The sequence below is a fragment of the Pristis pectinata genome, chromosome 22 (assembly GCF_009764475.1).
Source record: "Pristis pectinata isolate sPriPec2 chromosome 22, sPriPec2.1.pri, whole genome shotgun sequence".
Classification (NCBI taxonomy): Eukaryota; Metazoa; Chordata; class Chondrichthyes; order Rhinopristiformes; family Pristidae; genus Pristis; species Pristis pectinata.
The window spans coordinates 3,202,861-3,347,039 of NC_067426.1; the positions used below are offsets into that span (position 1 = coordinate 3,202,861).

At 43.3% G+C, this 144,179-nt stretch overlaps 2 protein-coding genes and 1 long non-coding RNA gene across 3 annotated transcripts; 2 read left to right on the top strand and 1 right to left on the bottom strand.

The window, feature by feature from the left end:
• The first annotated feature begins 24,674 nt into the window (after positions 1–24,674).
• Positions 24,675–60,017, top strand: wasf2 (WASP family member 2). Its single transcript, XM_052036654.1, has 9 exons — positions 24,675–24,822; positions 41,594–41,762; positions 43,198–43,332; positions 46,246–46,399; positions 49,400–49,517; positions 52,214–52,344; positions 53,312–53,467; positions 56,177–56,676; positions 58,590–60,017. Exons 2-9 carry the CDS (start codon positions 41,630–41,632, stop codon positions 58,742–58,744), a joined length of 1,482 nt encoding a protein of 493 aa, XP_051892614.1. The 5' UTR covers positions 24,675–24,822; positions 41,594–41,629; the 3' UTR covers positions 58,745–60,017.
• Positions 60,018–76,533: 16,516 nt separating this feature from the next.
• Positions 76,534–78,373, bottom strand: LOC127581741 (G-protein coupled receptor 12-like). The gene is given in 4 exon segments (XM_052036420.1): positions 76,534–76,971; positions 76,974–76,999; positions 77,002–77,783; positions 78,210–78,373. Coding segments are annotated over 3 exon segments (975 nt in total). The 5' UTR covers positions 77,771–77,783; positions 78,210–78,373; the 3' UTR covers positions 76,534–76,791.
• Positions 78,374–83,166: 4,793 nt separating this feature from the next.
• Positions 83,167–93,666, top strand: LOC127581743 (uncharacterized). The gene is made up of 3 exons (XR_007958002.1): positions 83,167–83,466; positions 87,818–87,908; positions 93,265–93,666. It is a non-coding gene; the product is annotated as an uncharacterized LOC127581743 (long non-coding RNA).
• Positions 93,667–144,179: the final 50,513 nt, after the last annotated feature.

Genomic DNA, 144,179 nt, shown 5'->3' on the forward strand with positions numbered 1-144,179 from the left:
TCCAATTCTGTCCATCATGTCTTAGGGAGGATGTGAAGATCTTTGAGACCGTGCAGGGCAGATTCACCAGAATGGCCCCAGGGATGAGGAGCTTCAGCTACAAGGTGCTGAAGAAAATGGAACTGTTACAGGAGCAAAGATGGAGGTGGTCTAGATCGTGACTGGTTTGGATAGCTTAGGTAGAAGGAAGCTGTTCTTATTAGCAAATGGTTCAAGGACCAAGGGACACACATTTAAAATTCTGAGCAAGAGATACAAGAGGATTTGAGGTAAATCATTTTTAGGCAAAGAATAGACAGATCTTGAATTCTTTGCCTATGGTGAGAAGAGTATAGGGAATCCAAAGGGAATTGGGTGGAGGCAAGAGAGGAGTAACCCGCAGAGCTGTGGAGAGGGAATGGGATGGTTGGAGTTGACCTGCGAGGAGTTGACATAGATTCAATGGGCATGGTTCTAGGTCTATTTCAAGACAGGAAACAAGGGCTTGGGTTTTACTGGATCTGCTCAGAGTTGGCATGCACCAGCTGACCATCCTCACTGGCCTTGAGTCTGGTGATAAAGTCTCACCAGCAACTGGACCTCAGTCGATAGAACCTTGAGGTCTCACTGCCCCAAAATAAGCAAACAGCTTTAACAGAAAGCAAGGCTAGGAGAGGTTGAGGGAGCACCGGTTGGCATTCTATCATTGAATAATCTTCTGACATTCAGAGAAGCTTAAAAGCTCTTAAAATAGTAGTTAATCCAAAAAACTTACTTAAGAAATGAAAGCAATTAATCTAAAAAAAACAGAAATAATTAAAAATATTAAACTAATTTTCAAAAATTACTTCTTCCACTCCTAACGACAGATCTGAAATCAGTGGGGCTTTCAATGCTTGGCCGAGTCTGAGCTGACCAGCATCCAAGAAGCAATTCCCCAGTGTGAGTTCAGGAGAATTACTCTGCGCTGGGCTCCAGTGGGAATCCGGCGGGAGTCTAAGGGCAGGTGCAGCACTGTCGTCATCTGCTGAGGTTCGGATTTCTGCCCTTGACAATGGATCCTCAGACTTCCTCAAGTTTCAAAGCCAGCTCCTTCGGAAAAATCCAAGCCAAGCCCAGCTGGATGCACCTGGTAACGTTGTTGGGGCACGATGCTGTTCACATGGTTCTGCTTTCAATGTTGTAGCAAATATTTTCTATCTGTCTTGATATCCTCTCATTGCCTTTATTTTCCACAACTAGATGACAACATTATTATTTTCCTTTAACACTTTATAAAAGATTGATTCATCATTTAAGCCTAAAATTCTGGAATATTTCATGCTGATTTAGGATATTTTCTGTGGAATTGAATAAATGGTTTCAGAGTCTCACTGCAACATTCCTGGCAGAGTTAAATTGTACAGACTTCTGCTCCCCAAAATGTACTCTGCAGTTGGGCAGTGAGCGCTGGTGGTTTCAACAAGGGAGCTGACTCAGTGCCTGACCTCGTACAGCAGCTGAATTCAGTATCACTGCCGCATCTATTGTGAATTCAACCATCAAGTCAGTCCAGCTCTGCATGTTAATATATCTCCCCTGATCGACTCAGATCTTCTCAACAGAAACAGACAGCAAAAAAAAACCCAAGAACATCCTGAGGTTTTTTTTAAAAACATCTGCTTGAATTTTGAAATTGTTATTAATATTTGAAACGTATATTCTTTCTGTGAGGCAGCAAAGTCCTCAGAGTTTTACACTACTGATTAATTGTACACAGAAATATATATTCTTTGCTTGCTGCTTTATATTTTTCCAGTCACTTTAATTAATATCTCTATCTTCTCTCTTTGATTTGCTTCTTGCGTTTTTCCCGACTGTAGACATAAAGGATACGATGTTTGATTTGTGTTGGAGATGGAATGCGAGGTATCTCATTTCCATGCGAAAACTCGCATGCAGAAGGGACACCAGCTGCGGGTTGTGATCGCTGGCAGCTCGGATATAGCACAGCTCCCACTAAGGAGCTGGCACTCTTGCTGAAACAGCTTGGACATCAAAAGGTAAGGTCTTTTGGTACAACAGACGGTCTTGCTTTAAGTCTTTGGCTGCTGAAAACCCGGGAGAGAACGTTGCTCTGTTAATTTGGTTTGTTAAAGGGCATTGCCTGGCAGGGGAGGGTGAGTTTATTGGATAGACATTGTTCCTGGAACAACTAGACCCAGAACAGCATGTACTAAAAAATTGCCATGATTCATGATTGCACCAAAGCACAACTGTTTTCTATTAGCAGCCTGTGTCTGGCTTAGTCAAAGTCTCTCCCACTGGATCTGACAGCAATATCTTCAGTGCAACATTTCCAATAACCCAGCTCCGTGGAAACGACAGCTCTGCTGGTCCGCCAAGCCCCAGGGAGAAAGCCCTCGTGGGGATTCCTTGGAAAAATGGAAGCCGTTTAACACAAAGGCTGGTTTAATGTAGGACTGGACTGAGCCATGCTCCAGTAGGATGTTGAAACGCTTCCCTGTGTTGGATGTGTCTGTTGGCGAACATTCAGAGCAAGCTACTGAGAAAAGAGAGGCTTATCCAAGTGAGGAGGGAGGGGAGAACAGAGATTACATCTCCCTCATGTACTTCTCCTGCACCTTGAGCCTTCTGGATTTTCCTTGACAGAAATGGTTGCCGGCAAAGGTGGTGCCTTGGGGAATAGCAGGGCAACAACAATAACTTGCATTTATATTGTGCCTTTAATTAGCAAAACATCCAAAGGGACTTCATAGGAAAGTTCTCTAACAAAACATTGCCCACTGTGATAAGACAATTGAAGGTCATGAGATGGACTCCGACCTCACGATCTACCTTGTTGTGACCTTGCATCTTATTGCACTGCACTTTCTCTGTAGCTGTGACACTTTACTCTGTACTGTTATTGTTTTTACCTGTACTACATCAGTGCACTCTGTACTGACTCGATGTAACTGCACTGTGTAATGAATTGACCTGTACGATCGGTTTGCAAGACAAGCTTTTCACTGAACCTCAGTACAAGTGGACAATGATAAACCAATACCAATACCAATACCAAGCTATGTAAGGGAACACTAGGACAGATGGCCAGAAAGTTTGTCAAATAGTTCAGTTATAATGAATGTGGTAACAGAGGGGGGCAGAGCTGGAGGGGTTCAGGGAGGGGTTGGAGACAAGGTTGTTGTGGCAAAGTGATAAATTCAAGCCTGAGCTAAAGGAGAGAAGACCTTGGAGGGTTGTAGGTCTGGAGGAGCATGAAGAGAGAAGGTGCAGGAGAATTTTAAAAGTGGGCATTGTTTAATCGGGAGCCAATTTAGATCAGCAAACACAGGGCTGCTGGGTAATTCGCCATCCCCAGTGGCTGCTGGGATGGGAACTCTTGGCACAATGCCTCTCAAACGGAGAAGGCTCATTCAAGATGGTGCTGAGAACGTCGGGTCCAAGCTTCAGGAGTTCACAGGAAGCCGTTCCCCATCACAAAGTGCCCAAACCATTCACCCTTCCAAGGCACCTCCTGCTCTATCTGCGGAAGAGTCTGCAGTCTCCACATTGGCTTTATCAGTTACCTCAGAGCCTAGAGAACTGGAGTGGGAGCAAGATCCCGGGGTCTGCTGAAGAAGGAAGAAGCACAGGTAACAGGTGTGAGGGGGAACAGCCCAAAGTGTAAATATACAGATCCGCATTCAAGAACACCACCAGAGAAAAACTAATAGCTGCATTCAGTGCCTCTGACCCGAGAGAGTTACTTACAACCTGATTTGAATAAATAACTGGATTAGTGCTGATTAAATTGGGAGTTAATTGAACTGGAATAACAGGATACAATCTCTCCACCCCTGGTTGTAGAAACCCCTGCAGTTTGACTGCTATTAAATCTTGTATAGCTTGGAGAACGTTCATTGGTTCATGTTGATGGGTGAATTTTAAACCTACATTGAGTATCAATGAACTACAAATATCACTCAATAAAATAGTTCTTCATATGAATATTGCAATTGCATTGATAATTTTTCTTCTTAATTTATTAAATCTGTAGGCAATAGGTAAACAGATTTCAAACGTGCCTGCTCCCCTTTCAGATTTACATTTAGTCATTAGAAAGTCTCCACCTTTGTGTGTTGGGCCAGTCGACAGGTGTCCAGATCGATAAAAGAATAACTCTTGAAAGTGCAAATCATGTTCAACCAATTGTGATATGCTCCTTAAAAATACAAATATGATGAATATACTGGGGGTCATCAGAACTGCTCTAATGGTGATTTTACATTGTCGGCTGTAGTTCCTTTTATCAATTTTCCTAGCAGATGCAGAAAAACCACATACTGTCATGGTTTCTCTTGACCAGATGCACAGTGTGAAGTTCTAGTCAGATATTCCCCGCTGGTCTGAAAGTGTTAGCTGATCTCAGCCAGACAGCTGGTTCAAATAACCACAGCAACCAAGCACTGGGGAAGAAGAGACAAAGATGATGCAAAAAATTCCCATTCCTGTTTGCAAATCAGTGAACGTTTCTGGATCATGGCCATGTATGTAGGGAAGTAACGATCTCTATTTAAGTCGATATCTGATGAATGGCTAATTTGGGTGTGCACTGAACTGGTTGGGATATGGAGATTCCTGGCAAGATCAACATTCACTGTCCATTCAGAATGGCCCTTGAGAAGGTGTGGTGAGCTGCCTTCTGAAGATATTGCCATCCAAAAGGTGAAGGTGCTTCTATTAGCCCTGTTGGAGAGGGAGATCCTGGATTTAGATCCAGCATTGATGAAGAACTGGATAAATATTTTCCAGTGAGGATAATTGGTGAACTTGGAAATGGTGGCATTCCTATGAACCTGTTGTCGACGTCCTTCTGTGGTGGTAGAGGTGCTGCTTTGGGAGTAGAATCAGAATAGCCTTGGCAAGTTTCTGCAGTGCATTGTGTGGACGATACATACTGTACCCACAGTATGCGGGGTCTAAATTCTATATGAATGATTGAATGGCACCCAATTAATGATTAAGCTGGTGGATTGGGTTTGAAATCAATCACTCCTGTCGAATTAACGTCAGTGCATGCAGGAGAAGAAAGGGAAACCTTCAGGAGGGTCAAAAGGGAGTGCAAAGTGCAGCTGTTGAAGTGCATCTTTAACCTGTCGTGCCTTCAGGTAGCTTTAATTCCATTAAGTGCCTCATACAAAGTTTACCTCTTAGCAGAAGAGTGTTGCAGTAACACCAACCGTTGGGCCTTTTTAAAGAATTAAAGTATCGGTACCAACTGAGCATTGCAGACGTCCACCATAGCCGTATAAGCACTCTGAGGACCATGTAACTCGGCAAATACAGAGTCTATAGATGTGACTGCTATTGAAAGGTTATTGTGAAAGGTTAACTTATTTATGCAGCTTGCTGGGAAATAACGCCTGTATCCACGCTATACTTTGAATAGTGAACTACAGCTTTTCCCTAACCACATTAGCTGTTTTCATTAATCTTTCACCTTCAAATTGTACTTGCCATTAAAAAGTTATGTACTTAGCACTACATAAACTCCTGAAATCATCTGGGGAACTCGAAACGATTGGTCCATCATTTGAATCAGAATATAAGAGGAACAGTTGAGTCCTGAGTTCCAGTGAGGTTTTCATTCTCACAGTGATGGGTAGGCGATCAGTGTGTGCAGACAACTGACCTTTCACTGCTCAGGTCAGGACAAGAGGAAGAAGAATTTTTAATGACAAAGAAAGCGAACAGCCCTGGAGCAAATAAGAGGTGGTGGGGCCTAACTCATAGATGCTGCATCATTATTTTATATCAAGCTTTGTGCTACAGTACACAGCTGAAATGTCTGTGCAGACTGAGTAAGCCTAAGAAAAGGAATTGTTTAAAAATTAATTTGTTATTACATGGAGTGTGTCTGAAGAGTCAATGTTCTGACAAGGTCTGTGTGGAATATTCAGGCTTTTCATGGAAGTGCCCACAAGGTGAGATCTACAGTTACCCATTCCTTCCCGAGCCCGTGCTTCCTGCAGCTCACTGTGGCATCGGAACTAAATCCTTGGCTGGCAAGTGTGGAATGGAGGCTGGATTAGTCAGAGAGAGACAGCGCAGCACATCACCCAAGACCTCCAACTGAAAAACGTGTTACACAGGAGCCCTCTGTTGGTCCACAAGAATATTACAGAGGCTCTCTGCACCAAAGAACACCCTGTGTGGTCAGTAGGCAGATAGGTCTGGATCACTCATTAGTAACAATTGATAAACCATCAGCATCCTTCATTGCACTGTGAAAGTAACAGCAACTATGGGACTTCTGTGCACCCAGAGTTTAATGCTAATTGATGTCAATGCTTTGGTCTTACTCCATAGAATGCATTGTTTGCAACCTCTTTCACTGCAGTCAAGGAAGGTCTCTGGAGCTGAGATGGGTTTAAATCATTTCCTGAGATCGGCAGGAACTGTCGGACAGGTAGGGCCATAACGGGGCTCCTCCCAAGCAAAGACTGCAGTGTCGTCTTCACTGGCATTGGGACAACCATGCGGCACCAGAGGACTCCCTGTGGTGTCTGACAAAGCAGCACAAACTTCCCCAGACTTCCCACTCACAAGCTGCAGTCTGCTCAGCCATCCTATGGCTGGTCAGCCTGGTACAGCTACAGAGAGCCATTTTCACGGTGCATTGCTTCCAGCTTCCATCAAGTCAGGAGGACACACACCAGTCCTCATTGAGGGGTCAGTGGTGGGAAGGGTGAGCAGCTTCAAGTTCCTGGGTGTCAGCATCTCAGAGGATCTATCCTGGGCCCAACACATTGATGCAATCATGAAGAAGGCACGCCAGCAGCTCTACTTTGTTAGGAGTTTGAGGAGGTTCAGTATGTCACCAAAGACTCTTACAAACTTCTACAGATGTACGGTGGAGAGCATTCTGACTGGTTGCTTCACAGCCTGGTATGGAGGCTCCAATGCACAGGATCTCAAGAGGCTGCAGAGGATTGTAGACTCAGCCAGCTCCATCAGGGGCACAACCCTCCCCACCATTGAGGACATCTTCAAGAGGCGATGCCTCAAGAAGGCGGCATCCATCACTAAGGACCCTCACCATCCGGGACATGCCCTCTTCTCGTCACTACCATTGGGGAGGAGGTACAGGAGCCTGAAGACCCCCACTCAATGATTCAGAAACAACTTCTTCCCCTCCGCCATCAGATTTCTGAACGGACCATGAACCCAAGAACACTATCTTGTTACTTCTTTTATTTTGTGCTATTTATTTATTTTTGTAATTTATAATAGCTTTACGTCTTTGCACTGTACCGCTGCTGCAAAACAACACATTTCATGTCATAGGTCAGTGATAATAAACCTGATTCTGAATTGTGAATTCTGAAATCTTCATGGTGCGTGGCTTCAGGAAGGCTCACAAGGATGCCTGCTACTTTGGCCATTCCTTTTTCTCTCTTCTTCCTTCTGGGATACAGAATACAGGAGCTTGAAAGCCCGGACAGACAGCTTCTTCCCCACTGATGTCAGAACCAATCACCTCTTTCACATCCCCTTCCCGGTGGTGCTGCCTTGTTCTCGGATGCTTAACTCTCCCTCTCTCTCTGTTATTCCGTTATTGTCACTTTAGCATTTCTTTTTGCTCTACTTCAGATTACACTACAATCTTGGCACCATGGACGGCATGCAAAACTAAGTTTTCACTATATCTCAGTACACTCAACAATAGTAAACCAATTACCCTGTAAGCTTCACTCAAGCAAGGAATTTCATTGCACCCTTGTGTATATGACAATAAACTAAACTGAATCTGAATCTAAAATGAATAAGAAGAAATGGTTATGTGATAGACAAAGTAAATGTGTCTTTATTTAACTTAATTCAGATAGTTTACATGTTTTTTTTGTCTGTTTTTGATCCATTGCAATTTAAATTTCCAAAAGAGAAGGGTTTTCACTACCTTGGTCGATATTTCTTTTTCTGTCTCTCACTACTGTCGTTTTGTTTATTTTGTCATGTAAGTTATGTATAAATGATGTTAATTTAAGTTTATGTTAACTTATGTTTGTCCTCGTCTTGTAATGTACTGTGCTGCTGTTGCAAAAAGCTAGTTTTCATGGCATTTATACCCTGCCTATGACAACAATAAACTTGAACTTGAACTTATTTTTTTTTAACCAGTCCTGAGATATTTTGAATGTTTATGAATGTCAAACACCACCTATGCAGCAGGAACCCATGCACCATGCTCGGGGAGATGGCATTGTCCAGCGACAGCAGAGAACCTGTCCGTCACAAACACGTCTCAATGCACAACATTCTGTAACATATCACGATGATGCTGGAGGAACTCAGCAGGCCAGGCAGCATCCGTGGAGAAAAGCAGGCGGTCAACGATTCGGGTCAAAGTCCTTCTTCAGGACTGAAGATAGGAAAAGGGGAAGCCCAATATATAGAAAGGAAAAGCAGAGCAGTGATAGGTGGACAAAAGAGGGGAGGTGGGGTGGGCACAAGGTGGTGATAGGTAGATGCAGGTAAGAGATAGTGATGGGCAGGTGTGGGGGAGGAGGGGAGACCAGATCCACCGAGGGACGGGTCAAAGGTAAGGAGGAAAAAAGGGGGTAGGAAAAAGAGATAGGCTAGGAAAGGGAAGAGGAGACATGGATGGGGGGGGGTGGGGGTGGTTTGGGGGGTGGGGATTACAAAGTGGGAGAATTCAACGTTCATGCCATTAGGCTGCAAGGTTCCAAGATGGAAAATGAGGTGCTGTTCCTCCAATTTGCACTTGGAGCTCTCCCGGCAGCAGAGAAGGCCGAGGATTGACATATCTGTGATGGAGTGGGGGGAGAGTTGAAGTGACTGGCAACGGGGAGATGCAGATCGCGGTTACAGAGGGAGCGCAAGTGTTCTGCGAAATGGTCACCTGGTCTGCGTTTGGTCTCCTCTACATTGCCACTTCATTTTTCCATCTTGGAACCTTGCAGCCTAACAGCATGAACATTGAATTCTCCCACATTAAGTCATCCCCACAAGCTCGAAGCCTCTCCCACACCTCCCTCATCCTTTCCCAGTCTCTCTTTTTTCTACCCCCCCCCTTTTTTCCTCCTTAATTTGACCCGTCCCCCAGTGGATCTGCTCTCCCCTCCTCCCCCGCACCTGCCTATCACTATCTCTTACCTGCATCTACCTATCACCACCTTGTGCCCACCCCGCCTCCCCTCTTCTGTCCACCTATCACTGCTCTGCTTTTCCCTCCTATATATTGGGCTTCCCCTTTTCCTATCTTCAGTCCTGAAGAAGGGTCCTGACCCGAAATGTTGACCGCCTGCCTTTCTCCACGGATGCTGCCTGGCCTGCTGAGTTCCTCCAGCATCATTGTGTTTTTCATCTAGATTCCAGCATCTGCAGTCCTTTGTTTCTCTTCTGTGACATATCTATGGCCCAAGTAATCTTTTTAATAGTGAATTGAGTTATTGTTAATACTTGGCCCTCCGACGGTCTAAAACAATATTGTTTATATATGTAAGAACAAAACAAATAGGAATTGGAGATCACTTGACTCTTTAGAGGGGCCAGAAAAGATTCACAAGGTTATTACCAGGACCTGAGGGCTTGAGTTATAAGGAGAGACGAGACAGGCTGGGTCTGTTTCCCTGGGGTGAAGGGGGCTGAGGGGTGGCCTTATAGAGATTCATTAAATCATGGTGCATAGATATGGTAGACGGTCACAGTCTTTTCCCAGGGTTGGGGAATCTAAAACTAAAAGGCATAGGATTAAGGTGAGACGGGAACAATTTAAAGGGGATCTCATCTCTATCTTAAATGGGTGACCCTTTATTTTGAAACAGTGACCCACCTAGTCCTAGAAAAAGAAACCTTCTTTCCACATCCACCCCGTTAAGGGCCCTGCAGATCTTATACGTTTCTGTCAAGTTGCTTCACACTCACCTAAGTTCCAGCAAATACTTTCCTCATTAGACAACCTCCCATTCCAGGTTCTGTCACTTTAAGAGACTGTGTCACCTAGTTATCACATCACGTTGTTTGCAGTTCAGTTAATGATCGACTGCAATCATAAGCATAAGTAAAAACCCAGAGTGCTGCAGCTACTCAGCGGCTTTTCAATTCCTGCCACAGTAAACAGCTGTTCCCTTGCAGCTCCATGTGGAAGTGATTGTGTGAGTGACAGTGACATTCTGCTACAAAGACCATTTCAGGAGACTCCAAAGTACATGGCAGCTCTCTGCTCACATGCTGTTTACACATGGAAAACCATCCAGCCTTAGATATTTGCTGCACAGAGGCCATTCAGCCCATTGTGATCATGCAAGCAGAATATTGCCATTCAGGTTAATCCCACTTCCCACAGCCCTGCATGGCTCAGTTCCATGTCTCAGTCCATGCCTTCTCCAGAGGTTTTCTACCTCTACCACCTCCTCAGGCAGTGAGTTCCAGACTCCCACTGCCCTCAACGTGAACATCCATTTCCTCATCACGGTAGTGCAGCGGTTAGTGTAACGTTATTACAGCACCAACGACCTGGGGTCAATTCCCGCCGCTGTCTGTAAGGAGTTTGTACGTTCTCCCCATGACTGCGTGGGTTTCCCTCCGGGTGCTCCGGTTTCCTCCCACATTCCAAAGACGTATGGGTTAGGAGCTGTGGGCATGCTATGTTGGCACCGGAAGCGTGGTGACACTTGCGGGCTGCCCCCAGCACATTCTCAGTAACGCAAAAAGACACATTTCACTGTGTGTTTTAATGTTCATGTGACCAATAAATAATCTTGTCTTTTCATCTGTTGAATCCCTCCACCTACCTTTGCCGGCAAAAGAGGCTGCAGATACTGGAATCTGGAGCAACACACAAGACGCTGGAGGAACTCAGCAGGTCAGGCAGCAACTGTGGAGGGAACTGGACAGCCGACGTTTCAGGTTGAGACCCTTCATCTGGACTGGAAGGAAAGACAGGAGACAGCCAGTATAAAAGGGTGGGGGGGAAGGGGTGGAGCAAGAGCTGGCAGGTGATAGGTGGAGGTGACAAAGGGCTGAAGATGATGGAAAGATCTTGGACCTATCTCTGCTGCATTAACTCCATGTGTCCCTGGTGACTAACTGCTCTGCTGAGGGAACCAGGTCCTCCCTGCCAACCCTTTCCTGGCCTCTGATCATTCTGTAAACCTCAATTTCCTTCTGTTACAAGATACAGCCCCAAACTTTCACCAACTAAAAAAATTCACCTAAAGCACTAACTCCACTTCTCTCTCCATGGATGCTACCTGACTTGCTAAGAATTTCCAGAATTTTCTGCTTTTATTGATAATTGGTAATTGGTATATTATTGTCACATGTTCCAAGATACAGTGAAAAGCTCTACTCTACTCTACTCTACTCCCTATACACTCACGACTGTGTGGCCAGATTCTGCTCTAACTCCATCTACAAGTTGGCAGATGATACCACCGTAGTGGGCTGTATCTCAAATAATGATGAGTCAGAGTACAGGAAGGAGATAGAGAGCTTAGTGACATGGTGTCCTGACAACAACCTTTCCCTCAATGTCAGCAAAAGAAAAGGGCTGGTCATTGACTTCAGGAAAGCGGGCGGTGTACATGCACCTGTCTAGATCAATGGTGCTGAGGTCGAGAGGGTTGAGAGCTTCAAGTTCATAGAAGTGAACATCACCAATAGCGTGTCCTGGTCCAACCACGTAGATGCCACAGCCAAGAAAGCTCACCAGTGCCTCTACTTCCTCAGGAGGCTAAAGAAATTTGGCTTGTCCCTTTTGACACTCACCAACCTTATCAATGCACCATAGAAAGCATCCAATCTGGATGCATCATGGCTTGGTATGGCAACTGCCCAGGACCGCAAGAAACTGCAGAGAGTTGTGGACACAGCCCAGCACGTCACGGAAACCAGCCTCCCCTCCATGAACTCTGTCTATACCTCTCGCTGCCTTGGTGAAGCAACCAGCATAATCAAGACCCCACCCACCTGGGTCATTCTCTCTTCTTTCCTCTCCATCAGGCAGAAGATACAGGAGCCTGAGGGCACATACTAGCAGGCTCAAGGACAGCTTCCATCCCACGGTGATAAGACTATTGAACAGTTCCTTATATGTTGAGATGGACTCTTGACCTCACAATCTACCTTGTTGTGACCTTGCACCTTATTGTCTACCTGCACTGCACTTCCCAGTAGCTGTGACACTTTACTCTGTACTCAGTTATTGTTTTTTTTACCTGTACTACCTCAATGCACTCCATACTAACTAAATGTATCTGCACTGCGTAATGAATTGATCTGTACGATCGGTATGCAAGACAAGTTTTTCACTGTACCACAGTTCACTTGACAATAGTAAACCAATACCAATACCAAAAACTTAGTTTTGCATGCCATCCATACAGATCATTTCAAAACATCAGTACATTGAGGTAACACAAGGGAAAAGCAATAACAAAGTACTGAATAAAGTGTTACAGTTACAGAGAAAGTGAAGTGCAGGCAGACAATAAGGTGCAAGGACCATGACTGAGTAGATTGTGAGGTCAAGAGTTCATCTTTATCATATAAGAAGTCCGTCCAAGAGTCTTATAACACTGGGATAGACGCTGTCCTTGAGCCTGGTGGTACGTGCTTTCAGGCTTTTGTATCTTTTGCCATATGGGAGAGGGGAGAAGAGAGAATGTCCGGGGTGGGTGGGGTCTTTGATTATGTTGGCTGCTTTGCCAAGGCAGCGAGAAGTGTAGACAGGGCCCATGGAGTGGAGGCTGGTTTCCGTGATGTGCTGGGCTGTGTCCACGGTTCTCTGCAGTTTCTTGCGGTCATGGGCAGAGCAGTTGCCGTACCAAGCCGTGATGCATCCAGATAGGATGCTTTCTGTGGTGCATCGATAAAAGTTGATGAGGGTCATTGGGGTTGTGCTGAATTTCCTTAGTTTTTTAGCTTTTCAGTCATTGAAGGCAATTGTTTGTTTCTCTGTGTGTTTAATCCCCACAGTCTCTCAGGCAGCACCCTCATTCTTTCACCCTTCCTTCAGTCTGACCCTTCCCCTTTCCCCGCATCATAAAACGTAGGTCTCACCTTTCCCAAGTCTGTCGAAAGGGCATTGACCTGAAGGAGTAACTCCCTCCACACTTGCTGTCTGACTTGCTGAGGGTTTCTGGCATTTTGTGTATCTTATCAGCTGAAGTGGTTAATCTACCAATCGCATTGAAGAATTGTCACAAAGAGCAAACCAAGTGACAAAGATCACAATTTTTAATTAAACCTTTAGACACAGAGCATTAAACAAATATTGGAACTTATACATATGATTAAGGTAAAAGTGGAAATACAGCAAATGATTTAAAACATAAATATTTTAAATCCTTTATACTCTGAAATATTCATTTTGTAAGGTCTTGGTGAGATTTGCCGTAGAGGGTGTGTGGCAAAGACTCACCAGACTAGATCCTGGGATGACAGGTTTGTCATATGATGAGAGATTGAGCTGACTGGAGCGTTAATCTCTGGAGTTACAGGAATGAGAGACAATCTCATTGAAATGAACAACAAATTTAGAGGGATCAGCAGGTTAAATGTGGGGAAGATGTTTCCTCTGACTGTGAAGTCTTGAACCAGGGGTTGCAGTTCCAAATAAAGAATAAAATGAGGAGAATCTTCTTCACTTGGAAGGTGGTGAATCTATGAAATCCTGTATCACGGAAAGCTGCGGAAGTTCAGTCTTTCAGTTCATTCAAAACAGAGGTTGATAGATCTGTGGAATCAAGGGGTCTAGGGATAGGGCAGAAAGGACATTGAGATAGAAGAAATGCCTTTACTTTGTTGAATGGTGGAGCAGACTCGAAGGATCATAGATTCATAGAGTTATTCAGCATGGAAACAGGCCCTTCAGCCCAATTCATCCATGCTGACCAAGTTGCCTTCCTGAGCTAGTCCCAATCACCCACGCTTGGCCCATGACCCTCCAAACCTGTCCAAATGCCTTTAAATCTTGTAACTGCACCCGCCTCCACCACTTCCTCTGGCGGCTCATTCCATTTCCTCACCACCCTCTGTGTGAAAAAGTTGCCCCTCAGGTCCCCTTTCAGTCTTTCCCCTCTCACCTTAAAACTATGCCCTCTAGTTTTAGACTCCCCTACCCTTGGGAAAAGGACTGTGTCCATCCACCTTACCTGTGCCCCTCATGATTTTATAAGCCTCTATAAGGTCACCCCTCAACCTCCTTCACTCCAGGGCAAACAGTCTCTCCTTATAACTCAACCCTTTCAGTCCCAGCAACATTGCTCTGCACCCTCTCTAGCTTAGTCACATCCTTTCTGTGGCACTGCAACCAGAACTGCACACAATACTCCAGGTGTGGTCTCATCAATGTCTTGTACAGCTGTAACATGAGGTCCTAATCTTGTATTCAGTGCCCCGTCAGATGAAGGCAAGTGTACCATACTCTTTCTTCACCACCTTGTCTACTTGTGTGGCCACTTTCAGGGAGCTATGTACCTGGGTCTCTCTGTTCTACCACACTCCAGGGCCCTGGTTTAGCTTCCCAAAGTGCATCACTTCTACTTGTTTGAGTTAAATTCCATCTGCAATTCCTTTGCCCGCTCTCCCAATTCATCTTGTTGCAACTACTCATCCTCCATACACCACAAACTTACTGGTTGTTACTGTTACCAAGCAACCAGAGACACTGGAGAAAGCGGTAGATGTGAAGGTCTTTGACATTCTCTTGGAATCACTCTCAGTAGAATCTCCTCAAACTCGAAGTACATCAACTTCTTATACACTTCAGAATAAAGATAACAGCAGGTGATTCAATACAATTTCAACAGACACGATGACGTTGTTTACCTAAAATGGTTCCACTGAATGAGATATTTACAATGGGAGTTTCAATGTAACTGACAAGATACCTCTGAATGTTCAAACACCTTTGCTGCAACAAAGTAATTCACATGGATGGTCTAAAAGCTTCTGAAGATAAAGACCCAGACACCCAAAATTTATGTTGTCAGGGCTGACTTTGAGTGACAAATATCCCAATTAATGATAGAGCAAATACTGTATGTCTGTGACCTTGTTTGATGTGCAAGTGACAAAATAACTTAGCTGGTGTCTGGTTTGATGCAAGCCAATTAACATAGCCTCATTGTCTTATGTTTGGCTGATGCAGAGGAGGAATGACAGTTTAGAGACCATATCTGTTGAGCAGCCACTGCCCTGCTGTGGGCCGATAGTGTGTGCCCTGTGGACTCTGTATCTTTGTTTGCATCACTGTCCTTTCAATTTCTAAATTGATTACTGCTTGTACTTTACAATTCAACTAGTTTTTTTGAAGACTGGTTCTCATTTTTCTCAATACCTCCATAACCCCTATGTCCAGCATTCCCTCACACTTACTATTAAGCACACAGACAACACGTTTTAGCAGTTTCTTTTCATGTCACAAGCTTTTAATTTACTTGCCTGTGCCAATGAAACATACACATAGTTTGCTGGAGTTTATGAAAGTAAATTTCACAGATTTACATTAGTGTTTTATAGTTGAGGGCCCTTTATTTAACATGCTTAATTTTGGTGAGAAACATACTTTAAACTATTTGAATAAAATGGACCAATTTATCACTCTAAAATTAATTGAGAAATACCTTTTAATAGAACTAAGAAACAATTACTTCCTGTTCAGCCCCTGGACCTTGCTGCTCCATGGATAATGCAACTACTGTGTCTTCACCAGCACAGTTTGGAGCGTGTTTTAAGTGTGTGTCCTCCTGCCCCTCTGCCACACGTACTTGTACATCCTACTTATGCATATGACAATAAACTCGACTTTGAATGACTGCTACACACTACCATCCCAGGTTTCATGATTGTTATTGTACTTTAGGCTGAAATGGAGGAAGGAAGCAAACACTACCGACAAAGTTAGTCAACAATTGGAGCAGTGATCATAATAGTTGCAATCAATTACACAAAAGTTAATACTAAAATTCGCAGGAGAGACACTTAGCACAGACCTCATCAACCAACCTCTTACAGCCCAGCAATGATATTGAGAGTTTTTAGAGTGTGGGACTTGCTATGTCCTAATTGCCCTTGAATGAGTGAGGGACTCATGAAATCTTGTAAATCCTTGAATGAGTGCAGGACATACTCCACTACTGACTCTTGAACGAGTATGGAACACACTTTGTACTACTGGCACACTCCTGATGCTGGGTTGCAAAAACCCAAAATATCAACAATTCCTTTCCCTGCCACAGATGCTGCTCGACCCGCTGAGTTCCTCCAGCAGAATGTTTGTTGCTGAAGTAGAATTAGTCTGTTGTCTTCACCGATTTCTTGAACTGTATAAAATTCAGATTGGGCTTGATAGGGTGTGAATGCAGAGTTGATGTTTCCCCTGGCTGGCTTATGAGAAAACTGGAGCACCTGGGGGAAGCCCCTGTGGCTGCAGGGAGAATGTGCAAACTCCACACAGACAGCGCCAGAGGTCAGGATTGAACCCAGATCCCTGGAGCAGTGAGACAGCGGCTCTGCCAGCTGTGCCACTGTGACACCTGTAGAGGACAAAGGTGATAAGAAACTTCTTCACGAAGTGGACGTTTGGAATTCACAGAGTCACAGAGTCATAGAGTGCGGAAACAGGCCCTTCACCCTAACTGGTCCATGCCGACCAAGGTGCCCCACCCAAGCTAGTCCCATTTGGCCACGTTAGGCCCATAACTTTCTAAACCTTTCCGATCCATGTACCTGTCCAGCTGTCTTTTAAAAGTTGTTATTGTACCTGCCTCAACCACTTCCTCTGGCAGCTCATTCCACATACATGCCACCCTTTGTGTAAAAAGTTGCCCCTCTTAAACTCTCCCCTCTCACCTTAAACCTATGCCTCTAGCTCTTGATTCCCCAACCCTGGAAAAAGACTGAGTGCATTCACCCTATCTATGCCCCTCATGATTTTATACATCTCTATAAGATCACCTCTCAATCTCCTACACTCCAAGGAATAAAGTCCTAACCTGTCCAACCTCTCCCTATAACTTAGTCCCTCAAGTCCTGGCAAAATCCTATTAAGTCTTTTCTGCACTCTTTCCAGTTTACTAACATCTTCCTATAACAGGGCGACCAAAACTGAACACAATGTTCCAAGTGCGGCCTCGCCAACGTCCTGTACAATCGCACCATGACCTCCCAACTTTTATACTCAATGCCCTGACTGATGAAGGCCAGCGCGTCAAACGCCTTCTTCACCACCCTGTCTACCTTTGACTCCACTTTCAGTGATCCATGTACTTGTACACCAAGGTCACTCTGTTCTACAACACCCCCCAGGGCCCTGCTGTTCACTGTGAAAGTCCTACTTGGATTTGACTTTCCAAAATGCAATACCTCGCACATATCCGAATTAAACTCCATTTGCCATTCCTCGGCCCAATTACTCAGCTGATCAAGAATCCCACTGTATTTTTGATAAACTTCTTCCACTGTCCACTATACTAAGTATTTTAGAGTCATCTGCAAATTTACTAACCATGCCTTGTACATTCTTATCCAATTCATTGATATAGATGACAAACAACAATGGGCCCAGCATCGACCTCTGAGGCACACCACTGGTCACCAGCCCCCAGTCCACCATTACCCTCTGCTTCTTACCATCAGGCCAATTATGTATCCAATTAGCCAGCTTTCCCTGGATTCCAAGCGACCTAACCTGAGCAGCCAACCATGTGGAACCTTATCAAATGCTTTACTGAAGTCCATATACCAAGAAAGCCAATGAGGGCACATCTACCTTCCTGCCCTCATTGACTTTTTGGTCACATCATTAAAAAAAACTCATTCAAGTTTGTAAGACATGATCTCCCGCACACAAAGCCATGTTGAGTACCCCTAATCAACCCGTCTTTCCAGATGTATGTATATTTTATCCCTCAGGATCCTCTCCAGTAAATTGTGTACTGCAGATGGTCCATAGTACCCAGGGTTCTCTTTGCTGCCCTTATTGAATAAAGGCACAACATTCGCTACTCGAGAAATAAAGGACTGCAGATGCTGGAATCTAGATGAAAAACACTGTGATGCTGGAGGAACTCAGCAGGCCGGGCAGCATCCGTGGAGAAAAGCAGGGGGTCAACATTTCAGGCCAGGACCCTTCTTCAGGACTGAAGAAAGGAATTCTCCCACTTTAAGTAATCCCCACCCCCCCCCCCAACAACCCCCCCTCCCCACCATACTACCCTTCTTCCCTTTCCGAGTCTATCTCTCTTCTTTCTACCTTTTTTCCCTCTTTCTCCTTACCTGTGACCCATCCCCTGGTGGATCTGCTCTCCCCTCCTCCCCTGCACCTGCCTATTACTATCCCTTAACTGCATCTACCCCTCCAGTCTACCAGCACCTCACCCGTGGCTAATGATGATGCAAATATCTTAGCTAGGAATCCCGTAATTTCTTACCTAGCTTCCCAAAGCAATTTACTAAGCAAGGATGTTCAGTCAAGACAGAGGACGATAGATTTTTAAATATGAAAGGATTTGGGATTTGATCAGGGAAATGGCACTGTTAAGAATGTGGAGATAGGAGATTGTGGTGATGGTATAGATTTGAGACCTGAAGGTCATCTCAGGGTTAAATGAGACACTAAATTTGCTGACAGACCAGTTCAGCTTCTGAGGTAAAGGATCAGCCATGATCTTATTGAATGGTGGTGCAGACATGAAGTGTCTGCTCTTATTTCTGATGTTCTTTACACAGAAGGCCACAATTTTGTGATCAACAGCAGCTGTTGGTGTCTGAAGCAGTTTTGTGCACTTTATTGCATGATGGAGTTTTTGAAAATTTGGAAATTAGGATGAATTATAACTGATCTTCCCTACAGGAATAATGATGTGTAAATTCGCAGAGCAACACTCCAGTCACAGACAGAGCTTTATTGATATGCAATATAAAGTGAAATGAGAGCATTCAGCGCGAGGAAGGAGGAAGGGAAGTAGTGCGGGGAAACCTTGCACTACGGCTGAATCTGCTGCCTGTGCAATATTACATGGAAATCAGGTCCAAGTGCAGCACCAAATGTGGTCTGTAGCAGTGTCAGCACACTGTACACTGCCACTGAAATTCACTCCTTTGTAGTTGGAGGCAGAGTACAGTGCACTGGCTATTTTGTATAGCAGGTTTCACACTACTGACTGCAGATAAACATCTGGGAAAATAAGTTTAAACATCTCCCTGTGAATAATTATACCTGAGCAGTCATGAGAGGAAGAGTAGTGTAGCGGTTAGCGTAACGCTTTACAGCACCAGCGACCCGGGTTCAAATTCGGCCACTGTCTGTAAGGAGTTTGCACGTTCTCCCCGTGTCTGCGTGGGTTTCCTCCGGGTGCTCTGGTTTCCTCCCACATTCCAAAGGCGTACGGGTTAGGAGGTTATGGGCATGCTATGTTGGTGCCGGAAGCGTGGCGACACTTGCGGGCTGCCCCCAGAACACTACGCAAAAAGATGTATTTCACTGTGTGTTTCGATGTACATGTGACTAATAAAGAAATCTTATCTCATCTAATCTAATTTATAACAATATCAGAGGTAAAGTCGCTCAAGTTTCAAGTTTATTGTCATGGGCCAAACCTAGGCCATAAATGCCATGAAAGTTAGCTTTTTGCAGCAGCCGAACAGTACGTTACAAAGATGACAAACATAAGTTAACATAAATTAACATAAGTTATACATACACAACAAAAAATAAACATAATAACATTAACGCAAGTTGACGGAAATGGAAAAGAAATATGGTCTGAGGAAGAGTTAGCTTAGCTGGAGGAAAGATTTCTCTTTTAACAATTTCTTGGCCAGTTCCAGTTTATTTCAGAAGCTGCTTTTATATTGCATTTTAACTTTTTCCAGCTCTCAACACTTTTCAGAATGCTGTAGTGTTGGCAGCTGCAAATTATATTTCATTGGATATTCTTGAACACCAAAAATAGCCAATCTTGCACATCACATTTCCGTGCTGCACACAAAGTGCTGGAGGAACTCAGCAGGTCAGGCAGCATCAATGGAGGGAAATGGACAGTTGATGTCATGGGTCAGGACCCTTCATTTCCCTCCACAGATGCTGCCTGACCTTCTGTGTTCCTCCAGTGCTTTGTGTGTTCCTCCAGATTCCAGCATCTGCAGTCTCCTGAGACTCTTAAATTTTGGTGTTGGCTAACTAACTAGGAAAACCAATGCATTTGCACTGGTTCAACAAGTTTAGGTCATATGTTATATATAACAGCTAAAATTAACTGAGTCGCTGACCCCAAAGTCCTTCGATAAAGTGTCCTTTCCCCTTTCAGCAATGTTGTAAAACCACAGTGGCTAACAACACGTAGCTAATAAACTCTGCAGCTTCTGGTCTGCTGCAAACATGGCCAGGACATTACATTCGATTCACTCTAGATCAGGAAGATTCATTGCTTTGGAAGTGACATTTCATCTGAAGCAACACACAAAAAGCAAGGAATTCAACGAATCATGCAGCATCTGGGGAAGGAAATGGACAGTTGATGTTTTGGGTTGCGACTCCAGATTTCCAGCATCTGCAGTCTCTTGTGCCGACATTATATTTGAACCATTTTCCAAAGCATTTCACATGCCATACCCACTCTTGGTGGCTTTTCTGATTCGTGGAGTACTGACAAAAGTAGTGGAAGTTTCAGTCTGTGCAGTGGGATGAGACTGGTCCTTTACATCCACCCAAATCGATCTATTGAGCAAATAATTGTGGCCTAAAAGTGAATCACTCCTTCAATGCTGCACTGCAGTGCCATCCTCGATTTTGTCCTCAAGTGTCTGGAGAGGGACTTGAACCCAATACCTACTGAGTGAGAAGTAGGAGAACTCCCTCCTGAGCTACACCCGACACCACGGTGGGCTAATCGTGCATATAGTATTTCTCACTTCTATGCGTGGAATTGTGTTATTGTGTAAAAATATGTGGCATTCACTGAATCACATGTGTATCTGATCTGCACCTCCTGTAGAATCATAGAGACTATTTGATCCCCTGTTTTCCATATTGGCTAACACACAATGTATATTCATAACTTTTTATAAGTTGCTTTAATAATACTGGAGATAATTGGGTTGATACCATTTGGTTCTTGAACCAACCGGCACAACCCTAATCACTACAGTTTAGCAACACAATGGCCACTTTGAGCACTTTGCACTGAAATTGACTTTTTTTTGTTCTGATTGTGTTCTTTCTTGTAAAAATTGTGTATAATTTATGTTTAATTTATATTTTTCTTGTAAATGCTGCTTATCTGATGCTCTGTCCCTGTGATGCTGCTGCAAGTAAGATTTTCATTGCACCTGTGTACACATGGACTGCTACCTATGACAATAAACTCGACATTGACTTTGACTTTGACTTGGGTTCACAGGTCAGTGGAATAAGTCTGCCTACTATAAACATACTTGAACCACTCAGAATCTGACTGAAAGTGCAGGTGTAAAGCAGAAATAACTTTGGATAAAATTACATAGAACGTAGAAATTTAAGTCAGGCTTTGCCACTGAAATCCAAGCCAGTGTATGAATTGGTATTGATATTGGTTTATTATTGTCACTTGTACTGACGTACAGTGAAAAACTTGTCTTGCAAACCGATCGTACAGGTCAATTCATTACACAGTGCAATTGTGCAGTTATAGTTAATGTCTGAATTGAAGTTTGGCAATAAATGTTCACCAATTTTGAGAAAAAGTGTTTCAAGATCATTGGAAAAGATCATGCTTTTTAGTAGGACTTCTAACAACAAGAAAAGTATTAAAATAGTAGTGTGTATAATTAAAGAGGCATGATCTGCAGGGTTATGGATCCGATGCTGGAAAGTAGGGTCAGGCTGGGTCCCTCCTTTTCAACTGGCACTGATGTCATGGATCACATATCCTCTTTGTTTAAATGTTCTGTGATCTATAATTCTCACCTCGGGATAGGACAAAGTGCTTTGCAGCCAATGGTGAATTTTTGAAGAGGCAGCAAATTAACACTAGCTGTCTTTCCATGACCCGAAGACCCTTACCGGTTTTTACAGATGCACCATAGAAAGCATTCTATCCAGATGCATCACAGCTTTGTATGGCAACTGCTCTGCCCAAGATGGCAAGAAATTGCAGAGAGTTGTGGATACAGCCAGGTCCATCATACAAACCAGCCTCCACGCCGTCGACTCCTTCTACATTTCCCACTGTCTCAGGAAAGCAGCCAACATAATCTAGGATCCCTCCCACCCCGGTCATTCTCTCTTCTCTCCTCAGGCAGAAGGTACAGAAGCCTGAGAGCACGTACCATCAGACTCAAGGACAGCTTCCATCCTGCTGTGATCAAAGTCTTCACGCAAACAAAGCTTTTCACTGTATCTCGGTACACGCGACAAGAATAAACCAGAATCAGAATCAGGTTTATTATCACTGACTTATATGATGTAAAATTTGTTGCTTTGCGGCAGCAGTACAGTGCAAAGACGTAAAATTACTATAAATTACAAAGTAAATAAATAGTGTGAAAAAAACGAACAATGAGGTAGTGTTCATGGGTTCATGGACCGTTCAGAAATCTGACGGCGGAGGGGAAGAAGCTGTTCCTAAATCGTTGAGTGGGGGTCTTCAGGTTCCTGTACCTCCTCCCTGATGGTAGTAATGAGAAGAGGGCATGTCCCGGATGGTGAGGGTTTCTTAGTGATAGATGCCACCTTCTCGAGGCACCACCTCTTGATGATGTCCTCGATGGTGGGGAGGGTTGTGCCCGTGATGGAGCTGGCTGAGTCTACAACCCTCTACAGCCTAAACTCTCTGCAATTTTTTGCCAACATAATCAAGGACCCCTTCCACCCCATCATTCTCTCTTCTCCCCTCTCCCATCAGACAGAAGATACCAGGCTCAAGAACAGCTTCTATCCCGCTATCATTAAACTCTTGAATGGACCTCTCACACACTAAAAGATAAACCAATTAGGGCCGCATCCTTCTATGCCTTGGCTGTTTAATTGTCTGTCTAAATGGCTCCTAAATGTTGTGATTGTATCTGATTCCAGCACCTCCTCTGGCAGCTTGTTCAAGAACAGCTACTTCCCTTCAACCATTCGGTTCTTGAACCAACCGGCACAACCCTAATCACTACCTCAGTGTAGTACCACAATGACCACCTCCCACTACCACTTTGTTCTAATTGTGTTCTTTCTTGTATAATTGTTGTATAATTTAAGTTTATATTTTTCTTCTGAATGTTGTATATCTGATGCTCTGTGCCTGTGATGCTGCTGCAAATAAGTTTTTCATTGCACCTGTGCACACATGTACTTGTGCACATGACAATAAACTTGACTTTGACTTTGAGATATCAACTATGTAAAAAAAAAAACTCATCCCTCAAATCCCCTTTAAAACTCCTTCCTCTCACCTCCAGCCTCTTGCTTTTGATTCCCCTGCCATAAGAAAACGATTCTATCTACCTTATCTATGCCTTGTATAATTTTATGCACTTCTATAAGGTCACCCCTCAGCCTCCTTCCTCCCCAGAGTAACCAAGCCAAGCCCACCCAATCCTTCCCAATAACTAAAGTAAATGCTTATTGTTTAAATAAATAATTTGTGAACAGTTGTCAATTGCTGCCCGAAGCAGGCGCAGTAGTGTAGCGGTTAGTGTAACGCTATTACAACGCCAACGACCCAGGTTCAATTCCCGCCGCTCTCTGTAAGGAGGCTGTACATTCTCCCCGTGTCTGTGTGGGTTTCCTCCGGTGCTCCGGGTTTCCTCCCACATTCCAAAGGCAGACGGGTTAGGAAGCTGTGGGCATGCTATGTTGGCGCCAGAAGCGTGGCGACACTTGCGGGCTGCCCCCAGAACACTCTACGCAAAAGATGCATTTCACTGCGTGTTTCGATTCCCTTATACAATGAGATGGACTCTGACCTCACGATCTACCCTGTTGTGACCTTGCACCTTATTGCACTGCACTTTCTCTGTAGCTGTGACACTTTGTACTGTTGTTTTACCTGTACTACATCAATGCACTCTGTACTAACTCAATGTAACTGCACTGTGTAATGAATTGACCTGTACGATCGGTTTGTAAGACAGTTTTTCACTGACCTCAGCACAAGTGACAATAATAAACCAATTCCAATAACCAATAAATCTTATCTTATAATTTCAAAGTGAGTGTGTTGCAAATCACAAAAGTTTTCCTTATTTCATAAGTAAACTTTATTCATAATAAAAGAATTTACAAAAGAATAAAAGCATGGCAAAACTTTTTATATTCTTATTGTGAACACTTTTATTTGAAGAACCGCAGCCCAGCAACTCAATGCACAGACCCCCCCCCCCCCCCCACTGCCCGCACCCCGGGCTCTTCTGTCAACACTGGACCGCACCAACTACCCCATAGGGCGTCCTCAACAGTAACACATCAATACACGAAGCAGCTGCTTTAGATCTTGACTGAACTATAAGTATATAATGTTTAAATATGTAATTAATTACGTTCATGAGGGTTGGTCCTATATTTTGAAAATTCAAATAGCTCCATAAGATTAAGGTTTTTACTTTTCACCCCCTCATCTCCAAACGGGCGATGATGGTTCCCCCAGGGCAAGCATTACGTCACCGGGCAGGAGGCGGAGGTTTCGACGCTTGGACGGCAGCACGGGAGCCAATGAGAGAGCAGAACAGGCGAAGTTGTGGAAGCCCGGGGAGGGCGGGGCTGCTGGTCCGGGCGTTGCTGGGTGATGGCGGACGGGCGGTAGGCGGCGGGCGGCGTGCCTCGGGATCGGGTCCCGAGCGGCGGAGCGGGCTTCGGGCCGTCGGGTGATTGAGGGCGGGGGGAGCGTCCACCGGGATGTTCACTGTGACTGGCCCCGCTTCCGGCCCGGGGGAGTCTCGTCCGCCCCGGCGGGAAACGCCCGGGACCCGTCGGCCCTTCCCCTCCCCTCCCCCGCCTCCCCCCCTCCCCCCCCTCCCCCCCCCCCCTCCCCCCCCTCCCCCCCCCCCCCCCCCTCCCCCCCCTCCCCCCCCCTCCCTCCCTCCCCTCCCTCCCCCCCCTCCCTCCCTCCCCTCCCTCCCCTCCCCTCCCCCCCTCCCCTCCCCCTCCCCCCCTACCCCCCCCCTCCCCTCCCTCCCCCCCTCCCCTCCCCCCTCCCTTCCCTCCCCTCCCCCCTCCTTCCCTCCCCTCCCCCCATCCCCTCCCCCCTCCCCCCTCCCATCCCCCCCCTCCCCCCCTCCCATCCCCCCCCCCTCCACCCTCCCCATCCCCCTTCCCCCCCTCCCATCCCCTCCTCCATCCCCTCCTCCCCTCCTCCCCCCCCATCCCCTCCTCCCCTCCTCCCCCCATCCCCTCCTCCCCTCCCTCCCCCCCCCACTCCCATCGCCCTCCTCCCCCCTCCTCCCCCCCTCCTCCTCCTCCCCCCCCACTCCACCTCCTCCCCCCCCACTCCACCTCCTCCCCCCCCTCCCCCCCCACCCCACCCACTCGCCCCCCCCACCCCCCCCCCACCCCCCCACCCCACTCCCCCACCACCCCCCCACCCACTCCCCCACTCTCTCCCCCACTCTCTCCCTCACTCCTCCCCTCTCCCTCACTCAGGAAATTGAGTCAGGGAGAGGGGAGGACTCATATTTCCCACACTTCACTGTATTTCACTGTAAATGGGTAGAACTGTTAGGATCACCCTGCAACTACAGGGTGCCAGGCAACTAACTGTCTATCTTTCAAGTGGCACTCTTAAAATAATTGGATTATCTGATCTTTGGTACTGTTTGTGTGTGTGGGGACAGTCAATGAATTTCACCAAAATGATTCAGCTGAAGCAGAAACATCCCCAATCAGCTGTGGTTGCTATTTAAACTCTCAGACTGAACCTTGTTTGAGGAAGGGGAACTACTTAGTTCCTAGATTGCAATGGATCAAGTCATTTTCCTCAATTTGAGGAAAACATGTCTTGCTGCTTTTTACATTGAATCACAGATTATTCAAAGTAAACAACTTTGAACTGAGTAATTATTTTTAGGCAAGCACATTACCTTGCTCTAGCTTTCAATGTGTTGCTTAAAAGCTGTAAATGGCAGCTTTATTTTAGATCTTTTTAAAAAAAATCAAGTTGGAGTCTGCTGTTCTGAGATTCATGAATTGACTGTCTACAGCCATTCCCATCCTTGAGTCATGTTTGGGTGTGTACTCAACAATCTCTTGCTCTTGTGCGTAACACATTGACAGATATTTGAATTTGACAGAAGTTTTGAATGAGCTACTTTTTATGTGTCAGTCATTAAATTTAACTTATCTACACCTTGACCAAAGAGAGAGAGATACAGATGGTGAAAATCTGAAGAGGTGATGGAAATATGCAGCAGATCTGAAATAAAAGTATATTGGTTCAGTGAACCAATTTTGTGCTGTTTTCTGAGCTTCAACAGTGAGTCTATTATTTTGGTTCAGTGTTGTTTGGAAGTGTGGGAAATATGAGTCAGTTGGTTGTGGAAAGTTGGAATTCTCCAATTCCTAATGTTGAAAATGACATAGATTTTACAGGGAACTCTCAGCTGTTCAGCTTGTAGTTCTCCCCACATAAATGATATTAGCATATTCCCACATATACAATCATGCAAACGCGCATGTGTCTAAGTCTAGCATGTGCTTGCAGTTATTTTTGCCAGTGTTTTTGAGTGTGCATAGACATGGAGTACAGCAGTGGAGTGTGAAGTGTGGCTATTCCTCAAAACCTGTGTTGGGGAATCTGCCTGGTTTAGATCTACATCAAAAACAGAATGAAGAGGAATGACTGTGAGGGACTGAGGTAAGTTCTTCATGAATTTAACAATCTTTAGCTAATTTTTAATGCTCCTTCACTGGTTGAGTATGTTTGAACAGTTTTGTAATGTTTTTGAATGTTTCTCAATATTACATATTCTGGGCTAGTTCTTGCCACCCAACTCCAAACTTGTGCATTAACTTCAGCAGTGGAATGGGAGGCCTGAAGCTTGCCTGCACTCACACTGAGAAACTCCAGCAGTTCAAGGTGGAACTGGCCTTAGTAAAAAGCAAAATCTGGGCCTTTGTAGCAACACAGAGTTTTCATTACATTGGTTGCTCTTGTGTTTCACAACTTCAGCCTTCTGTCAGGAAGCTTTTCTCCAGGTGTACATGTTGGCTTAGCCATCAGAAATATCAGGCCAGTGGAGTGAGTTGGCTTGTTAGCACTTCACTTGTGGGCTAATTTGATGTCAGCTGTGCCTCTGTGGGTTAAATGTTCATAGATTCAAACTGACCTCAAATGATGGAATACAGAAGCACAGTTTGATGTTTCACAATAGCACTGAGGAGCACTGTACTGTTGAAGCTGCCACCTTTGGCTTGATGTTACCTTGTCTCTGTTCTCATTTAGATGTAAAAGGTCCTAAGGTAGTTGGTGAGCTATCAGTACCTGGCCAATATTTCCCTCCCAGACATCATGGAGAAAAAGGCATCATTGTAATCTATCAAAGCAAACTTCCAACAGTATTATGATTATTGTTTACCACATAGCTGTGGAACCTATTGTACTCAAAGTGATTTAAGTTTTTCTTACCATTAAAACTGGTTACGTACCTGGCTCTGGCATCACCACAGGTTTCCATGGTGACTGCGTGTCTCCTAGGGTAGAGTAAGGCTTCCTTTGGTAGTAGGCCCAAAACTGAAAGTTAGATTGATTCCAGCACAGGATTGTTTTAACTTGCCGTTTCCTCATTTGACAATATTATGCCACAGCTCAGCTGTTGGCAAAGCTCACTTTAGTTAACAGTTTAATTAGTGAAATTTATTTAAGAGCCCCTATCACCTCCACTCTACCTTCCACAGCCGGTTAAAAATTAAAAAACCTGAAACTAAAACAGCAGCTAGTGGAGCAGCTGCCTCACAGTCCAGTGACCTGGTTCAATCCTGACCTCTGGTGCTGTCTGCGAGGAGTTTGCACGTTCTCCTTGTGGGACCTGGGTTTCCCCTGGTGCTCCTGTTTCTTTCCACGTCCCATAAACATGCAGGTTGATGGGTTAATTGTTCACTGTAAATTGCTTTTAGTGTGTAGGTCAGCGGTCGAGTCTTGGGGGGAATTGAAACAATGTTGGAAGAATAAAAAATGGGCTTAATGTAGCATTGGTGTAAAATGGGTGCTTGATGGTCATTGTGGACTCGATGGGCCAAAGGGCTGGTTTCCTGCTGTATCACTCTGACTGCGCCTCTAAAGTACTTTGGTTATAATGTCTTTGGGGCAAACTGAGGTTATATGAAAGTGTATTTTTTGTTGGCTGGGCTGGAAGTTTACTCATTGTAAGCAGGGAATAAAACTTCAGTTTTTAACGCTACCTGGCTCATCTAATGAGGTACATGGATGTATAAAATACAAGCAAGCATTCATTTTGTTTTCCTTTTCCTCAGTGGATTCTAGCTTGAACTTGCTCTTGCTGAATACAAACTAGGTTGTGATTTCCTTCACCCCATCCCTTCTGGATAGAAGTAACCTTTAGTCGATATGCAGGGATTTTCAGTAGCCATTGCTCTGTAGGGCAAATTGTATCTTGTCTGTTGGCCAATGATAATAGATGGTCTCTGTTCCAGTAATGTGTTTTTATTATGTCGTTGTCTAGATATATCTGGATACTGTAGCATTGTTATTTTAGGTTATGCAGATTTAACTAAAATAATTATCCATTGAGTGACTTGAAAAGACGATGGAAAGTTTGTGCTTTTTGCAGCAGATCTGGATCACTCTGAAGTGTTATGTGAAGCTATGCAGTTAGCATCAACATTCAATATTGATTGTTAAAGTCCCTGGTGATTCTATATTGTTTTCCTCAGGTACTCCAATTAGTCAACGAGTCTTGACGTGAAACGTTGACAATTTCTCCCCCTCTGCCTACGGATGCTGCTCAACTTATTTGAGTTCCTCTGTTGTATTTGAATGGGTTTTCTTGCCGATGATCTAATTTAAGATTTTAAGTTATGATTTGGGGTTAATATCATTAGCACAGCCACTTGATATTTTAAAGGAGCTAAATGCAGACAAGTTGTAATAGAGGCTAAAGAAAATGTCATTGAATTGTGTCAGAAATGATCAAATGTATTTACATACTCCAATTATTGTAAACAGAATGTATTCATGCACAAATTCTTATTGCGGTACTTCAAAGTTATTTTTGTTCTCTAGGTATGTGCAATGAATTGAATGAGGCTAAGTTTAGTCCAGAAATTATGGGTACATCTTGGCAAATAATAGAGGTGAAAATAAAAAATGGAATCTTGGAGATATTCGGGACAGATATCTGCGGAGCGGAAATGATGTTTCAGGTTGATGATGGACCTTGGGAGACCTATCAACCCTTTCATGGAAAAATGTGTTATAATATATCATAACTAGAAAGTTATGAATAGATGTATGTCTTTGTGCTTTTTTCTTGTGCTATTTTCCTGCAAAGTGACGTAGAATTTAATAGAATGCAATGTGTTAACGATCTTCTCGTTAGTGAGCACTGTTTACAGCTCTTGCCAATGTTTTCGGTGCAAAACTTTTGTGCATAAATTGTAAAATCTTATTAACCCAAAGGATCATGATGAAGGCAGGAACACATCTTCTGACCATTTGTCCTCAATTGTATGATATTTGAATAAGTTCTGAATTTTTCATTGAAAATTCTGTAGCACCAGTAACTTTGTAGGCATTGGAAAAGTCAGCTGACTTCAGAAATTGGTGTCTGTCTCCTTTTTGTAGCTGTTTAATTGAACATGTCTTTATTGGTCACCTGCAAACAGGACATGATATAAATATTTAACATCTCGGATCTGTGACTGTTCATCAGAACACAAATTAGTTATCATCTTTCAAGTTGCAGGGAAGAGGGAATGGGAGGGTTGCAGAGGAGAGAATGTGTGTGATAGGGTAGAAATCGAATGATGCATTAGTGGTGCTTGCCTGAGAGACTAAGCTGATCTGTCAGGAGACGCAAGTAGGAAATGAATAAAAATGGAAGGGGAGGGAAATGAAAGAATGCTGGAAGATGTTAAAACACTGCAGAAGCTGGAAATCTGAAATAAATGCTGGAAATTCTCAGCAAGTCAAGCAGCGTTTGTGGAGGAAGAGGAAGAAAACTAATAGGTTCATCTGTCTTCAGAACTAGCCAGTACTAATTTGAACTCAAAAGGTTACTTCGCTGAAGTTGTTTAATTCATTGAATCTGAGGTCGATAATGAGCCAAGTCAGGAAATCAGCTTGCATTGGGCTTCCTTGCAATAGTGAAAGAAGGCCAAAGGCATGAGAAGGTGGAAAGGTGCTGGGGAATTAAAATGAGACAACTAGAAGCTCCAGATCACAAGCAGAGGCATTGTATAAAGTGGTCACACAGTCGTTGTTGTTTTCTCCAGGTAGAGGAGACCACATTGTGTCGCACACTAAAATCAGGCAGCAAAAGGATGCAGCTGGTAGAGCCGCTGCTTCAGCTGGGTTCAATCTTGACCTCGGATGCTATCAGTGCGGAGTTTGCACGTTCTCCCTGTAACTGGTGAAACCATATCTGAAACAATATGTACAGCTTTGGTCCTCTATTTTAGGAAAGGTATGCTTGCATTGGAGGCAGTGAAGAGAAGGTTCACTAGGTTGATTCCTGGGATGAAGTGGTTAATGTATGGAGAAAAGACTGAGCAGGTTGGACCTATGCTTGTTGGGGTACAGAAGAATGAGAGGTGATTTTATTGAAACATAAAAGATTCTGAGGGGCATTGACAGTGGATGTTGAGAAAAATATTTCCCTGAATGAGGTATCTGGAAACTGCAGGGCATAGTTTTAAAATAGAAGTTCCTCCACCTCTCCATTTAAGATGGAGAGGTGGAGAAATTTCTTCTGAGGGTTGTGAATACTTGGAATTCTCTACCCCCAAGAACTGTGGAGGTAGAGGAGGGGATTGACAGATACTTAAGCCACAGGGAGTCGGGGTATGAGGAGAGAATAGGAAAGTGTTTTTGTGGCCATAATTGGATCTGCCTCAATCCAGTTGGCTTACTCCTGCTCCTGTGGGGGAAATGAAAGAGTGAACTAGGAATGCTGAATGAAGTAGGGAAGGTGTCAGGAATTGGAGACTACTCCATCGAATGTGGAGGTTAATGAGATGGAAGCCAATCCTTGTTCGGTGTGCAAGGAGAGTGTTTGAGAGCAGAAGTGCAGGAAATGGAACTATGGAACTAATGCAGTTGAGTGCCTAGGTTATGGAGGAGGGGAAACTGTAGTTATAAAAAAAGAAAATATCTGGGAAGCACAGGTGTGGAAAGTGTTGTCATCAAGAATTCAGAAGAATGAGAGAGGATCTTGTAGAAACATTTAAAATAATGCAAGGGATAGATAAGATAGAAGCAGGAAGGTTGTTTCCACTGGTAAGTGAGACTAGAACTAGGGGACATGGCCTTAAGATTTGCGGGGAGTAGACTTAGGACAGAGATGAGGGGGAACTGCTTTTCCCAGAGAGTTAGTGAATCTGTGGAATTCTCTGCCCAGGGAAGCAGTAGAGGCTCCCTCATTAAATATATTTAAAGACACAGTTTGATAGATTTTTGCATAGTGGGGGGATTAAGGGTTGTGGGGAAACAGGTCGGTGGAGCCGAGACAACGGCCAGATCAGCCGTGATCTCACTGAATGGTGGAGCAGGCTCGACTGACCAGATGGCCTCCTCCCCATCCTCCTATTTCTTATGTTCTTACCATGCAGGGTGGAAATGGACTGCAAAGGTGACAACACTTTTGAGTATTTACAAGAGCAGGAAGCAATATAGTTATCAATGTTCCAGAAAAAGCAGTGAAGGAGGGGCCTAAATAGGACTGAAAGAAGAAATATCTCAAAGAGATGGACATAGCTTGGACCCATTTGGGCTCCATAGCTACACTTTTTGATTGGAGAAAATGAGTTAATTTATTCAGTGTGAGAATGAGTTCAGTCAGATGAATGGGGACTGGTTGGATGTCTGTTAAGCAGCAAAAGGCCCTCAAATTTACTTTTACCACCTTCGAACTAATTTGAGTTTGTACAAGTGCTGTACTTGTTTTCTTTTGATAGAATCACATGTTATTTTGCTGATGGTTTCTGTCCTGTACTTATGAAAACAAATCACAGGTTCATATGACTTTTTCAGTTGAATTATGATAAATGGCAAAATCCAAGGATTGTAAGAGATGCGTTACAGAGCTGCTGGAATGCTCTTTATTCTTGTGACTAGCAATTGGAGAGCACTTAGTAATCAAGAGCAGTGTTTCAACATTGATCTGTATTTCCCTGTGCTGACCGACATTATAAACCTGAGAAATAAAGCCTTGGGTGTGGTATGCCCATATAATTGGGATAGTCCCAGTATGAATCCACGGAACATTTTGTGCATCTTATTGTTTGTTGGTCTTCCTCCATGAAACTTTCTGGCTGCTCAGTGATGTACCTAAACAAAAGACCACTATTTGCTACCAGGTGGCTTACAGAAAGGGGCCTAGTCAAAGTTCAAATAGTGATATGTCATATGTTGGAGTATAAACACTGTAGATGGGTGGGGCAAGTAAAAACTAACTGCACTCGCCTAACAGGAAGTAAGTTTGCTGGTGGTTCAGATTAGTGAACCGTGTGGGGGAAGGGAACCAATACACTTTCTTCATTACTATTTGTCAGTTGTGTGTAGGTTGGAAGGGACATAGTGAAACACTTCATTACCAGAGGCTTAGGGCAAACTGCAATCTATCTATCGAAACCTGAGTGTGTTTTACATTAATTCAAATGTCCTAAAATGATAAATAAATTTCACCAATTTGCACAGAGAATAATTTCAAAATCATTTTGGTGCTTTTGGATGGAAAGCTTTGGGATTTTGTAATTTTTGTTTCAGACTAGAGCTACAGAATTCTAAAGAGCTACACAGCAAACATAGGAACTGGCTGACATTAAGGGAACTTCAGTTTTGCAGTATGTAGGAAGTAGCAGCACACTGTCATGCAGCTGGTGAGCAACCACCGAGGTATTTTTTTGACACCTTAATTGAAATGTAGCAAGCTTGACTCTATACAATGCCGGCTACTTGGCTTCTAATTTATGAAGTTAATGCTTTTATGTTTTAAATTTAGTTTTCGTTTTCAGAAGGATCCTTTGATTTTGCACAAACTCACGTACTGCAAAAATAAATGCAGCCCATAAGATATTATTTTCCTTGATTTGCTGTACTGTGCTTCAAAACTACAAGTTGGTTTTATTGTAAAATCTTTCACTGGCTTAAAATTGACACTTGATCATGTTGGTTCTAAATCCAGAGATCTCTTTTAGCTTGGTATCCTGGTGCAACCTACTAGCTCAAATGACTCGACCCTTTCCATTCTGGGGTGGATTGCTCTGGCAAGACTGGCATTTATTTCCAATCACTCATTGCCCTGAAGAGATGCTGGTAAACTGCTGGTAGTGATATAACCCAGTGACTTATCGAGCAGCTTTAAGGGCAACGAAGAGTCAAAGCACATGGTCTGAGATGGCTTTCACATGTAATCCAGGCTGGGTAAGGTTGGAAGGTTTCCTTTATTAAATGTCATTAGTAGATCTTTGGCATCAGAGCACTTTGACAGATTTGTCTTAACTTTTATTAGTAGAATTATTTCCTGGTTTTAAAAATCTGAATTCAAATTAATATCTCATTTATTAGACCTCTGTATTGCTTGTCCATTAATGTGATCATTTTGATATACTCTTGGAACAGGATTGATGTTCAGAATGAGGTATGGAGGTATTTAAGGTAGCTCTTTGAGATCAACCCTCAAGAATGTCAAGACACAGAAGACTCCAGATGCTGTAATCTGGAGCAAAAAACAAGCTGCTGGAGGAACTCGGAGGGTCAGGCAGCATCTGTGGAGGCACAGGGATAGTCAATGTTTCAGGACTGATGCAGGGTCTTGACCCAAATTGCCAACTATCCCTTTGCCTCCACAGATGCTGTCTGACCCACTAAGTTCCTGCAGCAGTTTTTTTTCCTCAAGAAAGTAACTAAGTAAGGATTTTGAACCTAAACTCCTGAGCTACGTGAAAATTTTCAAATTTTTGTTATCAGGATGAGTGTTTGCTGCTTGTGATAATGCGGGTGACTGGGATTTTTCATTTTATTCTTTTGTGAGAAATGCTGGGTTAATATTAACTGTGACTGGTCTGAGGGTCAATGGTAGCAGGGTCACAATGGCTATTTTCTGATTAAAGCAAAATGACGGACAGTTACGATTGTATGTTAAAATATTCTCTCTTAAAAATGTAATTTGGGGTGCATTGAAGAGCCTTCAAGAAGTACTTGCCATATGTGATGTGCTCCATTGGTGAAAAGCAAATTGTCTTGAGCTTGATGCTTAATGCCACCTTTGGTTTGTATTGAGCCATGGTAAGTAAAAGTGGTTCAGCTGTTCTTCCCTACCATTACTATAAAATTCATGCTTTTTGCATTGAGTAGATTCGGAACAGTCTGGGCAATGCCAGATAAGCAACTGTATGCACTTCTGTCTTTCGCGTTGCTTTATGTAGTTTAAAAACCTTTAACTCTGACTTTTTAAAAGCCACTGTTTAAAAAAAAACACTGATATGATATGTTAGCTGCTCATCACTCCATAGTTGCGGACTGACCTGAGTGTTTCTAGCATTGTTTTATAGTTGATGATATTTCACTATGATCCTTGAACTTGAATTATAAGTTTTGTTTCAGACTGTAGGGTTTCATTGCTGGCTGCAGAAGCTAGTTTTGAGTAGAATGCAAGTCTGGTCACCCCTGATGAGATAAACTTGTTTTATTAGCTTATTTAGTGGTCATTTAGGTATACAGGTATAAAATAATCTGCAAGGTTGGGATTTCGTCTAGATGGAACGTGAAAGTGATGCTTCAGTTGTGCAAAGCCTAGATGAGACTTTATAACGTGCACTGGCCTTCCCTGGGTAAGGAACGGGTTTTACCGACGTTCATAAGTCAATTTTGTCTGCAAGTTGGAAAATGCCCAAGACTCACTCAATATGGTAACTATACCTCCACAGTATTGTAATGAATGGCATGAAAAGTACAGAAGACTGATAAGAAAGAAAAACTAGTACAAATGGAGAAAGAAAGGAAACTAATTCTAATAGGAACAAACTTGTGTTGGATATTTGAATTTAATGATGTTATGGGAGCTGGTTTGTAGGTAAGTGTGTCCATAAGTTGGGCATTCATAACTCAGATACAATATTTATTCCTCAATCAGTATACTGGAAACAAAACAGATCTGCTCGTTGTCATATTGCTTCTATGGGAGCTTGCTGTGAATAAATTGGTGGTCGTTCTAACCTTACAATAGTGATTACAATTGGGGAATATTTCACAGGCAGTGAAGTCCTTTGGGCAGTATTGGTTGTGAAAGGTGTAATATAAAATGCACACCTGTCTGTCATGGATACTGTACCTTGGGAAAGATGCATGAGCCTCAAGTGCTCTTGTCCAAACTGTTAATTTATTCTAGGTGTTTTAAAGTGTTAAAAGGGATTTATTTGATGGATGGTTCTAACAGAACTGTTTCCTCTGATGGGAGAATCATAAAATTAGAGCTGAATATTTTGAGTGAAATCAGGAAGCACATTTTTAGTCACAAATGATAGGATATTGAGGAAGTTTAAAATTTTTGTTTTGAGATTGTTAGATAGGCGTTAAGTAGGAAATTTTTTCAGGAACAAAAATCATGGAATAGAGATGAGATACTAATTTGCTAAAGTCTAACTGAATGGTAAAACAGGTGGTGTTGATGGACTTCCCTGTGGTTGCAGTGCCACTGACGTATTGTACACTGATATAAAGTGGATCTGTTCCCAAGGCCCTGGTAAACATCCCTCTGTGCCTTATTCCCTTGCTCCCATCCCCAAAGAGGAACAGTGTTATCCAACTATGACATGTTGGAATTGTGTGTGATTAAATCTGAGCAAGAATCCACTGCCTTTCATAGCCAGAGAGGGGTTGGTAGCTTTTGGATCTCCAACTTTTTAATTTCTTTCCCCAACATTGCCTTTTTCAAATTTCATTTAATAGCAGTTCTTGTACCAAAGAATCTTTTGTAAGCTAAGCCTTAAAATACCCACGCTCCTGTATTGCCATGAACCAAGTGCTCAAATTTCTTTTCCCTCCCCTCCCCACTTTAGTTTATATATAAAACAACTTTGTAACTAAGTGCTTGATGGCATTTGCTGCTTTGCTGTGAAGTATTTAGCTGTGCAAGAAACATAATTAAAAATTATTTAGTTCATTAATTTCAAGTTGGCATATAGGGCAAATTGGCTGAACAATAATTCTCTAAAGACCTGCTTTGTTTTTCTTTCAGAAATGTGAACGATTGTTACAGAATGATTTCACAATTTTTCTTAGTTATTGCTTGATTTCTGGCAAAGTATTGTATGTAAATTCAAAGTTATACCTGTCTGTGTTTATGCCCTATATCCAGCTGCTTTAAATCTCCTTTGTGTCCCTTGTGTCCCCCATGATTCATCTGGAGTGTGTACAGGATGGCTTTTTGGTCCAGTACAGTGGCATGCAAAAGTTTGGGCACCCCTGGTCAAAATGTCTGTTACTGTGAATAGTTTAGTGAGTAGAAGATGAACTGATCTCCAAAAGTTATAAAGTTAAAGATAAAACATTCTTTTCAACACTTTAAGCAAGATTAGTGTATTATTTTTGTTTTGTACAATTTTAGAGCGAAAAAAGGAAAGGAGCACCATGCAAAATTTGGGCACCCCAAGAGATTTGAGCTCTCAGATAACTTTTACCAAGGTCTCAGACCTTCATTAGCTTGTTAGGGCTATGGCTTGTTCAGTCATTGTTAGGAAAGGCCAGGTGATGCAAATTTCAAAGCTTTATAAATACGCTGACTCCTCAAACCTTGTCCCAACAATCAGCAGCCATGGGCTCCTCTAAGCAGCTGCCTAGCACTCTGAAAATTAAAATAAATGATGCTCACAAAGCAGGAGAAAGCTATAAGAAGATAACAGAGCGTTTTCAGGTAGCCGTTTCCTCAGTTTGTAATGTAATTAAGAAACGGCAGTTAACAGGAACGGTGGAGGTCAAGTTGAGGTCTGGAAGAAAACTTTCTGAGAGAACTGCTCGTAGGATTGTTAGAAAGGCAAATCAAAACCCCCGTTTGACTGCAAAAGACCTTCAGGAAGATTTAACAGACTCTGGAGTGATGGTGCACTGTTCTACTGTGCAGCGACACCTGCACAAATATGACCTTCATGAAAGAGTCATCAGAAGAAAACCTTTCCTGCATCCTCACCACAAAATTCAGCGTCAGAAGTTTGCAAAGGAACATCTAAACAAGTCTAATGCATTTTGGAAACAAGTCCTGTGGACTGATGAAGTTAAAGTAGAACTTGGCTGCAATGAGCAAAGGTATGTTTGGAGAAAAAAGGGTGCAGAATTTCATGAAAAGAACACCTCCCCAACTGTTAAGCACAGGGGTGGATTGATCATGCTTTGGGCTTGTGTTGCAACCAGTGGAAGGAGGAACATTTCACTGGTAGAGGGAAGAATGAATTCAATTAAATACCAGCAAATTCTGGAAGCAAACATCACACTGTCTGTAAAAAAAAAGCTGAAGATAAAAAGAGGATGGCTTCTACAACAGGATAACGATCCTAGACACCTCAAAATCCACAATGGACTACCTCAGGAGACACAAGCTGAAGGTTTTGCCATGGCCCTCACAGTCCCCCAACCTAAACATCATCGAAAATCTGTGGATGGACTTCAAAAGAGCAGTGCATGCAAGACGGCCCAAGAATCTCACAGAACTAGAAGTCTTTTGCAAGGAAGAATGGGTGAAAATCCCCCAAACAAGAATTTGGAAGACTCTTAGCTGCCTACAGAAAACATTTACAAGCTGTGATACTTGCCAAAGGGGGTGTTACTAAGTACTGACCATGCAGGGTGCCCAAACTTTTGCTTCGGGCCCTTTTCCTTTTTTGTTATTTTGAAACTGTAAAAGATGGGGAAAAAAGTAATCTTGCTTCAAATATTAAAGAAATTTGTCACCTTTAACTTTATGCCTTTTGGAAATCAGGTCAGCTTTTACTTAGCTATTCACAGTAACAGAAATTTTGACCGGGGTGCCCAAACTTTTGCATGTTACTGTATATGAGCAGACAGTTAGGAAATAGGCTATCTTCAATTGGGTATTGTGTGGTGAGAAAGGATTAGTTTATCTTGTTATGCGGTGCCAGGGTAGAGTGACTGTAACATGATAAAATTCTTCATTAGATAGAGAATGAAGCATTTAAATCCAAAACTAAGGTCCTTAATTAAAACAAAGCAAACTGTGAAGATTGGAGGAGTGAGATGCGCAATGGCTAACATTTAAGGAATGAATGCAGAATTGCAACAACTGGGCATTCCTAACAAGGTGGTGAGAGATGGGCAAGATGAGGCCAATCTCTTTGATAGGGAGAGGCCAGGTTACATGGGTCAATGGGAGCAGTTAGATGGTGAATACACTTTGTGTTGTGTTGCTGATAGCAGGGCTGTGGGATGTACCCAACAGGTCAGGCTGCACTATAATGAAGAGAGAAACCTTAGCCAATATCACAGGTGGATGACTTAGAACCGAAGTGACCAATTCTGATTATAAAGAAAGTGAATTCCCTTAAGTTGGAGAAGTTAATATTGAGCCTGGAAAGCTGTAACATTCCCAGACAGAAGAGTTTTTGCTTAAGATTGTGTTAGGCCTCCTTATAACAGCTCAGGGAGTCAAAATGAGTCAGAGTGGGATGGAGGATTATAGTGGCAGTCAACAGGAAACTCAGGATGAGTGCAGGGGCCCTATAACGTGATTATGTTACTTGCTGGGTGCTTCTAGCTTTTTCTGTTTTAGTTTTAGAGTCGTATATCTCTAGTATCTGCAGTTTTTTTAATTTAATGAATCAGATGTTCTTGTGCTACATTCTTTTCTGGTGCTATTGTAGTGATTAAAGCTGTTTTTAAAAAAAAATGAATGCCTACTGCATTCCTTACGGCCTATGAATTAAAGTAATTGCCTGATAATTGTTTTGTGACATAAGCTTTAAGACCTAAGTTTAGTGATGCACATGGATGTGAGTGCAGTGTACCCTCAAAGTAAACAACTATTATCAGTAGAACCAGCACAGGAAAAAATTACTTTAGTACAGATTAATGGGGAGGCTTGTGTATGTGAGACAACTCAATCATCTGATGAAAGATTATCAACCTGAAGCTGGCTCTTTCTCCATAGATGCTGTCTGACTTTGAGTATGTCCAGGATTTTAATTTTTGATTTCTGGGACCTGTACTATTTTTGCTTTTCAAACAGAATCATCATTGTTACAAAATATGATTAGTTAAGTTTTTGATCATTGATTCTTTGTGCTATCACATTTTGCACTTTATTCCAGATAACTAGTGATACTGGAATGGTTGGTTTGATGTTTAGTGGACCTAAAATGAAGTACCATATTCTCTAATTTATAGTCATTGCATGAATTCATTTCGTCACCTACTTGGTTTATCTTGAACTATGAATCTTCACTATATCTAAAATAACTTAAAACAATCTGTGTGCATTGAACTAATATTTGAACCCATGTTATTTGCTCTTTGGTCTTTTTATGAATGTTCAAAAGTAATGTAATCCTGTAAGAATACGAAACAGGAAGTGTTAATTTTGGAATGATATGCTAGTGCCATGTTGCCTTAAATCCGGCATACATTTCCCTTGTAAATTTTAATTGATAAAATTATTTTTAAAACGGTGAACTTGGGTGAAAATAGTGAGAGGGAGGGATAAGTTGCCACATGCAGGATAATGATAGGATATTTCATTTTACAGAAAAAGTGGGCTGGTGAATTTTTGTCAGTACATGTTGGGACTAATGCCACTTGCAGATTCTTGTTCATCTCAGACAAACTTTGACTGTCTTTGCAGCTTTGTTACAGCTGTTTCCACACCAGAGTTCGGGAAGAACTGCAATGCTTCTGATAGGAAATCCCTATTCATTGAACTGAATAAAATTTTAGCAACATGGGCTTATTAGCCAAGTGTTTCAGAGCATAAGTATGTGAGACATCTTGCTGAAACGTGCTAGGTCAATGGTCTGAACATTAAAGTTCACAAAATTAGCACTTATGTCAGTGAACTCACAAGCACTTGGTTTAACCCTTTGTGTGTTAGCTCTTGAGCAAAATTATTGCAAGTTCTACCAGGTCTTTGTTGTGGGTTGGTGATTGTCAGATTTTTTTCATTCATCAGTTGTTTTTGGAAAGTATAGTTTTGTCAATTTATCCCTGATTTTTTTTAAAGAATATTCATCTTGAAATACGAATTTTCCTGACAAACATCTCCTGTGGGAATTGTGTAAATGCCACAGTATGCGGACACCCTCATTACTTGGGGAATAACCTCAGCTGTTTATATAGCAACTGCTTTGCTGTAATTGGAGTTTTATTTAGCAGGCAACCATTAGATGTATTTGAGTTAGGACCTTTTAATGACTTTCATATTTATACAGTTGTACAGTACATGTACACAATGGATTAATAAATTCCAGCCTTCTAATAAAAGTTTTTACTTCCCAGATTACAGATGTAAAATTATAAAACTTGATTACTTTGTTCCAGATTCAGCTATTCACTCAGACTTTAACGTAACCCTGATCCTTATGTTGTTCTTGGTTCATGGGAGTGTATTTCAGGTTTAATTTAAACAATCAAACAACCCTGGCTCAATAGATTGTAGATTTTAAATAAAAATCTTTTAATAAAAAATTGAACTTTGTTCAAATGACAGAATTTTAGGTGCACATCATGTAGTGAACTGAGATTTATTGGCATATTTTGTGTCAATGTGTGATGCAGAATATAAGGGTGTGGCTCCTGCAGTACTTAAATTCCTGTCCTAAGCATTTGGAATTCTTGTGGTGTGTTCCAGCAATTCATTTTAACAGTACGTCATTCTGATGTAGAAAAGGTTGGACATTGGCATGAAGTAAAGTCATCTTCTTTGCATCCTGTGTTTGGTAAGCAGGTATTGAGTTTAGTAGGAAGAGATTATTTTCTCTGTCATTTATAAACAAGATGGACTGAACAGCCATAGATTCTAAAATGCTGACTTTATTATTGGCTCAGTTGATGATTTTAAAAAAGTTTTTGGAGGTTTTGATGAGGCCATTTGAGAACTTTTCCTGCTTCAGATCTATACAGTTTAATTTATGTTTGGAAATACTTCCTTTAACCTTCCCTTCTAGTTTCCACATAAATTTGAAGCCACAAATGCAAATGGCAATTACTTGGGAGGAAGAAAAAATAACTTCTGGAATCTGTGATGGAAATTTGGCTTTATCAGAACTGTTATTTTGTGGGGTGCATTTGGAATGAGACTAAGTGTAGAGTATTTCTGGATATTCAAGTTGAAACTTGTGTTTCAGCAGAAGGAGGATCTTCTGAAGAAATATCTCCCAAAAAAAACAAAGTTGACGTTGTCATTCTGTTACTGTATTCTGTGATACTAACCTTGGAATACTCAAAACTATTATTTGCATTTCCAGATCAGTATCTTGAATAGTGCCTGAACTTGGACTACGATGCCTTTGGTGACGAGGAACATTGAACCGAGACACTTGTGTCGCCAGCCTCTTCCCAGTAACGTTCCCAGTGAATTGGAATGTGTAACAAACATCACCCTTTCAAATGTCATCAGGCAACTTGGCAGCTTGAGTAAGTAATATGGTTTTTCTCAAATGCCTACACTTTGAAAGGAGCTTGTTTTTGCCCATTGGAGTCTGCTAAAGTTGCTACTCATGGCATGATGTTGGATTACAGAAATAATGCAAGAATGTGGAAAAGTACTGTTGCTGGAAATCTGAAGCAAAACCTAACGGGCATTCAAAATGGGTCAGATAACATGCATGGAGTGGGGGGAAAAAAAATTATTGGGCTGGAACTTGCTGAGTGCATCTTGCTGTTAAGATACACATTTGTCTTCCAGTTGTGGATTCACAAGAATGAGGTTGCTGGCTGAGAGCATCCACATTCCATTCATAGCAGATCTGTGTCGCAGCTAGGCCGTGCATGTTGTCATCTGGTCACGTGGGTGGACCAGTGGAAGCTGTGCCTGTGAAATGCCTGAGCACCATTACAGAAAGTCTTTGTAAAACTAACTTTTCTTTCTCTTGCTTTTCTTTCATGCAGCCATAAAATTTATATTCAAATGAGTTGGCTGGTATTCCAGTGCCTTAATTCAGCCTTTTGAAAACCCATATTAACTGAGTTCAACAATGAGGAAACTCTGGTTTAAGGTTTAGATATCTCTTATTTGTTAATCTGTCCAGGCAATCTTTTACTTATGTGGCATCTTCCATTCTTTCACTGCCAACTCTTTGTGCTTTCTCTTTTGCTGACCATGGCCCATTTGTCATGACACTTACTTCATCTTATTCAACTGTAGTTTCAAGTGGTGCCATCTAATAAGAGGAAGTATATTGTAAAAAAAACTTTAATTTTGGTTTGTGATCTGGAATAAAGGAACCGTTTAGAATGGGTAATGTAGTCAGAATTGACCTCTGCCTCAAACGGAAGAAAATGGAACTATATACACTCAAGTTTTGTCTCCGTAAATTAATCCAGAAACTTGAGATATTTGTATTAAACAAAGTACATTGATGCACTTTTAAAATGTATATGGATGTAAAAATAGTTTAATTGGTAAATATTTTATAACTTTTAGACTCTTATCTTTAATTGCCTTGCTAAAGCTGTAATACATGGCAGTGGATTTGTAATAGTATTCTTCATCCTATAGTCCCCACCCTTCTGAATTTTATTTAATTGGGCTGCCCTGTAAAGCCATTACCTATGCCTTATCTATTAAAACTATTGCTATCATATTTTGCTCCCCACCACCCCTTCCAAATTGTCTCAATTATCTTTACATATTCAGAATATCACATACAGTTTTCTACCTGGCAGTCACTTTTAATTCCTACTTTGCAAGTTCAGTTTACTGTTTGACTGGGCAGGGTGCACTCCACAAGGTGCTTTCTGACATTTGCATGCAAGTGCAATAAAATAGCTAAAGAATTGCAATCCTGGCATCGTGAAGTGAGTATTTTATAAGCCTTGACTGCTTATCAGTTTTCTTTAATTCTTGCAGGTAAATATGCCGAAGATATTTTTGGTGAGCTGTTTAAGGAAGCAGGCAGCTTTGCTTTTAGAGTAAACAGTCTTGGAGAACGGATTGACCGTTTGCAAGTTAAAGTAACGCAGCTTGATCCCAAAGTAGAAGATGGTAAGAATGTAAAATAGTTTGTTTGTGTGGTGAGTCATTTAAAATGACCCTTGTGCAAAGAAATAAACTTCATTCTGTGTGTTTAGCTTTTCCCATCCTTAAGTTAGAAGGAAATTCTTCCCCTCTCCATCCCAAACCAACAGGGCACCATTGCATAATAAGGTTAACATGCAGAACATCTTTTCTTTTTGTGTATCGGCACATATTTACATTGACTGTGATTACTTGCTTGAGAACCTATTGTGTTTTTTTATTTTCTCATTAAATATTTTTGTACAGTAATTAGTCCTAAAAGTAGCAAGGAGTGTTTTTGTAATCCCATTGATGTGCAAGGTGCATGGGGTTTGTAAACTAGATTTTACTATTTAGATTGCCAAAGCTAGGATAATTAAGGGTGGTTGGTGAGCAAAGTCTTCATGTGCCAGATAACCATTCTCTGGTCAAAAACAGTCCAAATTAGATTGAACGAATAAATAAAGCTGCAACATACATCTAGAAAAATGAAACTGTGTTCCTTGGATTTGTGCTGAGCTTCATTGGAATGGGGCAGGTAGTCGGGGACAGAGGTGGGACAGAAATCTTGTTTGCTTGGGGATTGTACGTGGGCTCCCTGGGTTACGGATGACCTGACTTATGGAAATCTGACGGTATGCAAATTCTCCCATGCATTTTTAAGCTAATGTTTCATGGTATTTATTAAGTATCTTCCATTACTTTAATTACTGGTAGTGTTAGGGTGATTATTCAATGAAATGAAAGAATTATAGCAAGTTGTGTAGAGCGATACAGTCTATAGAAAACAGATATTTCCAACAGAGAAATCAGCATACGGACAGTTCTCAGGAGCGGAATCGTTGAGTAACCCAGGGACTACTTGCACTTTTAGTCAAGATGGCACTGTTCAGCAAAGCGGTCACTCAATCTGTGTTTAATCTCCTGAATGTAGAGGATACAGTAAATCATAAAATCTCATAAGTAACACATGCCAGTCTGATCAACAGAGCTTGTATTTATATAATCCTTTAACATAAAACATCTTGCAGCTTCATAGTGCTAGTGTCAAAGTATGACGCTGAGGCTCAAGGATATAATAGAACAGAGAAGCGAAACATGAGAATATTAAACTAGAGCTGTTGTTTACCTGGAGACTATGTAGATCAGTGGGTGGGGGGGGTGGGGGGTGTTGTTGGGTAAGTGGGACAGTGTAATTACAACATGGGCAGCAGCTTTTGGTAATAAGTTCATGTGGAGTCCAACAAAGACACGGGCGGGTTTAAGAGTAGATCAGAAGTGGAGCATCAACGATAGAGATTATGAAGATAGAAATGGTTGGTCTTGGGGATGGTGCAGATGTGTGATTCAGAAGTCCTCTCCCGTTAAACTTAACCTAAAATTGTGATCACTATTTTATAATTTTGAGGAAAGTGATGGGGTTGGTGGGTCGGGAGTGTTTTTGTGGTGGATCCAAGTCGGTGCAATGGGAGGAAGAAATGGGGCAAGTCTAGTATCTCCTATATTTGTTTGGAGGGAGTAAAGTTTGACCGGGGAGGGAGGGTGGGGGGTTAATTGGAAGCTCTGCTATTGTAGGCATTATTTTAGAGATACAACCAAGATTAAAAATGTGGAGAAAGGTTTTGTTTTGAGGAGGGGAAACGACTAGTGGATGGTTTCTATCAAAGAGATGGAAAAGGAGAATTAGCTGGTAAAGATAGGAAGGGTGGAAATTATAACTTATTGAATGATATCCTGCTCATATTTATAGTCGGAAGGTTCTCTGAAAAATGTAACTTTTTATATCCCAATATTGCTTGTGTTCAAAAATCCTTGTCAACACCTCTCCAATTTTTGTAATGCCATTCCAGTCAGCAGACGAATAGCATTTGGGTTTTCGTGGTCCTGTGTAAAATGTGCAAATTGGGTTGAGACTTCCCAAGCTTGTACTTAAATGTGTTATGGAGCTGTTAAGACCCTGTGTATTGGCTGTTTCCGAAGTATTTTCAGTTACATTCGTAGCAATGTGCAGACTTGATAGATGCAACATACTACTTAAAATGAGCAGTCACTTTGGAAGAACAAGGGTAATTTGCTAATCCTTCCAACATATATTCTCTAACATTTTAGCAACGTAAGAAGTGGAGGACCGTGACATTTGCTGCATCATTCAGTCAGATCGTAGCTGATCCACGACCTTGACTACATTCCTGTCTGATCCCCATTTACTTATGATTCCCTTCATCTCCAAAAGAATTTTGGTGATGGGGTACCTGTAACCCTCTGAAGTTGGGAATTCCAAAGGTTTGCAGCCTCCTGAGTGAAGAAATGTCTCCTCCCCTCAGTCCTAAATTGTCACCTTGGGCTGTAGTCCATAGTTTTAGCTACAGGAAGCAAACCTCTCATCCCTATTGAATCCTCTCTCAATCTTGTGTTTCAGTAAAAACACCCCACATTCTTCCAAACTGCACTACTTCAGACCCATCTTCAGAATTACATTTAGCAGTTTAAATCTGAGTAGTGGTTGAGCTTGTGCATTGCTACCAAAGTCTCAATCAATTTAATTGCCCCCAGCTCACATTAGACACGGACAAAGAAAATGTGTGTTGTGATGCAGTGGTGCACTACACTGAGTGTTCAGGAAACAGCTTGGTATTTTTCTAATGACATCAGTGTATTATATCTTTATCATTTTACTTCATTGTACACTGTAAAGATTGGGAGAAGTAATTGTGTGGCTGTTGGGTCAGGAAAGGAACAAGCCAAGATGAGCAGAGTAGCTGGCTGGGCTTGTATATGTAGAATGGTTACTTGCATAATGTATTGGAAGGTTATAGAATAGAACCATACAGAATTTTTTGTCAAAATTGACTAACAAATGGACGTGAATACAGTTGACCTTCTAACCTGCTCTATTTTTAGTTTCACTGCAAACTATTAACCTGAGGAAAGCCTTCAAGAGCTCTACAAATCAGGACCAGCAGTTGTTTTGTCGAACCTCTCTGCCAATTCCAATTAATGACACATATAATACATGTGACAAGCCACCACCTCTTCATATTCTAACTCCATACAGGTATGCAAAACTAACAAGATTGAATTGAAAATTTGATAAATGTGTAATTGTTTCTGGAAGTAAAACATGGAAAGATGTAATTTTTTTTCTTTGTCATAAAATTCAATCATTAACAATGAATTATTTCAGCTAGTAGCCTGCATATTTTGAACAGGGAGAGGAAAATATTTCTCTGATTTACCACTACTTGACCTCAGACTTGTAATGCACAGGACTGATTTGATAAAAGCTGAAATATTGTTAAAAAAAAAATTCGAACCAGTTAAGTTGTCTGCATTATGCCATCAAATATGTTACTCTGAATTCAACAGAGTACTGCATTCTCAATTCCTTTGTTCAGGGAACAATTATTCCCTGGCTATTGAGTGAAACTTTCTGCAGTGGAAACTTATTTGCAAACCACTTTCAGACTTCCACCTTTATTTTTGTGAGCTCTTTATTTACTAGTATTTTCTGATTTTTCTCTTCCCCAGGCATAATGGATTACGACATTATTAAATTGGTAATTAAATCAAAGTTCAGAGTCGCATCAATTTATCTGCTTTTGAGTCTTTTACCTTGGTCACTTTTGAGGTTAAAAGTATACTACCCAATCTTGGATGGCCAGTCCAAGTGTACAGCTGTTAAAGGAGTGGGTGCATTTGATCTTGATTGGTGCTCCTTCCTCTGACTTTGGATCATCCTGCTACCTTTTTATTCAGTGAGAACAAAGACATTCTGTAGATTCATACATGAAAGAATTCAATCAGCCCTCGCATGACAAATTCCATCAAGCTGCACATTCACTGTCTCACTATGTTTCACCTTCCTTACTTGCCATACTCCAGAATCTGCACCCCTCTGTCTCCACATCAGAATCGGGTTTATTATCACTGACATTTGTCGTGAAATTTGTTTTGTGGCAGCAGTACAGTGCAAGACATAAAACTTGCTATAAAATACAAGATCACAAGACAAGGGAGCAGAAGCAGGCCATTCGGCCCATCGAGTCTGCTCCAAGGAAAAGGGAAAAAAAGAAATGAGAAATGGGGGGGGGGGGAACCTATTCTAATCCCAATTTCCGGCCTTATCCCCATATCCCTTGATACCCTGACTATTTAGATATCTATCTATCTCCACTGGCCTCCACTGCTGTACGTGGCAAGGAGTTCCACAAATTCACCACCCTCTGGCTAAAGAAATTTCTCCTCATCTCTGTTTTGAAACTGTACCCTCTAATTCTAAGATTGTGCCCTCTGGTCCTGGACTCACCCACCAAGGGAAACAGCCTAGCCACATCTATTCTGTCCTTTCCTATCAACATTTTAAATGTCACTATGAGGTCCCTCTCATTCTTCTGTACTCCAGTGAGTACAGTCCAAGACCCGACAAACGCTCATCATACGTAAGCCCTTTCATTCCTGGAATCATCCTCTTAAATCTCTTCTGAACCCTCTCCAACGTCAGCACATCCTTCCTAAGATGTGGGGCCCAAAACTGCGCACAGTATTCCAAATGAGGCCTCACTAGTGCCCCGTAGAGCCTCATCAACACTTCCTTACTTTTATACACTATACCTCTCGAAATGAATGCCAACATAGCATTCGCTTTCTTTACCACCGATCCGACCTGGTGGTTAACCTTTAAGGTACCTTGCACGAGTACCCTCAAGTCCCTTTGTACTTCCGTACTTTGAATTTTCTCTCCTTCTAGATAATAATCTACCCGCTTATTTCTGCTTCCAAAGTGTACAACTGCACATTTCTCAGCATTGAATCTCATCTGCCATTTCCTTGCCCATTCTCCTAAACTATCTAGGTCTCTCTGCAACCTTCCTATCTCCTTAATACTCCCTACTCCTCCACCTATCTTGGTGTCATCCGCAAACTTAGCCACGAAATAATAAATATAGTGGAAAATGAGGTAACATACATGAACAGTTCAGAAATCCGAACCTTTCAGCCTCTGACTCTACCTCCACCTATCGCCTGCCAGCCCCTGCCTCGCCCCTTCCCCTCCTCTCCTTGTGCTGGCTTTCACCCCTCTACACTCTGTCCCGATGCAGGGTCTCGACCTGAAATGTCCACTATCCCTCTGTCTCCACAGATGCTGCCTGGCTGCTGAGTTTCTCCAGCAGTTTGGTTTTTGTCTCGCTGTTTCTCATTATCCTGTCTCCTCAATGTTGTTAGCTGGTTTTAATGTCTGCTTGCTATTTCACACCTTTTTGTGCATACCCTGTTGCAGATGACGTCCTGGCACTTTACCCAAAGATAAGGCAATATACTGCAGTTCTCTCCAGTGTTATCTTATTGTAAAATGTGTTACAGTTAAAATTAAACTTTGCACATTGGATCACAGTGTATTGCTTTATGCAGTGTCTGTTAAATAATTCTCTCTTCAATCATTAGAGTAACTGGGGTTTTGAATATTATTTCTGTCAACCAGATCTGTTGATAAAATGGAAGAGATGCTTTTTTTGTGTGGAGCTAAATATCACACCCTTAAGACGCCCCAAAATGTTTGCTATCCAGCGAATCGGTTTTCAGATAGGCAAATGTGACAGCCAGTTTATGCGCAAGTTACAGCAAAAGGCAAATGAGATGAAAGACTGGTTCTTTTATTAAAGAAGTTTGAGTACCAATCATGGCTGGAACAGAGAGAGAGAGCCCTTTTTTTGGTCTTTGAATTGTGACAGTAATTTTTCAGGCAGATGGTGCTAAAGTACTATTCTAAAACTGCATTTCTACTGATACAGTGCATCCTTGATCTTGTTTAGGTGCCAGGTGATTGTGCAGCTCAGGCACTGGAGCTTTTGACTCCAAAGCCAACTTTTACCAAGAAACTTAGCTGTTTAAGGAAAGGATTATTTTTGAGAAAGTGTAAAAATGCTGTCGTATCAGATCTCCTTGTAAATGGCTTAATGTTGCCTAGCTTGCTGAATCATCTTTAGCATCAAACCAGATCCATTAACATCCTTGTGGCCTTTGAGGTTTTAATAATGGTAATTTTCTTTTGTTGCAGAGAGGATGGAAAAGACAGCCTTAAGTTTTACACTGATCCTTCCTACTTCTTTGACCTCTGGAAAGAAAAAATGCTGCAAGACACAAAGGATATCATGAAAGAAAAAAGGAAGCATCGGGTACTGCTTTATATTTCAGCCTCAATAGTGAATGCGTGATTTGGAACTTGTACAAAATATCTGAATTCTTCATAGTTATGAACTGCCCTAGTAACATCCTCATTTCTTGTTTTGCACTGGTTAGTTGATCCCATTATTTAAAATGGACAGCAGTTTGGCAGCACGAAGCTGAGCTCTGTTTATACCTCTATGATAGGTGCAAGTTGCATGCCACAAGGAACAGTTTATCAACTCTAGTTTCTTTTAAATGAACACTCAATCTGAACATACTTTCCATCTTGGTTATATGATTTTCCAAAACTCCTGGTGCCCTGTAGCACTTACAATCTGCAGGTGAGCTGATTTCAATTTCACCCTAAATGTACAGTCAGAATAGTGACTTGTAGATCATCCTCCATAACACACTGCAAGGGGTTACATTGTCAGCCTCGATACTGCAGTGAATTGACTTCCTAGGAATAATCTGTTGACCCCACCTGCTGGTGTTATCTGCTGCTTTTTGAGCAAATTGTAGGCAGGATATTGGAAAATCATTAAAAGGTATTGGAGCCAGATTTGGTTAAAGGAAGAAGAGGTACTGAATCCCATATTTACACACTGACCATTAAGATATTTACTACCACTTCAAAGCTTTTTCTTTTGTTGCAGTGTCTTTTTAGTCTCATGGACATTGGCCTTTTTACTCCGTGTTCCCATTTCAGTAATTCTTAGCCCCAGTGCAGTGAGGCCACCAGATTGGTCTCAATTAAATCACAAAGCTGCTTCTCAAACCAGAATCAGGTTTACTATCACTGACATATGTCGTGAACTGTGTTGTTTTGCAGCAGCAGTACAGTGCAAAGACATAAAAATTACTATAAGTTACAAAAACAAATAGTGCAAAAGAGGAATGACGAGATAGTCTTCATGGGTTCATGAACTGTTCAGAAATCTGATGTCGGAGGGGAAGAAGCTGTTCCTGAATCATTGAGTGTGGGTCTTCAGGCTCCTTGTTAGTAACAAGAAGAGGGCATGTCCCGGATGGTGAGGGTCCTTAATGACGGATGCCACCTTCTTGAGGCACCACCTCTTGAAGATGTCCTCGATGGTGGGGAGGGTTATGCCCGTGATGGAGCTGGCTGAGTCTACAACCCTCTGCAGCCTCTTTCGATCCTGCACATTTGAGTCTCCATACCAGGCGTACTATCTCATCTTTGTGTAAATGTCAGACTTGCTTTGAGTGACGTCCAGTGCGAACTGAGCAGGTGTTTTCTTGAACTAAGTAGTAGGAAGACTGAACCCACCTTCATCTCCATGACATTCTCTGAATTCCACCTCATCCCACCCTTGAGCAGCTGTCTGAAGCTACAGCAGGCTCTTTATTGGTGTCATTCCTGACTCTGGGATGAGCTTTGGATCATGTACCCATGCCACCAAAAAATGACAGCCTATTTCCATCTCAATTTTATCACTAATTCAGCAATTGAAACACACTGCTCCTCGTTCCTGCCTTTGTTACCTCTATAATTGACAGTTCCTCGCTACCCTCCCTCATTCTACCCTCTTACATTGATGTATTCCAAAGATCTGCCAATGTTATAACTGGCGCTGTTTCATATACCCATCAGCCTTGTGTATGCTGACCTATGTGGCTTCCATTTACAATTAAAGACCTGCATTGATGGAAAAATGAATCGCTTGCATTTCTGGAGAGCTGCTCACAACGTCAGAATGTTCCAAAGCACCTGATAGCCAGTGAAGTACTATTTTGAAGTTTGGTCATCATTGCTGTGAAGGATAGCAAGGCAATTAATTTGCTCACAGTAAGTTCTCAGAAACATGGTGATCAGTTTTTGTGGTAAAACATTGTAGTCCTCTGGGTAGCAGCAGCCTTAGCCTCCAGTCTTCAGAACAGTGCCGTGGGATCTCTTGGAACCAGCTGAGGGGGCATTCAGTTCTGGTTTAACACTTCACTTGAAAGATGACATGTTCTGTACTACAATGTCAGGCTAGACTTGCTGTTTTGCTCAAACTTGCAGCATAAGGCACTGAGTTTAAGACCCGCTCCTGGGGTAAGTGTGCTACTAGCAGAGATGTGGCTGACGCCTGTATTTCAACTGAATTTTAAAGTTTGCATCCTTTTTTTCCAATTCCATAAATGACTTGCCACTATCTCTGTAACCTCTAGCTCCACAAGCTGCAGAGGCATCTGCTTCGTGCACACTCAGTTCTGACCTCTTAACAATCCCCTTTAATTCTTGCTGGGCCTTCAAAGGTTAGGGCCTTGGCAGCTGGCATTCCCTCTGTGTACCAGGTCTCGTGTAGAAACTCCTTAAAACCTACCACTTTGTCATCAGTCGTTTTTAATCACCTGCCATAATGTTTCAGTCAAATTTTGTTAATGTTCTCAAGAAGCATTGTGGGCATTCTGCTTTGTGAAAAGTTCTCTACATAATAATTCAGTTTATGCATGGTTTTAAAACCTGATGTGTTTCAATGTTAATTCCATAAATCCTGTCCCAAAGGTATTAACTGATGAAAAATAATTTAATGCTTGTGAGTTGTCTTTCATTACTCACTTGTGATAACACTTGCAAATGTGTGTTTCATTGTACTGTGAATTTGCTCCTTTCTGGTTTGTTTAAGCAGTTCTGAAGAAGTTTAAGTGTTCTAAAGCATTACAACTAAACTGTGTTTAATGCTGTTTTGACTTCTAGAAAGAGAAAAGGGATGTTTCAAATAGAGGAAATTTGAATCCACGGAAAATTAGAACGAGGAAAGAGGAATGGGAGAGGTTGAAAATGGGGAAGGAATTTGTGGAAGCGAAATCTGTTACAGAAGAATCTATGTAAGTTTTGCTGTTTTTAAAAGCTGATACTGCACTTTGACATTACGTGCAATGAAAAACCGCTTCTGACATGTCTTACTCTTGTGGATGTTTAAAAATTTGTTGCTGGTAGATTTTTCATTTCTAAAACAACTCTCCTTTAAATATGTATACTTTAAGACTGACCCACTAAGTATACTGTGCAATGTGAAACTACCACAATGTAGTCCCAATATTTCTGAGATTTTTACACACTGCCACTTTTTCTTTCTCCCATGGTCTCCATGAATTAGTCACAAAATTGATTACATAACAAGCTGATATCCTTGTCCTCTCAACTTCACTTCCAACACTAATAGCAGAGAAACAACCTTACTTTACCAATTGTCCCCAGTCTAAGGGGCGTTAAAACCAAATTGCTGATGCCACCTCAGCCAACTACGTGCAGGTCAACGATAAGACATTTGGAAGAACATAAAATCAAGGATTTTTTATTTGAGGCATATCTAAATTATAGGCATCTTCCTTCAATTTGAATGATTTTGAGAGGTAGTACAATTTAGTGCAAATTAATCATTTGTATATCTTTAAGATATCTTTATTAATCACATGTACATGGAAACCCACAGTGAAATGCGTCTTTTTGCGTAGTGATTGGGGGGGGGGGGGGGGGGGAGGGGAGGATGGTGCAGCCCGCAAGTGTCGCCACACTTCCGGCACCAACATAGCATGCCCACGACTTCCTAACCTGTACATCTTTGGAATGTGGGAGAAAACTGGAGCACCCAGAGGAAACCCACGCGGACACGGAGAGAACGTACAAACTCCTTACAGACAGCGGTTGGATTTGAACCCGGGTCACTGGCGCTGTAATAGCGTTACGCTAACCGCTGCACTACAGTGTTGACCCAAAATAAATTGCAGCTGAAATACTCTGGTAGCAGACTTCTAGATTTGCATATTTATGGTTATTTGAACTACCTTGCAGCTCGAACGCCAATGAAATCTGTTCTAATGGAAGTATAGGTTCAAATGCCAATGAGGACCTTGTTTATAGAACTCATGGACCATATCGTGATTCAGTCATGCCGCCCCCTCCAGCATCACCAGGGGCTGACTTACCTCCCCCACCACCTGATTTTAGGTAAGATCAAGTAACAAGTATATGAGTGGCTATAGTACATGTTTTATCATCTGTTAGTGATTAATTTTTCTTTTCAATTTTAAAAAAAACTGCAAAATTTGCTCATTGATTATTTTTGTCTCAGTTTGAACAGTGATACCCCAGCTTAGTGCAGAAGGCCACCAGATCTGAGTTACAGCAGCATTTTAGTGTCATTCCATCTATGTTTAATAGGACTTTGTTCATCCACAAATCTCCCCACCTTCAGGTTCTTTTCTCTCTTTCAGCACAGCTGGTGTGTTTTACAAAGTTCAAGTTTATTGTTGTCATAGGCAGGGTATAAATGCCACAAAAATCAGCTTTTTGCAGCAGCAGCACATCACGTTACAAGATGAGGACAAACATAAGTTAACAGACTTAAATTAACATAAATTAAACATAACTTGCACGTGCAAAATAAACACTAGTGCAAGACTGAGAAAGGATAAAAATATAGTCTGAGGCAGTGTTAAGGTTTTTCAGGTTGGTTCAAGAACTTGATGGCAGTGGGGAAGAAGCTGATGTTGACCTGTGGTAGATGTCCTCAATGCCTGGGAGAGCTGTACCCTGGCTGAGTCCACCACTCTGTAGCCTCTTGCGTTCCTGTGCATTGGAGTTTCCATACCAGGCTGTGACGCAACCAGTCAGAATGCTCTCCACTGTACATCTGTGGAAGTTTGTCAGTTAAATGCTTGGAGTTTCACCTTCTCAGACATGCCACCGTTTCACTTTCTGAAAAACCATTTGATATTTGGGTTTGTGCTGTTCCAAAGGGATGATTTACAGCGCATGATAGATCCTACTCTCTACTAAAAGTATTAGCAATACAAGGTGGCCTTGATCAGTTCTATCTGATATCATTTACTCATCAGTGATAAGTACCTATTTTGGGCATTGCCAATACCTCTCTGGAACTCATCTCGGCCTTGGTCCAAACATGGACCAGAGGTGAGATGAAAGTGACTGCCCTTGACAAGCAACAAAAAGCTCTGGTGAAACTGAAACAAATGGCCATCAAAGAGAAAATACTCCAGAGATTGAAGTCGTACCTTGCACAAAGAAAGATTGTTGGAGGTCAATCATCCCAGCTTTGGGACAGTGGCCTACGCTGCTTCCATTATAAGGTCAAAAGTGTGAGGATATTTGCTGCTGATTGCACAGTGTTCAATTCCATGTGCAGAGCTGCAACTGGTGAACCAGTCCAAGGCAACAAGCAGAAAGACCTAGACTGCATTCAGGCAGGGGCTGCTAAGTGGTAGCATTCGTTCCACAAAAATGATTCTTTCCAAGAAGAGTCTAACCACCTACCCTTGACATTCAATGGCATTGCACCATCCTGAGGATTATTGACTGGAGAGAGATGATCATGGCTGCAAGTGCATGTCAGAGGTTAAGTATCCTGTGGTGATTGACTCTCCTGACACCCCGTAGCTTATCATCCACTGTCTGCAAAGAACAAATCAGTGTTCCTTAGAGATGGTGTCTTTCAATAGATCTACCACCAGGACCAAACAAGGTCTTCACTCGATACGTGCAGCTCAAAGATCAGCCATCTAGGACAAAGCATTTGACTTGATTAGTATTCCATCCATCAGTTCTAAACATTCTTTCTCTCCACCACTGGCACACAGTGACTGTATTAAGTACCATCTGTAAACTACACTGCAATTGTCAGTCTAAGCTACTCCAACAGCTTCTCACAACCTACATCACCAAGAATGATGGGTCTTCAGCTGCATGGAGACGCCACCACCTGCAGTTTTCCTTCAGTCATACAACACCTCGATGTGAAAACATTGCCGTTCCTTCATCATTGCTGCCTAACTCTGGAACACTGTTCCCACAGCACTCCAGTAGCAACTTAAGAAGGTGGCTCACCACCCCCTATTCAAGGCCCATTGGGGATGGGAAAACAAATAACAAAAATTGCTGTTTGTCCTTCTCAAATGTGAACTGCAGTGGAATCACACAGTTGACATTTAAAAATGACTCCTAATAATGCCAGGCTGCTATCATTACTGGTTTTAAAAACTGGCATAAGCATAAACCCCAACTGGTTTTAGCATTGCGGCTTGCTCCTTCAATCAGAACTGCTGCCCCGATGATTACTAAAGCAAGGGTCTGTGCAATGAACATTGAGGCTCTGATTGCCATTCAGTTTCTCCACTTAGTTTTCCTGTGTAGTTCTCTGCTGAGAGCAAGCTGCCAGATCATCTTTAGTCATTATCACTGACACTTGGTTTCATGCTTCCCAATGTACAAAATAAGACTTTGTGATTCAATGGATCTAATGGTATCTAATTCATCAGGTTTCTGAACCGTCCATAAACACTACCTCATTATTCCTTTCATTTTTGCACTATTTATTTTGTAACTTTTAGTAATTTTATATCTTTGCACTGTACTGCTGCCACAAAACAACACAGTTCATGTCGTATAAGTCAGTGATAATAAATCTGATTCTGCCCACCAGGACCAAACAAACTTAAACGTGCTTGAACATTTCAGTTTCTAGTAGAGTAATATTTTCACGTGGTTTTATGTGGTAGTAAAAATTCTGAGACTGTAAAATGTACCTGATGCTCACTGTTCAAAGTCATTCTAGTGAGTGTTCAGGTTACAAGTCTTGCGTGTGTGTGTGTGAGGTTGTATCTTTGTGTACGTGCTCATTGTTTTATTTTCCACTTATAGTTACACCATGGACAAGCAGGACTCTTCAGCCATTAAAAGGAGTAGTGTTGTCAGTCCAACTATTCCTCCTCCAGCACCACCCCCTGGTCCGCCTATGGGAGCTGGGCTTTCACCACCACCACCACCAGCCCCAACTCTGCCACCTCCACCCCCATTCATGGGATTGGAGGGACCTCCTATTTCTCCACCTCCCCCACCCCCATCAGTGCCCCCAATGCAGTTTAATCAACACTTCCCCAACACTGATGCCCCATCAATTCCTCCTCCTCCCCCTCCTCCCACTGATCACTTCCCTGCTGCCCCTGCCCCACCCCCACCATCTGGAGGAGGCGGCCCCCCTCCTCCCCCTCCTCCCCCTCCACCTCCTGGCCCGCCACCAATGTCATTTGGTGGTGGCTCAGTGCCACCCCCTCCGCCACAGTCATCGGAACCAAAACCAAAAGCAGCTCTGCCACCAGTGAGCGATGCTCGGACCGACTTGCTGTCAGCGATTCGACAAGGTGAAACTGGGTGTGTTGTTTCTGTGGGTCAGGCTGAAGGAGCCGGGAATGTTAGAGCAACAAACAATGTGCTGGAGGAACTCGGGTGGCTCGGGCAGCATCTGTGGTGGGCAGGGAATTGTCAATGTTCTGGGATGAGGCCCTCCATCGGGACCGAGAGTGGAGATTGCCGGCATAAAGGGGAGAGGGGGAGAGGGGGGACTGAGGCTGGGTGAAGGATGATGGGCAGATGGAGCAAGGTGGGGGAGGGAGAGGGGGAGTGATGGGGTGGGTTTAGATGGAGCAGGCAGGTGGAGTGAGCTGGGGGGAGAGGGTGACAGTGGAGACGATGTGTATCACGTTTTACAGTTCCCTAAAGTTGGTGGCTTTTATACACAGTGAAATGTAGAGCACTTTTCATGGCTTTCACCTCGCGCGTAGAACACAGCGATTAACATGATACTTTGAGCACCAATAATGCTGAAGGATCTCTTAATTTACATGTTTTGTTTCAAGAGGATGGGGTATAACAGATCAATGGTATCCTCTGAGAATATCTAACAGATTTGTTTTTGGTGGAGACTTGCCACTGGGTGTCATAAGGTCACATTTGCAGAACTTCCATAGTTACAAGATAAGGTGGCAGCCATTTAAAACTGAGTTGTGTAGGAATTTCTCATAGAGCATTGGTAAATCTTTGGATTCTCTACGCCAGAGGGTTGTGGAGGATGGATCACAAAGTATTTAAAGAGGAGGAAGTACATTTTTGAAGGGTGGGGGAATGGAGGGCTATGGGGAACCGGCGCAGAAGAGAAATGGATGCCTGGTACTGATCAGCCATGGTCATAATGACTGGTAGGGCAGAATAGGTAGCCTACTCCTACCACCTGGATTCTTGTTCAATAGCAGGAAATGTGATTGTAGTCAAGAGGGTTCACATTGATGTAACTAATCCTTTCCTTTATCTATAGAAGCTCTTACGATTTTAATTTTATTTACTACACTACTCCAATTTGCTGCATTTCCTTTTCAGTCCCTTGGTCCTTTACTGAATTCTGAAATTTACCCAATCCTTAAGCTTACTGCTTCGGCAACATTGCATGCCTTTTCCTTTGATCTACTACTACCTTTAACTTAAAGCTACATAATATTGTTGAGAGTATTGATTCTGGGTTCAGAATGTAGAAGGAATCCTGGACCCTCTTGGGAGTAGAGCGTTTGGAGCCTGAGTTTTGGGGCAAGAGTAACCCCAGTGCGTTTGCAGACAAGCAGAGCCCATTGGTTAAGGAGAGAGTAAGGATGAGCAGGGACAGGAAAACAATGACTCTATTTGCAGCAATCCAAGCAAGAGGGCTGGGTTGATACCCCCTAAATTATACCAAGTTAATGTGCTAGTGGGATGTCCATAAAATTGAAATACTCTTCAATGATGAATGAGAGAATTTAGTTGAAAGCATCTGCAAAAGTTGTTCGCTTTTGTGGAGATGTAACTGAATACTCGGTTGTACTTTCACAATACTCCAGTCTAGATGAATGGTAAAGTGACATATCAGAGTTAGCCAAGGTGTATTTATGGGACGGTTTTGGCACAGTCATGTCAGTAAACTGTAAAACTGCATTGCTAGGTAGATAAACCTACATTCACCTTCAGCTTAATGTTACTAATTGTGCATGCTTTTGTTATAAACATTTTTGAATATTATTTTGCATTACTTTTGCTTGTGACAGCTTTCATTATAAAAATGTAAAATTTAACAAATTGTCAAGACGGCAGCATAATCTGACCCCAGTGCAATTTGAGGGGGGCTAGTGTCTTTTTAAAATGCTGTTGCATTGTGTTTGATCTAAGGATCAAGGCAAGTCTGAGTGGGGTAGTGTATGTTTTTAATATAAGGGATAAAGCCAATGCCTCAAACCTAATATTTATTCAATAGGCTTCCAACTTCGTAAAGTTGAAGAGCAAAGAGAACAAGAGGAAAAGCGGGACCATGTTGGAAATGATGTGGCCACAATCTTGTCACGGCGCATAGCAGTCGAGTACAGTGATTCCGAAGAATCGGAATTTGATGATGAGGAGTGGTCCGACTAAGCTGAGCTATGCCAACCCGCTAATCACCAGCAGCCAAAATTCTTCCGTTTAAAAAGCCAAACCTTTCCCGACAATGCCTTTACACACAGGTGTAGTACTCTAATGTATTATTTGCACAGGCTGTGAATCCGATGGGAAGATGTCAGACAAGGAAACACTTGGCATTATTATGAGAAGTATGTAAGATGAAGTGCCACATTTACAAAGCAGTAAGATAAACTTGTGCAGGTAGAGTTCAGTGTGTGTACTGTTTGTACAAGCGTTTCAGCAGGGAGAAATATAAACGTGTTACAAATCACTGGATTATTAAAATGGAAACAGTTTGCTGCCTTGTTCTAGACTTGCAGTGCACATGATTATCCAGAAAATGGAATATTGTATTTATCAGCCAATATTTTTGTTAATGGTATTCTGCTTTTTAATCAAATACTGTAGTTAGAATGAAATTCTGTAATCTGCACACAGTAAATAAATTGTATATGCGGTTATAATAGAGTCCATATTCACATACTTGTTAGTGCTGATCAGGTTTATATATTTTTTAAATGTTGCTATAGACGTAATAAATCTCGGAGCAATCAAACCAATTTGTCTATTGTGTAATTAGCAACATCACCAAAGTGCTTTATAGAACAAAATTTTAAATGGAACCTGTCCTTTGTAGAAATCTCCTGACTTTAATCATATTTTTTTAATGTGGCAATGTGGTGCCAAAGCAGGTACCAATCACTTGTATTAATTGCCTGGAGATGTACACTGGTAACTTTACGAAAGGAACCTTCTGGTCAACCCAAAAATGACTCTAAACATATGAGAGTACTGCAATTTAACCTTTGCTCTGTTTACATCAATTTATAGGTGTTTCTACATCTTGCTTATGCAATCATTTAGTAATCAGTTGTGAAGAGAGAGCTTCACTGACAAACTATGCAAGTTTAGCACTAGTCAAAACTAACAGAAGGTTGATCATTATGTTTAACACAATTAATAGGATTCAAAATGCCATGATCGAAACTTACCAGATTATTTTCATTGTGCTTTGGGATAAAATTTTGTAACAATATGCATTCATAATCATATAGCTGGGTTAATATTTTTATAATTTCCTCCCCTCTTTGTTGTTCAGACGTGGGGAATGGCATTTGATTTCTTGGATTACTCCAGGTAAATGTGCACAGAAATACCTGCAAGAATGTATTTAATTAGGACTGTATGTAACTAAAGTTTGCTATGGATCTCCAAGTCTTGAAATAAATGATTACCAACAAAGTAATACTTAATTGATTTGATTTTTTTCCAACATGTACATTTATTAATTTTTCCATTGTGGTTGAGGCACAGCTGTCCATCAACATTTGTCCGTCAACCTTTACAACAAAGGTGTTCGGAAATTGAGTTGCAAGAAAACAAGAGCAAGAGTAGGCCACTTGGCCCCTCCAGCCCACCCCACTGTTCAACATGGAGACACGACTACGGATGCTGGAAATCTGGAGCAACACACAACAAAAGCTGGAGGAACTCAGCCTTTCGGCATTTTGGGTCACGACCCTTCATCAGGACTGGACCCAAAACGTTGACTCTCCATTTCATTCCATAGATGCTGCCTGACCCGCTAAGTTCCTCCAGCTTTTTTGGATGTTGCCCCACCATTCAATATGATCACAGCTGATCCACCTAGGCCTCCATTACCTGACCCTCCAAAGATTTAATAACCTCCAGTGATACAACCTTTCCACTCCTCTGGGGGTAAGGAGCTCACATGTGTGGACCTGAACAAGCTCCACTTTAAAACTGCTGTACAAACCTTTAACTGATGGCAAACTTCCCAGCTTTGCTACCTCAAAGCTATCAAGCTTTTGGAATGCTTCTGTATGTCCCTGAACTTCAGAAGTATTCAAAATCTGAAAGATTAAACAAATTTTTTTTTAAATTTCACCCAAAATTCTTGAAAAGCAGACATAATACAACTCTCAGTGAGCATGGTATCACCAGTTATCCTGGAATGGATCCAGGTTTAAAAATGTTCAGCCTTGAATCTAATTAATTAAAACAAATGCACCAGATACAAATTATTTCTAATATAAAAACAGTGCTGTGAACAATTTTTAAAGCTCACTTTTCATGGCATAACTACTGACATTCCCCAATTTTAGCCAGTTATTTTTCAAATGCAATACTACAGCAAGGTTTATCTGCCTAGTGGGAAATACAAGGAATTCATTGATACTTGAAGAATGAGAAAGCAAGTCCCCCACAGTCCAGGCTTATGATTAATATCGTGACCAATACAAGCAAGACTAGCTGTCAGGTCAGTTATCCCATTGTGAGAACATGCTGTATACAAGTTACCTGTTGCTTTGTCCTGGATCACGGTGACCACATCTCAAGTTCTTCTGGTGTGAAGTGCTTTTGAGGATCCTGAAACAATGAAGTGAGTTCTATGAAAGGCTCTTTTGTGTCTTGTGGCTTAAATAACTTGTTGCAGGTGAGCCTATTGTTTCAGAGAAACATACATAAGGGGAAAAAGAATGAAGATTTGGGATAGAAAATGTCAACAATTTGCATCCGGTGTATTTGGTTTTAATTAATTAGATTTGAAGCTGAGCATTTTTTTTGAACCTGGGTCCATTTTAGGATAACTGGTGACATTAAGCTCATTTAAGGTTTTACCACATCGGCTATTCAAGAATCAAATTATCTGCAACTCTGGTGAACTTTGCTAATGCGTTGGGTACAGGGCGCCCTTTTGTAAAACAAGCCTTGGAAGGTTGATATCGAGACAGTAACGACGCACGATGTTTCATGCCCTACAATTTGTTACGAATTTTCATTGGTGTAAGTTGTGTGTGTAAACAAAAAAACTCAGCTACAAGCAGCAGGGGGAGAGGGAGGAGATCAGAAATTGGTGAGCAACCTTGTGTAAAATGTGAAGATTCTGTTCAATGCCATTGCTTGGATTAGAGGAAGGTTTTTAATAGAATATTGCACATGTGCAGTATATAATGAACCTTAACACCAGGATATGATTGCTCAACATCAACCTCAACAGCACAGTCCAAATTAATTGATCAAGTCTGGAATCCAGGAGTGCTCTCCTGTCTATCTTGTTTGTATGTTTTTAAAGAGTCTTTTCCTTAATCCATCAGGATGGGCACAGGCACAAGAGTGGCTGACCATCCCAGGCAGCAGAGGCACTTGTACCAAAGCCTTCCCGTGCGTGGACACCATCACTGTCTTCTGCTCAATGCCACTATTGGCCCCCAGGCTGATGAGAATCTGCAACCAGTTCAGATTGGCCTTGGGGACGAGAGTCAATGACAGCAAATGTGAGGTCATGTTCTCTGGCAACTCCTCCGATCGATCCCTTCACAGTCGGGTCTGAGTGCATGAGAGCCTTGGAACTGTAACTGGGAGGAGTGGAGGTATTCACCGAGACCTGGGTGGAGTGTAAAGCCAAATTGAAACTGAAGTGTGGAAGTAGTGCTCTCTCTTGATTGTAGGAAAGAACGTGGTCGTCAGGTGCTGTGTGTGGCACAGGTGTGATTCTTCACCAGCTCCTGTGCTGCAGCAGTCACCCAAAGCCATCTCCTGTCTTGATTCCCTAGGAGAAGGGTATCGTGCCTGGATGGAGCAATGCAAAACTGCAGAGAGAGGGGAGAAAACGTACCCAAGGTGGCCCTCGTCCTGGTTCTGGGCTGTACAATTCTATGATAATTACTATATCTTCCTTAATTGTTGTAGCTATAAGGAGAGGCAATTTCAGTATATCCTGTGCCCATTATTAAACATTGCCACTTGGTTCTCCAAACACTTCACATTAATCTAAATCTTGCTTCAAGAAAGCAGCCAAACATTATTTAAGCAGCAGTGTAAGTGCAAATTTGAAGAGTTTTCCTTGGCATATTCACTTTTCCCTAGGTAGTCATGGACTGACTTCAGCTTCTGAAGTTACATTGCATTTCAGACCTATGGATTTATTTGCTGTCATTGAAGTGTAGTACTTTGTTACATTGATGATAAGGTCCTTGCATGTTGTGCTTGGTCATCAACCCTCTTGTCATTTCATTGTAGCAGTCGAGGCTGGCATTGACTGTGAGTCGATTCGGATGGGGTGCAGATACGTAATGTTGTTTTTCTGCCTCTGGAGGGCAATGCTGCGGCACAAATCTGATTCATTTGGTGACAGGTGAAGTAGCAATGACACTAATAGTGAAACAGGAATGTTTTGATTTAAGCAAAACTGAAGAGACTAGATTGTACATCCAGAGCACTCTTGAAGATCTTAAATGACATTGGACAGGTACATGGACAGGAAAGGTTTAGAGGGATATGGGCCAAACCTGGCCAAATGGGACCAGCAGACACCTTAGTTAGCATGGACGAGTTGGGCCGAGGGGCTTGGTTCTGTGGTGTATAACCCTATGCTCCTGTTTTAATAACATTCTATCTTTTGACAGGGCTGAGGATAACTTAAGATGTGAAAATGGCAGGAGGGAGCTAATGCTACAGACTTCTCCAAGCACAAATTATCAAATGAAATCAGAGTGTGTTTGCTGAAACACTTAAGCACAGTCTAATTCGCTTGGTTAGTTTGCAATGATAGTAAAATATTGCACTTCCTTTCTGTTAAGCTTCTCTCTGCAGTATTTATCTGTTCTTTTGGAACTGAGAGCTGCTCTTTTGGGTTTTATCTGCTGTTGCAAAGTTCCAGAACCAGGGGTCACTGTTTAAAAATAAAAGGTCACCTATTAAAGACAGAGATGAGATGAAAGTTTTGTCCCAAGGATCGTGAGTCTGGAATCCTCTTTCTCAAAGGGCAGTAGAAGCAAAGACTGGATACTTTTAATACAAAGGGAAATGGGCAGGCACGGTAGTGTAGCGGTTAGCGTAACGCTTTACAGCACCAGCGACCCGGGTTCAAATCCTGCCGCTGTCTGTAAGGAGTTTGTACGTTCTCCCCGTGACTGCATGGGTTTCCTCCGAGTGCTCCGGATTCCTCCCATATTCCAAAGACGTACGAGTTAGGAAGTTGTGGGCATGCTATGTTGGTGCCGGAAATGTGGCGACACTTGCGGGCTGCCCCCAGAACATTCTACGCAAAAGATGCATTTCACTGTGTGTTTAGATGTACATGTGACTAATAAAGAAATGTAATATAAATTCTTGTTAAGCAAAGGTGTGACATTACAAAAGGACAGCTAGACGTGGTTAAGGTTATTGTCAAGTAGCCACAATGCAAGCTCAAGGGGTTGAATCCTGCTCCTAGCTCAAATATTTGTATGTAACATACTTTAGATTTGGGGATCTTTTGGAAGTAAAATAAGAAATGCCTTAATTCACTGTAGAAAATTCCCTACTGCTCAGGATGTATTTTAGTGTAAGACCTTTACAAACATGTCTAACTGACGAGAGGTCTAGCCAGTCCGTATCTTGCTAGCTGCGGTTTCTTAAGTAAATACCTCCTCCTCTTTTGCCTCTTCCCCTTCCCTGTAATCTCCTGTGAGAGGGAAAGGATCGTTTGCTATGTAATGTTGCTCATTTTGCATCATTGTGTAGCTGCTGTGGACAGAACAGATTGCTGTGTAGTTTTGAAAGAATTAACTGTTTCTATTGGGTGTGCAGGCAAGTACTGCTGGGTCCATCAAACTGGAAGGTGAAAGCAAGAGAAAATGCTGGAAAAACTTACCAAATTAGGCAGCATCAGTGGAAAGAGAAATGGTCAATGTTTTGGGTGTGACACACAAAAAGCTGGAGAAACCCAGCGGGTCAGGCAGCGTCTGTGGGGGAAATGAACAGTCGACGTTTCAGGTCATTTGGGCCTGACCCAAAAAGTTGACTGTCCATTTCCCTCCACAGATGCTGCCTGACCCGCTGAGGTCCTCCAGCATTTTGTGTGTTGCTCCAGATTCCAACATCTGCAGTCTCTCCAATATTTTGGGTGTGGGTGGATTTCCAGCATCTGCAGGTTTTTTTTGATTTTCATTTTGGGGGGTGTGGGGTGGGAATTTGATTCAACATTACTGCCTCAGATTCCATTCAATCCAACCAAAACCTAGTTCCCTCTTTGGTTTAATGTACCTTTCTTTTCAGCAAATCTGCTACATTTACCAGGGTGGATATTGTGTACTTTTTGTAAATAGTTAACAATGTGTAAACTGGAAGGAAACTACAGGAAATCAGGGGCATAAAATTACTCAGGAGAATGAGCTGCTATCTAATGGATGTGATGAACCCAACAGAATTAATCGAAGATGGAGATGTCAGAGTCGACTTGAAAGGACAGTCAGACCTCACCACATGGAGAGCGGAAAATACTAACACTGGATTGGATCAATTTCCTTACAACCTGCCTGAATTCAATACAGATGTTCTTAGGATCTTTATGCTTGCCACATGAGTTGGTAGATAATCAAACTTTCAAAGGGTGCATTGTGCAGTGATACTTGCCAATACTAAATGTGAACTGAGATATTGGATCAAATTTTGTTTGAAACTACTCCAGGGGAAGCTCAAATATTGAAATTAGAATTCATTGCCAATCACATTAACTGTGACGTTATATACAGAAAATACATCTGATAATGTAAAAACCTATTGTTAAAAATGGTGAATCTTAAAATATCCTGGGAAATCTTAAAATTCCTGTCCCTTTGATCTAAATGTTCTTCCCTGACAATTCACAAGAGGATCTTTAGACCACCTCTGTCCTATGTCAAAGCCACCTATCTTTACCTCAGTATCATCACCCTATTCTGCCCCTGCCTCACCTCACATGTTGATGAAACTTCTGCCCAGGCCTTCCTTGCCATTCCAAAGGACACCTGGCCAGCCTCCCTCCTTCCATCCTCCATCAACCTGAGTCCATCCAAAACTCTGCGGTCCAAACTGTCCACCAACCTCACTTACTGTCACGCTGTGTGTGGTGATCCTTGCTGGCTCCCAGCCAATTAACACCTTGATTTTAAAATTCCTACTCTTGATTTCAAATTCCTTTTTGAGCTGGCTTCTCCACTTCACTGCAGCCTCACAAACTTCAGTGATCGCCGCAGTCCTCCATTTATAACTTCTTGATTCCCCCTGATTGTAGTCGTTCCATAAACTCTGGAATTCCCTCCCTAAACATCTCCACTTGACAACCTCTTTATTCCTTTGAAACACCCCTTATGACTTACCCATTTGGACACGTTTTTGGTCAATTTTCACTAATATATCCTGATGTCACTTGGTTCAAATTCCATTGGTGATATTCCAAAAAAGAACTAGGGCAATTTCATATGTTAAAGGCACCTTACAAACACAACTTGTTGTTCTCAGCAGAATCTGTCTGCTGTTCATCCCTTGGGAATGAGTCGAAGCCTTCTGCACATGACGGATTGGAATAATATAATTGCCTTCCATGTAAACAATCCCAAAGAGAGTTGGAACAACCAGCTCAGGACTGATTGTGGAAAACGACCCCTCATCAGTGAACAACCTGTACTTATCCACCAAACTAATGAACATCCACTTACAAGCAAAATCCTAGGTGCTGGAAATGTGAATTAAAAACAGGGGAGTGCTGGAAACACCCAGCAGGTCAGGCAGTGTCTGTGGAGAGAGAAACAAGTCACTGCCCTTTATCAGGACTGGGAAAAGTTAAAAATGAAATGAGTTTTAAATTATAGAGAAAGTGGGGAGCGGTGATGAGAACAAAATGTTCTGGAATTGTTCCTGTGGATTTGTGTTGCCTGTTAGTAACCACGCCTGCAGTTTGACAATTAACTCCATCCTCAAATCCAAACCTTCATTAAACCATGTAACTCTTCCATCCTTGCAATCCTTGTGGTCTTCCTCTTGGATTGTCAGTTAGTCTGCTTCTTGGGATGGGGGTCGCACATCTAGTACACTGAAGTTCATCAAAGATCCCCACCATCTGAGCCATGCCATCTTCTCACAGCTACCATTGAGCAGGAGGTACAGAAGCCTAAAGTTTCATATCACCAGGTTCAAGAACAGCTACTTGCCTTCAACCATTCTGTTCTTGAACCAACTGGCGAAACCCCAATCACTACAGTTTAGCAAAACTATGACCACTTTGACCACTTTGCACTAACATGGACTTTGTTTAGTTTTGTTCCAATTGTGTTCTTTCTTGTAAAAATTGTGTATAATTTATGTTTAATTTATGTTTTTCTTGTGGATATTGTGTATCTGATGCTCTGTGCCTGTGATGCTGCTGCAAGTAAGTTTTTCATTGCACTTGTGCACACATGGACTTGTGCAGATGACAATAAACTCAACTTTGACTTTTGACTTTGAAGTTCCCAAACAACCTTTCCAAAAATAATATAGTTGTCCAAGGTGTGAGCGATCTCTGTAGACCTGCTAATTACTGTTGTGGACGATTTAGGAATCTCATTTTCCCAGACGAATGACTCTTAGTCTAGTCCTTGTGTGAAACTGTGAGATCCTTTAAACCGCTTCAGTTACAGAAAAAAATGCATATTAATCAATTTCAGTTGCTTTGACCCATCCCAATCTCCAATGTGAACTATTTGGTGTTACTGCACTTTAGTAAAGGAATGCTTTACTATCTCTGCATTAATACCTGCCATGTGTACTGGCTGAGAATGTGCATGCCATGTTGCATGTTACATCAAAGTATTAAACCATCATCCTTCAGTTGTTTTAATTCACATATATGGATTTAAAGTACTTTTATTGTCTTCCTAATGCATTTCTTACAGAGAACATCATTTTGTGATACAGTATATAATTAATTTGAGATGCAGCATCATAAATGGCGTGTGCCTGTGACTTTGGGATGTATAATTCTACAGCTCTCCATTGCTGGGGCCCTCTCACATCATCTCACGGCCTGTTCCAGACTAAATGGTAGAAATTCATCGCAAAAATCAGCGAGGAACTCTGCTTTCATTGCATCGTGGGAGCAGGATAGAGGAAGAATAACTGAGAGGGTAGTTCCCTGGAAATCCCGATATTCACATCGCTATTATTTCAAGACGTATCTGTTTATAGTTACAACGTTTTCTGGTGTATCTTTTTAAATTCCTATTCCTAGATAACACTGATCTTCGACTGAACTGACTGTGGACTTCAGGAAGGGGAAGTCGGGAGAACACACACCAGTCCTCATTGAGGGGTCAGCGGTGGAAAGGGTGAGCAGCTTCAAGTTCCTGGGCGTCAACATCTTGGAGGATCTATCCTGGGCCCAACACATCGATGCAATCATGAAGGCGCGCCAGTGGCTCTACTTCGTTAGGAGTTTGAGGAGATTCGGTATGTCACCAAAGGTTCTTACAAATTCCTATAGATGTACGATGGAGAGCATCCTGATTGCTTGCATCACAGCCTGGTACGGAGGCTCCAATGCACAGGAACGCAAGAAGCTGCAGAGGTAGACTCAGCCAGCTCCATCACGGGCACCACCCTCCCCACCATCGAGAATATTTTCAAGAGGGGGTGCCTCAAGAAGGTGGCATCCATCATTAAGGACCCTCACCACCCGGGACATGCCCTCTTCTCGTTACTACCATCAGGGAGGAGGTACAGGAGCCTGAAGACCCACACTCAATGATTCAGGAACAGCTTCTTCCCCTCCGCCATCAGATTTTTGAACAAACCATGAACCCACAAACACTACCTCGTTATTCTGTTTTTTGCACTATTTATTTATTTTTGTAATTTATAGATTTTATGTCTTGGCACTGTACTGCTGCCGCAAAACAACAAACTTCACGTCACATGTCAGTGATAATAAACCTGGTTCTGATTCTGATTTGTACAAAGTGCATTGTTTAAGTGGTGAGAGATTGCAGAACCCTGAGACCCAGAGTGATCTGGGGGTCCCAGTGCATGGTTCACTTGAGTACTGCAAGTGATTAGGAAAGCTAATAGATTGGTAATTGGTAATAGGTTTATTATTGTCACATGTACCAAGGTACAGTGAAAAAAATAGTATTGCATGCCATCCATATAGATCACTTCAACACTTCAGTACATCGAGGTAGTACAGGGGAAAACAATAACAGAATGCAGAATAAGGTGTTACAGTTACAGAGAAAGTGCAGTGCAGGCAGACAATAAGGTGCAAGGCCATGATGAGATAGATTGTGAGGTCAAGAGTCCATCTTATCGTACAAGAGGTCTGTTCAATAGTCTTATAACAGTGGGATAGACGCTGTCCTTGAGCCTGGTGGTGCGTGCTTTCAGGCTTTTGTATCTTCTGCCTGATGGAAGAGGGGAGAAGAGAGAATGTCCGGGGTGGGTGGGGTCTTTGATTATGTTGGCTGCTTTACCGAGGCAGTGAGAAGTGTAGACAGAGTCCATAGAGGGGAGGCTGGTTTCTGTGATGTGCTCGGCTGTGTCCACAACTCTCTGCAGTTTCTTGCGGTCTCAGGCAGAGCAGTTGCTGTACCAAGTCATGATGCATCCGGATAGGAGATTGTTATTGTTTATCGCTAATAAAAATGTAAAGTTACGTTTTACTTTTATAGGATATCGGTGAGGCCACATCTGCAACACTGGGCACAGTACTGGTCTGCTTACTTAAGGAAGGGTTTCATTGCATTTGGAGAGGGTTTACCAGATTGATGCTTGTAATGGGTGGGTTGTCTTATGAGGAAAGGTTGGACAGTTGGGGCTTGTATCCACTGGAGTGTAGAAGGGTGAGAGGGAACTCAATTGAAACACAACATCCTGCAGGGTCTTGACAGGGTGGATGTGGAGGGGATGTTTCCTCTTGCAGAATAATTTAGAATTAGGGGTCACTCTTTAAAAATAAGGGATTGAATGAAGAAATGAGGTGATATTCTTTGTCCCTCAGAGAGTTGTGAGTTTTTGGAACTCTCTACTTCAAAGGAAAGCAGAATCTTGGAATATTTTTAAAACAGAAGTAGATAGAAAGGGGGGGAAGAAAGTTTTCTGTGGATGGACAGGAATGTGACACTGAGATTGCAGTCGGACCAGCAATAATCGTATTAAACTGCGGAGGTTTGAAGGGTTGACTGGATCCTCCTGCCCCTAATTCGCAAATTAATAATAACTGCTTTAATCTGATGCCAAAGTTCAAACCAATTTCTATTAACGCCTGGGTGAAAATTGAAAGTAAATCACTGGGTTTAACTTGTCCACCTTGCTGGAATGCGCAAATTCGGGAGACGATCAAAGAGATAGTAATCCTACTCAAACACTACTTACTTTAGTTGTGATTCTTCCAGATGTCTTAAAATATTATGGAGGACATCTTTATAATTGGAGACTGCTGTTTGTAAATGCAAAATGTAATTATAAGGTTGAAATGTTGTTAAAAAGTAATGTTTCATTCAGAAATTAAGGAAGTTGGTCGGACACCAGGGAAGAAATTCAATAACCAGAGTGTTGGAAATTTTCTCCATTTATAGTATTTACCATTATTGAAAAGGAAGATTATTTTCAATGTCTTCCTTCCTAGCAGCTCAACAGTTTGATGATAAATATTAGCTACCTCGTTTTTACAGTCACAGTCACACAACATGGAAACAGGCTCTTCGGCCCAACTGGTCCATGCTGGCCAAGATTCCCACCTAATCTAGTCCCATTTTTGCCTGCCTTTCTTACAGTTTGCAACAGAGAGTGCACTTCAAAGAATTTAATTGTGTAAACTTGAGGGTTGGACATAAAATACTTCAGGAGGTCCTGATGACATGAAAGACACAACATAATTCTCAAATTACGAGTCTGTTTCACATCCTTTGCATCTTTAGGAGCACTTCCTCATTCCCATTGCCACTGGGCTAAATCAACAAGAATTTTGCCTCATTGACAGAGATGATGGAACAAATCTCTTCGATGGTGAAGTCTTCAAATTCCATGCAATTTCAAAGGAAAATTTGTTAGTTTATCGGAACTTGTCAAAAGTGCGAGATTTATGGATTGGTACAAGGGAGATCACTTAAAGTGAAAATCATTCCCGTGACTTCTTGATCAAAAAGTTGTTTCTGAAGAAATAAAGGATTTCAGGCTCTGGATGAAAGGTGAATTATGGAATTGATAATGATTTTTCAGAGAGGTATAATATGTGGAGCACCATAGATTTACCAGTTCTTATTCATTTCATGTTCTTTTCTATAAGTGACAGTCTCTTTATTTTGCCTTTATATCTTTATTAAGCAGCATGCTGTTTATGCACAGCCACAGACCGAACAACATATCAAAACCACCAACATCAGTTTCCCTGTAAACTTAAATCCCAATTTATGTTGACAATTCCACCTGAGAGAAGAACTATGAACGACATCACCAAATCATCATAACCATCACCAAGGCAACAGGCAAAGTTTATCTTTAAAAACAAAGTGCTTCTGTCATAGAGACTCTCAATGACATATTGCAGAGAGCTTTACAACTTGATGCCAAAGTTTTAACCTTGGCTGCCGCTGAGGGCATTGTTTGTTACCGTTAATCTAGAAATGCACATTTGTCTTTGATTCAGTAATACGATAAACAAGAGATATACAGTAATGTCACACATCTAACCTGGATTCAGTCTAATCCGGTAAGCTTTGGTAGTGACATATACTAGGAATTCTCTTGAACTCTGATGTCTTCCGTACAAAACCCTAGTCCAGTGCAGATGTCTTTTTGCAGGATTTTCACCATCCTAGTGCCTGAAGTGTGCTGTTCTTACACCAGTACGGCAGCTAATGTGACGAGCCAAGTAGACTGTTTCCACACAGTGAGCAAAGTAGATTAAAAGATTTATCCCAGTAGACAACTTCAAATGCTTGAATGGCTTAATACATTTTCTTTGTGATATTTGAAATGGACCTTAACTATACTGAAAATAAGTAATTAACTTTTGAATTATCATTTAGGAGATGTAAGAAGTTATATTTTTAAACCAGGAAGTCCTGAGTGAGTGGGTAAAATTTCCATGATTGGGACGATTTAATGGATGTATTTCACATCCAATCATATCCATTGAAATTCTTTCTCAACAAAATATTACCACGGATTTATTGGAACCTCCTGATGGTCTTTGGTTCATGTCTTCAGAACATTAGACTTGTTTCTTTGTGGATAGAATATCGAAACTCAAATTGGATCAAAGAGTACACCGTGCACTTCTATTCCCACCCTCCCCCCTCCACCTGCCTATCACCCCTCTTCACCTGGACCCACCTCTCGCCTGCTCGCTCTTGTCCCACCCCTTCCCCTCACCTCTTTATACTATCTCTCCTCTATCTTTCAGTCCAGATAAAGGGTCTACACCCAAAACATCGACTGTCCATTTCCCTCCACAGATGCTTCCTGACTCGCTGAGTTCCTCCAGCAGTTTGTTTTTGTTCCAGATTCCAGCATCTCATAGAGTCATAGACTCATACAGCATGGAAACAGGCCCTTCGGCCCAACTCATCCCTGTGTTGCCCAGCGAGCTAGTCCCATGCAGTCTTTTGTGTCTCTGCTTTTGTTCAGTTGCTGGGGCTGCATGATTTTTACTTCCTTTGTGTTTGATTGACACTCTTTTTGACCTAGGGAGGCTGTGTAATTAAGTTTCCTTGTCTCAGCTGATTTTGAAATCTTTTCCTTGGCCTAGCTAATGAACCTGGCTTTTGTACGTCAAGGAGTCAGACAGAACAGACATTGAGGGACCATGAAACACTGGATAAAATTATGTTATTTGATTGACCTAATGTTATTGGTGCTTTCTTTGAGCAATTTGGAGAGACAGTTAGGTTTATACTTCTGTAATGTCAACAACTTGACACTGTTGCATCAGCTTTTCTGTTGTATTTGGTTGTCATGATACAATCTATAAAAGGGTGGAAGAGTGGTACATCCAGTGGAGCTGCTGTCCGTGTGGAGTTTGCACGTTCTCCCCATGACTAAGTGCGTTTCCTTTGGTTGACCTGGTTTCTTCCCACATCCCAAAGAGACGCTGGTTGGTAGGTTAAGATGTTGTTAGGTTGAGATGTGCGGGTTGGTTGGTTGGCCACTATAAGTTGCCCCTAGTGTATAGGTGGTTGGTAGAATCTGGGGCAGGATGATGGGAATGTGGGGAGAATAAAATGTGTGAGAGTAGGATTAGTGTAAATGGGTGTTTTAAGGTCAGCAGGGAGGTCCAAAGGGCCTGTCTCTGTGTTGTATGACTCTATGTCTCTGTTAGTTCTACTGCTGGGAGGGCGCTAAAAGACCTGTAAGCCAATCACAGTGAAGAAGGCTTTCATTCCATCCCTGGGCAGGTACAAGAACACTGGGACACTCTAGGTTGTGAATGGGAATAAACTGAGATCCTGGGTGGGAGGGGGGGGGGGGGGGGGGGGGGGGGGGGGGGGGGGGGGGGTGGGGTGGAACAGTGCAACAGGTAACAGTGACTCGCATTAACCCTCATCCATCAAGGGGATCAGACACTCTGAGAACCTCTAGAGCGTTGGTTGGATTTGATTTCTTTTTCACTGGCTCAGCAAACGGTTTCTACTTTCCCTGGAACTCAGTTATCCTGCCTCCCACACACGGTTCAAGAATTCTCTCCTCTTGACCAAACCCGCAGACAAGGGAAGTGCCGTTCTAGTCTGGTGCACTGACCCCTACCTTTTGCAGAGGACAAACGCCAGCCTCCTGACCCCGGCCCAGACCCCCCCGCTGACTATAATTCCACCAACAACCCAGGCCACTATTCCCCTGGACCATTACAGACTCTTCACATTAGGAGATCTCCCTCCACGGCCTCCAACATGAATCCTGCACGAGGAGACTGTTTCGAGGAGCCCCAGTGCCCTGTCCGCAACAGCCATCTCAAGCTGTTCATTGCCCATCATCGCAACTCCCCTTCCCAATTCCCACGCCGACCCGTCTGTCCTCACCCTTCCCCACCGCTGCAGTGAGGCCAAACACAAATTGGAAGAACAGCGTTGGCCTCTGCAAGGGCAGGCACGGTAGTGTAGCGGAGAGCATAATGCTTTACAGAACCAGCGACCTGGGTTCAATTCCCACCGCTGTCTGTAAGGAGTTTGTACGTTCTCCCCATGTCTGCGTGGGTTTCCTCCAGGTGCTCCCGTTTCCTCCCACATTCCAAAGACGTACTTGTTAGGAAGTTGTGGGCGTGCTACGTTGGCGCCAGAAGTGTGGCGACACTTGCGGGCTGCCCCCAGAACACTCTACGCAAAAGATGCATTTCACTGTGTGTTTCAATGTACGTGACTAATAAAGATATCTTATCTTATCTTATCATATTCCACTTGGGTAGTTTGAACATTGAATTTTCCAGCTTCAGGTAACCCACACCCCCGGTGCTCTCCTCCCTCACACACTCACCTGTCCACCTCGTTTGTTCCTCCCCCTTGTTCACCTTCCCCACCCTCTCCCCCGACTGGTTCCATCTGATCATCATCCCCTCCCTGCCTGGTTCCACCTATCACCTACCAGCCCCGTCCCCTCCCCAGGTTCTATTCCACACTGGCAGCCTTTCCTCTTCCTTCTTAGTCCTGACGCAGAGTCTCCACTCACACCTTTTGCCTTCACAGATGCTGCTCGACCTGCTGAGCTCTTCTACCGTTCTGCTTTTGTCCTAGGTTCCAGCATCTGCAGTGTCTTCACCCCCATTGCCCTACGACTGGGTAGAAGTGGCCGGTTTGCTTATCTCTTCCCTGAAGTACTTTTGCTCCCAAACTGTGTTTGAGCAGGAGAGACGCCGATGCTGGAATCTGGAGCAACACACAAGATGCTGGCGGAACTCAGCGGGTCAGGCAGCTTCTGCGGAGGGAGATGGACAGTGGACGTTTCGGGTCGAGGCCCTTCATCGGCCTGTGAAGGGGAGATCTCCTGGTTCTGATAAAGGGTCTGGACCCCAAACGTCGACTGTCCATCTCCCTCCACAGATGCTGCCTGACCCGCTGAGTTCCTCCAGCACCTGTGTGTTGCTCCCAAATTGTGCTCCCTGCCTCTCCTCCTCTGGGTTCTTTGGACCCCAGGCATTGAGAGGGATCAGATGGATTTCTAGACGCAAGAGGCATCAAGGGGTGCGGGAAAGAGCTGTGATACAGTGGAAGAGTCATACAGCCCTTCAGCCCAACTCATCCATGCCGACCGTCTTGCCGAACTGAGCTTGTGTTGAGATTGGGTGATTGGTTTCCATGTGATGTAAGGGACTCCTTTCAGAGGCGGGGGATCAAGGATGTCTTCAGCTGCTCCGAACAGCTTAGTTTTCTCTCGCCCTCACACCAGGCAGCTGACATGGGAACAAGTGAAAAGCTGTGGGGGACTCCTCCTGGTCTGCGGATGTTGGTGGGGCCGATGGTCCCCGTGAAATGATGCAGCTTTGAACGAGGACGTGTTGCTGCTACCGGCTGTTGGGTGAGAGGGAGGGAGGAAGGAATGTCCCGGTGGAGGAGGGGGGAGTGGGTTAGGGGGCAAGCCCGGGCCAGGGAACAGAAGCAGAGTCAACTCCAACCTGTGACCGGGCACCGTGTTCCTGCGCTCGGTACAGGACATCTCCTGGTTCCTTCCCACCTCAGCCCCACTGTGGAGGTCTCCCGGGGATCCTGCAACCTGTTCTTCAGCCCGGGGCAGCACTGACTGAGGGATCCGCCCCTCCCAGTGGAGGGAGCCCAGGGGAGGGAGAGGCTGGAACCAGTGGCAGTGCCTCAGCTGGTGCCAAGCACGCCACAGCTGCCAACATCAGGGGATTACAGGTGTGGTGGGGAGAGGGCGGGCCACCGCCATCCGGATGTGGCTGCTTCGTTTCCTTGAGTTAATTCACATGTTCAAAATCAACCAAGAATGTTAGTTGGCACCGGAATGTATTGTGGAAAATGTTATTTGTAATCACTGTGGACAGGTAGGGTTTACAGGAAGAGGCGGCGGGTTAAGGATCACGTACAACGATTTCCAGGAAGGTCTCTGGGGCTGATGGGTTTGTTCGGGAGAGAGCGTTCACTCCAGTGCTGGTTGCATGCACCGCCAGGTGTGCCATGCGTCGGCCTACCTGAGCCTTTGACACAGGTATTACCAGGGCACACATTTTGCACTCTGTAGTTTTAACCGATAAATGTCCAAATATTTTGCAGGCAAACACTGACTTTTTTTTTAAGTAATAAAGCTAACCGCAGTGCTGGAAATCTACAACCAAAAACCCAAAGTATTTATGTTATTGATCCAATCACAAGATCACAAGACATTCGGCCCATTGAGTCTGCCATGCTACCTCACCATGAGCTAAACTATTCTCCCATCTAGCCCCAATTCCCGGCCTTTTGCCCCATATCCCTTGATACCCTGACTAATTAGATACCTATCAATCTCCTCTTTAAATACCCCCAATGATCGGGCCTCCACAGCTGTATGTGGCAACGAATTCCATAAATCCACATAAATTATTAAGGTTGAATCGCGGGTTATGTGGTATGTTCGCATTTCAGACTCCTGAAGGGACCTCTCCTTCGCTAAAAGATGAGCTCTTCATCTCCCAGTCTATCTGTCTACCTGCACTGCACCTTCTCTGCAACTGTATATCCTATTTCCTGTTTACTACCTGAATGTACTGATGTACGGAATGATCTGTCTGGATGGCGTGCAAACAAAAGCTTTTCACTGTGTCCGTACATGTGCCAATAGTAAACCAATTCCAACATATTGACCCGTTTGTTCATGTATTTAATCATTGGGATACTGTGGAGTTAGAGAGGAAACCATTGTGTTTCTATCACAAATCATGACTTTTTATTTGATGATCGTAAACAAGAATACATCTGAAATCTCAAAAAAAAATCACAAACGACTATTTTCAATAAACTCTGTTGTGCAGGTAAGGACTGAATTCAAAGTGCCTGGTACATTTCATAGTTTGTTTTTAAACAAATGTGCAAATTCCAGTACAGTACACAAAGTGTTTTCCTTGCATTCCGTTGCTGGTCCGTGTGTGTCCCATGTGCAAACACAGCAGTGTCAAGACCCCTCATTCACTTCCCAATGTCGGGTTTGGTTTGTAGTGCAACATTTTACACTGGAGGAGCTGCCGGGGTCCGGACCTTGGCTCAGTATTCATCGGCGGGCACCCTCACCCCGTGCAGTCAGACGTCGCTGGGCGACCTGGAACGAAAGGGGAGCTTGGATGAGAGGCACCCGCAGCAAACGGTCCACAGGACCTTCTGAATGTCTTGGTTCCGGTAGGCGTAGATGACTGGGTTGACCATGGAGTTGTAGATAGCCGGCAGGAAGGTGAGGTACGTGTACAGGCTGGGGTAAACTGTTAGTCTCCCATCAGGCAGTAGATTGCAAGGGAAGCCAACACACAGCGAAGGTGCCCAGGATGACAGCCAGCGTGGAGATGCCTTTTCTGGTGGTGACATAGTGCGAGGTGGCGAGGAAGTGGCGCTGCAGGGCGATCTGGTGAGCGTGCCTGCAGACGATCTTGCAGATCTGCATGTAGAGCTGCAGCATCATCCCGAACACCATGAAGAAGGAGACGGACAGGATGATGAGGTTGTTCTTGGTCAGCGGCTTGACCACGCCGCACAGCGACGTGTCCCGGACACAGTTCCAACCCAGCACCGGCAGCAGCCCCAGGCTCACCGAGACGCCCCAGGTGAGGATGAGCATAATGTAAGACCTGGTGACCGTCCTCTCCGAGTAGTAGGTCAGCGCGTTGTACAGGGACAGGTAGCGGTCCACCGTGATGGCCAGCAGGCTGCACACGGAGGCGGTGAACGACGCGACCAGTAAACCGACGGTGAGCAGACTGACCACCTCCGACCGGATGCAGTAGAGGAACACAAAGTGCAGGATGAGTCCCAGCCCAGCCAGGAGGTCCGCCGTGGCCAGACTCCCGATCAGCAGGAACATGGGCGTCCGCAGGGCCGGCGTGTAGAAGATGATCGCGACCACGATGGCGTTTTCACAGGAGATGACGGTCCCGGAGACGCACAGCACAATGTCCCAGGGGTTGAGAGAAGGTTCCTGCGCCGCCAAGTCTAACGTTGCCCGCTCTCCACTGGCCGCGAACCAGCCGGACCGGCCATCCGTGGAGTTCCTGGAGATGTTCCCGTTCATCCTCGGGCGCGACCTGCAACAAGGTGAATCCGGTTTTATAAACTGCCCCGAATTTTATAAAACCACTTTATCTCTGCCGTCTATTCTGCAAGGCTTCTGCAAGCATTGCATCCCCCCCCCCCCCCTCCCCACGTCCTCTAGTCTGCAACAGCAAACTCAGAGCGTTGCAAGACACAAGGTGCACCCCAGCATCTTGTTTACGGTTGGAAATACTTCACTGAGAATCAGGTTTATTCTGACGGGCGTGAAAGGTGCTGATTTGCGGCAGCAGCACAGTGTGCAAGGATCTCTAAATTACAAAAAATAAATAGCGCAAAATAAAGGAATAACGAAATAGTGTTCATGGACCGTCCAGAAATCAAAACGCTGACAGTAACTCGCAGCCTTCCCTTCTATTTTGCAATCAATGCATCCTCCTATTTGGAATCTGAGCATTTACCTGTTGGTTCAGATGTTGCACATTGGAGTTGCTTTGGTGGGTCTGCAGAGCGGGGCTTGCAGCGGGCAGGGGCTCCGGGCTGGTCTGCAGAGCGGGGCTTGCAGCGGGCAGGGGCTCCGAGCTCTCTGCATCGTCCGCGGAGGCTCCCTGCTTTAGTACCTCGGCCCCTGACTCACTGCTCCCGGAAGCGCGCCGCCGGCTCAGGCACCTCGGTGACGTCAGCACCTGGCAGGGGCGGGGACGCGCGCCGCATGCAAACGAGCTTCATTCATAAAGTCGAGCAGGGACTCCCGCCCTTGGCGGGCTCCGGACGGCCCCGGGGAGGGGTGGTCTGGCTGCAGGTCGCTGCACTGCAGTGCATGCTCCGGGCTTGCAAACTAGCCGGGGTCCATCGATCCAAACGCGAGGAGGGGTTAACAGAATTTTAGCAAAAGCATTACATCAGCTTGTGTTCAGATTAACCGCTCAGAAACATTCCTGGGATCGCCCTGTGCAGATGGGTTCAGAATCAGATTTGTTATCAGTGTCTTATGTGATGTGAAATGAGTTGTTTTGCAGCAGTAGTACAGCGCAAGGATGTAAAATTCTTATAAATTACAAAGATAAATAGTGCAAAAAGCACCATAGAAAGCATCCTATCTGGATGCATCACGGCTTGGTACGGCATCTGCTCTGCCCAGGACCGCAAGAAACTGTAGAGAGTTGTGGACACAGCCCAGCGCATCACGGACACCAGCCTCCCCTCCTTGGACTCTGTCTTTACCTCTCGCTGCCTTGGTGAAGCCGCCAGCATAATCAAAGACCCCACCCACCCGGGTCATTCTCTCTTCTCTCCTCTTCCATCGGGTAGAAGATACAGGAGCCTGAGGGGATGTACCACCAGACTTAAGGACAGCTTCTACCCCACTGTGATAAGACTATTGAATGGTTCCCTTATAAAATTAGATGGACTATGACCTCACGATCTACCTTGTTGTGACCTTGCACCTTATTGCACTGCACTTTCTCTGTAGCTGTGACACTTTACTCTGTACTGTTACTGTTTTTACCTGTACTACATCAATACACTTTGTACTAACTCAATGTAACTGCACTGTGTAATGAATTGACCTGTACGATTGGTTTGTAAGACAAGCTTTTCACTGTACCTTGGTACAAGTGACAATAATAAACCAATACCAATACAAGAGAAATAACAAGGTAGTGTTCATGGGTTCATGGACTGTTCAGAAATCTGATGGTGGAGCGGAAGAAGCTGTTCCTGAATCATTGAGTGTGGGTCTTCAGGCTCCTGTATCTCCTCTCTGATGGTAGTAACGAGAAGAGGGCATGTCCCGGATGGTGAGGGCCTTAGTGATGGATGCCGCCTTCTTGAGGCACCACCTCTTGAAGACGTCCTCAATGGTGGGGAGGGTTGTGCCCGTGACGGAGCTGGCTGAATCTACAACCCTCTGCAGCCTCTTGTGATTCTGTGCATTGGAGCTTCTGTACCATTATCACAGTGGTCGCCATTATCACAAGTGTTTCATTGGCTGCAGTCTCTTTGAGATGCCCTGGAAGGGATGGTTAAGGAGCTACTGAAATGCAGTTCCTTTCCTTTCAAGTGACTTATGACCAGCCACAATTCCTGTTGCTCAGGGTAGATGGGGACTTTCCATTTGCGTTAGAGGACACGCACTTTTAACAAAAACATTGCATCTGATTCTGTGACTTAACTGCATAGTTGTTTGATTAATATTATTGATTGTGCACACAAATCATTTAACCAGGTGTGGAAGTGGAGGTTGTTGTGATATTATTACTGATTAGTCAGTGCCACTGGGAACACATCAGATGTCTTTACCTGTTGAGGACCTTTCATGGTGTTGCTTCCAAGAGCTGAGTGATTGGATAGTTCCACAGGGAAAGAAAGTGATTGGAAGTGGATGGGAAAGTTTTTATGTAACATAGTTACTATAGATTTGTTTTTAAGAATCAGACCCTGAGGTTGGTGTTGTGTGAAAAAGGTTCTTTTGGAATCTTAAAGATGGAGGGCTCTGGACACAGGCTTTAGATTTTAAAAATAGTTTAATCACAAAGGCAAATGCGGGGACAGAATGAATGGGAACAGATGCGCACTCACACACACACACACGCGCAGGAGACCGCGAACGTGAGGGGGAATCGCAATGAGGATGAGATACACACATGCACTCACACACACAAACACACAATAAACAAGGAACAGCTTGTCGAGGGATAGACACTTCAATGCCTGAACTCCTTGACCCAGACAAGCATCGGCCCTAACACTCCCTGGAATCTGACTAAGACGCTCCCAAACCACGTGGTGGTGCACACTCTTACCAGTGGTCTCTGCAACATTGTCTCACTATTCCTGGGGCAGTTGAGAGAGGAAGGGCCAGGAGAGTGCAACACCTTTTATAGTGCTGGAAGGCTGGGTAGAGCCCGGCCAGGTAATTTAGACAGGCCAATGGCTTGGAGGTCAAGGACAAAGGTGTTTACCAAGGCCAATGGTCAGACAGGTTCAGGAACAAAGGTGCTCTCCAAGGCCAATTCCTATGCCCACACCTGATGGGTGGGGTAGATCCAAACCTTGATTGACAGTGGTGTCACTTTCGATCCAATAAGCAATGCTGTCCTCTGACCAGAGGGGTCAGTGTTGTTACGGTCACGTGACAGCCATGTGCGCTCATACTACAGTTGGTAAATCCATCCCAGTGACAGGGAATCCCCAGCTGTAACTAAGTCCACATTCTGTATGCATGGGTTAGATAGATCTTAGAGTAGGCTAAAAGGTCAGCAAAACATTGTGGGCTGAAGGGCCTGTACTGTGCTGTAATGTTCTATGTTCTATAAACCCACTGTTCCTTAGCACTCTATATGGCAAATCCTCTCCCTCCCTGCACAGTCCCCCTCCCATAAATTCTCCCTCCCGGTAACTGATTGTAAATTCTCCCACTAATCGTTGTAAAAATTTTCCCTCAAATTACATGGGAATATCAAATACTCCCTGCTGTAAACATGCCCTTCAAATAAACCCTCAAATGTTGCTGAGTTCCTCCAGCATCTTGTTTTTTTGCACCAGATTCTAGCATTTGATGTCTCTTGTGTCTCCTCAGATACTCCGCATTGCATCACTCCCGACAAGAACTCCTCACCCACAAGTATTTTTTATTTAAAATTTTGCCCCCAACATAATACCCGCACAAACAATTCCCATGGCAAGTCCTCCCCATCAGACACCTCCAGGCAAACTCCTAGCTATTAGTTACTTTGAGTTCTCACTGCTTTAAGTAATCCCACTTTCAAACTTTGCAACTGTAATTAGAACTATAGAACAGTACAGCACAGGAACAGGCCCTTCGACCCACGATGTTATGTCGAACTAATTAAACTACTAGTTAAATGCCTAACTAAAGTAATCCCTTCTGCCTACACAATGTCCATATCCTTCCGTTCTCTGCACATTCATGTACCTATCAAAGAGCATTTTAAACACCTCTATCGTATTTGCCTCCACCGCCACCCCCGGCAGCACAAGGCTGCGGCCTCAGCCCTCTACTCTACTCCCTATACACTTATGGCTGTGTGGCCAGATTCTGCTCTAACTCCATCTACAAGTTTGCAGATGATACCACCGTTGTAGGCCGTATCTCAAACAGCGATGAGTCAGAGTACAGGAAGGAGATAGAGAGCTTAGTGGAATGGTGTCATGACAACAACCTTTCCCTCAATGTCAGCAAAACAAAAGAGCTGGTCATTGACTTCAGGAAAGGGGGCGGTGTACATGCACTGGTCTACATCAATGGTGCTGAGGTAGAGAGGGTTGAGAGCTTCAAGTTTCTGGGAGTGAACATCACCAACAGCCTGTCCTGCTCAAATCACGTAGAAGCCACGGCCAAGAAAGCTCACCAGCATCTCTACTTCCTCAGGAGGCTAAAGAAATTTGGTTTGTCCCCTTTGACTCTCATCAACTTTTACCGATGCACCATAGAAAGCATCCTATCTGGATGTATCACGGCTTTGTCCAGCAACTGCTCTGCCCAGGACCGCAAGAAACTGCAGAGAGTTGTGGACACAGCCCAGCACATCACGGACACCAACCTCCCCTCCTTGGACTCTGTCTTTATCTCTTGTTGTCTTGGTGAAGCAGCCAGCATAATCAAAGACCCCACCCACCCAGGACATACTCTCTTCTCTCCTCTTCCATCGGGTAGAAGATACAGGAGCCTGAGGGCACGTACCACCAGACTTAAGGACAGCTTCTACCCCACTGTGTTAAGACTATTGAACGGTTCCATTATACGGTGAGATGGACTATGACCTCACGATCTACCTTGTTGTGACCTTGCACCTTTATTGCACTGCACTTTCTCTGTAGCTGTGACACTTTACTCTGTACTGTTATTGTTTTTACTTGTACTACATCAATGCACTCTCTACTAACTCAATGTATCTGCACTGTGTAATGAATTGACCTGTTCGATCGGTTTGTAAGACAAGTTTTTCACTGTACCTCAGTACAAGTGACAATAATAAACCAATACCAATACCAATACATTCCAGGCACCCACTGCTCTCTGTGTAAATCTTGCCCCATACATCTCCTTTGAACTTATCCCTTCTCAATTTAAATGCATGCTCTCTGGTATTAGACATGCCCTCTACCTCTATCCTCCAAGAAACTCAGTCTAAACTTTCCCACTGGAAATCTTAATTTTTTTCAATCCTGAGCATCCTCTATTGTACTTTGTGTAGAAACTTCAGGAACTGTGTGTGTTGAAAACTTGCTTCCCTTGCCAAAAGAGGGTTGAGTGAACTGCAGCTTGTAGCTTTGCACGTGGTGTTATGAAAGAGTCATTCATGCCAGGTGATTCAGAGCTGAGCTGTGAGCCTGTGCTGCTGAGTAGTCTGTGTGTGTGTGTGTGTGTGTGTGTGTGTGTGTGTGTGTGTGTGTGTGTGTGTGTGTGTGTGTGTGTGTGTGTGTGTGTGTGTGTGTGTGCGTGCGCACGCAGACGCGCGCGTGCCTGTGGTGTTCTGTGAGTAGATCCTCAGGGTGAACAATGGACTGAAAAAGATCAACCTCCATATGGGGCCATAATACTGTGATCAGAGCCAGGCAGAGAGCTAAAAAGAAATATAAAATCAATATGCACAGCAACAAACCGTGCAAGGTTGCAGTGACCTTTCCTTATTCAACTTGAATCTACAAGTGAAATTACTGATCGTCCATCCCAGTTCACATGCGAGTGGGGTATGTTTCTTTGATTGTTATGTAATTTTTGAAAAATACATATTTATCAGAACGTTTCTTCTCGTTGAGTTAACTGAACTGTCAGGGAAGATTGCAATTATGTAACTAACATTCTGCTCGTAGAATAAATTGCATCCGCCTTCATAAAATAATTCTATTTTGACTAATTTTCTGAGAAAGGTTTGCATTTTGAGATTCCTTTGGTGAACTCAGGATGTTTCAGTGAAGCACATTTAATGCGCAGACATGTAATGCAGATCTGCAACACACTGCTTGTGCACAGCAAGCTCCCACAAGTGTGACAATGGTCAGACTGAGGGATAATGATTGGCCCGAGGGTGCACGGGAGAACTCACTGCTCTTCCTCAGAATAATGCCATGGAATATTTTGTGTCTACCTGTGAGAGTAGACAGGGCCTCAATTCACCAAATCAATCGAAAGGTTCTTCCTTTGGCACTGGTATGCCAGCTGATACTTCTGTGCTCATACCTCTGGAGTGGGACTGTAAACCGACCACCTCTGACCCAGAGGTGACAGAGCTGAGGGCTGAGCCAAGATGATACGTCACCATGCCAGATATCAGGAAATCTCTTAGGATTTGGGGATTACTTTAAAGTACAACTCCTTTCTCAGTGAAGAAAATAATTTTTGGACTGAGTCATGAAATTACTAGGTGATCATTTTGGAAAAGGGAGACTAAGGGAGCTAGGGCTTTCCTCAAGAGACTCAGGGAGCTAAGGCTTTACTCAAGAGATTGAGGGAGCTAGGGCTTTACTTCAGAGACTAAGGGAGGTAGGGCTTTACTCTTTGGAGAGAAGGAGCATGAGAGGAGACGTGATAGAGGTGTACAAAGTATTAAAAGGAATAGATAGAGTAGACAGCCAGCACCTCTTTCCTGGGGCACCAATGCTCAATACAAGAGGGCATGGCTTTAAAGTAATGGGTGGGAAGTTCAAGGGAGATATCAGAGGAAGGTTTTTTACCCAGAAAGTGGTTGGGGCACGGAATGCGCTGCCTGGGGTGGTGGTGGAGGCAGGTACATTGGTCAAATTCAAGAGATTGCTAGATAAGCATATGGAGGAATTTAAAATAGAGGGATATGTGGGAGGAAGGGGATAGATAGTCTTAGGTGAGGTTTAAAGGTCGGCACAACATTGTGGGCCGAAGGGCCTGTATTGTGCTGTACTGTTCTATGTTCCATGGAAAGATCTACTTAAAATGTGCCTAAAGGTTGTTAATATTTTGTACCTTTTACAGAATTATTCTTTGATGCTTTCATTACATTTTTGGGATTGTTTCATACATAAAGGGATGTATTAGTGGGGGCGTTTGTATGTTCCCTTAGAGAAGGTGCAGGTAGGTAGGTATTTTTCTCCTGAATGTTTCAACATCACATTCACAGGCTCCTTCCACAGAAACCCAAGTGTCCTCTGATGCAGCTGTAATGACATCGGTGAATTCTCATTGAACATGTCAGCCGTTCGTCACTGGAGTCCAGCGTAATCAGTTTAAAAAAAACAGACCGCTCTGTGCCCAGGACTCAAAAGATAAAAGACAGATTATAGATGGACTGAAATTGACCAATCTCCCTGATGTGATAAATCTCCTTAATCTTCAAGCAGGTCTTTTTTTTTGATTTATAAACAATTTATTTTCTTCACTGCTTGGATGTTTAGCATCGTGTAAGATCCTGTAAATTAATAAAGTAGCTAAATAGCAGTAGATTTGAATTTAGTATTTTCCTTCACACTGATTGAATTACTGAAGACTTTACTGCTAATTCAGGGTTTAAAAATATACCCCATTCAAAGGCTCTGCATTCTCAATTCATCTGCTCACATTCTCCCCCATACATAGAATGTTAATAACTATTTCCTTTTTGCAATGCATAGCACACAAAAATTAAATCAATCTCCTGCAAAATTTCACACAGAAGCGGCAGGCCATTTTGAAATCTAATGAATTTTGCATAAAACATGGCATTCTGTTAAGCACTGAACAATTAAAAAGAGTGCAGCGTTAAGATGTGCAAATTGCCTGTTTTTATCATCAGGGTAGAAAGATTTATGGAAACCAATTAATGATATATTTTCCAGTATTCAATGGTATAAACACAGACTTTGTATCCCCCACTCAAATCTCTAACTGCTCACTGGCTTCCAAGGTATGTTGTTCATTTTGCAGTTGCCTTACCAGAGAAACAAAGATTCATGTTTGTGAGTGAATAATGTGGCTTTGAAGAGGGTTTGTAATTAGAGTTAAACGTTTAAGCTGATCTCATTCGGAATGGACAAATGCACAATCTGCACCTGAAGGTTGATTCAGCTGCAAATGCAAGTACTGTAGGTGCTGCCAGTGATACAGTGAAATAAGCAGTTCATTTTCAATGTATTGAAATCATTCTTAAGTATTGAGATTTGTAAGAGCATTGTCAGGAGGCTTAAATACGTTAACTATTCTCTAACATAATATTGTAATCCTGATGCATCTGATAAACAAATCTTTCACGCATTTCCAAACCAGTCTGGCTGTTGGCATGGATCTCGACCACCAGAAAGGATTCTGGCACAGGAGAACACCACCACCTGCAGGTTCCCCTCCCACGTCATAGATCGCCCTGACTTGGAAGTATATTGTTGCCCCTTCATTGTCACTGGGTCTAAGTCCTTATTCCTTCGCGAGTGCCCATGGCTACGCCCTTGGTCTGTAGAAAGTGAGAGGAATCGAAAGTGAAGTTGTTTAGGGTGAGGACAAGTTCAGCCAGGCAGAGGAGCGTGTTAGTGGAAGGGGACTGGTTCTGTCTCTGGTCAAGAAAGAAGCGGAGGGCGGTGAGGCTGTCATGATGGGGAATGGAGGTATATAGGGACTGGACGTCCATGGTGAAGATGAGGTTGTGTGTACCGGAGAACTTAAAGCTACGGAAGAGTTGGAGAGCGTGTGATGTGTCACGGACGTAGGTGGGAAGGGATTGGATCGGGGGGACAGGATAGTGTCCAGGTACGAGGATACGAGCTCAGTGGGGCAAGAGCATGCGGAGACAATAGGTCTGCCCGGACAGTCCTTCTTGTGGATTTTGGGGAGGAGGTAGAATCGGGCAGTCCTAGGTTGTGGGACTGTCATGTTGGTAGCCGTGGAGGGGAGATCTCCCAATTTGATGAAGTCAGTGATGGTGCGGGAGATAGTGTCCTGGTGGTCCTCGGTGGGGTCATGGTTCAGGGGTAGGTAGGAGGAAGTGTCCCAGAGTTGGCGTCTGGCCTCTGCAAGGTAGAGGTCAGTGCCAGACTACCATGGCACCACCTTTGTCGGCTGGGTTGATGACAATGTCAGGGTTAGTGAAGAGGGAGTGGGGGGCAGAGTGTTCAGAAGGGGTGAGGTTGGAGTGGGTGAGGGGGGCAGAAAAGTCAAGACAGCTGATGTCACACTGACAGTCAGCTATGAATAGGTCCAGGGAAGGTAACAGGTCCAGTGGGGGAGTCCAGGTGAAGGCAGGAGGCAGGAGAACGGGTCATCGGAAGGGGGAGAGGACTTCTTACCAAAGAAGAAGGCACGGAGGCGGAGGTGGTGGGAAAAGAGCTCGGCATCATGCTGGGCTCAGAATTCGTTGAGGTGGGGGCGCAGGGGTACGAAGGTGAGGCCTAAGGGTCCTGACCCAAGTCGTTGACCACCTGCTTTTCTCCATGGATGCTGCCTGGCCTGCTGAGTTCCTTCAGCATCATCATGTTTTTCATTTAGGTTCCAGCATCTGCAGTCCTTAGGACTGTAACCGCTACACCACCGTGCCCGCCCAAGTTATGTATAATTTAGTTATGTTTAATTTAAGTTTATGTTAACTTATGTTTGTCATGTTCGTAACGTACTGTGCTGCTGCTGCAAAAAGCTCATTTTCATGGCATTTTTATCCTCTGCCTGTATGCCTGTGACAATAAACTTGAACTTCAGCTGAGGATCAGGGTACCTGGCCCCTTGGCTCATTAGTTGCAGGACACCCCCGAGTCAGTGCCTGCATCAGGGGTAGACTGAGAGTTCAGATGCACCGGTGCATTCTCTGCTTCCCAGTGTAGTGGTTAGCGTAAAGCTTTACAGCGCCAGCGACCCGGGTTCAATTCCCGCCGCTGTCTGTAAGGAGTTTGTACATTCTCCCTGTGTCTGCGTGGGTTTCCTCCAGGTGCTCCGGTTTCCTCCCACATTCTAAAGACTTACGGGTTAGGAAGTTGTGGGCATGCTATGTTGACGCCGGAAGTGTGGTGACACTTGCGGGCTGCCCCCAGAACACTCTACGCAAAAAGATGTATTTCACTGTGTGTTTTGATGTACTTGTGACTAATAAAGATATCTTATCTCTCCTTACAGGAGGTCCAGAGCGTGCAGATTCACACATTGCAGCTTGAAGGTCGCGCACTAAGCCCAGTATTTATTGGTCACAGCAGGATTCCGCGAGCCAGTAAGATAAAGAGCCAGAAAGTCTTTATGTTGGTGAAATCGTGCAGAGTTTGCTTTTGAATACAGCAATGGGATGTTCACCATCGATCTGAGATCTGGAAATATATTAACTCCTGATGCACACAAATATCTCCATAAGCAGTACTTTTGGAATGTGTACGTTTTTATCTGACAAAGCTTCACAGTAACCACTCTGATATATTTGATATAATGGCGCACATTTTGCTGGGTGCTGTTGGAAAATCCCCATTTACCTTCAAATTATCACCCAGTTTAAAACCAGTTTGCAACTGTGGAAGTCTCAAACTTGCTACCTGATTTCCTGGCTAGACCTTGCTGCTGGACCCTGCCTGGAGTTACCAGGGAGTAACTGCTGAGAATCCCAGCATTCAGGCCAAGGAATTTGATCTCTGATCCCCCAGTAGGTTAGATGTAGTGTGTGGTCTGTGAGCCCATTTACTTGGACAGAGATTATGGGGCTATGGGGAAGACAGGGAAGACTAGGTTAGGTTTAATTTGCTTATGTTGTTTACTGCAGTGTTTTTAATCATTGAAAATTTTTCAAGTATTTTAATTTTTTTAATGAACAATGTAAAATATATTTTTAAAATTGATTATTGCATTTCTAATGGTTTTTAAAAGTTTTGGAATATCAGCGTCATTCGAAATATTGATGGTGATCGACAGTCAGCAAAGCTGGAGGCAGGGTTTTGTTGTCAAAGTTTCTCAGTGGCGTTTTGTGGGTGAGGCTTGTTCTGGGCTGTTTTGGTTACATCACACAAGGGCAGGACCATCTGGGCAGAAAGTCCAGCCAAGGTGAGTGAATAATATCAAGGTAATTCAATGACAGGTGTAGGCAGTATGTGCTACTTAGTAAATGTGGACCAGTATTGCTGCCTTATCATCTTAAAAATAATTCACTGCTTGTTCACATATCATGTTCAGTTTTAAACTTCAAACGTGTTTCCAAGACTGCATTTGTTCTATTTTCTGCCTGCATTTACAGTCAGTGTCTAAACACACAGAGCAGGATGTAATAATTTTATTTTAATTTCCTATCAAATTATAACAGAATAAGGCCCATTTTTCAGGTGGTTGATACTTGGTGGTTAAGCCTGAATATTGGATGGTTATTTGCTTTATATTGTTCACTACTGAATGTGGCATTAAGACTGGTCCAAAGCAGCAGAAGGATGTAAGACTGTTCATGTCAAATATACAAACTATTAAGTGAACAAGTGAAGTGAAATATTGCAAGAATATAGAAGTATTTCACGTAAAAAAAGAAAGGAATTAAACTGACATCTGCATGTATATAAGCAAATAATGTCCATAATGATAAAACTATCTTGTCTTATGAGGATAGGTTGAGCGAGCTAGGGCTTTTCTCTTTGGAGAGAAGGAGGCTGAGAGGTGACTTGATAGAGGTGTACAAGATGATAAGAGGCATAGATCGAGTGGACAGTCAGAGACTTTTTCCCAGGGCGACAATGGCTAACACGAGGGGGCACAATTTTAAGGTGATTGGAGGAAGATGTGAGGGGAATGTCAGGGGTAAGTTTTTTACACAGAGAGTGGTGGGTGTGTGGAACGCACTGCTGGCAGAGGTTGTGGGGGCAGACACATTAGGGACATTTAAGAGGCTCTTAGATAGACACATGAATGATAGAGAGATGGAGGGCTATGTGGGAGGGAAGGGTTAGATAGATCTTAGAGCAGGATAAAATGTCGGCACAACATTGTGGGCTGAAGGGCCTGTACTGTGCTGTAATGTTCTATATTCTATATCTATCCATATATAAATAAATATTATTCTCTATTTTACAACTTGCTTTTTTATAGGATCTTTCACATCCCTTTAGTGTTTCCCAAGCTGCTTTACAGCCAACTTCGAAGTGTCGCCACTGCTACAATGAAAAAATTCTTTATAACATTTTCTTCTCTGTTTATGAACTTGTTGAAACGAATGTGTAGCGAGAAATGTCAGGAAAATCATGGTTGTTTACTTTTTAAAAAGGCAATTAACCTCAGTGTACATTGCATTATGGACACAAACGGGTGTTCATTCAGCAGGGTGTGCTTGTTGCTAATGTCAGGGTGTGTTGATAAGTATTGTGATTTATTTGTAAAATCATAGTTATATTGCAAATATTACCTTCTCTTGGTAGAGGTCTAAGCTGTGAACAATTAGGCTTGTAAATATTGTACAAAAAGGCTAAACATTGAGTAAGTTTTTCAATTAAGTTTCTCTTCATTTTGCAGACTTTCTTCCCCCACATGGTTTGCTACGACGACAAAAAAAAACATTCATTTGAATTCAATTCCAACTACAGGAAAACTATCAGCATCGTAATATCGACCCAACATTCAAGTGTGTTTGTGTGCACGTGCATGTATGTGGAGTTTGCACGTTCTCCCTGTGACCGCTTGGGTTTCCCCCATGTGCTCCGGCTTCCTCCCACATCCCAACGATGTGTGGGGTCGGTGGGTTAATCGGCCACTGTTAATTGCTCCCAATGTACATGTGAGGGATAGAGTCTGGAGGAGATTAAAGTGGAATCAGTGTAAATGGGTGGTTGATGGTCCACATGATCTTGTTGGGCCAAAGGACCTGTTTTCACGCTGGATGTCTCTATGGCTTTATGCGTGTATATGCAGATGTGTGCATGTGTGTATGTATAGGTATATACATGCCATGTGTATGTATGTATATGTGTGTATGCTGTCCATGTATGGGTTGGAAAGAAGGATTGTATTGGATTCATGCTCAACTGCATTGGGTTTAAGTAGGTAGAATCGAGGGAACTGCCTAAATTTCTGCCTCCAGTTATGAGATCCCAACAGAGTCCAATAAACTCTGTAGAGTATCTTCAGTTCATTTATACTCATCCATTTATACTGCCAGAGCCTGTGTTTTTGACCACATTTTAAACCCATTAGAGTGTGTAAATTGAAACCTAGATCCCTTGTTGTGTGTGTTTCATTTACAAATCTAACCCAGTCAATTAATGAACATCGATGTGTTTATCCATCCATGGAGAATTTCATAGGGAATTGCAAACCTGAAGTGACATCTCAACCAACATTCTTCAAATTTACAAGCAAATTCAGATTTGAGGGAATATAGTCAATCTGTATTACGTGCGATCTTCGTTGTTAAATTTCATTAAGTTCCCAGCAATGTTCATTTTGAATTAATTTTGCAGTTAGCTCTGTCTGTATTCCATAGAAACAGTTGTGTTACATTAAACTGGTTCGGTCAGCTCTGAATAAGTGCTCAGATGTGCCCAATTATAAGTATGACCATTTCCAGATAACACCTGTTTTTCATTATGTCAGATTACTGAGCTGTGTTCTAATGTTGGGCATAATGTCGAGCACATTACATACAGCATATCCAAAAGTACCAACCATATTTTTAGAAGTCTAATTATTTTTGTGTAAGACTTTTTTTCCCAGGGATTTTTTTAGGTTGAATTAAATGACTGATTAAACTTTCCCTTGGGGCAGAAAGATTAACAACTTGATTTTTTAATTCGTTTGCAGTTTTTAGAAAATTTGACACAAGAACATGACTTCTTCATACACAAGTTGGATTTTTACCATAATTCAATTTTAACAGCTACTGCGGGATTTATTAAATGTCTATGGATCCCTAGTGACATTGTTGATAGTGAGCCAGTTGCAAAACTTTCCAAGGGAGGGATAGGAGGAATGTGGGAGGGGTGTGTACAACATCTGGATTTGGAAAGACGTCTGTGAGTGTTGGAGTGCTTTGCGTTTGACTAGGAAAATTTCATCGATTTGGGTTGAATGGATCAAAGCAAGTTGCAGACTTCAGAACATCCCATCATCCCCTCTGTGGAGGGCAGTTCTAAAGGCTTTCGTAAGATGACTCCTCTTTTTATCTACAAAGACCACTGGTTTCTTGCTCCTCCTTTTTCTCTCTCACCATTTCCTATTTCTTTCTGTCAATCTATCTTTAGAGTTATAGAGTAATACAGCACAGAAACAAGCCCTTCGGCCCAACTTGTCCATGCCAACCAAGGTGCCCACCTAAGCTGGTCCCATTTGCCCACATTTGGCCAGTAACTCTCTAAACCTTTCCTATCCATGTACTTATCCAAATGTCTCTTAAATAATGTTATTGTACCTGCCTCAACCACTTTCTCGGCAGCTTGTTCCTTCTCATTTCACTTTCTTTTTGACTTTCTTTTTCCAGATGTTAGGATGGATCCAGTCCCGGATGTCAGGATGGATCTAGTCCCAGATGTTAGGATGGATCCATTCCCATTTGTTAGGATGGGTCCAGTCTGAGATGTTAGGATAGATCCAGTCCCAGATGTTAAGATGGATCCAGTCCCAGATGTTAAGATGGATCCATTGCCAGATGTTAGGATGGATCTATTCCCAGATGTTAGGATGGATCCAGTCCCAGGTGTTAGGATTGAGCCAGTCCCAGATGTTAGGGCAGATCCAGTCCTAGATGTTAGGCTGGATCCAGTCTGAGATGAAGGGATTCAAAGCTGCAGGGACTTGAGGTTGGATTTTATTTGCATGAGCAAATTTAGTCCCCGTTGGGGAGAGGCAGTCACTGGGACACTGTAGGCTGCAATGAGTAATACACACTCATTTTGGACCATTAAAATGAAAGACATTGAGACAGCAATAATTATGTTGGAGACAGTTTTATGAGGTCTTACTGCTGATTAAACTATTGTGTCACCTAGCTTTAATCTAACTTGAAATCCAATCATGGTTAAATAATATCAATAAATAAATTGTTGATCATGATGGAGAGGTGAGCCTGATAGAATTAATGTGACAATAAATGTAGTTCATCGTAACTTGGCACGTAATGCATTCATTTCCAAGAATTCAATATATTGGAGGCAGAGAGAAAATATCTTTCACATCCTCTTCAAGACACCTCAGAGAATCCACAGCCAGTGAGTATGTTTGCAGTATAATGAAAGGAACACAGAAGCCAATTTGTGCACAGCAAGCTCCCACAAACAGCACTCTGATAGTGACCAGGAAATTAATTTCAGCAATGTTGATTGAGGAAGATGCATTGGCCACGAAACAAAAATAACCCCACCCACCACCGGTCTCTTTGAAACAGTGACTGAGGGATTGCTCACATTTGCCTAAGAGGGAGTGGAACACTTTTATTTGGATCTCACAAGGACAGATTACAAACCTGAGCACAGACAATGGTGTTGCTGGAATCAACAAATTAATTTGGTATCTAAAGTTATCTTTGATTATATATTTGACATGCCTTTACTCTAACTTCTTTTTTCCAGTTTTGCACTCATCGAGATGATATGTGTTTGTTTATATATTCATTCAAGGGCTGTGAGCTTCGCAGGCTGAGCCAGCATTAATTGCCCATCCAGAGTTGCCCTTGGGAAGGCGGTGGTGTGCTGCTGCCTTGAACCGCTGTGTAATGGAGAGCAGAAGATTCCCATGAATTTCCGGGTTGGGTGAAGGACTGCTGGTGGTAGAGTGAAGCTTCCCGACACTTCGTCAACAACTTTATTAACCCCAACCCAAGTGTCTGCTACTGGATGAAGTGAGACATCCCCTGCCTTGGTTGAACTCTTGCATCCACTCCTGTGAAATGGGAGAATCTGCAGTGTGAATGATCCACATCAACAATTTGACCCAATCCCCTTAAATTATTTCCTTTCCCATTAAGCACCTGTTTCTGACTCTCTTGAATGCGTCTCACAGAAAGTAAGTTCCCATTTATATTTTTGTGAGAGATAATTGTACAATAAATTTCTTTGCTTCCTGCTGAATTATCCACTTTTATTCAAAGTTATGCACAATAATATAGTCTTCAAAGCAAGAGATTTACAGATTTGATAATTAGCAGATATTGACATGATTTCACAACAATTGATCCTCTGAAGCATCTAAAATAGTTAATGTTTGACAAATAGATTTAGTGAGATCCTAGAAATTGTCTCTGTAAATCTGTGGTAACTTACGGGAGTCGGTACCGTTCAGTTAAGCTGGGTCATTATATTTCGCAGTCCAAAGAATGTCCCCATCTTCAATTTCTTTCAGCTTTGATTCCACAGATTTAGGCTTTCATACCTTTTCTGTTTTCACCCTTATATTTCCCTGCCAGTTTAATGTGATTCACTCAGACCCCTGCCTCTGTCCACTCCTATTCAGCTGCAAGGCAAAGGAACACACAGTGTAGAATTATACGCCACAAATGGGGATGACAAGTGATCTGAAGCAATTATACCAACATATGTGTAGGACATGCCTAGTACAGTTGCATGGAAGAATATGTACATCTTCATTGGAATGTATTGCGACTGACAAGGAGAGCCAAAGGTTCTGAGCGTTAGTCCCACCACAGAATAGCTCTGCGAATTACTGCACAGGAAGCACTGTGCAGTGAGAAAGCTGCTGCGTCATCAATTTAGTGTCCAGGATTAAATAAAGAAACTTGTCTCAAATGCAATTGTGGAGACACCAGAGATTGCAGACGCTGGAATCTGGAGCAACGAACAAGCTGCTGGAGGAACTCAGCAGGTCGAGCAGCATCTGTGGGGGAAAGGGACTGTCAACATTTCAGGTCAAGACCCTGCATCAGGACCCCCTGAGTCAAACTCTGAGTCCTGATACAGGGTCTTGATCTGAAACATCGACTTTGCCTCCACAGATGCTGCCTGACCTACTGAGTTCCTACAGCAGCTTGTTCAAATGCAATTATATTTGGTGAGCCAAGCTGGAATAGAAAGCTCATGTCAGCAACGGTGAGAAAGCTACTAGATTATTGTGTACCCCGATTGAGATCACCAATGTCCCTTAGGGGAGGGAATCTGCTATCCTCCCTCAGTCTGGCTTCAGTGTGACTTGGCTGACCTTTAACTGCTCTCTGGATTGGCCCAGCAAGTCCCTCAGTTATATTAAATACAACACAGGATGACCGTAGTGACTCACCTTCACCTTCTCAGGGGCCGATTAGAGATAGGCAGTAAATGCTGATCCTGGCAATAGCACCCAGAAAGTGTAGAGAAATGAAAGCAATCTTGACTGACTCCCATAATAACACGATATCTGTTACAAACAATGATTTGAGGTCTTGAAAATTACAATCCAAGCGTTGCACTGAGTATATCCTCTGTCTGCGACCTTTCCTTCATTACAGGATACACATCATGGTTGGAATAATGTGCGCAGAGGAATTTTTGTTTGCAGCTTTTGGGATCAGAACGACACATTGGATGAATTAAATGTGTCAGGCATCCAATAGAACTTTGCCAGGGGTACTGTACCATTAGTGTAAGCACACAGAGATTTGTTGTCAAGTTATATTTGCTTCCTTCTGTCTTGTGGGTTGGGCGGAACCAGGGCAGCAATACTACCCGTCATGTGAAACACCAGGAAACTACAATAATACTGTGTGTAACTGAGTCCATACTAACATAAGCTAACCCCATGTAGAAACCTTTTTCAGATGTAAAATTCAGACATTCCATTCTGGTTTTGCAAAAGTCTCAGTCTAAGAACCTAACTTCCTGATAAATAAGTTACCTTCATTAGGATTCAGTTCCAATAAACATAAATCTGGTATTCTGAAACTAATGTAGTTATTTATATTTCAAAGTGTGGAATCAAAGTGCCATTGCATCTTGCCAGCTGTGGATCAGTGGGTTGCATTCTTGTCTTTAAATCAAAAGGCTGTGGGTTCAAATCTTGTTCCAGAGATATGAGCACAAAAGTCTTGGTTGACCCTTTGGTCCAGTACTAAGGAGTGGTGCAAAGTAGTTGGTGCTGCGTTTCATGTGAAACACAAACTAAAACCTGATCAGTCCTCAGTAAGAAGTCCCAGTGGCCTTGTTTCAAAGACAAACAGAACAGGTATCCCCATGGTTCTGACCAATACTTAAAAGAAATTGAAATAAAACAATTGTTCTGGTCATTAGAATTTGCCATTTGTGGAATCTTGCTGTGTTTGAATTAACTGTTGGCTTTTGCTACGTTACAACAGGTAGCTTCAAGTTTAAGTTTATTGTCATAGGCATATACACCCAGGGTATAAATGCCATGAAAGTTAGCTTTTTGCAGCAGCAGTACAATACATTACATACATGACAAGCATAAGTCAAGATCAAGATCAAGATAAGATATCTTTATTAGTCACACGTACATCGAAACACACAGTAAAATGCATCTTTTGCGTAGAGTGTTCTGGGGGCAGCCCGCAAGTGTCGCCACGCTTCCGGCGCCAACATAACGTGCCCATAACTTCCTAACCTGTACATCTTTGGAATGTGGGAGGAAACCGGAACACCCAGAGGAAACTCACGCAGACACAGGGAGAACGTACAAACTCCTTACAGACAGCAGCCAATGTCCTGAACCCGGGCACCAGGCAGGCAACGGAGCCATCGGGACTCTCAATCCTGGTGACAGAGAACAGTGTCTATTCCCTTGACAATACTGTCTCTAATTACAACTGCATTTATCTTCTCTCCTCTCTTGAATGACACCCTGAGGTGCTGTGGTTAGGTTGTTCATCCTTTCTACAGCCGCCGCTCTCGTCCACACAGGGAGCTAGACAAGTTCAAGGGCTTAACATAGAGTTGACATAGACTTGTAACTTAACTTACATGACAAAATAAACTAAAATAAAAATAATGACATTAGTGCAAGTTGAGAGAAAAAAAGAAATATAGTCCGAGGTAATGTTAAGGTTTTCAGGTGGGTTCAAGAACCTGGCGGCAGTGGGGAAGAAGGTGTTGCTGAACCTTGAGGTGTGGGTCTTCAGGCTCCTGTACCTCCTGCCTGATGGCAGCATTGAGAAGAGGGCACGGCCCGGATGGTGGGGATCCCTGATCAGGGATATCGCTTTCCTGAGACATCGCCTCTTGTAGATGTCCTCGATGGTGGGGAGAGCTGTACACGTGATGGAGCTGGCTGAGTCCCACCACTCTCTCTGTAGCCTCTTGTGTTCCTGTGCATAGGAGTTTCCATACCAGGTCGTGATGCAACCAACTAGAATGCTTTCCATTGCACATCTGTAGAAGTTTGTCAGAGTCTGCAATGACATGCCAAATTTCCTTAAACTATAAAAGTAGAGAAGCTGGCGAGCCTTCTTCGTGGTTGTGTCTACTTCACCTCAGCACAAACTCAGTTGTGATGGTGTGTCCATGAAAGGTGCCATCAATATGCCTGTCCTTCTTTCATCGACCAAGTGTTCAGCACCATTTTGTTAAACGTACAATGAAGGTTTGATGAGTTTATTCATTTTAATGGTGTTGTGGCAAAGCATTATGATTTTCAAAACTTATTGCTGATATCTAATTTGTCTCCTAATTTTTGTATGACTTTAAAAATCTGTGCAATTTGAATTTGATTTATAATTGGAATTGGAATTGGTTTATTATTGTCACTTGTACCGAGGTACAGTGAAAAACTTGTCTTGCATACCGTTCGTACTGATCAATTTATTACAACAGTGCATTGAGATAGTACAAGGTAAAACAATACAGAATGCAGAATAAAGTGTGACAGCTACAGAGAAAGTGCAGTGCAGGCAGACAATAAGGTGCAAGGTCATGATGAGGTAGATTGTGAGGTCCATCTTATGGTACTAGTGAAATATATAATATAAAAATATAATGTTAATAACCCTAGACAGATGATCAAAGTCTTCATTCCTAAATCAAAGATAAATTTTCAGCACTTTTGACAGAAGGGTCGAGAGCCAGAAAACATGTAATGAAGGGTCAAGAATCAGCAAACGCGTAATGAAGGTTTGAGAACTGGAGTCTTGTAATGAAGGGATGGGTCAGCAAGTTGCAGCTCTAGAGGGAGTGGAAGCTGGTTCAATCATGGCATCCCAAAGGGAATTGGGTAGGTACTTGACTAGAAAACATTTGCAAACCTGTGGAGGAACTGAGACTAGCTGGGGTGCTCTTGCATAAAGCTAGTAGGGTCTAGATGGGGAAATGGCCTCCTGGTCTGCTGTATCCTTTCTGTGATTCTCTGAAGAGCACCATTCAGCACATCAAGACCAGGTTGTCTGAAGACACATCATCCTCATCCTCCTTCCCAGAGTTTGTGAGGAGCTGAGCAGATTATGGCAAGTTGAAAGGCCTAACAAATATTCTTCAAAGTTGTGGAGGATTTACTGATTCCACAGCCTTCTCAGGTGGAGAGTTCTACATCCCAGTGCTCTTTGGCTGGCTGGTGCTGTGGTGTAGATTAGACTGCAGGCATTCCTTGTGACCAAATGCAGAATGACCTGTTCGTCAGAAACATTAACAAATGTCCTCAGTAGACACATGTATACACACACCACACACCCACACACACACCACACCCACCACCCACACACATCACACACACACCACACACACGCACACATCACACACACCCACACACACCACACACACAGACACACACATCACACACACCCACACACACCACACACACACCCACACACACCACACACACACCCACACACACACACACACACACACACACACACACACACACACACACACACACACACACACACACAGTGTATCAGTTGTACTATATACTTGTGTTATTTTGACTGATGACTCTTTTTTTCCAAAAAATAACATGTGAACATACTGAAGTGGTAGTATTCACTGCAAATTGGTTTTGCATTTAAAAATGAATCATCTGTTTATAATGGTCTCAAATCCCTTGTGATATTAAAGGTAAGATTCTGGTTTCCAATGCTGTGTGTTATTTGCCATGGACTTTTTGATTTCTGTTGAGTGGGAGATATATTTCTTGGCATGTATTAACTCTGTGGTGATTTTGTATATGAAATTATGTTGAATATATTTACATTTGAATTAATTTATTGGAACCACTCTATGTTTATAACTAAAGAGTAGAAAGGCTGATATTTATATTAGCAGCTTTCACAACCCCAGGACAACCTAAGTGTTTTACAACTGATGAAGTCCTTTTGAAGTGTAATCACTGTTGCAATGTAAGAAGCATGGAAACCAAACAAGGCTGGCACGGTTCCAGTGTCCTGATCTCCGGCACTGTCTGTGTGGAGATTGTATATTCTCCCTGTGACTGCGTGGGTTTCTTTAAAGTTTTCCAATTTCCTCCCACATCCCAAAGACACGCTGGTTGGAAGGTTAACTGGTGAAGTGGTAGAATGTGGAGGGAGTTGATGGGAATGTGGGGAGAATAAAATGGGATTGGTAGATGAGTGCTTGATGGTGGTGTGCATGAGTGTACAAGGTCACACATAATGCATTGAGATGATGATCAGGTCATAGAGTCACACATCACGGAAGCAGGCCCTTCGGCCCAACTGGTCCATGCCAACCAAGGTGCCCATCTAAGTTCCATTTGCCTGCGTTAGGCCCATATCTATCTAAACCTTTCCTATCCACATACCTGTCCAAATGTCTTTTGATTTTGTTTTGAATTTTATTGGTTAAGTGATAAATATTGACCAGGAAATAGTTCTCCGCTCTGCTGGAAAAAAATGCATTGAGTTTTTTGTGTGGGGATGCAGTCAGAGCCACATTTATCATGTCAGCTGTAAGTCAGCATGTCTAACAATGCAGAACGCCTCAGTACCACTTCACAGATCAGCCTGGGCCTTTAGGTACAAGTCTCAGGTGAAGAACTGTTTGATTTGGAGGAGAAACCTTCCCATTGGCTGAACACACCCTGATTTAATGAGACGGAAGGTACAATCCAATGCAGTGGCATCCACCTGTGTGTGGCTTCAGAAACCTCGGCCATCCGTCCAAACAAGCCAGCAGCCCCCTTTAGCAGGCTGACCCCATGCTGCACTCCGTGTCATTCACCCATGGTGAAAACATGTAGGGCCAGGTTCACACAGCACAGGATTAGGCCCTTTGGCCCATCAAGTACCATCTTGGGCCATAGGCTTCTATGCCTTGACAATTCAAATGTTTGTTTAGATATTTCTTAACTGTCTCCATCTCCCCCTCAGGCAGTGTGCAGCAGATTCCAACCACCCCTTGAGTGAAAAAGATACTCTTTAGATTCCCTCTGAACCTTCTACCCATTACTCTAGACCCTTTAGTTTTAGGCACCACTGCTATGAGGGAAATTTTCTTACCATCCACCCTATCTATGCCCCTCATAATTTTGTATTCCTCCATCAAGTCCCACCTCAAGCTCCTCCGCTCTGAAGAAAGTGAACCCAGCCGATCCAACCTTGCTGCACCAAGGGATCTGCAGGGGATCTTCAACCTGCCTCCATAAGGTGTCCCCATGCTGTCATGCATCAGGTTTCAGGAGTCCCACTGGGGATTCTGGTCCAGGACAGGTGTCCCATTAAAGGAGATGAGAGACTGCATAAAATCCAAAAGCCATGATCCACCTCTGCCCTTCTTGCATCATGGCACATTTCACATCTATCTACTGCCTGCAGAAGAGAACTTGTGTTACCTCACCAGGCTCAATATCGTCACAAGGGATTCCTAATGGGCCTTTAAGTTTGCATCGCTACTGATCTCTAAACTAACTACACTTGCAAAACTGAGTTGTTTGCTGATGAAATCGTGGTCAATAGTCCCTGTGTTAATGTCCTGATCCAAGTCAATTGTCCTCATGCAAAGGAGGCACCAAATCCATCTTCAAAATCAAGTTCAGGATGAAGTTTTGAAGCTTTGCAATCATGGTTTATCCTGATCATGTATTTAATTATAAGCAGGTTACATACACATAAACAGGGCTTCACATAAAACCCACATAGCCAGAAATACAAAGTACCCCCAACATCAGGGATTTAAGTGCATAAAATCGTGAGGGGCATAGACAGAGTGAATGCACTCTGTCTTTTTTCCCAGAATTGGAGAATCAAGAACTAGAGGACACAGGTTTAAGGTGAGAGGGGAAAGATTTAATAGGAGCTTGAGGGGCAATTTTTTTACACAAAGGGTGGTATCTATGTGACAGTCCTCGGCCTCCTCCACTGCCAGGAGAATTCCAACTGCTAACTGGAGGAACAGCACCTCATTTTCCGCCTTGGAACCTTGCAGCCTAACGGCATGAACATTGAATTCTCCCACTTTAGGTAATCCCCACCACACTTCTTCTCTTCTTCCCTTTCCTAGCCTCTTTTTTTCTAGTTTTTTTTCCTCTCTCTCTTTACCTTTGACCCAACCCCCGGTGGATCTGCTCTCCCCTCCTCCCCATCACCTGTCCATCACTGTCGCTTACCTGCATCTACCTATCACCACCTTGTGCCCACCCCACCTCCCCTCTTTTGTCCACCTATCACTGCTCTGCTTTTCCCTCCTATATATCGGGCTTCCCCTTTTCCTATCTTCAGTCCTGAAGAAGGGTCCTGACCCGAAACGTTGACCACCTGCTTTTCTCCACGGATGCCGCCTGGCCTGCTGAGTTCCTCCAGCATCATCGTGTTTTTCATCTAGATCCCAGCATCTGCAGTCCTTTGTTTCTCTGGAATCTATGTGGAACGAGCTGCCAGAGGAAGTGGGTGAAGCAGACACAATAACAACTTTCAAAAACAGATGTACATGGATAGGAAAGGTTTAGAGGGATATGGGTTAACCGCGAGCAAATAGGACTGGTTTGGGTAGATATCTTGGTCAGCATGGACCAGTTGGGTTGAAGGGCCTGTTTCCATGCTGTATGACTCTAACATGATTTCCTAAATTGACCAACTAGTTCAGATTGTCCATTTTTGATGCAAGTAATTACAGTTCAAACTATCTCTTTGGGACATCTTGAAGATGGGAAAAGTGTTAAATTTCATTAAATCATTAATGGAATCTAGGCGTCACTATCCACTGCCCTTGAGAAGGTGTGAAGGAGCTGACTTCTTGAACCACTGCACTTCTGGTGAAGGTGTTCCCTCCGTGCCATTGGGGAGGGAGTTCCAGGATTTAGACCCAGTGATGAAAGTCTGACGATATATTTCCAAGTCAGCATGGTGGGTGAGAAGACGAACCTACAGGTGGTGGTGCCCCCATGCACCTGCTGCCCTTGTCCTTGACGGTAGACTTTGTGGGTTTGAGAATAACTTTGGTGAGTAACGACAGTGTATTTTTGAAGTGTCCCACGCTGCAGCCACGGTACACCTGTGGTGGAGGGGATGAATGTTTAAGGCAGTGAACCAGGTGCCGTTTAGGTCCTGTAGGTTTGTCCTGATTGGTGCCAAGTTTCCTGTTGGAGCTTCACTCTCTCAGGCAACTTCTATAGTGTATGGCACGCTTGCCTTTATCGGTTGAGGCACTGAGCTCAAGAGTCAGGAAGTTATGTTGCAGCTTTATAAAACTCTGGTTAGGCTGCATCTGGAGTATTGAATTCAATTCTGGCCGCCCCATTACAGGAAGGATGTGGAGGCTTTGGAGAGGGTGCAGAAGAGGTTCACCAGGATGCTGCCTGGATTAGAGGGCATATGTTATAAGGAGAGGTTGAACAAACTTGGGTTGTTTTCTCTGGAGAGGCGGAGGCTGAGAGGAGACCTGATAGAAGTTTATAAGATTATGAGAGGCGTAGATGGAGTAGACAGCCAGTATCTTTTTCCTGGGGTCAAAGGGCCTTAGATAGAGAGGGTATGCATTTAAGGTGAGAGAGCGAAGGTTCAAAGGAGATGTGTGGGGCAAGTTTTTTACACAGACGGTGGTGGTTGCCTGGAATAAGCTGCCAGGGGTGGGGGTGGAGGCAGATACGATGGAGGCGTTTAAGAGGCTCTTTGATAGGCACATGAATGTGCAGAGCATGGAGGGATATGGACATTGTGCAGGCAGAAGGGATTAGTTTAATTTAATTCAGCATCATTAGCTTAATTAGTTCGGCACACCATCATGGTCCGCAGTCCCTGTTCGTGTGCTGTACTGTTCTATGTTCTGACCATAAAATTTTCTTTTCTTTCTTTAGTGAAGATGATTTGTACTGAGGTATGACCAGTCCTGACACTGAGACTAGTTTCCACAAGAAGGGTTCAAGAATTACACCAGGGCAAGTTGGCATCCGTGTCGGAGGTCTGAGGCAGGCTCTTGACTCGAAACATTGACTGCCCCTCTGCCTCCATAGATGCTGCCTGACCTGCTGAGTTCCTCCCGCATCTTGTTATTTTGGCACCTGCATTACCACCCAACAGCCAAGGTGTGTAACAATTTGTGTTTTTTGTTCTGCTTCCTCCATTGTAGCCTGTCTCGCTCACCTGGAATTATATCTTCCCCAGGACATATTCCAGCCCAGTAAACTATCCTTACACTTAGACGCAGTCCTTGTAACAGAGTACGAGATGGTTAACCTTCTAGCTGCCTACTTCAGCTTCATGGTAACAGGCTGTTCTAAAGTGCTCATTTGTTGCCCACACATATGATGTGGCTGACCCAGGTCACTTGGCTCTGTGCTGATATGGTTTCGTTTATGAGCTTGCAATAGATCTATACGATAAATCTGTGAGTAACTCATTATTTAAGATACAAGCTTAAATAACTTCACCCTGTATTTAGGCAAATCTTCACTCTTCTCTAAAGGGAAATTGGTAAAAGGGCAGTTTCACAAAGGTTGAGAGTTGCCTGCAAATATTTATTTCTTGTATGTTTATTTCTCTGGAAATAATTTCCTGTAAAAGGGAAACTTTCCAACAGCAAATTATTCCCAGATGGCAAAGTGTGCCTCAATGGGGCTGCTTTACGAGTGCTGAACTGGATTACAGCAGATAAATGTGGTGGGGTATCAAATTGTCCAGGGTCTTCAATAACTTTCTTACAGCCACTCTGTTTAAAGTCATGGAGCAAGTCAGGAAGGATGACCAGAAATCCCAACATCTCACGTTCTTACTCAGTGGATAACTCACACATTCCAAGATGTCGCTGTCAGTGGCAAAACCACATCTGCAACCATTGTCCTTGAACATTCAGAGAGAAGTTGCAGGAAGGGTGTAGGGGTAATTACAGCAACCACAGAACAGTCTGTTTACCATTAGCATTGGGGAACAGTAGTCAGGGACCAGAACTAGCAGTCACTTGGACTAGTGTGAGAGAAAACCAGAGAACCAGAATGGATTCGATGGATTAAATGGCCTCCTTTAGTGCTGGAACCATTCTGTAACCCCGTAACCAAATTGCTACAGATCTGTGGTCACATAAAGGCCTGGTAAGGACAGCAGGTCTCCTTTGCTAAAGAACATTAGGAACTGGATGGGTTTTACTGATAATCCAGTGGTTTTGTAGCCACCTCTTTTACTGACTGGCTACTAACTGACATGATTCCAAATTTATTTAACTAATTGGATTAAGTTTTCCAACAACTACGGTGAAACATGATTTTGTGAATCAAGTCTGTAGTAATTTAACCAGGTTACTGCCCTCAGCTTCTTTCCGCACTGTCTTGGCCTGACAAGTCCAGAAAGGACACGTGAAACAAAATTGGCAAAAAACTGGGGTTTGATCCAAGCCTGAAGATCAGCCTTAGCTTTAACACAAGGAAGACCCATGTGGTCAATAACATGTGGTCATAGCATCATAAAGCACAGAAACAGGCCATTTGACCCATCATATCCATTCCGACCATCAATCACCCATTTACACTAATCCTAAACTAATCCCATTTTATTCTCCCCACTTTCCCCTTCATCCTCCCCAGATTCTACCTCTCACCCACACACTAGAGGCAATCCACTGCAGTCAGTTAACCTACTGATCCACGAGTCTAAGAGATGTAGGAAGAAACTGGAGCATCCAGGGGAAGCCCACACAGTCACAGGGAGAACGTGCAAGCTGCACCCAGACAGTACGAGAGGTCAGGATTGAAGCTGGGCCACTGGAACTGTCTGACAGGCTCTCTACCAGCCGCACCACTGTGCTGCCCAACATCTTGGAAACACTCAGCAGGTCAGGCAGCATCTGTGAAAAGAGAAAGAGAGTTAAGGTTTCTGACAAAGGATCCTTCTGTAAAATTAGTAAACTTGTGTTCTGCTTCCCTGTTTGTATTCAGTGAGTATTCATTCTGATTGGCTGTCTGTCCTGCTTGAATATATAATTCTTCTTGATTTTCATATGGATAGTTGTGGTGGAAGTAGTGTAAAAAACAGGTAAATTGGTAGCACAGACCCAGATAAAATTTTGTGTGCAGCATTTCTAGGGTTCATAGAATCTTAGTGCAATGTTATTTGGCCCATTGCATCCACACTGACAAAGAAATGGTTCTATTTGCTTTAATCTCACTTTCCAGTTCTCACTCTGCAGTCGCACTCTTCAAGAGCTCATCCAGGTAATTTCCGGGCGTGTGGGTGAGCGTTGGGGGGAGGGGTCACAGGTGTGTGAACTCAGAGCCAGATGAAATATGGAGCTGAATGTGAAACTGTTGACTTCAGGAAGCACTAAGTAACTTAAGAGGCACTCAGCTGTTCGGAAAGGTTCTCCTATCATTCCCTGATGCACTGGTAGGAAGCAATCAATGATAACATTAAGAGACTTCGTGCTCAAATGCATTTAGAGTCACAGAGTCTAGTGGGGTGACTAATAGAGCTTTATAAAATTTATGATAAGATGGATGGTCACTGTCTTTTCCCCAGAGTAGTGGAGTCTAAAACCAGAGGACATGGATTGAAGGTGGGAGGGGAAAGATTTAAAGGGGACCTGAGGGGCAGTGTTTTCACACAGTGGGTATATGTCAGGGAAAGTGATAAGAGGCGGATACAATTACAATGTTTAAGAGACCTTTGGACAAGTACATGGATAGGAAAGGTTCAGAGGAGATGTGCCAAATACAGGCAAATGGAACTAGCTCAGAAAGACATCTTGGGCAGCATGGAGAAATTGGGCTGAAGGGCCTGTTTCTGAGCTGTATGACTCCATGATAAGATATTTATTAGTCACACGTACATCGAAACGCACAGTGAAATGCGTCTTTTTGCGTTACTGAGAATGTGCTAGGGGCAGCCCGCAAGTGTCGCCACGCTTCTGGTGCCAACATTGCATGTCCACAGCTCCTAACCTGTACGTCTTTGGAATGTGGGAGGAAACCGGAGCACCCGGAGGAAACCCACGCAGACACAGGGAGAACGTACAAACTCCTTACGGACAGTGGCGGAAATTGAACCCCGGTCGCTGGCGCTGTAATAACGTTACGCTGACCGCTACACTACCGTGCTACCGACAGAGACAAGTGTCAATTGCCGCTGCAGGGCCACCAGCTTGGTGAAAGGCACCTTCCAGTCTGCCTGAAGCTCACGGGTCTTCCAGAGCAAGGGGTTGTCCACAACAGAGTGCTGCAAATTGGGACACTAAGGTGCAGGACTACATACGGAGGGACGAACTGAAGCTGGCTGCAGCTGCTGCAAGCTCTCTCTGGGGGAAAAGGCCAGAGTTTAAAGCCCCCCCACCATTGCACACTATTGATTAGAAATGTGTATTAAAACCCTATGAACTGTTTACTCAGGGATCATAAATATGCAACAACTGATGTCATGCTAACATTATGTAATAGAAAAAAATGTGATGAAAATGTTAAATATTCTGTAACTATATATATTTGAAATTTTTATGAATAAAGAAACACACCTGTGGTCCCCACCTCCTTCAGGCAGTGAGTTTCAGAGTCGCTCTGTTCTTGTGTATCTGCTCAACTCTGTCTAATCCTTCCAAGAAACACCTTCAATCTTTGGTGCCCTGATTATTAGACCTCCTTGGTAAGGGAAATAAGTCCTTTGGTCCTGTCATTTTGTACACTTCAGTTAAGTCTTCTGAGTTTGTTCTGATACAAGGAAAACAATCCCAGCCCATACATTCTCCTCATAATGATAACCCTCCAGCCTTGACAATGTTCCTGTAAACTTTCTTAAACTTCCTATAAATGTCCCGTGTGCTTTCTCTTACCTGTGCTCCTTTTAAACTGTAAAATGTATTATTCAATTGTGTGACATTGGGAAAAAAAAGTGAATTAAATGGAGGGTAAATTTGGGTTGTACCATGGCAAGTTCCCGTCTCATCTGCCGTTTGAGAAGTTTAGCCAACATCAAACTAATTACAAAGGAATTTGTTATTTCCTTGTTTATCCACTTGTTTATGTGTAGGGAATTTTACCCTAAAAAGGAAATATGTTATTTGTTGATAGGGATTTTCACCACTTTGAATCCCTTTATTTAATTTCTTTCCCAATTGGGATTGGAAAGATTTAGAGGGATATGGGCCAAATATAGGCAAATGGGACGAGCTTAGATGGTCGGCATTGACCAGTTGGGCCAAAGGGCCTGTTTCCACACTGTATGACTCTATGACATCTCTGCACCCTCTCCGAGTGCCTTGTGGTGATCGCCATGCTTTTACCACTGCCTGTAGAAAACAGGCTTATCATTTTAAAAGCAGTGCTGTGGGACTTTTTAAAATTGGTAAATTGGTTTATTATTGTCATACGTACCGAGGTACATAGCAAAAATCGCAAAGCTCCTTTTCCCTGCCAGCGCAGTTGAAATCCAGGACTTTCACCCCCAAAAGTGCACAGATGCTGAGACAACACAGACCTTCAAAACCAAGATCAACATTTGCTGGTGCCACGAGAAGTGAAGCAAAGGCTGCCATATTGGAGACAAGCTGGCAATGATCTCACTGGTAGCAAGCAGAACAAGGGGCTGAATATTCCTTATGTCCCTGCAATATTCGAGGAATGATATGAATACAGGACACCAGGCCCAATGTCCTGCACTCTAGAACTGCTGATGAGAGTTCTGGAATGTAATCTTGGGAGGTCAACCAAGGGTAGGGCATAAACAATGAATGGTAAAGCCCTAGGGAATAATGACAGAGGGACCTTGGTGTACAGATCCAAGGAACCCTGAAGGTGGCAGCACACGTAGATAGAGTGGTGAAGAAGGCACACAGGATGCCAGCCTTCATTAACAGGGGTACAGAATATAGGAGCAGATCAGTCATGGTAAAGCTTTATAAAACATTGGTGAGGCCTTGTGTAGAGTTTTGGTCACCAAAGTATGGAAAGGATGTGACTGCTCTGGAGACGGTGCAGAGCAGCTTCACCAGGATGTTGCCTGGGATGGAGTGTTTCACTTATGAGGAGGCACTGGATAGGCTGGGTTTGTTTTCCTTGGAGAGAGGAGGCTGAGGGAAGACCTGATAGAAATGTATAAAGTTATAAGGGACACAGATAGGGCAGAAATTTTTCCTCATTGCAGAGGTGTCTGTAACCAGAGGGTGCGGGCTCAAGAGAAGGAGTAAGAGGTTTAGAGGGAATATAAAGAAGAATTTTTCACCCAGAGGGTGGTTGGTGTCTGGAACACACTGCCTGAGAGAGTGGGGGAGGTAGAGACTCTCAGAGCATTTAAGAAGTATCAGGAGAACTTCTTGAATCTCCAGGGAAGAGAAGGGTACAGACCAAGTAGAGTCATACAGCAAGGAAACAGGGCCTTCAGCAAACCGGTCCATGCTGACCAAGGTGCCCTCCTAAGCTATTCCCATTTACCTGTATTTAGCTCATATCCCTCTAAACCTTTCCTATCCATGTACCTGTCCAAAGATCTTTTCAATGTTGTTAATGTACCTGCCTCAACCACCTCCTCTGGCAGCTCGTTCCATACACTGACCGCCCTCTGGGTGAAAAGGTTGCCCCTCAAGTTCCTATTAAAGCTTTCCCCTCTCACCCTAAACCTATGTCCTCCAGTTCTTGATTCCCCAGTATTGGTAACTGGGATTAGTGTAGATGAACACTTGATGGTCAGTACAGACATGGTGAGCTGAAGAGCCTGTTTATGTGCTGCATGACTCTGAGTCTAATAATTGTTGGCGATTAGTTGATGGCATTCCAAAAATATTGGGTTTGAGGACAAGGTGACTTCAATGTTAATGAAATTTTCTGGGAAGACTGACGTATAACAAAGGTTAAGCAGATATGAGTCATGTTCTTGAAGTGCATGGATAACCTACACAATACTGTTAGTGTAGAGGACAGTGAACTGTACAAAAAGGAAATAATTTATATCTTCTACACAGTGGAATGGATATATACGAATAAAATAGTTGTGTTGCTTATTAGGGTAAGTGACTGTAGAAATGATTGGAACTGGTGGCTCAAGGGAAACACCTTGTGTAAGAAACAACTGGTCAAAGATAAATCTGCAAGAATATTCTAGAGCTTTACCTCAGTTGTTTAGATAGTTGATTTTTAAGCACATATTTTATATGGACATATCAGCCTGGAGTTTGCAATTAGCAGGACTGGCAGAGTATATAAGACCATAAGACATAGGAGCAGAATTAGGCCATTCGGCCCATCGAGTCTACTCTGCCATTTGATCATGGCTGATTTATTTTCCCTCTCAACCCCATTCTCCTGCCTTCTCCCTGTAACCTTTGATGCCCTCACTAATCAAGAACCTATCATCCTCTGCTTTAAATATACCCAATGACTTGGCCTCCACAGCCGTCTGTGGTAATGAATTCTGCAGATTCACCACCCTCTGGCTAAAGAAATTCCTCCTCATCTCTGTTCTAAAGGGTTTTCCTCCTATTCTGAGGCTGTGCCCTCTGGTCCTAGACTCTCCCACTACTGGAAACATCCTCTCCACGTCCACTCTATCCATGCCTTTCAATATTCGGTAGGTTTTAATGAGATCCCCCCTCATTCTTCTAAACTCCAGTGCGTACAGGCCCAGAGCCATCAAACACTCCTCATACATTAACCCTTCTATTCCTGGGATCATTCTTGTAAAACTCCTCTGGACCCTCTCCAATACCAGCACATCCTTCCTTAGATATGGAGCTCAAAACTGCTCTTAATACTCCAAATGTGGTCTGACCTATGCCTTATAAAGCCTCAGCATTACATCCTTGCTTTTATATTCTAGTCCTCTCAAAATGAATGCTAACATTGCATTTATCTTCCTTACTACCGACTCAACCTACAAGTTAACCTTTCGGGAATCCTGCACTAGGACTCCCAAGTCCCTTTGCACCTCTGATTTCTGAGTTCACTCCCTGATTAGAAAATAGTCAACGCCTTTATTCCTTCTACTAAACTGCATGACCATACACTTCCCCACGCTGTATTCCATCTGCCACTTCTTTGCCTATTCTCCCAACCTGTCCAAGACTTCTTCATCCTAAAGAAGAAGAAGCATTCTAAAGGGACAATGAGTCTGACAAGGGAAGTCAAACACAGCATAAAAGCAAAAGAGAGGGCATACAATATTGCAAAAATTAGTGAGAAGCTGAAGGATTGGGAAGCTTTTAAAAACCAACAGAAGGCAACTAAAAAAGCATTAAGGGAAGAAAAGATGAAATATGAAGGTAAGCTAGTCAATAATATAAGAGGATACCAAAGGCTTTTTCAGATATATAAAGAGTAAAAGAGAGGCAAGAGTGGACATCGGATCACTGGAAAATGACGCTGGAGAGGTAAAAATGGGGAACAAAGAAATGACAGAAGAACTGAAGAAGTATTTAGCGTCAGTCTTCACTGTAAAGACACCAGCAGCATGCCTGAAATTCGAGAGAGTCAGGGGGCAGAGTGATTGTAGTCACTAAGATCACATGAAGATTAGTAGAGAGAGAGTTGATCTTCTCCAGCTACCTGCACTGCACTTTCTCTGTAACTGCAACACAATATATTTTGTATTCTGTTTTCTTATTACTACCTTGATGTACTGATGTATGGAATGATCTGTATGGGTGGCATGCTAAAAAGCTTTTCACTGTAACTCAGTACATGTGACAACAATAAACCAATTACCAATACCGGGCTGGTGAAACTAGCTTAGGTCTTGGGATAAGGGGTTGAATATTTTGGATTGACACAAGGAGACATTTCTTTGCGCTGGGTGTTGAAATTCCTTCCCTCAGAGGGCTGTGGATGCTGAATGTCATTGAGTATATTCAAAACTGGAATTGATAGATTTCTGGAATTAGAACACGGAACATAGAATGGTACAGTGCAGGAACAGACCATTCAGCCCATCATGCCTGTGCTGACCATGATGCCAATCTAACTAATCCCTTCTGCCTGCACATGGTCCATAGCCCTCCATTCCCTGCCTGTTCATGTGTCTGTCTAAATGCCTCTTAAATGTTGCTATTGTATCTGCCTCCACCTCCTCCCCTGGCAGAGTGTTCCAGGCACCCACCACTCTCTGTGTAAAAAAAAATTGCCTTGCAAATCTCCCTTAAACTTTACCTTTCTTACCTTAAACTTATGTCCTCTAGTGCTTGACATTTCCACCCTGGGAAATAGCCTGACCTTATCTATGCCTCTGACAATGATATATATTTCTATCAGGTCTCCCCCCGAGCCTCTGACGTTCCAGAGGAAACAATCCAATTAAAGAATATGGAGATCCTCCGCCATCAGATTTCTGAACGGTCCATGAACGCTACCTCGTTATTCCTCTTCCGCACTATTTACTTATCTTTGTAACTTGTAACTTTCATGTCTTGCACTATACTGCTGCCACGAAACAACAAGTTTCACAACATGTGTCAGTGATAATAAACCTGATTCTGATTCTGGAGTTCAATCAGGAAAGTGGCATGTATCCGTCTAAAGGGACCTAAAGAAAAGGCCATTTGACCCTTGGAGTCTCCTCTGCTATTCCATGCAATCATGGCATATCTCAATGCCACGTTTCTGCTTTCTCTCTAACCTTTGATGTGTTTTGCATTTAAACTTAGTTACTGAGGAAAGGTTGTTGAATTTTTGTCAATTAAGCCAACATAGATAGTTTGGGAAATGTTGATATAGGTTGTGGAAAAATTGCAGGAGGTCACAAACTTGTAGGTGCGAAAGGGATGCAGAGAAAGACGAAGTGCTGCCTTGTCGAATTAACAATAGGGGATGGTCATAGACCAGAAATTAATTTGAGGAACAGGGAACATGGAGGTAATACATGCTAATCAACAACCTATATAATGGCATGTTGAATTCTTGTATTGTAGCTAAATGCACAGAATGTAAAAGCCTTTTATTAAAGGAATCCATAAAAGCTTGTTAGCAAGGCTGTTTAAGGCCATACTTCAGTGAGGGAGTGCTCCACTGTTGTAGGTGCTGTTTAATGGATGAGGTGCTGAACTGAGCCGCTGGCTCCTCTCTTGAGTGTCCTGGCTAATTATTTAGAACATAGAACAGTACAGCACAGGAATAGGCCCTTCAGCCCATAACGTCTGTGCCGAACACAATGCCAAATTAAACTAAATCTCTTCTACCTGCACGTGATCCATATCTCTCCATACCCTGCATGTTCACATGCCAGTCAAAAAGCCTTTTAAACACCACTATTGTATCTGCTTCCACCACCACCCCTTGGAGCCTGTTCTAGGCACCTACAACTCTCTGTGTTAAAAAAAAATCTTGCCCCTCACGTCTCCTAGGGCAGGCATGGTAGTGTAGCAGTTAGTGTAATGCTATTACAGCGCCAGTGACCAGGGTTCAATTCTGGCCGCTGTCTGTAAGGATTTTGTACGTTCTCCCTGTGCCTGTGTGGGTTTCCTCCGGGTGCTCTGGTTTCCTCCCACGTTCCAAAGACGTATGGGTTAGGAAGTTGTGGGCATGCTATGTTGGTGCCGGAATCGTGGTGACACTTGCGGGCTGCCCCCAGAACACTCTACGCAAAAGATGCATTTCACTGTGTGTTTTGATGTACGTGACTAATAAAGATATCTTAAATTTCCCCGCTCTCTCCTTAAATTCATGCCCTCCAGTATTTGACATTCCTACCTTGGGAGAAAGATTCTGACTGTCTACCCTGTCTATGCCTCTCAGCGTTTTATAAACTTCTTTCAGGTCTCCCGATTTATCCTTAAATGCATTAAAAATAAATTGTTCACTCATTGTGGGAGCTTGCTGACGCAAACTAGTTATTGTGTTTCCTACATGACAACAGTTGTGAAGTATCTCTTTGGATGTAGGTGTTTTGGGATGTCCTGAGGTTGGCAAGGGTACCACAGAAAAACAACACTTTCTTACTCAATAAGTGGGACTGGCCCATGGATGATCAAAGAGCTCAGTCTGTTTGTATAGATGTCTGTGCAACTACTGTATGCCCCTCTGGATGGTGAGAGCTGTTGCTGTGGAAACAAGATGCTGATTTGACTTGTGGTTTGTGATTGTGTTTCAACAGAGTAAGTGTTAGAGCTCTGGGGGAATAAAGCAGGCAAAGCTAATGTGAAGTCCGACAATGAATGCACACCTTCCTTTTCATCCAATCAATCGCAAGACATATTCATTTTATCTAAGCAGAATTGCATGTTTTGAAACCTCAGGATGAAGTGTTCCATTAAATAAATAAATATTTGCATTATTATCAACACACAAAGTGCTGGAGGAACTCAGCGGGTCAGGCAGCACCTATGGAGGGGAATGGACAGTCGACATTTCAGGTCGAGACCCTTCATCAGGACTGGAAAGAAAGAGAGGAGATAGCCAGTATACCAAGGTGGGGAGGGAGGGGGTGGAGCGAGAGCTGGTGGGTGATAGCTGGATCCCAGTGAGGGGGGTGGTAGGCAGGTGAGGGAGGGGGAGAGTGGGAGTGATGCGAGAAGCTGGGAGGTGATGGGTGGAAGTGACAAAGGGCTGAAGGAGATGGAATCTGATAGGAGAGGACAGTGGACCATGGAATGGAGGGAGGGGGGTGGGGAGGGGAACCAGTGGGAGGGGTGTGTGGGTGGTGGGCAGACGGAGAGGGTGGGGGATGGGAAAGAGAAGGGGTGATGGGCGCCAGTTGGGACATTGATTTCTCTGTCTCCCCTCTGTCCCTTTTTTCCCTTATCCCACTGGCCCCCATCACCTTATCTCTCCCCTCTTCTACCTTCCCCATCTGCCCATCACCCACACATTCCTACCTCCGGTTCCCCTCCTCACCACCCAGCTCCTTACGTCATTCCCACTCTCCCCCCCTCCTTCACCTGCCTATCACCCCCCTCACCTGGATCCACCTGTCACCTACCAGTTCTCACTCCACCCCTTCCCTCCACCCTTTTGTTCTGGCTATCTGCTCTCTTTCCTTCCAGTCCAGGTGAAGGGTCTCAACCTGAAAGGTGGACTGTCCATTTCCCTCCATAGATGCTGCCTGACCCGCTGAGTTCCTCCAGCATTTTGTGTGATGATCCAGATTTTCAGCATCTGCAGTCTCCTGTGTCTCCACTTGCATTATTATAGTACTTTTCACAACTTAAACTTTTTGAAAATTCATTCCTGGGTTATTGGTGTTACACAGTGTGTTGTGGCTTTGGCAGAATGAAAGGCTTGTTGGTCATTGAAGTGTCAATTATATTTCTGTGGATGAAAGTCATGTACAGACCAGGTAAGTAGACATTAGTGAACCTGGTCTTTACTTTTTAAATGATTATCCCATAGTTTTACAATCACCATTACTGATAGTAGCTTCTTATTCCAGATTTATTTAATTACCTTGGTTAATTCCCCAGCAGCCATGGGAAGGTTTAAACATGTGTGCTTGGATTAATACAGGTCTTTGGATTAGCAGTTGAGTAACATGACCACAGTGCTACATTACCACAATGCTACATTACCACAATGTTATACTCAGCAACTTTGATTTATGAATTGTTGTAGTTTGCTTGAAGTCGTGGACACATGGAGAATTAAAGCCGAAGCTCATACTCTGCAGAACTTTAACAGTCAATAGAGGCAGGGAGGAGAGAGAGATGAATTTGAAGTAAACTAAAGGATCAGCTTGTGATTTTATTTATGGAGGCCAATTGATGTTCTCAGTCACCTGTCATCCTTTAACAAGGATCCATGAATCAGAACCTAAGATGTGCATGAATAATTTATGTGTTATTCTGTCACATTAAGAATGCCATTATCTTGCTTATTTTGCAAAAGAACTGTTTAATCACCACCCAGACAAACATTCCCAATCTGAAATCTGTACAAAAAAATGCTCAAAATATACAGCTCAGGTTGCTTAGGGAGAGAAACAGAGGTTCTGCTTCAGCTCAGTGACCATCCATCAGAACCAGAAGATGCTATGGGTGGATCTGTAGCACTTTCTAATGAAGTTGGCTACGATATTACTCCATCTCAGAGGCAGCAGGTTCAGACTGGGTAAATTGGTTTATTATTGTCACATGTACCAAGGTACAGTGAAGAACTTTGTTTTGCATGCCATCCACAGAGATCATTTTATTACAACAATGCATTGAGGTAGTACAAGGTGAAACAATAACAGAGTGTAGAATAAAGTGTTACAGTTACAGAGAAAGTGCAGTGCAGGCAGACAATAAGGTGCAAGGCCATGACGAGGTAGATTGTGAGGTCAAGAGTCCATCTTATCATACTAGGGAACCGTTCAATAGTCTTATAACAGCAGGATAGAAGCTGTCCTTGAGCCTGGTGGTACGTGCTTTCAGGCTTTTGTATCTTCTACCTGATGGGAGGGGGGAGAAGAGAGAATATCCGGGATGGGTGGGGGCTGCTTTACCGAAGCAGCGAGAAGTGTAGACAAATCCATGGAGGAGAGGCTGGTTTTCGTGATGTGCTGAGCTGTGTCCACAGCTCTTCGCAGTTTCTTGTGGTCACGGGCAGAGCAATTGCCATACCAAGCCGTGATGCATCTGGATAGGATGCTTTCTGTGGTGCATTGATTAGTGAGGGTCAAAGGGGATATTACAAAGGGGTACATTACCCCAACATACATGGGTAGCAGGGAGTTAAGGAAAATTGATGGTCCTGTGTGAGAGAATAGATTACAAGGAAATAATTGGGGGATTGTGGTTGATGGGATTGCTCCGAGAGCAAACATAGTCTTGTAGGGCCAGATGGTCTTTGATGACATAAAGAAATATGATAACAAGGGAGTGCGTTCCGATACATTGTTGATCTGAAGTTCTGTCTGCACTACTAGGTATATCAGTGATGCTGTTTTAAGGAAGTACAGGGGAAATCTCCTCAATGTCCCGGCCAATATTTATCCATCAATACCTCAAACACCTTGCAGTGCTCAAGTTACTGTGTAGCATTGCTGATATAAAACAATAGTGTAATATATTACAATAGTGGTCAGTCTTATGTAGAATTAATGTTGAGGACTTTGGGAGACCTTCATAGTAAAGGCTAACCAAATGCTGGTCTTTATTTTTCTTTCAAGGCAAGGATGGCAGGGTGCAAACACTCTGATCCAAACAGAATCCTCAGCCAAATGTAGGACTGAAGTTCAACCCTTGTACAAAATAGTCCATTCTTTCATTTGTATTTTCAGTACACTAAATACAGTCCAATGTTGCCAAGTCCCGCAGAAAGAATCTAATCATTTCTGTGTAAAATATGGTTTGGTTATGTGTTTACTGCTGCTCAATTTAGATTGAATCATCCAGGGATGCTTTCATAGGCAGTGGTGCCAAGATTTGCAAATTGGCTATTTTTACCTGCAATTTATACAAATCTTGTTGCAGACATATTTCTGACCCAAACATTTAATTTCTTTGCTCTAAATGCAAAGGCATATTCCATTTCATTCGTTAACCTTTCCATGAATCTGACTCTGTACCGGGGAAACACGTGGACAAGGTCCACCTTTCAGAGGCGACCTTCCTATATGGGTATGTTGAAGAATTGATCAGAAATACAATTCTCAACAGAAAGAAAAATGAAATAATCGGGAGTTTCTTTCTGAAAATATATGAAAGTTTGTTCCAGGATGAATATGCCTTCCATAAAGTAACAGATGGGAACAATTAAAATTAAACCAGTTATATAAATCCCGAAGTTTGGATGATTAAAACCACTTGAACTTTACTTACATTTACAATCTGAATCCCATTATGAGGTAATTGCTTCGTAGCATATGAGTAGCTATGTTATTGAAATTACTCACATGTCACCAGAGAACAAAAGAGTCAAAGATACTATACCAGAAAGCCATAGGATCAAAATTTTATGTAGATTTGTTAAAAGTAGTAGCCAAGTATTTGTCAAACCCTATTAGCTGAAAATAATCATTATGGTGAATAAATTGTACGTCAACATTTATTACTTGTGCTGCATGTATCATGAAATGATATTGATGTAACAATTCAGTGTCATAGTGTATGAATATCTTGCAGTTTAATCACTGAATGGCAAGAAGCTGGATTCTGTAACTCTGGAATCTATGCTTTCTGCCTCTCAAAAGGCTGCTTGTGACACACGGGTAACGTTAATGCTTGTACCATGCACGTTTGATATCACTGCTGTAATGTTGCTTGGTGAGTATTCAACAAAGTAACAGTGCAGGCTGTGAATGGACCTGCAGGCCAGATCTCAGGGAAGGAGATTGGATGGTACAGAGTTAAGGGAACACAATCTCCCTGCCGCTTTCTGGAGAGTCAGTTGGCCGATAGCTTCAGCTAGATACAAAGCTGATTGTATTTCCGATTGTTATTCAGGTGAGGTCTTCTGTACTTTCAGGGGATGAGTCTGCGATCACTCTGATCTGTCCCAATGACATCCAGCTCTGCTGTCATAATATCCAGTCCAGTGTCGGAGAACTAGGTGCCCTCCTGCTTGCCCTCCTGCTTGTTCATCCAAGCCCTCTTCTCCACAACCCATCCTGAGCCTCCCTTTCCAGCAGCTCATTAGGATCTGATGCTTTAAGAGCTCCAGCTACTATGGAAAATCATGCAGGTCAGTTTGTGGCCCTATAATTACATGGGAATCAACATGGTCACACCTGCAATGTCTTGTGACACATGACTACAGGTAAATCACTCCTCAGTCACCCCAGAATCAATTGCCACAGATGCACTCTGCAGTGCATTTAACACTCGTTTAGATTTCTGAGACATTATTTTGGCTGCCAGCAAATTAAGTTACTTTTAATGACCACAGTGATTGACTACACAGAGAACGTGTGAAGTATATCTTCATTTACTATTAAGAGCGATGATTGTGTTCCAACCAGTTAATTGAATGGAAGACTTTAATTTTTGACAGTATTTCTGCAATGTATATATAAAGGTATTTTTGATAAAAGAAATCTGCATGATTTCGATCAGTTCTTCTTAATTGTATTCAAGTGTTGTGTACACACTCCTTTTTAAGGCAGCCTCTCGAGATCGAGGATGACTTACTTCTACCCTGGTTCTGTGAGGTCTGAGGTGACCGATGAGGCCAATGTGGGAGCCACAGACTCTCCCACAGATGGGGCAGGAGGTGTCTGACAGGACAGGTGAGTGTGTAGTGTGTGAGGTGGTGCACTCCTTCTGCCATTCACACACAGGTCTTCTCTGTGTGTTCCCAGCACATGGATTTAAGGCTCTCAATACTATTCCAGATGCTCCCTCTCCACTTTGAATGGTCAAGGCCAGAAGTACCCGAACCCTGATACTACCTCCGAGTTTTTCTTTTTCTCCCTCTCAACTTGTACTAGTGTCGTTATGTTTATTTTTTCGTGTAAGTTATGTATATTTTACGTTAATATTAACTTATGTTTGTCATGTTTTAATGTACAGTGCTGCTTGTGCATAAAGCTAATTTTCTTGGCATTTATACCCTGCGTTTGCCTATGACAATAAACTTGAACTTGAGTCAACAGGAATGTTTGAGCATATCTTAGGATCTCCTCATTTGTCCTGGTTGTCTCTTCCCGTGATGAAGCTCAGAACAGAGGGTCTGTTTCAGAGTCCAGCGTCAGGGTTACACGTGACATGGCCAGCCTAGTGTAATGAACTGAGTGTATGCTGAGGGCTCAGTGCTGGGGATGTTGGCCTGAGAGAGGACATTGATAGTCATTCACTTATCCTTCCAGTAAGTTCGGAAGATTTTGCAGAGGGGTACTTCAGAATCAGATTTATTATCATGACGTGAAATTTGTTGCTTTGCGGCAGCAGTACAGTGCAAGACATAAAATTACCATAAATTACAAAAATAAATAAATAGTGCAAATAAAAAGGAATAACAGGGTAGTGTTCATGGTTACATGGATCATTCAGAAATCTGATGACTGAAGGGAAGAAGCTGTTCCTAAAACATTGAGTGTGGGTCTTCAGGCTCCTGTACCTCTTCCCCAATGGTAGTAAACCAAAGAGGGCATGTCCTGGAAGGTGAGGGTCCTTAGTGATGGATGCTGCCTTCTTGAGGCACCGCCTCTTGAAGATGTTCTCAATGGTGGGGAGGGTGGTGCCCGTGATGGAGCTGGCTGAGTCTACAACCCTCTGCAGCCTCTTGTGATCCTGTGCATTGAAGCCTCCATACCAGGCTGTAGTGAAACCAATCAGGATGGTCTCCATGGTACATCTACAGAAATTTGTAAGAGCCTTTGGTGACATACTGAATCTCCTCAAACTCCTAACGAGGTAGAGCTGCAGGCGTGCCTTCTTTGTGATTGCATCGATGTGTTGGGCCCAGGATGGATCCTCTGAGATGTTGACGTCCAGGGACTTGAAGCTGCTCAACTTTTCCACCGCTGACCACCCCCCCCCCCCCCCCCCCCCCCCCCCCCCCCCCCAGTGAGGACTGGTGTGTGTTCTCCCAACTTCCCCTTCCTGAAGTCCAGAGTCAATTCCTTGGTCTAGCAGATGTTCCTTGGTACTTGTGTCTTTTCACTGCCCTGAGAAGCATTAGTCCAGGTCTCAGAGGAAATAGAAGGGCAAGGATCACTGCTGCCCAGTGAGCCATTATTTGTCTACCTGCACTGCACTTTCTCTGTAACTGTAACACTATATTCTGCATTGTGTTTTTTTTGTACTACTTTGATGTACTTTTGTATAGAATGACCTGTCTGAATGGCACACAAACAAAAGTTTTTCACTGTATCTTGGTACATGTGGCAATAATAAACCAATTACCAAATACCTTTCCTCAAATGACGAAAAGCTGTGCTGGTATATTGAAGGTGCTGGTTAATGTTATCATTAATGATTGGCTTTGTGGAGATGTGTTCCAGATATATGACAAGTCCTCCACATGTCCCAGGGTCCTTCTATGAATTTTAATTGTTGGTGTGCAGTGTTATACAGTGGGACCACGTTCGTAGAGGAACTTCGTCTGCAGAGGTTGTGTGTAGGGTCCATCTTCTTGTATGCTTCAATGAACCAGTTAACTATGTTTGGAGCTCGGCTTCTGAGCACGCGCAGATGTGTGTGTGTACTGCAGCTCATCTATTGAGGTTTTGGTGGCCTGTTCTGGAGTGCAGTCGTGGTAAGCTGAGCAGTTTTCCATTAGTTCTGGAGATGAGCTCCACTCCCGAAGAAAGTGTGTTGGTAGTGAGGAGCAACATTACGGCAAGAAAGATGGAAAAGACTGACCCATTAATGTGAGGAGCTGCCCAGGACCACAGATGCTGGGCTAACGGCGTGGAATGCGTTCCTCTGGGAATGAAGACAGGAGAGCAGCTGATGAGTTGACTGAAGAGTTCACCAGCCCATCCCCACTGCCAGCCATCTTAAATTAAACAGTCAGGAGAAGCTCCAGGTCTGAGCAGGTTTGCAGATAAAGTCATACTTTCAGTCTGAAAAATCCCAGGGCAGACCCTGTGGTACCAGTATTTCTGACTTGGTTGTTTGTCAAAGTTTTTTAACATTCTTGTGGATTAATTACTGAGCTTTGCATCATGACTCCCTCTGACTCTCAACGTCCCTTTGACTCTTGGTCTTTCTCTCTGACTCTCTCTCTTTCTCTCCCTCTCTCTGATTCTCACACTCTCTCTCTCACTCCCTCCCTCTGACTTGCTCTCTCTCTCTCACCCTCTCTCTCTCTCTCTCTCTCTCTCTCTCTCTCTCGCTCTCTCCACTGAGATATCAAAGGCTAATGTTAAATTTAACCACAGTAGTGAAGGGAATACCATTATTTGTACTTCTCCTGTGATCAGTGCCTGCTTCACTCCCAAGCCCATGACCTCAACCACCAGGAAGCAGAAAGTCAGGGGGTGCAGGAGAGCACCACCACTTGCAGATTCCCCTTCAAGTCTACCCATATTTGCAAACATATTGGGTCCAAGTCCTGGGATTCCCTTTCCAACAGCAACAGTGGGATTACCTTCACTGGAAGGACTTCAGTCCTCAGGAAGGCAGCTCGTAGGTAGTTAGGGATGGTATATTGGTAAATTGGTTTATTATTGTCACATGTACCGAGGTACAGTGAAAAACTTGTCTTGCATACTGTTCATGCAGATCAATTCATTACACAGTGCATTGAGGTAGTACAGGGTAAAACAATACAGAATGCAGATCAAAGTGTTGCAGTTACAGAGAAAGTGCAGTGCAGGTAGAGAATGAAGGTCAACATTTATTGTCCTTTATCGCTCATCCTGAAAAATGTAAATAAAAAGAACTGTAGATTGTGGATTCTGGCCGGTGTATGTTCAGCAACCAGAATCATTGGCAAACTCATTATCTGGTCACTCTTATGTTGCCATTTGTGGGAGCTTGCTCTGTGCAATTTGGTGGCTGTGTTTCCAACATTCTTGTCAAGACCACACTTGGAAAGTACTGCATTGGCTGTGAGCTGCTAAGGTGTAGCAGAAATTTAAGTTCTTTTTCAAACTCAAACCTTAATGTTTGAAAATCACTGACAATTCCCCACAGGAAATTTTAATCTCTTCTTTAGCATGAAGAATTCCCAGGTCCTTATAAAGATTTCCATTTCTTTCCAGGGGAGCAGCCAATTTACAGGAACATGACTGGATAATTTTTAATATGTAAAGTTTGTATTATATGATTTCAGGCATTGGATATCAGCTCCAAACATCTGGAGCTCAATCTAGAATGCACACTGGATGTGGGGTATGGTGTTGGCACAGTGATTAAGTTATGTTTGGATACATGGACTAACAATCTAAGATGTGGCAGCTGGGATATTTGGAATTTTGAAAACTGGTCTCAATTACAGTGACTGGATTCTTACAAAGACCCATCTGATCCATTAATGTCTGTCCTTCAGGATGGAGGCCTTCAGTCCTTACCCAGTCTTACTGAGTCCAGGCAATAACTGTAAATGTATGATTTAGTTTAGTTTATTGTCACATACACCAGGGTGTAATGAAATTCCTTGTTCACGTGAAGCTCACAGAGTGAACAATGTACATGGTAGTAAATATAACAATAAATACAACGTCGAATGCAAAACAGCAGAATGGTGCAAAGATTGTAGGGCAAATCTGAAGTAGTGCAAAAGAAATGCTAAAGTGACAATAACAGAATAACTGAGAGAGGGAGAGTTAAGAGTCCAAGAAGGTGGCAGCATCATCGGGAGAGGGATGTGAGAGAGGGGACTGGTTCAGGAGTCTGACAGCAGTGGGGAAGAAGCTGTACTTAAGTCTGGATGTCCTGGATTTCAAGCTCCTATATCTTCTCCCAGAAGGTAGAAGAGAGACAGGGGAATGGCCAGGGTGACAGTTGTCCTTGACGATACCGTCAGCCTTCCTGAAGCAACATACGGTGCAGATGGATCAGATGGAAGGAGGTGACGAGCCAGTGACGGACTGGGCAGTGTTTACCGCTCTCTGCTGGTTCCGTCGGTCCCAAGCAAAGCAGTTGCCACACCAGCAGTTGCGACCCGTCAGGATACTTTCTATAGCCCACCTGAAGAAGTTTGAGAGATTATGAACTTGAAAATAAGAGCAGGTTGCTCATTCATCCTTTGATCCTGCTCCATTCTTCTATAAGATCAAAGTTGATCTGATCTTGGTCTCAAATCCACTTTCCTACCTGTTCCCCAAAACCCTTGAGTTTCCTCTTGTCTAAAAATCCCTCGCAGCCTTGAATATGTTCAATGATTCATCCTCCAGCCCTCCCCTGGGTAGAGAATTCCACAGCTTTGCAACAATGTGAGAGGAAAAATTCCTCCTCACCTCTGTCTTAAGTGGGTGACCCCTCATTCTGAATCCCTGCCTCTAGTTCTAGATCTCCCAGAACAATGGACATTCATCATCAGATGCTTTTACTGCTGCAGGCTTGTTTATTGTCAACACATCCTCGATCGATAGCATCTGCTTCCTGTGTGATGTTTACATGCTTAAGTGCCTTACAAGAGGAGGATCTTTAATTTCAGAGCAGTCCGCCTGGATTCAACCTGACGTTGCCATGGGTATAGATTAGAGTGTGGTCCCTTATTGCAGAGAGATTTGTCAAGTGGCAGGTGAGTACACAGTGAAGGACTAAATATAGCGCAGAAAATACAGGCCCATCTGCCATTGGCCATATGTACCTGTCCAGTATGCTTTTGTCTTTCAATCAGAATGAAGGTCTGGCTACGTGATCCAATCATTCATAGCAGTGTCATTATCTTGTTTATTTGGAAAACAGATTTTGGTTGTATCGATGATGAGAATGAAAGTGTTATCTCTGAAAAAGCTATACGTATCGAAAGCAGTTGGATTGCAAGTAGGCATTGGGACTTGTGTCATTGGGCTGTATCTTGCTGGACTTGGCCTACTGCCTAGAGTTGCCTCCTACTCTGACTGCCCAGCCGCTCTCACCTACTCTGGATGTGGGGGACTGGGTGGGCTAACCCTTCGCAAAATGGAGTGGGCTCTGAGCCGCGACTAGACCTCGGGAGGTGCATCCTGTGGCAGTGTCCCCAACAAGGTCCTTATGGTAAAGGTGTTTTGAACTGTTTAAATAATAGCAAAATAAATTAAAATATTAAAAGCATTAAGATAGTGTAAAATAATTCAAACATATCACAGTGTAACATTAATATAACACAGAGTTGGGAGACGTTTTTAATACCACATTAAAAGTACCTGTGTTGTAATTGAAATCTAATTTCCATACCTGCATTATATCTGAAACCACAACATAATAATGATCGTTCTATCAAGGTCACAATAGAATAAAATGTTCTTATTTTTCACTGGATCAGTGACCTTATAAGGATCCAGTCACCCTTTACACACCAGCCCTGCCTGGTGTTGAGCTCAGTGGTAAGTCCAGTATGCTGGTGTTGGACCTCTAACTTGTCCTGGACGTACGCTTGACTGAGATGTGGGCAAGTCTGAGGGAATGTGAGCCACAAACAGAACCATTGATTGTCAGTCAGCTTGAGGGGGCTTAGTTTTTCTGAGTGCAATTTTTCTTTTTGTTTCTAGCAACAAATCAAATTAAATCACTGGGACTATACATTGCTCTCTTATCACCTGGACTGCTGCTGTCAGAACTCAAGAGGGCCACGTGCTTCCTCATTATAATTGTTCCTGAACAGCAGCGCTAGGTTATAATGAAGTCCTGAGAGCATCGTGCAATCTCCAGCAGGAGTTTCTTTGAGCAGAGGATGGAAACTAGTGAAATTGCACGTTCCTGCTTTTCAAAATTCCTCTTGAGGTTTTAGGGTCAAAAGCAGATTGGAGTCACGAATGTGAGACATCCTTTGAGGGAGAGATTTTGTCAAGCTCTCTTAATTTTATTTATACTTCAGGTATTGACTCTGACCATCCCCACGGTTCCCAATTAAGGGCTTGTGTTGTTGTACCTGGCCCACTGTTCAACCTGAACACTACTCTGAAGAGGTGCCTCACAGAACAAGATTTTTACATGTGCTAATCTTTCAAAACAATAATCTCTCGGCAACTGCTGTGTCACTGATTAATGCAAACATTGACAACGTGCTATCAAGCTTACACACTGGTGCCGGAAATTGAAGGGTTGATTTTGGTACAATCAGTGACTCTGTAACACATTTCAACTGTCTCGAAATGTGGTCTTGTTTTCTACATAAACTCATTTGCATCTCATCAAAATTGGGTAAGGGGATTATCTTTCTTGTTTTGTTTTGATATATATAGAGAGTGGTATAACAGTGCAGTCTGATCAAACAGTTGAAAGTAAGTTTATCACAAGTTACAAATATATTAAATCATAGTTTCATTTCACACCAGTGAGTAACCTGATTTTGAATAAATGAAAATGATTTTAAAGTATAAACATTTTTTTAGATTAGGAAACAGTACCGGTTATCAAATGACTTGAGGAGTTGCACATAGCAAGGATCCTCTCCCAAATGGAGAAGGAAAGTGGGAGTTGGTGGTCTGAAAATGGAGGAGGGCTCCCCCTATCCACTACTCCTTTCTGTGCAAAGGTGACTTACTTATAGTTCTAATTTATTCACGGCTCACAATGTCAGCACAATGAGCTTCCGGTCACGTGTCACTTTAGTGCTCCGTCCTGTCCCTGCTCTGATCTCCCTCTTCTCGGCCTCAACAAAACTCAGCATAAGCTCATAAAACAGGACCTCATCTTCCCAACAGACACCACAACCTTGACATTGGGTCCAACAACTCCCAGTAATGATGCTGCTTCCTCTGCTCGATCTAGCACTTGTTTCTTTACCTCTCTTCTTTCATCCTGCACCACCAACCTCTGTCATTTAATGCCTCCTGCCCTTCACCCGGATCACTACCCTTCCTTTTTGTCCTCCTCTCCTTAATATCTCTGTCTGCTGCTTGATTTCCAGCTTTTCCCTGCGCTGATGAAAGGCCATTGCCTGAAACATTTACAGTTTCTCCCTCCACAGATGCAGTCTGACCTGCTGAGTACTTCCAGCATCTTCTGGCTCTATTTCAGATTTCCAGCATGTGAAGCATTTTGCATTTGAACAATCTATTTAGCTTGTTTACAAGTATATAAACAAATCAAATGCAATGGTTAATAAAAGTGATCCTTCTATTCCTTGTAATGTTACAATCAATATGATGCTGAAATCAGCTTGAAACCATTGACAAAAATTCTAAAAGGTGACAACATATCGAAAAGAAATAAGGAAAACTAATTAAAATTAGTTTTCAGGATAATTTCTAATTAGTTTTCTGGTGGATTAAAATGATACAAATTCAGGGGAATTGTTTGAATATTTCACGTGTTCACAAGTTGCCATTTCTGCAGCTGCTCGTGGAATGGTTTCATCTTCTAGTTGTCAGGCTTGGAGTTTGCAGTGCAGGTTTCTGCTCTGGGCAACCCGACCTCTGAAATCAGATGGAAAATGGCCTCTAACTCATCTCATGTTTGGAACAAAGTTTGAGCAGTAGCTTTCTGTGCTTTGAAATGGGCCAATGGCCCAGTTGGTTGTAGCAAACAATGCTTTTGTTGAAATCCTTCATCGCTGGAATCATTCTTGTAAATCACATCTATATCCCTTCTGTAACCCTTATATCTTTCTGAAAGTGTGATAACTCGATAAATCAGCTAAATTACACAGGCATTGATTTTTGGTATTGGTATTGGCTTATTATTGTCACTTGTACTGTTGTACAGTGAAAAACTTGTCTTGCATACCGTTCGTACAGATCATTACACAGTGCATTGAGATAGTACAGGGTAAAAACAATAACAGAATACAGAGTAAAGTGTCACAGCTATAGGGAAGTGCAGTGCAGGTAGACAATAAGGTGCAAGGTCAAACAAGGTAGATTGTGAGGTCAGAAGTCCACCTCATTGTATAAGGGAACCATTCAATAGTCTTATCACCGTGGGATGGAAGCTGTCCTTGAGCCTGCTAGTATGTGCCCTCAGGCTCCTGTATCTTCTGCCTGATGGGAGAGAAGAGAAGAAGAGTGACCCTGGTGGGTGGGGTCTTTGATGATGCTGGCTGCTTCACCAAGGCAGCGACAGGTATAAATAGAGTCCATGGAGGTGAGGCTGGTTTCCGTGATGTTCTGGGCTGTGTCCACAACTCTCTGCAGTGTCTTGCGGTCCTGGGCAGAGCAGTTGCCATACCTGCTGTGATGCATCCAGATAGAATGCTTTCTATGGTGTATCAATAAAAGTTAGTGAATGTCAAAGGGGACATGCCAAATTTCTTTAGCCTCCTGAGGAAGTAGAGGCGCTGGTGAGCTTTCTTGGCTATAGCGTCTATGTGGTTGGATGAGGACAGGCTATTGATGATGTTCGCTCCTAGGAACTTGAAGCTCTCAACCCTCTCAACCTCAGCACCATTGATGTAGACAGGTACATGTACACTGCCCCCTTTCCCGAAGTCAGTGACCAGCTCTTTTGTTTTCCTGACATTGAGGGAAAGGTTATTGTCATGACACCATGTCACTAAGCTACCTATCTCCTTTGATTTTGATGTCAAGAGTCCTACCATTAAGACTATATTCCGCCAACTTATTTGACCTACCAAAATGAACCACTTCACACTTATCTAGGTTGACCTGCATCTGCCACTTCTCAGCCCAACTCTGCATCCTATCTATGTCACTCTGTAACCTCTGACAGCCCTCCAAACTATCCACAACTCCCCCAACCTTCGTGTCATCCGCAAACTTACTAACCCACCCCTCCACTTCCTCATCCAGGTCGTTTATAAAAGTCACAAAGAGCAAGGGTCCCAGTACAGACCCCTGAGGTACACCACTGGTCACCGACCTCCACTCAGAATATGACCCTTCAACAACCACTCTTTGCCTTCTGTGGGCCAGCCAGTTCTGGATCCACACTGCAATGTCCCCTTGGATCCCTTGTCTCTTCACCTTCTCCATTAGCCTTGCATGGGGTACCTTATCAAAGCCTTGCCGAAATCCATGTACACTACATCTACTGCTCTCTGCTCTTGTATTCTATCTTTTCTTTTCATACAACCAGTTGCCAAAATCAAGAAGAGGATCCATCACAATTGAGAGAACATTTTCACAGGAGACATTTCATCCTGAATATGGAAAATGTTGTTAACATAAATATTGGCTCAGATTTTCTAGTCAGTCGTGAAGTGACAGGGTCCGCCGATGATCTCAAGGAAAGTTGCCTAATAAACAAAAACACAAGAAAATAGGAGCAGGAGTTGGCCATCAGGTCTCTCTAACCTTTCCCACCATTCAATATGATCATGGCTGATCTACGCTGGCCTCAATTCATCCTCTGTGCCAGTTCCCCAAAACCCTCAATTACTCAATCTTTCAAATATTTATCCATCTCTGCCTTAAGTACATTTGATGATCTGGTCTCCACCTCCCTTGGGGGAGAGAATTCCAGAGATTCACTAGCCTCTTTTCCCAGGGATGGGAAATCAAGAACTAGAGGGCAAAGGTTTAAGGTGAGAGGTGAGAGATTTAATGGGATTCTAAGGGGCAATCTTTTCACCCAGAGGGTGATCCGTATGTGGAATGAGCTGCCACAGAAAGTGGTTGAGGCAGGTACATTAACAACATTTAAAAGACGTTTGGACAGGTACATGGATAGGAAAGGTTTAGAGGGATATGGGCCAAACACAGGCAAATGGGACTGGCTTAGATGGGCATCTCAGTCGGCATGGACCAGTTGGGCTGAAGGGCCTGTTTCCATGCTGCATGACTTTGAGGTAAGAAATTTCTCTGCACCTCAGTTTTAAATGACAGGCCCATTATTTTATAGCTATGTCCCCTTGGTGACGACTTTCCCACTACCAGTCCTCCCCGAGTTACGAGCACCCAACTTACGGACAGCCTGTGTATCCGAGCAGTTTGGGATGAATGAAATCCCCATTCGCGGGATGAATGGGGAAGGATTGCCGGCTGCTGCAGGGCTGCAGGCATCTTCTGCCGGGTGGGAACCGGGAATTTCTATGTTCCTTCTCTCCCCACCCCTGAGCCACAACAGTCAGGGGCTGGGTTGAGTCAAACAGAGCTGGGAGCACTGAGCAGACTCACTCACTCACTCACTCACTCACCGAGCCAGTGAGGCTGGCTCACTCTCCTGGCACAGCTGTTTCTGGGATCCTCTCCCACACACTTTTTCTGTTCATTTTTGACTTACGAACAGTTCAGGTTACAAACAGTTCTCAATAATGGAACTCTGTCAAAAACCGGGGTCTGCCTGTAGTGAAAACATCTCAACATCTACCTTGACAAGGCCCCTTAGGACCTTGTATGTTTGAATAAGGTCATCTCTCATACTTCTAAACATCAAAGGATACAGACCCAGACTGCCTAGCCTCTCTTGATAAGACATCCCTCTCACCGCAGGAATTAGAAAGACAATATCTTAATTTCCATTCTTAAATGTCTTAAGCGTTTTACAGCTGATAAAGTACATTTGAAGTGTAGTGCTCTGCTGATTCCTATTCCTGAATTACAATCCACATAGATATAGTTAACTTTTTAAAACCAGTGATCAGTTATGAAAGCTGAGATTACCTTTAAGAACTCACACAATGCAAAAAAGGGTAAGGTTTTCATATTGCTTCACAGTGGGATGAGTTCAGAAAAGTTTCATCTGTTCAAGTGATCTCCCTTGGCTTTGGAGAATAAGTCTGCAAACAACGTAACTTGTGGGGAAGAGTTGAATTGCTCTCAACTTTGCAACTTCTATATTAAATAACACGTGTGTTAACCTGATTTTGAAGTCCCACTTCTGTCTGCTGTAAAATCACACAGTGCCACAGGTTAATTCAAACGCATTTGTTTAGCAATATATTGCTAGGGAGAAACCTCCTTACTCTCAGGTGGAGTCCGCAGCAGAGTTCTTCGAGGTACAGAGGGGGCAGACAGTAATTTATATAAACATTGTCACGCACACTTTAATGAGCCAAGTGCCACGGTTCTGGGCTGAGCAGCAAGGAAACAAAGGACAACTGCAGAGAAACAAAGAACAGCATCGCACCCAAGTTTCAGTAAATCGGTTTGCAATCAAGAGACACAAAGACAGGTATCACATTCATTGTTTGGGACAGCCTTCCCCCTTCCCGTTACGTGCAACCATCATCCTTATAGTTTAACTTGATTGCAAGCCAATTAAGTCCCGGACACAGCAATTATCGCTCAGCACCCAGCACAGAAAAAGTGGTTTTGCTGCTTTTTTCCAGAAAAAGTGGTTTTTCAGTATTTTGTGTAGCCACAGTTCTCATCAGTTATAAGATATGAATACAGTTATAGTTTATTAATCCTTGATTTCCTCGTGTGGAAATCCTAAAATCGCTGTCAATTTCGTGCTGCAAAGTTGATAAAAACTGGTAGATTTGCTATAACTGCAGCTGTAACATTGAGGCCAAAATCTATTAGGAATTCAGCAGCTTTAGTTTTCAGACCATCTGTGCTTTATTGGCAATAGATTGGCTCCCCATCCACCTCCCTAAACATTCATTCCCTCTACCAACGGCGCACAGTGGCTGCAGTGTGTGCTATCTACAAAATACCAAGAAGGACGAGAGTTGGAACATCATCACCTGCAGGGTTTCAAAGTTGCACATCGTCCTAACATGGAAATGCATTGCTGGTCCTTCTTCACGGCTGGATCTGAATCCTGGAGTTCCTTACCCAACGGTACAGTGGAGCACCTTCACCAGAAATGACTGCAGTGGTTCAAGGAGGCGGCTCACCACCATCTTCTCAAGGGCAGTTAGGGATGGGTGATACATGCTGGAGGCGTGAGAGACTGCAGATGCTGGAGTCTGGAGCGACACACAGTCTGCTGGAGGAACTCAGCAGGTCGAGCAGCATCTGTGGGGGGAAAGGAATTGTCGACGTTTCAGGTTGAGACCTTGATTCTGAGAGTAGAGAGGGGCATTGGCAAGTCTAAAGAGGGGAAGAAGAGCCAATAATAATAAATTTTGGCTTTGGCAGTGACACACAGATTGCTAAAGTGAATTTTATATATTAAAAACACAATCAAGACCTAACCTTTTTCATTCTGTGAGTAAGGTGCTATAGCATTGCAGTCCTTTATTTATCTGTGATATATTAAATTCCCGTAATTATAATAAATTGGATTTATTTCTTGTCAGGTGACATTGAACTACCTTTTAAAGCACTTTGGGATGTCTTGAGGTAAAGACATATTTTTCTGAATGATATCAGTAATCATTGTCTGAGTGATACTGTGAGGTCCTACACTTCAAAATCTAATCATTGCTGAGTCCAGCTTAATATCCCCTTTAAGGTTGGCTTGTGTTTATTTTGATTTCCCTGTATGGATCATGCCACTTTAACTATTGTTACCACATCTTCACTGTGGCTTGTAACAGGACTGATTTAGCTGATGTGATTTGTTCAATCACTGGACTTGGACCTCACTGACAAGGCTGCCATTTGCTTCCCGCCCATTGTAGCCCCTGCATTGGAGGCAGTTAAGAGTCAACTACTTTGGTGGGGCTGGTGTTACATGTGGGTGTTAGAGCAAATTTCCTTTCCTGAAGGACAATAGTGAATCAAGTGGGTTATAAAATCCAGCAATGTCATAGTTATAATTACCAGCCTTAAAAAAAAATCCAGATTCACTTAGATTGCAATTCTCCATCATAGTGAGATTTGACTCTTGACTCTAGATCAATGGTCCTTAACGCTGACTGTGAGTCCAATAATTTAATCACCGTCTCCCTTGACTTGAATTTACTTGAAATGTGAAAAAGAGAGTCATTCTTGCAACAAGTAACACATGTTGTAATCCCTTTTCAGATTTTTCAACCATTGGTAAAGCCAATGGATTGGAACAGTGAACCTTTCAAACAAAAGCTGGAGTCTTAAAACAATTCTCAGAATATTTTAGAAATTCTATCAAAAGCATGACTTTCCTCAGCACGTGGTCACTGATCTTTGATGGGGGTGGGGGGTTGTGAAGGTGAAACCTCACAGGACACATGGAATTGTGAGTTAATCATTAGATCTTCTTGCCTGAGAAACAGATTTGTTGGAATTGTAAATCAGTTTCCACTGCAATAACCCCAGGTGAGGTTTCACACTAGACTTGTTTTAATGCTTAGAGCCAAAGGTTTTATTATTGATTAGGAAATGGCAATTTGTTCAAACCAATAGCTACTAAGCACATTGTTGAGTACTTATTTTGCAATTCTAAACCTTTGCAGCTGGTGTGTGCAAAATTTCAATCATTCATTACTCATGCAAGTGATTTTCCAAAGGATTAGTTTTATCAGCTGAAGATGTCTGGATTTAACGGGTTGGCTGTGAGTTTGAGGATGTGTCTAAGTAATTCAGTATCAGCAGCGATTCAGTAGATAATGGTCTCACTGAGAGCTTAGTTGGCTCTAAGTATCAACACACAAGAATCTTGAGCAGAAAAATCCAGGCTGATGATTTGGTGACGTACAGAGGGAGTGCTGCCGTGTTGGAGGTGCTATCTTTTGGCTGAGATTAAACTGAGGCCCAATAGATGTAAATGATCCCATGGTACCTCTTTAATGAAGAGTGGGGGAATTATCCCTGGTGTTTGGACTAATATTTTTCCAATAAACTTTATCACAAAGTAGCAAACAAGATGCTAGAGGAACTCACTGGGTCAGGCAGTATCTGTGGAGGGAAATAAACAGTCAAGACCCTTCACCCTGGACATCCCCTCCACAGATGCTGCCTGGTCCGCTGAGTTCCTCCAGCATCTTGGAGACACAAGAGGCTGCAGATGCTGGAAATCTGGAGCAACACACAAAGGAGCCGGAGGAACTCAGCGGGTCAGGCAGCATCTATGGAGGGAAATGGACAGTCGACGTTTCGGGTCGAGACCCTTCTTCTGAACTAGGGAAAAAAGAGGGGTATAAAAGGGTGGGGGGAGGGGGTGGAGGAAGAGCTGGAAGGTGATGGGTGGGTCCGGGTGAGGGGGGTGATAGGCAGGTGAGGGAGGGGGGAGAGTGGGAATGAGGTAAGAAGCTGGGTGGTGATGGGTGGAAGTGACAAAGGGCTGAAGAAGATGGAATCTGATAGGAGAGGACAGTGGACCATGGAATGGAGGGAGGTGGGGAGGAGCTTGTGTCTCCATTTATCACTAAACAAATTATTTATCATTATAAATTGCTTGTTTGTGAGATCTTCTACACAAATCTACATGACAATGAAATGCTTTGCCTGTTGTTAAATGCTTTGTGATGTCATGATATGTGCTATAGAGATGACAATTTCTTTATGAATGAAGCATGTCACAGACTGTTGTAGGTGGAGTCTGCTATGGAAGACCTCCCAGTGGAACCCTGCCCCTACTGTACTGTGAAGCCCTCCTTTCCATGAGCAGTATGAAGAGCTGCTACGTTAATTCAACTCGAGTGAAACACCTTCACTTCCCAGAGTTTGGTCTCGGAGTAGATTCCTTGACATGTCATTAAACCACGAGCAGCCAAAGGCCTGTAGAGTACTTCCTGACAATGCTGAAGATCACAAGGTCAGTTTGTGTTGTGTACATTATACCTTAATATTAACAAAGTATTTCAAGCTCTGTACATGTATTCTAGCACTCTTCACACCATTAAACCATTTTCTTCATGAGGTCCAAGCCCCATAAACTTGAGCTTCCAACATACTAATTTAGTGCATACACCTTCTACCAGATCCTTCCTGGCTTCTATCTCCTCCAATGTCTGTTCCTGAATTTAGTGCCTTGGGGCTGCTAACATGTGTACAGGGGGAGGCAAATTATCCCCTCAAGCCTGTTCCACCATTCAATGAGGAGACAACTGACCTCCTGCCTAGTTCCACATGCACATTCTTGCCAAATAATCCTTAATAAATTTGATTAACCAAAGACTATCAGATTTAAAATTAACAACAGATCAGGCATCAATTGCTTTTTGTGGGAAAGAGTTAAACCTCTACCGCTCTCCGTGTGTAGCAGTGTTCCTTAATTCACTCCTGAAAGGATTGGCTCTAACGTTTGGATGCTGCCCACCACCCGAACCTCCTCAACTGATGGAACTATATTGTAGTAAATCAATGTCCAGCAGCAGGCGCAGCTAATCAGCAGTTTGCTTTAGCTGGTGGTGAACTGAGCACAGGTGGTGCACTGAGCACCGGTAGACCTGCTGCCGTGTTTTACTTTTTGCTATTTTCCTCCAGTTTCAAATCCCTCCACTCACGGTTCCGACGCAGCTTCCACCTGGAATTTCCCAATCCTGAAAGGATTTGCACACTTCTGTCCCACCAACTGTTTAGAACATAGAACAGTACAGCACAATACAGGCCCTTCAGCCCACCATGTTGTGCCGACATTTAAACCTCGCCAAGGACTATTTAACCCCTTCCTCCCACATATCCCTCTATTTTAAATTCCTCCATATGCTTATCCAGCAATCTCTTGAATTTGACCAATGTACCTGCCTCCACCACCGTCCCAGGCAGCGCATTCCATGCCCCAACCACTCTCTGGGTAAAAAACTTTCCTCTGATATCTCCCTTGAACTTCCCACCCATTACTTTAAAGCCATGCCCTCTTGTATTGAGCATTGGTGCCCTGGGAAAGAGACACTGGCTGTCCACTCTATCTATTCCTCTTAATATTTTGTACACCTCTATCATGTCTCCTCTCACCCTCCTTCTCTCTAAAGAATGAAGCCCTAGCTCCCTTAGTCTCTCCTCATAATGCATATTCTCTAAACCAGGCAGCATCCTGGTAAATCTCCTCTGCACCCTTTCCAACGCTTCCACATCCTTCTTATAATGAGGTGACCAGAATTGGACACAGTACTCTAAGTGTGGTCTAACCAGAGTTTTGTAGAGCTGCATCATTACCTCGCGGCTCTTAAACTCGATCCCACAACTTATGAAAGCTAACATCCCATAAGCTTTCTTAACTACCCTATCCACCTGTGAGGCAACTTTCAGGGATCTGTGGATATGGACCCCCAGATCCCTCTGTTCCGCCAAGCTACCCAGAATCCTGCCATTAACTTTGTACTCTGCCTTGGAGTTTTCCCTTCCAAAGTGTACCACCTCACACTTCTCCAGATTGAACTCCCATCTGCCACTTCTCAGCCCAGTTCTGCATCCTATCAATATCCCTCTGTGATCTTCGACAATCCTCCACACTATCCACAACACCACCAACCTTTGTGTCATCTGCAAACTTACCAACCTACCCTTCTACACCCTCATCTAAATCATTAATAAATATCACGAAAAGTAGAGGTCCCAGAACCAATCCTTGTGGGACACCACTAGTCACAGCCCTCCAATCTGAATGCACTCCCTCCACCACAAACCCTCTGCTTTCTACAGGCAAGTCAATTCTGAATCCACACGGCCAAGCTTCCCCGGATCCCATGCCCTCTGACCTTCTGAAGAAGCCTACCATGTGGAACCTTGTCAAATGCCTTACTAAAATTCATGTAGACCACATCTACTGCACTACCCTCATCAATCTGTCTGGTCACCTCCTCAAAGAACACTATCAGGCTTGTGAGACATGATCTACCCCTCACAAAGCCATGCTGGCTGTCCCTGATCAGACCATGATTCCCCAAATGCCCATACATCCTATCTCTAAGAATCCTTTCCAACAGCTTGCCCACCATAGAAGTAAGGCTCACTGGTCTATAATTCCCTGGACTATCCCCACTACCTTTTTTGAATAAGGAGACAACATTTGCCACCCTCCAATCCTCCAGTACCATTCCCGTGGACAATGAGGCCTCAAAGATCCTAGACAAAGGCTCAGCAATCTCTTTTCTCGCCTCACGGAGCAGCCTGGGGAATATTCTGTCGGGCCCCGGGGACTTATCTGTCCTAATATTTTCTAACAGCTCCAACACATGCTCTCTCTTGATATCAACATGCTCTAGAACATTAATCTTACCAATGCTGTCCTCAGCGTCATCAAGGCCCCTCTCCTTGGTGAATACTGAAGAGAAGTATTCATTGAGGACCTCACCCACTTCCACAGCTTCCAGGCACATCTTCCCATCTTTGTCTCTAATCGGTCCTACCTTTACTCTCGTCATCCTTCTGCTCTTCACATAAGTGAAAAATGCCTTGGGGTTTTCCTTAACCCTACTCACCACGGCCTTTTCATGTCCCCTTCTTGCTCTCCTCAGCCCCTTCTTAAGTTCCTTCCTTGCTAACCTATATTCCTCAAGAGCCCTATCTGATCCCTGCTGGCTAAACCTTATGTATGCTGCCTTCCTCCTCCTAACTAGATGTTCCACCTCTTTTGTCACCCATGGTTCCTTCACCCTGCCATTCTTTCCCTGCTTCACCAGGACAAATTTATCCCTAACATCCTGCAAGAGATCCCTGAACAACAACCACATCTCCATAGTACATTTCCCTTCAAAAATGTCATCCTAATTTACACTTGCAAGTTCTAGCCTTATAGCCTCATAATTTGCCCTTCCCCAATTAAATTTGGTCTAAGCTGTATCATGGGCCAAGCTCCGAGTGCCCTTTCTCCAGGTGCTGAAGGTGATTGCTAATTGGTTTATCATATGTACTGAGATACAGTGAAAAACTTTTGTTTGAATGTCATCTGTACAGGTCATTCCATACATAAGTACATCGAGGTAGCAAAAAGGAAAACAATAACAGAATGCAGAATATAATGTTACAGTTATAGAGAAAAAGCAGTGCAGGTAGACAAATAAAGTGCAAGGACAATGACAAGGAAGATTGAGAGATCAAGAGTTCATCTTTAACGTACAAGAGGCCTATTCAAGAGTCTGATAACAGTGGGATAGAAGCTGTCCTTGAACCTGGTGGTACGTGTTCCCAAACTTTTGTATTGAGACAGGGAAGAGAAGAGAGAATGTCCGGGTTGGGAGGATTATGTCGGCTGCTTTCCCGAGGCAGTGGGAAGTGTAGACGGAGTCAATGGAGGGGAGGCTGGTTTTCGTGATGGACTGGGCTGTGTTGACAACTCTCTGCAGTTTCTTGCAGCCTTGGGCAGAGCAGTTGCCGTACCAAGCTGTGATATATCCAGATAGGATGCTTTTTATGGTGCACCTGTAAAAATCTGTAACATCTGTAGAAGGGAAAGTTGAAAGAATTATTTATCTGTCCTGCGGGCCATCTACTTCACGGACCTCAGCGTGCAGTCTAACGGCACAGAAAGTAGAGCTGCTGCTGAAGCTTCAGAGACCCAGGTTCGATCCTGACCTCCTGTATGGAGTTTGCAGGTTCTCCTTGTGACCACATGGGTTTCCTCTGGGTGCTCTGGTATTCTCTCCTGTCCCAGGGTTGGTAGGTTAATTGGACGTTGTAAATTGCCCCTGGGGAGTAGGTGAGTTGATGGGAGCATTGTGAGAATAAGGAGGAATTAGTGTAGGATTAGTGTGAGTGGCTGACTGATAGTCAGTACAGACTCAGTGGGTCGGAGGACCTGCTGTACGACATGGCAGCTGGCCTCGTATTGTCTGCATCAGTTTTTCAATTGATGTGACCACAGACAGACTTGAGAGAGCACTGATAACGGCTGGTAAGACAACACTGTTCACTCCTCCTTCAGGAACACACTGAGATGATCAACAGTCTAATGTAAATTCTACTTTCAAACTTATTCAGTTATGGCAAGAGTGGATTGTCTTCATATCTTGATTTCTAAGAGTTCCTGAATTAAACCCAGAGTGCCTTTGTTCATAATCAGATGCCTCTAATTGTATTACGACAATGGTCTGTCACAGGCTCTGACACTGGGAATCATACATATTTATTATTACCTTGAAGCTATTAGCTACTCACAATAAAACTTGCTCACCAAGGTGTTTTTTTATAGCAATCAAAGATAGCAATTACATTACAGACTCTCAGTTCTCTATCAACATGTATGAACCCCAAGAATCAGTATACCATCAATGTCCACAGGTCCTATCTTATTAAAACATAATTACTGTTGACAGAAGAGACGGCAGCTACTGGAACTGGAAGCAGAAAACAAAATGCTGGAGGATCTCAGTGGGTCAGGCAGTATCTTTGGAGGCAGAGTTGACATTTTGGGTTGTGACCCTGCCTCAGGGCTGAGAGTGTGGATGGAAGGTAGCCAGGAAAGAGGTGAGAGGGAGGGGTTAGATAGGGCCAGTAGGTGGAACCAGGTGAGGTGGGGGCTGATGGGCAGATAGAGTCAGGTGAGGGAAGGGGTGTGGAGGGAAGAGACATAGGTTGGTGGGTGATGGGTAGAAACAGATAAGAATAAAAAAAGCAATGGGCAGCTGGACCCCCGAGATGGGGAAGAGGGGAGGGGCAGGATAAAGGTTGGAAGGTGATAACTGGAACCAGATAAGGAAGGGATGATGTAGCTGCTGAATAACGTCAAATTATTTTTGATCTGTATTAGGGATTTACCTTTTACACTTTAATAACCTCTTTGAGTGTTGGGGATTAACACTATGTTCAATTGAGAAAGATGTTTAATGCAACTGAAGGACTCGCAGTGTGCTCTCTTATCTCTGCAGTACTTTGCAGGCAAATATTTTCTCTCTTATTTTAATAGCTCCCTTTGGAGTGTGTTGGGATGGCCCTTATTAGAAATTAGTGGCACTGCATCCAAATGCACTTTCTCATATTTGCAATATCAGCTTCTGATGTTTAAATATATCTGCCATGATGTTAATTTCAAGGTTGTTCTAACAACAATTCAAGTTATCTCTGAGTGGATGTAAGGTTTCACTCTAATTATGCTAAATGCACTTAAGTGCCAAAGGCAAATAATATTTATTTATTCATCTGATCTTCACCTTGCCAGAATTTTGTAAAATCTAGTTTATGTTGATTATAATATACGGCTGTCAATTGGATTTGGGAGTGGGTTGCAGAGGGGGGTTAAGGCTGATGGAATTGACAGAGGATCGGGGACACAGCTCCAAACCATTGATTAAGAGTCAGAGCTGTGCAGCATAGAAACAGGCCCTTCAGCCCACCACATCTATGCCGACCACCATGTCTATCTATACCAATCCCACTTGCCTGCATTAATTCCATATCCCTCCAAGCCCAGCTCATTCAAGTACCTGTCCAGACACCGCTCAAATGCTGCCACTGTTCCTGCCTCCACCACCTCCTCTGGCAGCTCATTCCAGACACCAACTATTCTGTATGTGAAACATTTATTCCCCCCAACCCCCCCCCCCCCCCCCCCCCCCCCCGATCCCATTTAAAGCTCCTCCCGCTCACATCAAAGCTTCGTTCTCTAGTTTTAGACACTTCTACCATGGGAAACAGACTCTGCTAACTACCCTATGCCGCTCATAATTTTATACACCTCTGTCATGTCACCCCTCAGCTTCCTTCGCTCCAGGGAAAACAGTCCCAGTCTATCCAATCTTTCTTTATAACTCAAGCCCTCCAGTCCAGGAACCTCCATGTGAATCTCTTCCGCACCCTCTTTCGCCTGATCGCGCCTTCCTGCAGTGCGGTGACCAGAACAGCACACCATGCTGCAACCGCTCTAACCAACGTTTGGTACATTTCTCCACTTAACTCCCTTGTGTCCACCTGAGGAGGACGACTGCCTCTGGAGAGAAGATCATCAATTTCACCACATTAGGGGGCCTATTATTAGGACAGCATTAACATGGGTTTTGCAGCTGAACGGTGAGTCGCTACGTCTCCCCACCAGTGAGATCAGGAGGCAGTGGAGGAGGTGGAAGAATTGACAGGATTCTGCCAACAAACAGTGAAGGCTTCAGGGCTTCTTTCTTCTCTGCCTGTGGGGGAATCTTTCATCACAGCATTTGTGCTGAGAGGTCACTGCACACACACACACACACAGGCACACACACGTTCGCAGACACGTGCACACACACGTTCGCAGACACGTGCACACACACACAGGCACACACACGTTCACAGACATGCGCACACACACATTCGCAGACACGTGCACACACACATTCGCACACATGCACAGACTCACACACAGACCTACACAAAGGCTCAGACACACACAGACACACAGACAGATGCTGACACACATGCTGACACAAATATACAGACACACATATATACACCGACATGCAGACACACAGATATACAGACAGACACACACTGTATGTACACAGACACAGGCACGCGTATATACAGACACACAAACATAAATATACAGACATATACATATATACAGACACAGACACACAGAGTAGGATCATGAGTCTGAGTTATCAGACAGGCCTGGGCGCTGCTAATACCATTTGACTTTACCCTTCAGCTGAGAACCAACAGAAGCAGCAGCTGCAGGTTCAGCAGCAACCTCCTCACGGCCTACAGCTCCAGAAGAGAGAGGGGACCAACCGTGGCAGCTGACAGGGCCGGGCTCAGTGTACATGTTCGCCTCCCCAGTCATCACTACATCAGTGGCTTGGGGTGTAAGGTTAGATGGTGGATCCCTCAGATGGATGTCCACCAACGGCAGGAGACCGATAACTGCTTGCCAAGCCTGGCAATGACATCAGTGTTGCTTGTGATGAGGCCTATCGGTGTGAGCGAGCCTGGGCTTTATGGCAGTGGTGATCCCCCAGAGCTGCAGGACATCATCGACTGCCCAGAGCAACCTGGCTGTGATTGCATGGATTATACTCTCACTTTGCCTTGTTCAAGTCCCACTTCAGACTTGAGCACAAAAGTCCAGGCTGACACTCGGTATTGTGTCGAAGGAGTCCTGCACTGTTGGAGGTGCTGCCTTTCAACTGAGATGTTGAACTATGGACTCATTTGGTCTTACAGGCAGATGTCAAAGAACCAGCAACACTATTTGTAAAAAGGACCATGGAACTTGGCAAAGTGGAGTTTATTGTCATCTGCACAAGTGCAAGTGTGCACAGTTGTAATGAAAAACTTACTTGCAGCAGCACCACAGGCACACAGCATCAGAATTTAAGCTCAATGTTCATGCCTAAATAAGAACACTTTGAACATAGAACAGTACAGCACAGGAACAAATCCTTCAGCCATCGATATCTGTGTCAACCATGATGCCAAGTTAAACTAATACCATCTGCCTGCACATGATCTGATTCCCTCCATCCCCTGCCTGTTCATTTGCCTGTTTAAATGCCCCTTAAATGTTCCTATTGTGTCCTTTGGCAGTGTGTTCCAGGCACTCACCACTCTCTGTGTAAAAAGAACTTGCCTCATAAATCTCTTTTAAGCTTTCCCCCTTTCACCTTAAAGCTATGCTTCCTAGTATTTGACATTTCCACCCTGGGAAAATCACTCTACCCTATCCATGCCTCTCAGAATTGTGTATACTGTATACACATACTATGTCTCCCCTCAGCCTCCGACACTCTAGAGAAAACAATCCAAGTTTGTCCAATCTCTCTCTATGGCTAATACGATCTAATCCAGGCAACATCCTGGAGAATCTCTTCTGCATCGTCTCCACATCCTTCCTGTAATGTGGTATCCAGAACTGGACTCAGTACTCTAAATCTGGCCCAAAGTTTTATACAGCTAACCAAAGTTTTGTAACTTTGCTCTCTGGGCATTATTACATTTGTGGGAGCTTGCTGTGTGCAATTTAACTTTTATACCTCCTTCATTGCAACAGTGACAGCACTTTGCCAGCACTTCATTGGCTGCAAAAGACCTTGGGATGCTCTAAAGGAGTGAAGACTTACAGAAATTCAGAGACTTTCTTCCAAATGCTTTCCATCTTGGTTTGCCAGATCATTGATATCCTGATCCATTGAAATCATGAGGACTTCTGTAAGATATGAATACCTGGGAGCTCTTTTTAAAGCTTCCAGGAACAAAGTTCAGTAACTTCATCTTCCCAAAGTGTTTAAAAGCTAATGAATTACTTTTATTGTGATTAGATAGCACACATGATGAGGGGAGGGGTATGTGGTGTTTGTTCTGCTCCCTTCTCTACACCCTCTAAACAAATATATACACCCCCGAACAAGGGGAGTAAAGCAATAATGTAAAAAATACATCGTGAAGGAGAAATTCATCTTTGCCCCCACCCCCCCTATTTCCTCTTTACACTGGCTATCTCCCACCTCCACAGGCTATCTCCCCTCTCCACTCTCAGTCCTGATGCAAGGATTCAACCTGCAGATGCTGCTCGAGCCGCTGAGCTCCTCCAGAAGATCGTGTGTTGCTCCAGGTTCCAGCATCTGCAGTCTCTTGTGTTCTAACTTTGGTCAGCTTTCCCACACTATTCCCGAGAGCAAGTTTGACGAAATTGAGATGAAACTTCCCTGTCTTTTGCAAGCCCAAATCACATGTGCACTTCAAAAAGTGACAGAGAGGAAAGCACTCAGAACCTGTGGAGTGAAGGAGGACTTTCTTATCAGGTTGGTGATTAATTGGACAAGGGAGTGAAAGAATCATGTAGGGTTAACACTGAGTAGAAACTGTGCAGTGATGGTGAGAGATGGGGTTTATTCGTGTAAAATCTATTGATTCCAAACTGTAGTCCAAAGTTTGAAAAGCAACAATTCAGCATCAACTACATTGTTGGGCCTGGAGTCACATAGAGAGCAAATTGACCAAGGTCAGTCCCTTCTTAAAGGACACAAAGTGAGCAGATTGTTTCTCTAATGACAACCTTGTGTCATCATTGCTGAACATGCACAAAGATTCACTGAATGGCATCTGGGTTGTTATTCTTGCAGCAAAGGGAAAGGATGTTTGACAGAGATGGACAGGGTTATGACAGGCTTCAAGGTGATAGGAAAAGGGAAATTGCTTCCATTAGCACAATCAATTGGTGCTTCCAAAAAGAGATTGGACGGGCACTTGAGAGAGAGTAATTCACAAGGCTGTGGGGAAAGACGCAAGTTGAAGTCTAGAGTGTCAGTTGACACAGGCGCTGCAGAATCAGTGATGTCTGGGCAGAAACTTAAGTAACATTGACCCGATGGTAGAGAGAAGTTCAAAGAGTCTTCCTCCACCCTTCATACCTACAATAGGGGACGGATCAAGGGACAGGGATGTATGAAGTTAAAGTGAGAAGCTCTGAAGATGAATCGAAGCTTCCTCTTCTGATTGTCCCCAGCCGAGGAGCAAATTTGAAAGGGCAGAACCGGCTATCAACAACAAAGGTAGACTGGGGAGAAGTTGTGCTTTCCATGTGTTTTGTGATGGACCTTCAAGGCATGGAAGCCAAGCTTCAGCCAAAGGGAAACGCTCCATGTCGGTGTTCTGCTGAGAGCCAGCAGAGACTTAATGGGCCAAGTTGCCTCTTCTTTCTGTGTCGTCACAATTCTACGACGATACCAGCTTCTCCACATTAATTAATTTTCAGCTGCTATGGTGGGATTCAAACTCACACCTTTAGCTCAACAGCCATTTTGTTACTACACCCCTTAAAGTGCCGTCTCACATGGCTCTGCCTTGCTGCACTGCGCTGCGTTCTAAGAACGACAAGAGCAGGGAACTATGTCTCTATTGCCAACTCGTGCATCGCTCGGTGGATGAACAGTTATGTTCCCTGACTCACGCCGTCGCCCATCTCCACGAAACCAATTACAAAGCTCCCCCTACTGCTGAAACGCTCTCTCGATGGGTCACCAGCTCTTTTCAATCCCTGGAAAGTAAATGTGCAGCCAGAAGAGATTTTATTTCGAACTTTCCAAAATTATCTTTTTCTGGCAGACTTTCCACAGAGTACATTTACACTGTGCCAATTTAATGACAGCAGTGAAAGAGAGTGTTAACAATGCACTCTCAGCTGATTTACTCGACTTGCAATGTTGGACACTACCCAAAGGCACATGGCTTCGATTCCAATAATATGAAAGGAGCGTTATTTGTAACTTTGGAAAGAATATGACAAGCGAGGGGGAAAAAAAACACCTTTGAACATGAATATTTCCCCACTAAATTTCATAAGGTTACATGCACATCAGCTATGACTCAGTCATTAGCAATCTTGTCTCTGTGGGTTAAAGACACTTCTGAGATTTGAACACAGTACTTTAGGCTGACTCTGCAGTGCAGTACCAAGGGACTTCAGCAGAGGCAGAGGTTCTGTTTTTGGGTTGAGATGTCTGCTCTCTCAGGTGGTGTAAGAGAGATCCCATGCACTATTTTGAAGCTGGAGGGAGCTTTCCCTGATGAAGGCACACAATAGGGACATGCATGTGCAAAGAATGGAGGGAGAGGGACATTGTGTAGGCAGAAAGGATTAGTTTCGCTAGGCACTTAATTACTAGGTTAATTAGTTCGGCACAATATCATGGGTCAAAGGGCCTATTCCGGTGCTGTACTGTTCTATGTTCTATGATAGGGGAAGGTTCCACTTGACTGGAAAATGCAACTGTAAAATCAGAAAAAGGGGAGGCCAGGAGGTATGTTTGGGGGGTGGGGGGGGGAACAAAATCGGTCTGAAACGTCAACTGTTCATTTCCCTCCATAGATGCTGCCCGACCCGCTGAGTTCCTCCAGCATTTTGTGTGTGTTGCTCCAGATTCCAGCATCTGCAGTCTCTCTTGTGTCTCCATAGACCAATAAACTTATCTGTGAGGTGGTAGAAGATATTATTAAAGATCCAATAACAAGGGATGTAGAAAAATTCAAGGTAATCTTTATTGGTTTCATATGTCAGCTGTACCAAGATACTGTGAAAAACCTTGCTTACGTGTCATTCAGACAGATCATGCATAATAAGTACATTGAGGTAGTAAAAAGAAAAAGGAATGCAGAATATAGTATAACAGTTACAGTGAATGTGCAGTGTACATAGATAAATAAAGTGTGCGGGCCACAATGTGGTAGATTGAGAGATCAAGA

Bases quoted from the DNA above. Each gene is read 5' to 3' on its own strand.
- wasf2 (XM_052036654.1), top strand. From the start codon at position 41,630: ATGCCTTTGGTGACGAGGAACATTGAACCGAGACACTTGTGTCGCCAG. The intron at 52,345-53,311 runs GTAAGTTTTGCT...ACTACCTTGCAG, and splicing joins TCTGTTACAGAAGAATCTAT to CTCGAACGCCAATGAAATCT. The intron at 53,468-56,176 runs GTAAGATCAAGT...TTCCACTTATAG, and splicing joins CCCCCACCACCTGATTTTAG to TTACACCATGGACAAGCAGG.